This window comes from Strongylocentrotus purpuratus, unplaced genomic scaffold (assembly GCF_000002235.5).
Source record: "Strongylocentrotus purpuratus isolate Spur 01 unplaced genomic scaffold, Spur_5.0 spur5_scaffold_17, whole genome shotgun sequence".
NCBI classification, from domain to species: domain Eukaryota; kingdom Metazoa; phylum Echinodermata; class Echinoidea; order Camarodonta; family Strongylocentrotidae; genus Strongylocentrotus; species Strongylocentrotus purpuratus.
Genome location: NW_022145602.1, coordinates 8,373,028 through 8,517,206, shown reverse-complemented (window position 1 = coordinate 8,517,206; position 144,179 = coordinate 8,373,028). Strand labels below are relative to the sequence as shown.

The window sequence follows — 144,179 nt, the reverse complement described above, 5'->3', positions numbered from 1 at the left end:
CGATGAATATTGAGAGAAATACACTACATTTTCGATAAATACAATGACGTCATAATATGCAATTTTGTATTTTTGACTTCCAAGGCCATTATGATGACGTTAAGATGTACTTAATGGCCAAATGAGATATGAAATCATACCACCGACTCATACTCTATCTAAATATGAACAAAAAATTGGCAATCCCTATTCATCCCAATGGACTTTTTATAGGCATGTTTTTGCCCATATATGCAATGTCTTACAAAAATCGCGCGTACGGACGGTTATCTTGAACGGACGCTCATTCCGTTTTTAATAGTGATAAAGAGCTAAACATGGTATCAAATTTTCCGGAAAAATATGAGGAATATTCGGTCAAAAGCTTTTGCGGAGAGATTATTTTTCGTTCGGCCGTGACGAACGAAAACGTGCAAAAATGCGTGTTTTGCGTGATTTTTTATGAAATGCTTATAATGGCCTGAAACGTATGCAAAAAAAATTTGGGATGATTTAGAGCATTTTAAATTTTTGCGCGCGCGTAAACGCGCGGACGAACGCGCACGCGCGCATTTGCGCACGTTTATTGACCTGAAATTGACCGGACGGATATTGATCTTATTCATGATAAATATGAATGAAAAATTACTTTCCGTTATGAAGATATGATCATAAATTGATTTTAACAAAATGGCGCCTGGATGACGTCACGATAATTTTGAGTCTTTGAAAAGTCACGCAGTTCTAAGTTAGACTAAGATCTATCATCATTGAAAGATTCATAACAATGGCTTCATTCAGTCTTGAGATATCCTGCGAACAAATTTGAGGAAGAATAATAAATAAAAAAAAAATAAATAAAAATCTTGACGAAATCAATAGGTGATACGTAGACTTCGTTACGTATCACCTAATGATACGTACCACCTAATGATTCCGTCAAAATTTGCAATTTCAACTTTCGATTGAAAATTCCGACATGATCCCAACATCCGATGAAAAAACAAAGTACACCGTTTTTATAGCCCATGGTCTCAGCTATAACATACCCCAATTTGGGAGAAAACAGAGCACACATAAGATAGATAGTGCTCATAGATGAATGCCATGCAGATTCATGATGTGAACGAAATTCACCTTCCATAGACATAACACGCAAATGACGAAAATTCTGACATGTGGCCTCTAATTGAATTTTGTACTATGATGACGTCATTAAAATGAAACTTAGTGAAAAGTGATCTTGTAGAGAATTGCCTTATCTACAACATATCGACATTTCAAAGAGAATCGATGAATATTGAGAGAAATACACTACATTTTCGATAAATACAATGACGTCATAATATGCAATTTTGTATTTTTGACTTCCAAGGCCATTATGATGACGTTAAGATGTACTTAATGGCCAAATGAGATATGAAATCATACCACCGACTCATACTCTATCTAAATATGAACAAAAAATTGGCAATCCCTATTCATCCCAATGGACTTTTTATAGGCATGTTTTTGCCCATATATGCAATGTCTTACAAAAATCGCGCGTACGGACGGTTATCTTGAACGGACGCTCATTCCGTTTTTAATAGTGATAAAGAGCTAAACATGGTATCAAATTTTCCGGAAAAATATGAGGAATATTCGGTCAAAAGCTTTTGCGGAGAGATTATTTTTCGTTCGGCCGTGACGAACGAAAACGTGCAAAAATGCGTGTTTTGCGTGATTTTTTATGAAATGCTTATAATGGCCTGAAACGTATGCAAAAAAAATTTGGGATGATTTAGAGCATTTTAAATTTTTGCGCGCGCGTAAACGCGCGGACGAACGCGCACGCGCGCATTTGCGCACGTTTATTGACCTGAAATTGACCGGACGGATATTGATCTTATTCATGATAAATATGAATGAAAAATTACTTTCCGTTATGAAGATATGATCATAAATTGATTTTAACAAAATGGCGCCTGGATGACGTCACGATAATTTTGAGTCTTTGAAAAGTCACGCAGTTCTAAGTTAGACTAAGATCTATCATCATTGAAAGATTCATAACAATGGCTTCATTCAGTCTTGAGATATCCTGCGAACAAATTTGAGGAAGAATAATAAATAAAAAAAAAAATAAATAAAAATCTTGACGAAATCAATAGGTGATACGTAGACTTCGTTACGTATCACCTAATGATACGTACCACCTAATGATTCCGTCAAAATTTGCAATTTCAACTTTCGATTGAAAATTCCGACATGATCCCAACATCCGATGAAAAAACAAAGTACACCGTTTTTATAGCCCATGGTCTCAGCTATAACATACCCCAATTTGGGAGAAAACAGAGCACACATAAGATAGATAGTGCTCATAGATGAATGCCATGCAGATTCATGATGTGAACGAAATTCACCTTCCATAGACATAACACGCAAATGACGAAAATTCTGACATGTGGCCTCTAATTGAATTTTGTACTATGATGACGTCATTAAAATGAAACTTAGTGAAAAGTGATCTTGTAGAGAATTGCCTTATCTACAACATATCGACATTTCAAAGAGAATCGATGAATATTGAGAGAAATACACTACATTTTCGATAAATACAATGACGTCATAATATGCAATTTTGTATTTTTGACTTCCAAGGCCATTATGATGACGTTAAGATGTACTTAATGGCCAAATGAGATATGAAATCATACCACCGACTCATACTCTATCTAAATATGAACAAAAAATTGGCAATCCCTATTCATCCCAATGGACTTTTTATAGGCATGTTTTTGCCCATATATGCAATGTCTTACAAAAATCGCGCGTACGGACGGTTATCTTGAACGGACGCTCATTCCGTTTTTAATAGTGATAAAGAGCTAAACATGGTATCAAATTTTCCGGAAAAATATGAGGAATATTCGGTCAAAAGCTTTTGCGGAGAGATTATTTTTCGTTCGGCCGTGACGAACGAAAACGTGCAAAAATGCGTGTTTTGCGTGATTTTTTATGAAATGCTTATAATGGCCTGAAACGTATGCAAAAAAAATTTGGGATGATTTAGAGCATTTTAAATTTTTGCGCGCGCGTAAACGCGCGGACGAACGCGCACGCGCGCATTTGCGCACGTTTATTGACCTGAAATTGACCGGACGGATATTGATCTTATTCATGATAAATATGAATGAAAAATTACTTTCCGTTATGAAGATATGATCATAAATTGATTTTAACAAAATGGCGCCTGGATGACGTCACGATAATTTTGAGTCTTTGAAAAGTCACGCAGTTCTAAGTTAGACTAAGATCTATCATCATTGAAAGATTCATAACAATGGCTTCATTCAGTCTTGAGATATCCTGCGAACAAATTTGAGGAAGAATAATAAATAAAAAAAAAAATAAATAAAAATCTTGACGAAATCAATAGGTGATACGTAGACTTCGTTACGTATCACCTAATGATACGTACCACCTAATGATTCCGTCAAAATTTGCAATTTCAACTTTCGATTGAAAATTCCGACATGATCCCAACATCCGATGAAAAAACAAAGTACACCGTTTTTATAGCCCATGGTCTCAGCTATAACATACCCCAATTTGGGAGAAAACAGAGCACACATAAGATAGATAGTGCTCATAGATGAATGCCATGCAGATTCATGATGTGAACGAAATTCACCTTCCATAGACATAACACGCAAATGACGAAAATTCTGACATGTGGCCTCTAATTGAATTTTGTACTATGATGACGTCATTAAAATGAAACTTAGTGAAAAGTGATCTTGTAGAGAATTGCCTTATCTACAACATATCGACATTTCAAAGAGAATCGATGAATATTGAGAGAAATACACTACATTTTCGATAAATACAATGACGTCATAATATGCAATTTTGTATTTTTGACTTCCAAGGCCATTATGATGACGTTAAGATGTACTTAATGGCCAAATGAGATATGAAATCATACCACCGACTCATACTCTATCTAAATATGAACAAAAAATTGGCAATCCCTATTCATCCCAATGGACTTTTTATAGGCATGTTTTTGCCCATATATGCAATGTCTTACAAAAATCGCGCGTACGGACGGTTATCTTGAACGGACGCTCATTCCGTTTTTAATAGTGATAAAGAGCTAAACATGGTATCAAATTTTCCGGAAAAATATGAGGAATATTCGGTCAAAAGCTTTTGCGGAGAGATTATTTTTCGTTCGGCCGTGACGAACGAAAACGTGCAAAAATGCGTGTTTTGCGTGATTTTTTATGAAATGCTTATAATGGCCTGAAACGTATGCAAAAAAAATTTGGGATGATTTAGAGCATTTTAAATTTTTGCGCGCGCGTAAACGCGCGGACGAACGCGCACGCGCGCATTTGCGCACGTTTATTGACCTGAAATTGACCGGACGGATATTGATCTTATTCATGATAAATATGAATGAAAAATTACTTTCCGTTATGAAGATATGATCATAAATTGATTTTAACAAAATGGCGCCTGGATGACGTCACGATAATTTTGAGTCTTTGAAAAGTCACGCAGTTCTAAGTTAGACTAAGATCTATCATCATTGAAAGATTCATAACAATGGCTTCATTCAGTCTTGAGATATCCTGCGAACAAATTTGAGGAAGAATAATAAATAAAAAAAAAAATAAATAAAAATCTTGACGAAATCAATAGGTGATACGTAGACTTCGTTACGTATCACCTAATGATACGTACCACCTAATGATTCCGTCAAAATTTGCAATTTCAACTTTCGATTGAAAATTCCGACATGATCCCAACATCCGATGAAAAAACAAAGTACACCGTTTTTATAGCCCATGGTCTCAGCTATAACATACCCCAATTTGGGAGAAAACAGAGCACACATAAGATAGATAGTGCTCATAGATGAATGCCATGCAGATTCATGATGTGAACGAAATTCACCTTCCATAGACATAACACGCAAATGACGAAAATTCTGACATGTGGCCTCTAATTGAATTTTGTACTATGATGACGTCATTAAAATGAAACTTAGTGAAAAGTGATCTTGTAGAGAATTGCCTTATCTACAACATATCGACATTTCAAAGAGAATCGATGAATATTGAGAGAAATACACTACATTTTCGATAAATACAATGACGTCATAATATGCAATTTTGTATTTTGACTTCCAAGGCCATTATGATGACGTTAAGATGTACTTAATGGCCAAATGAGATATGAAATCATACCACCGACTCATACTCTATCTAAATATGAACAAAAAATTGGCAATCCCTATTCATCCCAATGGACTTTTTATAGGCATGTTTTTGCCCATATATGCAATGTCTTACAAAAATCGCGCGTACGGACGGTTATCTTGAACGGACGCTCATTCCGTTTTTAATAGTGATAAAGAGCTAAACATGGTATCAAATTTTCCGGAAAAATATGAGGAATATTCGGTCAAAAGCTTTTGCGGAGAGATTATTTTTCGTTCGGCCGTGACGAACGAAAACGTGCAAAAATGCGTGTTTTGCGTGATTTTTTATGAAATGCTTATAATGGCCTGAAACGTATGCAAAAAAAATTTGGGATGATTTAGAGCATTTTAAATTTTTGCGCGCGCGTAAACGCGCGGACGAACGCGCACGCGCGCATTTGCGCACGTTTATTGACCTGAAATTGACCGGACGGATATTGATCTTATTCATGATAAATATGAATGAAAAATTACTTTCCGTTATGAAGATATGATCATAAATTGATTTTAACAAAATGGCGCCTGGATGACGTCACGATAATTTTGAGTCTTTGAAAAGTCACGCAGTTCTAAGTTAGACTAAGATCTATCATCATTGAAAGATTCATAACAATGGCTTCATTCAGTCTTGAGATATCCTGCGAACAAATTTGAGGAAGAATAATAAATAAAAAAAAAAATAAATAAAAATCTTGACGAAATCAATAGGTGATACGTAGACTTCGTTACGTATCACCTAATGATACGTACCACCTAATGATTCCGTCAAAATTTGCAATTTCAACTTTCGATTGAAAATTCCGACATGATCCCAACATCCGATGAAAAAACAAAGTACACCGTTTTTATAGCCCATGGTCTCAGCTATAACATACCCCAATTTGGGAGAAAACAGAGCACACATAAGATAGATAGTGCTCATAGATGAATGCCATGCAGATTCATGATGTGAACGAAATTCACCTTCCATAGACATAACACGCAAATGACGAAAATTCTGACATGTGGCCTCTAATTGAATTTTGTACTATGATGACGTCATTAAAATGAAACTTAGTGAAAAGTGATCTTGTAGAGAATTGCCTTATCTACAACATATCGACATTTCAAAGAGAATCGATGAATATTGAGAGAAATACACTACATTTTCGATAAATACAATGACGTCATAATATGCAATTTTGTATTTTTGACTTCCAAGGCCATTATGATGACGTTAAGATGTACTTAATGGCCAAATGAGATATGAAATCATACCACCGACTCATACTCTATCTAAATATGAACAAAAAATTGGCAATCCCTATTCATCCCAATGGACTTTTTATAGGCATGTTTTTGCCCATATATGCAATGTCTTACAAAAATCGCGCGTACGGACGGTTATCTTGAACGGACGCTCATTCCGTTTTTAATAGTGATAAAGAGCTAAACATGGTATCAAATTTTCCGGAAAAATATGAGGAATATTCGGTCAAAAGCTTTTGCGGAGAGATTATTTTTCGTTCGGCCGTGACGAACGAAAACGTGCAAAAATGCGTGTTTTGCGTGATTTTTTATGAAATGCTTATAATGGCCTGAAACGTATGCAAAAAAAATTTGGGATGATTTAGAGCATTTTAAATTTTTGCGCGCGCGTAAACGCGCGGACGAACGCGCACGCGCGCATTTGCGCACGTTTATTGACCTGAAATTGACCGGACGGATATTGATCTTATTCATGATAAATATGAATGAAAAATTACTTTCCGTTATGAAGATATGATCATAAATTGATTTTAACAAAATGGCGCCTGGATGACGTCACGATAATTTTGAGTCTTTGAAAAGTCACGCAGTTCTAAGTTAGACTAAGATCTATCATCATTGAAAGATTTATAACAATGGCTTCATTCAGTCTTGAGATATCCTGCGAACAAATTTGAGGAAGAATAATAAATAAAAAAATAAATAAATAAAAATCTTGACGAAATCAATAGGTGATACGTAGACTTCGTTACGTATCACCTAATGATACGTACCACCTAATGATTCCGTCAAAATTTGCAATTTCAACTTTCGATTGAAAATTCCGACATGATCCCAACATCCGATGAAAAAACAAAGTACACCGTTTTTATAGCCCATGGTCTCAGCTATAACATACCCCAATTTGGGAGAAAACAGAGCACACATAAGATAGATAGTGCTCATAGATGAATGCCATGCAGATTCATGATGTGAACGAAATTCACCTTCCATAGACATAACACGCAAATGACGAAAATTCTGACATGTGGCCTCTAATTGAATTTTGTACTATGATGACGTCATTAAAATGAAACTTAGTGAAAAGTGATCTTGTAGAGAATTGCCTTATCTACAACATATCGACATTTCAAAGAGAATCGATGAATATTGAGAGAAATACACTACATTTTCGATAAATACAATGACGTCATAATATGCAATTTTGTATTTTTGACTTCCAAGGCCATTATGATGACGTTAAGATGTACTTAATGGCCAAATGAGATATGAAATCATACCACCGACTCATACTCTATCTAAATATGAACAAAAAATTGGCAATCCCTATTCATCCCAATGGACTTTTTATAGGCATGTTTTTGCCCATATATGCAATGTCTTACAAAAATCGCGCGTACGGACGGTTATCTTGAACGGACGCTCATTCCGTTTTTAATAGTGATAAAGAGCTAAACATGGTATCAAATTTTCCGGAAAAATATGAGGAATATTCGGTCAAAAGCTTTTGCGGAGAGATTATTTTTCGTTCGGCCGTGACGAACGAAAACGTGCAAAAATGCGTGTTTTGCGTGATTTTTTATGAAATGCTTATAATGGCCTGAAACGTATGCAAAAAAAATTTGGGATGATTTAGAGCATTTTAAATTTTTGCGCGCGCGTAAACGCGCGGACGAACGCGCACGCGCGCATTTGCGCACGTTTATTGACCTGAAATTGACCGGACGGATATTGATCTTATTCATGATAAATATGAATGAAAAATTACTTTCCGTTATGAAGATATGATCATAAATTGATTTTAACAAAATGGCGCCTGGATGACGTCACGATAATTTTGAGTCTTTGAAAAGTCACGCAGTTCTAAGTTAGACTAAGATCTATCATCATTGAAAGATTCATAACAATGGCTTCATTCAGTCTTGAGATATCCTGCGAACAAATTTGAGGAAGAATAATAAATAAAAAAAAAAATAAATAAAAATCTTGACGAAATCAATAGGTGATACGTAGACTTCGTTACGTATCACCTAATGATACGTACCACCTAATGATTCCGTCAAAATTTGCAATTTCAACTTTCGATTGAAAATTCCGACATGATCCCAACATCCGATGAAAAAACAAAGTACACCGTTTTTATAGCCCATGGTCTCAGCTATAACATACCCCAATTTGGGAGAAAACAGAGCACACATAAGATAGATAGTGCTCATAGATGAATGCCATGCAGATTCATGATGTGAACGAAATTCACCTTCCATAGACATAACACGCAAATGACGAAAATTCTGACATGTGGCCTCTAATTGAATTTTGTACTATGATGACGTCATTAAAATGAAACTTAGTGAAAAGTGATCTTGTAGAGAATTGCCTTATCTACAACATATCGACATTTCAAAGAGAATCGATGAATATTGAGAGAAATACACTACATTTTCGATAAATACAATGACGTCATAATATGCAATTTTGTATTTTTGACTTCCAAGGCCATTATGATGACGTTAAGATGTACTTAATGGCCAAATGAGATATGAAATCATACCACCGACTCATACTCTATCTAAATATGAACAAAAAATTGGCAATCCCTATTCATCCCAATGGACTTTTTATAGGCATGTTTTTGCCCATATATGCAATGTCTTACAAAAATCGCGCGTACGGACGGTTATCTTGAACGGACGCTCATTCCGTTTTTAATAGTGATAAAGAGCTAAACATGGTATCAAATTTTCCGGAAAAATATGAGGAATATTCGGTCAAAAGCTTTTGCGGAGAGATTATTTTTCGTTCGGCCGTGACGAACGAAAACGTGCAAAAATGCGTGTTTTGCGTGATTTTTTATGAAATGCTTATAATGGCCTGAAACGTATGCAAAAAAAATTTGGGATGATTTAGAGCATTTTAAATTTTTGCGCGCGCGTAAACGCGCGGACGAACGCGCACGCGCGCATTTGCGCACGTTTATTGACCTGAAATTGACCGGACGGATATTGATCTTATTCATGATAAATATGAATGAAAAATTACTTTCCGTTATGAAGATATGATCATAAATTGATTTTAACAAAATGGCGCCTGGATGACGTCACGATAATTTTGAGTCTTTGAAAAGTCACGCAGTTCTAAGTTAGACTAAGATCTATCATCATTGAAAGATTCATAACAATGGCTTCATTCAGTCTTGAGATATCCTGCGAACAAATTTGAGGAAGAATAATAAATAAAAAAAAAAATAAATAAAAATCTTGACGAAATCAATAGGTGATACGTAGACTTCGTTACGTATCACCTAATAAATAAATAAATAATAAAAATCTTGACGAAATCAAAAGGTGATACGTAGACTTCGTTACGTATCACCTAATAACGAAAGAAGAAATCGTGAAAATGCGTTCTTCATTATGTTACACACGTATCACCTAATTCGTCAAAGTGACAAATTAAAGTCTAGTTAGGTGATACGTAACGAAGTCTACGTATCACCTATTGATTTCGTCAAGATTTTCTTTATTATTAGGTGATACGTAACGAAGTCAACGTATCACCTTTTGATTTCGTCAAGATTTTTCTTTATTATTAGGTGATACGTAACGAAGTCAACGTATCACCTTTTGATTTCGTCAAGATTGTTATTTATTTATTATTATTATTTATTATTATTCTTCCTCGAATTTGTTCGCAGGATATCTCAAGACTGAATGAAGCCATTGTCATGAATCTTTCAATGATGATAGATCTTAGTCTAACTTAGAACTGCGTGATTTTTCAAAGACTCAAAGTCATCGTGACGTCATCCAGGCGCCATTTTGTAAAAATCAACTTATGATCATATCTTCATAACGGAAAGTAATTTTACATTCATATTTATCAAGATTAAGATCAATATCCGTCGGGTCAATTTGAGGTCAATAAATGCGCGCAAAAATGCGCGTACGCGTAGGCACGCGCGTTAATGCGCGCGTAAAATTTTAAATTGCTCAAAATCGTCTTAAATTTTTTTTGCATACGTTTCAGGCCATTATAAGCATTTCATAAAAAATCACGCAAAACACGCATTTTTGCACGTTTTCGTTCGTCACGGCCGAACAAAAAATAATTTCTCCGCAAAAGCTTTTGACCGAATATTCCTCATATTTTCCCGGAAAATTTGATACCATGTTTAGCTCTTTATCACTATTAATAACGGAATGAGCGTCCGTTCAAGATAACCGTCCGCACGCGCGATTTTTGCAATACATAGCATATAAGGGCAAAAACATGCCTATAAAAAGTCCAGTGGGATCAATAAGGACTGCCAATTTTGTTGTCATATTTAGATAGAGTGTGAGTCGGAGGTATGATTTCATATCTCATTTGGCCATTAACTACATCCTGACGTCATCATAATGGCCTTGGAAGTCAAAAATACAAAATTGCATATTATGACGTCATTGTATTTATGGAAAATGTAGTGTATTTCTCTCAATATTCATCGATTCTCTTTGAAATGTCGATATGTTGTAGATAAGGCAATTCTCGACAAGATCACTTTTCACTAAGTTTCATTTTAATGAGGTCATCATAGTACAAAATTCAATTAAAGGCCACATGTCAGAATTTTCGTCATTTGCGTGTTATGTCTATGGAAGGTGAATTTCGTTCACATCGTGAATCTACATGGCATTCATCTATGAGCACTATCTATCTTATGTGTGCTCTGTTTTCTCCCAAATTGGGGTATGTTATAGCTGAGACCATGGGCTATCAAAACGGTGCTTTTAGTTTTTTGATCAGATGATGAGATCATATCACAATTTTCAGTTGAATGTTGAAATGATGAATATGTCACGTATGTCCTTTTTGCGAAACTTAAACGTTAGCAGTGTCCTCGTATTTGAAATTATGTAAGGAAACCCTTTTACTTTCTAGACTTTACTCTCAGACACTATTGAGTGACTGACTGACATCTTTTTTTCTCTGGTAATAAAATACATGAAATGAGCGTTATAGAGAACATGAGCATTCGGCTACATTAATAACCCACTCTGTTCTCATTGTTCATTTCCTATTCAAGACTTGAATAATGACGAACTTCATTCAATATTTGGTAGTAATACTACATATACTTATACTGATATCAATGATTTAAACTATTTATCCGAAAAAAAATATGAGTTTCATTTCAGTAGGTTTCTGAACTGTAAATATTATATTGATGAGGATTTTACGACTGAATTCAGTAACATTAACTATCCTTTTAGTATTTTACATTTTAATTCGCGTAGTTTAAACATACATTGTAATGCTTTATCCAATTTCATCTGTACTTATGTATAGAAACTTGGGTTAATGATAGTACGCCACTATTATTCAATGTGTATGGTCATTCATTTATACATTTTAATCGCCAAGTAGAAAAGAGTAGAGGTGTTGGTCTATTGGTCGCTGACAATTTTGAATATGAAATACGCAATGATATATTTATATTATACCCATCATACAACTATGAATCACTGTTTATTGAAAGCAATTTGCCGAGACATAATAATATTATTGTAGGTGTCATATATAGGAAACCCCAATCAAATATCAATGATTTCATCCCTGTCTTTGAAAATGTTTTACAAAAAACACATACTGAACATAAACAGGTTTATATAATGGGAGATTTTAACATTGATCCCGAGAAATTTACTGGCAATGCTGTATGTAATTTCTTGAGCAAAATACACTGTTGGTCATAATGGTGGAATATTTATTTTTACCCCAGTTTAGGGAAGGATTTGTAAAAATTATTTATTTCTAATAGATTTAGATAATGGCATACATTCTCAGATTTTATTGAATACTAATTTGCGAGTGTTTGTTTTGCGTGACTGCTGAATCATATGTGTGCTACTATGCTAATCAGCTAAGGGACCTACGTCCTTAAGTCATAATTGACAGTAATGAGGATTAATGCCTCACAAAAGGGCACTAGTATATAGCTAATCGACACGATTTTTATCCTGGGGCCTCACAGTAACGAGGCCATTGCTTAGCCCCTGAATCATGACTGTACGCAGTGTTTGCTAGGGTACGCGGCCCCTTCCACAAATCCCCCAAAACGAAAAAAATGCAATAATTTTTCAAAAATTCATTGCATTTTCCCCCGGCCCCCAACAGGAAAAATTCTTCTGCAGGGTCATGCATTATGGTTCAAGGCATGGCCACACAAAAGAATTTTTCCTGTTGGGGCCGGGGGAAAATGCAATGAATTTTTGAAAATTTATTGCATTTTCTTCGTTTTGGGGGATTTGTGGAAGGGGCCGCGTACCCTAGCAAACACTGCGTACAGTCATGATTCAGGGGCTAAGCAATGGCCTCGTAATACTGTGAGGCCCCAGGATAAAAATCGTGTCGATCAGCTATATTAGTGCCCTTTTGTGAGGCATTAATCCTCATTACTGTCAATTATGATGTAAGGACGTAAGTTCCCTAGCTGATTAGCATAGTAGCACACATATGATTTAGCAGTCACGCAAAACAAACACTCGCAAATTAATATTCAATAGAATCTGAGAATGTATGCCATTATCTAGATCTATTAGAACTAAATCATTTTTAAAAGTCCTTCCCTAAACTGGGGTAAAAATAATTATTCCACCATTATGACCAACAGTGTACATTCAAATCTTTGTATTTCTTTAATTGACAAGCCTTCAAGAAAGACTGACGGATCAATATCTCTCTAATCCACATTCCTTATACAGTGACAGTATATATCCATCCGATATTTAAAGATTTTATTTTCAAGCAACTAGTGAATCTCACGTCGACAACTCAAAATGATCGCTAATGTATTCTCACATTTATTTTGACTTTTCATTTACGCCGGGACATCGTGACGTCATACACTATTCATTTTTAATTATTCAGGCATAAGCTCTTATTTATCAATTACATTTTCATTTCTATGAATAAGATAAAAATCGTCAAAATGCGTTCTTCATGATGTAAATTAGAGTCAAAGGTGTAACTGGTTACTGCACAGAGTCAATGGTTATATATTGTCTCAATCTATCTTCCCTAGATCCATAATGATCAAGTGATCGACACAATTTAAACTTGACATATGGATAGATCATTATGGGAGGAGCATTTTATAAAATAATATGATATCGTGTAATGCATTCTTTGTTATGTAAACCAATATCATACGTATCACCTAATTCGTCTAAGTGACGAATTAAAGTCTAGTTTATTTTTATTATTCTTCCTCGAATTTGTTCGCAGGATATCTCAAGACTGAATAAAGCCATTATCATGAAACTTGCCATGATGATAGATCTTAGTCTAACTTAGAACTGCGTGACTTTTTAGAGAGTCAAAATTATCGTGACGTCATCCAGGCGCCATTTTGTGAAAATCAACTAATGATCATATCTTCATAACGGAAGAGTATTTCTCATTCATAATTATCACGATTAAGATATATATCCGTCCGGTCAAGTTGAGGTCAATAAAAGTGCGCAAATGCGCGCGTGCACGTTCGTCCGCGCGTTTACGCGCGCGCAAAAATTTAAAATGCTCCAAATCATCCCAAATTTTTTTTGCATACGTTTCAGGCCATATGGAGCATTTGATAAAAAAATTACGCACACGCGCATGCGCGCGCGTTTTCGCGCGTCCTGGCATTTTGCAACATAGAATCGCCGATTTTTTTCTGTCATCATATTCGGTACATTTTTCCAAGCATTTTGATAATTTGTTCACCTTTTATTAACGCAATGAGCGTCCGTCAAAGTTGACAGCACGCGCGGATTTGCGTTATCTTTATCCACAATACATGGGCAAAAACATGCCTATATAAAATTCATTGTAACTCTTTAGAATAGATAGAAACTCCTAATATTTTTTCATATTTATATAGATTATGAGTCGGAGATATGATTTCATGTCTCATTTTATCCTCAATTAACTCATGACGTCATCATAATGGCCTCCAAACTCAAAATTTTAATTTGCATATTATGACGTCAGCATATTTTTGGAAAATTGATTGTATCTCTGTAAATATGGATCAATTTTCTTTTTAATTTTGATATGTTCTAGCTGAGACAATTTTCTACAAATGTAGTATTCACAATTTTTATTTTTGACAAAAGTATCATGGTGTATTTTTGCGATTAAATGAGGCATGTCAATTTTTCGCATTTTGCGTGTATTCTCTATGGGACATGACTTTTTCTCAAAACTGGATTCTACACTCCTGTCTTTCGCGAGCAAAATCTCCGTTGTTTTAGCTTTGTTTTCGCTGAGCTTTGGATATGTTGTAGCTGAGACAATGAGCTATCAAAAGTGTGTCCTTTATTTTTCGATTAGATGCCAGAATTATGCTCATATTTCACTTGCAAAGTAGGATTTCTGAATTCCATTTCCCGTTTACGTGTAATCGCTATGGGAGATGTTTTGGTATATCGGTAACGCACTTGACTTCCAACCTCGAGATCCCTGGTTCGAGTCCGGGTGTCTCCAACACTTTTTTTTTCTCACTTTTGTTTCCTTTTGACCTTCACTGTACCATCTCCTTTGATTATTTAAACACGTAGATTCGCAAATAATGTCATAAATAACCCTTTTTACTTTAATCCATTACTTTTTGCGTGTAATCCCTATGGGAAATGACTTTTTCTCAAATCTGGAGTCTACATTCCTGTCTTTTGCGAGCAATATCGCCGTTTTTTCGGCTTGGATTTTGTTGATTTTTGAGTATGTTGTAGCTGAGACTATATGCTATCTAAATCAACCCTCATTTTTTCAATAAGATGTCATGATCGCGCTCATGATCATGATCATGATCATCACGATCATCATTATCATAATGATGCTAATCATTTATCAATTACATTTTCATTTCTTTGAATAAGATAAAATCGTCAAAAGGTGTTCTTCATGATGTAAATTAGAGTCAAATGTGTAACTGGTTACTGCACAGGGTCAAAGGTCATATATTGTTTCAATCTATCTTCCCTAGATCCATGATGATCAAGGAGACACAATTTAATCTTGACATATGAATAGATCATAATGGGAGAAGCATATGAATGGGAGAAGCAAAATAATATATCGTGTAATGCATTATTCGTTATGTAAACCATTATCATACGTATCACCTAATTCGTCTAAGTGACGAATTAAAGTCTAGTTTATTTATTTATTATTATTCTTCCTCGAATTTGTTCGCAGGATATCTCAAGACTGAACAAAGCCATTGTTATGAATCTTTCAATGATGATAGATCTTAGTCTAACTTAGAACTGCGTGACTTTTCAAAGACTCAAAGTCATCGTGACGTCATCCAGGCGCCATTTTGTGAAAATCAACTAATGATCATATCTTTATAACGAATAATAATTTTTCATTCATATTTATCATGATTAAGATCAATATCCGTCCGGTCAAGTTGAGGTCAATAAACGTGCGTAAATCCGCGCGTGCGCGCTCGTCCGCGCGTTTACGCGCGCGCAAAAATTAAAAATGCTCTAAATCATCCCAAATTTTTTTTGCATACGTTTCAGGCCATATGGAGCATTTGATAAAAAAATTACGCACACGCGCATGCGCGCGCGTTTTCGCGCGTACTGGCATTTTGCAACATAGAATCGCCGATTTTTTTCTGTCATCATATTCGGTACATTTTTCCAAGCATTTTGATAATTTGTTCACCTTTTATTAACGCAATTAGCGTCCGTCAAAGTTGACAGCACGCGCGGATTTGCGTTATCTTTATCCACAATACATGGGCAAAAACATGCCTATATAAAATTCATTGTAACTCTTTAGAATAGATAGAAACTCCTAATATTTTGTCATATTTGGATAGATTATGAGTCGGAGATATGATTTCATGTCTCATTTGATCCTCAATTAACTCATGACGTCATCAAAATGGCCTCCAAACTCAAAATTTTAATTTGCATATTATGACGTCAGCATATTTTTGGAAAATTGATTGTATCTCTGTAAATATGGATCAATTTTCTTTTTAATTTTGATATGTTCTAGCTGAGACAATTTTCTACAAATGTAATGTTCACAATTTTTATTTTTGACAAAAGTATCATGGTGTATTTTTGCGATTAATGGAGCCATGTCAATTTTTCGCATTTTGCGTGTATTCTCTATGGGACATGACTTTTTCTCAAAACTGGATTCTACACTCCTGTCTTTCGCGAGCAAAATCTCCGTTGTTTTAGCTTCGTTTTCGCTGAGCTTCGGATATGTTGTAGCTGAGACAATGAGCTATCACAAGTGTGCCCTTTATTTTTCGATTAGATGCCGGGATCATGCTTATATTTCACTTGCAAAGTAGGATTTCTGAATTCCATTTCCTGTTTACGTGTAATCGCTATGGGAGATGTTTTGGTATATCGGTAACGCACTTGACTTCCAACCTCGAGATCCCTGGTTCGAGTCCGGGTGTCTCCAACACTTTTTTTTCCACTTTTTTTTCCTTTGACCTTCACTGTACCATCTCCTTTGATTATTTAAACACGTAGATTCGCAAATAATGTCATAAATAACCCTTTTTACTTTATTATTACCCTATTTTCACTTAATCCATTACTTTTTGCGTGTAATCCCTATGGGAAATGACTTTTTCTCAAATCTGGAGTCTACATTCCTGTCTTTTGCGAGCAATATCGCCGTTATTTCGGGTTGGATTTTGTTGATTTTTGAGTATGTTGTAGCTGAGATTATATGCTATCTAAATCAACCCTCATTTTTTCAATAAGATGTCAGGATCCCGCTCATGATCATGATCATCACGATCATCATTATCATAATGATGCTAATCATTTATCAATTACATTTTCATTTCTTTGAATAAGATAAAATCGTCAAAAGGTGTTCTTCATGATGTAAATTAGAGTCAAATGTGTAACTGGTTACTGCACAGGGTCAAAGGTCATATATTGTTTCAATCTATCTTCCCTAGATCCATGATGATCAAGGAGACACAATTTAATCTTGACATATGAATAGATCATAATGGGAGAAGCATATGAATGGGAGAAGCAAAATAATATATCGTGTAATGCATTATTCGTTATGTAAACCATTATCATACGTATCACCTAATTCGTCTAAGTGACGAATTAAAGTCTAGTTCAGTTTATATTCGCGTATTTTCCCTATTATATGGTGTTTACATTTTCAACGAACATATATATATTCTTTTAAAGGGATTGGGTATCTTTACCTCTGATTCTAAACAAAATCCTGGATTTAGCTCATGCTGCAATCATAATTATACACCTTTAGGTCAGTCAGGAATACCATGTCTTTTACAAGCCGATCGCCTGTTTAATTATCAAGATATTTATGATTGGAATTAGAAATGTCAAATGAACAACACTGCAGTCTTTTGGGGAAAATGACTGGTAAAACCGGTCACCCAAAGATTTCTTTCTTTTTTGAAGCATTTCATGATCAATTTGAAGCGCAATTTTGTGGGGACTTTAATATTACACGATATCACAGACACTGATAACGCGTACAGGGCCATGCATCACAGATTTATAAAACTGGAAACATCGTTAAACAATGCCTTTAAAAGACGATCAGGCTTATTTTTAATTATGGAAGTTAGTCAATTTTTCTCTCATGTGTTTCCCCCAATTTTCCCTAATTACTGCACTCAAACAACACCTGCCTGTAAATGAGCCAATCTTGTACTTCAAGATGCTAGAAGCTACTCCAAATAATGATGATCATGATTATTCTATTATTGCAAAATGAAAATACGAGTTGTAATTTTCTATAGCCTATATGATCTAAAGGGAATGACAACTCTGATGTTTAATTGGTTAAGAAAAAACAGGGGAACAAATTGCATCTAACTTCATGGCTACATTTTTAATGAGAAGGTTGAGTTCTGGGGAGAGCTGAAAAATAATTTGTTAGCGTTTTTCATTGTTCTTATGCAAGTGTGGAAGAACATCAGGTACAAAATGTTCCCTGAAAAGCATGGCTCTTCAAATGCCTTCATATTCTAAATATGACACATAACAGCTTAAAAATGGGCCTCATCTTTTATGCCACATGATTGTGTAGTCCCATATAAGCTTTTTGCTTGTTACTTACACCAAGACTGGGCTAAATTTCTTAATGATTCCAGAACCTCGCAGTACACACCGATACTTTTATGCTAGATGATCAACCTTTTTTGATCGATTCCAGACTGTTTCTTTCACAATGCAATCGCATGACCAGAACTCAACTTTATCTTTATTGATTTCACAATTTTGAATGAATGAATGGACAATTCCTAACAAAATAAATTTTGGTCTGTCTGTATTTCTGTCTCTGTACATGTATGTCCGTCTCTGTCTTTGTCTGTCCGTCTGTCTGTTTCTCCCCCTCTATCTTTTTCTAAATTCAACTATAAATATAAATATATATATTTTGATGGCGTGCTGGAGTGCCGATCGAACAACATATTGATTTCTGTTGGCTTCCTAGAATGGGAACTTTTTGAACTAGAATGTGTAAGGGGGGAGTTGTAGGTCTCCTTTACTCCAGTAACAGGAGTCAACTAAATACCCCTTTGATAGCAAATATTCTAAAGATTGGGTTTCATGGCTCGCACTTTAACGCACAAGGAAGCACATGATTGCCTGGTAATCACACATCCAAATGCATTAGACTGTGAAATAAATGAACAATTCGCATGTTATATTCAAATATACTAAAGGAAATAACGAACATCAATCCTGAGACATAAATAATTTGACATTTCTTCATATCATATACCTGGTGTGAATAATTATAAAAGGATATAAAATGTAAAGTAAGACTTTCGATTGTTAATAACTCCAAATTTAAAACTCGCATTAGACTGAAGCTTAGAAGCTGTAAAACTGGAGGATGTTAAATTCATTTGGGATAATTTTCACGATATTTCTCGGAATGTGATCCTTTGATGTTTAATTAGATTATTGGAAAATTAGCATGCATTAGGTGTTGCTACGTCGGATAAACCTCATGCAAGCTTTTTAGTTGTCAAGTTGTCATTAGTAAACAGGGTTTATTGCTTCAATAAAGGTTCTTTCACAGTGTAATTACCAGTATACTCTACTCTACACATGGAAACACAAGCGCCTTGCAATAAATATCCAGCATTTCCAAAAGGGTTATAGGACAAGTATGCCCCCTGGACAATCACCCCCCGGTCAATTACCAGCTGGACAATTACCCCCTGGAAAATTAACCCCAGACAATCAAAGATTGTTTCTTTGTTAAAAAATTGAAGCTGAAAACTACTGCTATCAATTGAATTGAACTTGTACTGGCTAAGGGGAAGAATGCTGTTGTATGTTTATGGCTAGAAAGCCATATTTCGAATACGACAAGAAATATTCAAAAGATTCGGACCAAAAGTTCATGTCACATATATGTGTAGTCCCATATACCCGATTATTCGATTTCTTATCAATGTTAGTACACTGTCGCTCATATAGTTGGAATATTTTGGTTTCACCCCAATTTATGGAATTATTTTAAAACTAATTTAAAAATAATAGATCTAGATAATAGGATACATTCTCAGATTTTATTGAATAATAATTTGCCAATGTGTGTTTTGCGTGACTGCTATAACATGTGTATGCTAACATGCTTATCAACTAGGGGACCTACGCCCTTAAGTCATGAATGACAGTAATGAGGATGAATGCCCCACAAAAGGGCAATAATATAGCACATCGACACGGTTTTGATCCTGGGGCCTCACAGTTACGAGGCCATCCCAATAAACAGAACACTTAAAAGTAACCTCTTTTGAGAGTGTATTTTAATTGATTTTAAAGTATGGTGCCTTCTGAACTAGATTTAAACGTTATCGACACGTGCCTTCATTTAAACAAAAAAGGTACTCCTTTTCACGTTTTCATCTAACCTAAAAACCACCAATTTATCACGCGACTGGAGTAACGTGATCCCACTTACCTCTGTAAATCAAGTGTTTATGACCAAATAACTACTTGACCAAGCTACGAGTTTTTTGTCCGTTAACCGATGGTGGTGATAAATAAGTAATTATTTGGTCTTTTAAGCACCTTTATCGATCGGTTTTACAGGTTATCCAAGGTTGATGGTAATAATCACGTTACTTACACCGGCTAATCGTCTTATTGTTCTGTCCGTGAATCTCTGGTTATATTAAATTAGTAATTCTGAGGTGTCTTAGACACCTCTTTAAATGGTAGTCAAGGTTGCCATAAGCTCCGCGGTAATGATCTCGTGACTCAAACGGATTATTAATCTAAGCTGGGCATCCGTGATTTTTAGGTGTGAAAAATTAGTAATTATTAGGTGTCTTAAAACACCTTTTTAAATGGTTTCAAATTTACCATAACTTTCTTGGTGATGATCACGTTGCTAAAACTGATTACTAATCTAAGCTGTGAATCCGTGATATTTAGGTGTGAAAAATTAGTAATTATTAGGTGTCTTAAAACACCTATTTAAATGGTAGTCAAAGTTGCCAGAAGTCCGCGGTGATGATCTCGTGACTCAAACGGATAATTAATCTAAGCTGAGCATCCGTGTTTTTTAGGTTTGAAAAATTAGTCATTATTAGATGTCTTAAAACACCTATTTAAATAGTAGTCAAAGTTGCCAGCAGTTCCTGCGGTGATGATCACGTGACTCAAACGGATTATTAATATAAGCTGGGCATTCCGTGATTTCCAGGTGTGTGAAATGAGTTATTCTTGGGTGTCTTGATGGTTTCACAGTTACCATTTAAGTTCCGTGGTGATAATCCCGTGACTGATGGCATATTTCTTTTTTCACCAGTTGATAACTGACTGTTGGCATATTTTCATTGCACCAGTTGATAACTGGTCTGTGTGCATATTTCCAGTTGCACCAGTTGATGACTGACTGTTGGCATATTTGATAAGGTTTTATTCGAATATTCAACAATACAGCTGGAGGCTGATACAAGTGAATTTACAAGGTAACAAATATTTCCAGTTGACCAGCTGACACCCATTAATTTCCATATTGAATATATATGGGGTGCGTGCAGATCTATGGTTTTTAACATTTTATCTGAATTTACAGGATATTTCTTAATTACTAATAATTTAGTTATATGCAATTCATTTCGAAAATACTACAAATATAAATTACCCGTTATTAGGACATTTCGCTACTTCGTATAAATTACATTTCATTAAACATGAATAAGGGAAACATTAGCTATGAACTAGAATACTTTCAACAAAATACAAGAATATATACAAATTTCGATTAATTAATTTATGTAAGTCTACTATTACCAATGCCTTTACATTGGAAATACAGACGAACCAGTATTGAAATGTTGTTGTCGTTGAACTGTTTGGAAGTTTTACCAAATAGTTCTAATGGCTCAGCTAGACCAGTTGAATTCTAACTGGCCTGGATCAACTGAATCATTTAGCCCATTTCAATGTCCAGGGTTACCAGTTGGCATTAAATGGTTCATCAACTGGACCAGTTCCAACTAGCTTTCTCTTCTGGATGAGATCTGGCAGTCGTGTAACGATTGTCTGAAATTCGGTGATGCATGCAGAGATTTAAATGAAAATGGTACCTAAATATACCGGGAGGATAACTCTATCAAGATATATCATGAAACCCATGATTAAATATTCATACTTCAAACAATACAACTTTTAAAAAGTGGGAAAATTGTTTCTGACTCACTCTGTACAGTTCTATACAGCATATCTTTTTTTAGAGGGGTGGGGATATGGACTAAGGACATTTCCGTGAAATTATTTTTAAACCTGATATTATGCATTTGCGAGTTTAATCACAACATAATTTCAGTGATTTCCAAATAGTAGTAGCAGTAGTAGTAGTAGTATAGTAGTACTATTAGTAGCAGTATCAGTAGTAGTAGTGGTGGTGGTAGTAGAAGTAGTAGTTGTAATAGTGGTGGTAGTAGTAGTGGTAGTGGTAGTAGCAGTAGTACCGTGAGTAGTAGTAGTATTAGTAGTAGTAGTATCGGTAGTAATAGTAGTAGTAGTAGTAGTAGTAGTAGTAGTAGTAATAGTAGTAGTAGTAGTAGCATCGTACTAACTATAGAGAAACATTTTAGACGACATACATGCAACATGAATTTACGCAAGGGTATCTGGTTAGTACAAAAATATGGTTTGAAAATATAATACCATGCCCTACCTAATGAGCGTGGCGAAATGCAGATGACAGAATCAGACAAATACAAATGAATCGTATCCATGGCGTAGCGAATAGGGACATGTTCCTCTTGTGCCCTCATCCAATTAAAATGGAACAGAAATTAATGTCAGAGAGTGCAAGAGTATGCAAAACAGTGAGAGAGAAAGAGAGAGAGAGAGAGAAAGTGAGTGGGAGGAGTTGAAAGTAAGATGGAGAGAGAACCTCCTTTTTCACCCTAAAGAAGAAGAAGAGGAAGTAGAAGAAGAAGAAGAGGAGGAATAATATTAAGAAGGAGAGAATTACTATCAAAATAGAAATGAGCTCAAATTCACTTACACTGAAAAGGAAAAATGCAGTATAAAGATTCATCGTGTCTGAGCGGTAGTACTTAGTAAGTGAGAACAAAAATCACGTTGTGACGAAAATATTCCACACGTCACTCTACTACAAGACACGAATGGACTGGCGGGATAAAAGTCATGAATAAGAAAACACTTTTCCGATCAGCTCTGAAATATGTCGCACATCCGTGCGGTTCTTGGCAATGTTCGCGTCAAAATGTCAAACAGACTGAGTGTGAGCGAGTTTAATGCCTCAGTCACACCTTTGCGTATGATGCTGCGTATTGCTGCGCTGTTCCGGGTATATCAATTCGCAGCCGTTCCCAGCGATACGTGGCAAACTTGAAGGTAGCAGTCACACTATTGCGTATCTAGCTCGTAGGTAGCTCGTATGCCTCTCGTACTAAGACTGCCTACGGTTGCCTATGACCACGCTATAGCTCGCTGTTGCTCATAGCAGTACGATTCAATACGCAGTTTGCTCTCCACGTTGCGTATGTAACTGGTTCTTTGCTCGTTTGCTGCTCGCTAGTCGCTCGCACCAGTACGTCTCGTTGCGTCTCACTGCGTGTTCGCTCGCTTTAGCTCGTCTGTTGTTCGTACTGCTGCGTGCCAGCTCGCTCTACAGCGTACCAGCTCGCTTGGGCTGCGACGGCGTATAAATAAAAGTCATTTTGCGGGCTTCTGACGAGTCTACATCTACAAGAAAAATCAATCAAATGAAAAAAAATGGCCCGGGAGCAGAGCTCTGCCTGGCAAAAGATTAAGCTTTTGGTTCAGCTGGAAGAAGCAGAGACGAATTATGTTTATTTATTAACGTTATGTAGCGCAGCGACGGTGGTTGGTGCTAGGTTGGTGCTAGGCAACTAATCGCAGTAAGAAAGGGCGAAAGCGAACGGCGTACGAGCTAGACTCGCAGCGTAGCGAGCGACAATTGCAATAGTTCTTGCTGCTGCGGGTGGTAGGCGAGCAACAGCGCAACAATACGCGCAATCATGCGAACGACAACGAGCTCTTGCGAGGTAAATCGTGCAGGGAACGCAGCTATAGGCAGTGACACGCGCTCCAAAGAAAAGAGGTGCGTATGGTTGCGTATACTTGCGCTAAGCCACTCGCTGTTGCTCGCATTCACTGGTTGCCACTCGTATCCGCTCGTAGGTGATAAGACCTTGCGTTTGCTTGCGATAGTTTAGAAAATTTTAAAACTAGCGAGCGGCAAACGCATGCCTTTGCGCTAGTCTGCGTAATGAGTACGCAGTGAGCACGTTTCATTGCGCTTTATTGGGTATGACTGCCTATGTCTGCGTTCGGGCAATACGCAGCAATACGCAAGCCCAATACGCAAAGGTGTGACTGAGGCATAATAGGCCTGCATTTGACCATGGACCATGATATGACAGGCAGGCTCGGCGGTCTACCAGTAAGTAGGGCAACACCGTCTTGAGGTCGTTCAGAGTTTTTTGCGCATGCGCTTGTTTTATGATACTTAACCCGCACAGTGTCACCAAATTTCAAACAGGAATCAGGTTTATATTTTCGAAGGCATTTATTATTTGCATCGTTTTGATGATGATGATTATTAGGTGATACGTACGAGGTCTACGTATCACCTATTTATTTATCATTTATTTATTATTCTTCCATGAATTTGTTCGCAGGATATCTCAAGAAGTAATGAAGCCATCGTCATGACACTTGCCATGATGATAGATCTTAATATAACTGTGTGACTTTTCCGTGACTCAAATTATCGTGACGTCATCTAGGGGCCATTTTGTGAAAATTAACTTATGATCATATCTTCATAATGGAAAGTCATTTTTCATTCATATTTATCATGATTAAAGTCAATGTCCGCGCGCGCAAAATGTAAAAATACTCAAAATCGTCTCAATTTCATTTTGGATACGTTTCAGGCCATTTTAAGCATTTTGCAAAAAACGCGCACACGCGCCTACTAGCATTCTGCCACATAGAATCGCCAAATTTTCTCCGTCATCATATTTGTCAAATTTTTCCAAGCATTTTGATACGTTGTTCACCTTTTATGATCAGTAATAACGGAATTAGCGTCCGTTTAAGATACATGTCCGTGTGTGTGCTCTTGTAATACATAGCATACATGGTCAAAAACATGCCTATACAAAATCCATTCTAGCTCTTAATGATGCAAGGTGACCCCAATTTTTTTCTTCATATTTGGATAAATTATGAGTCGGAGATATGATTTCATTTGACCCTCAATTAACTCATGACGTCATCATAATGGCCTCCGAACTCAAAATTTCAATTTGCATATTATGACGTCTGCATATTTTTGGAAAATTGATTGTATCTCTGTAAATATTGATCGATTTTCTTCCAAATTTTGATATGTTCTAGCTGAGACAATTACTACAAATGCAGTTATAACGATTTTTTATTTTGACAAAGTCATCATGGCGTATTTTTGCAATTAAAGGAGGCATGTCAATAGTTCACATTTTGCGTGTATTCTCTATGGGACATGACTTTTTCTCAAAACTGGATTCTACATTCCTGTCTTTCGTGAGCAATATCTTCGTTGTTTTAGCTTCGTTTTCGCTGAGCTTCGGGTATGTTGTAGCTGAGACAATAAGCTATCACAAATGTGCCGTTTATTTTTCGATCAGATGCCTGGATTATGCTCATATATCACTTGCGAAGTGGGATTTGAGAATTCCATTTCCCGTTTACGTGCATTCGCTATGGGAAATGTTTTGGTATATCGGTAAACGCACTTGACTTCCAACCTCGAGATCCCTGGTTCGAGACCAAACCATTTTTTTCTTCACTTTTTTCTTTCTTTTTGACCTTTCACTGTACCATCTCCTTTGATTATTAAAACACCTAGAATCGCAAATAATGAAATAAACAACCCTATTTACTTTATTATAACCCTATTTTCACTTAATCCATTACTTTTTGCGTGTAATCCCTATGGGAGATTACTTTTTCTCAAACCTGGATTCTACATTCCTGTCTTTTGCGAGCAATATCGCCGTTATTTCTGCTTGGATTTTGTTGATTTTTTTTTTAGTATGTTGTAGCTGAGACTATATGCTATCAAAATCACCCCTCATTTTTTCAATAAGATGTCAGGATCACGCTCATAATGATGATAATCATTTATCAATTACATTTTCATTTCTTTGAATAAGATAAAATCGTCAAAATGTGTTCTTTATCATGTAAATTATAGTCAAAGGTGTAACTGATTACTGCACAGGATCAATGGTCATGTATTGTTTCAATCTATTTTCCCTAGATCCATAATGATCAATGGGACACAATTTAAACTTGACATATGGATAGATCATAATGAGAGAAGCATTTTATAAAATAATATATTGTGTAATGCATTCTTCGTTATGTAAACCATTAGCATACGTATCACCTAATTCGTCTAAGTGACGAATTAAAGTCTAGCTATTATTAATGATAGTAGTATTAGTAGTTGTAATAATAGTACTAGTAGCAGTATTAGTAGTAGTAGTAGTAGTAGTAGGAGTACTAGCAGTAGTTGCAATATTAGTAGTAAATACCATTATTAGTTATATTGTTATTATTACTATTATCATAATCACCAGCATCTTCACCACCACCACCATCATGATGATGATCATCATTATTATTTTAGATTGTTTAAGCCGAAATTCACGAAATCTAGGCTACCGTGCTGGCTCAATTGTAATAACGAGGCCCTTAGACATGAGTGTAATAAATTGGCACTAACTTTATTTAATAAAAGGTTTACTATGAGAAGGAACCAAATTTGATATCAATGTAAATCTTAGACCCAGGAAACTGATGTTATCATTTTAAAGCGGATACCAGCAGTAACGTTATCGTCTTCCTTGTAGTAATAAAAGTAACATTTCTTACACGTTTTACAAAGTTCATTACGAAATAAGTCAATTAATCAAGCAATCGTTAATCAATTAATGATTTTCAATTAGATTTCGGTTAGAACTCATTGCTATCGTTAAAAGAGCTATAATTGAATAACAATGAGAAACAGCAAACTGATACATTTCTTCCGATACATGAAATCAAGCATTTTTTTGGTATATCAAAGTAAACACTTTCAGTTTCCTACACAATATCGTGAAAGGAACAAACTAAAAGCAATGAAGACACTGAAAATAAATTCCCAGGATAAGTATTTATAAAAAGGATTCCATGTGACGCACTTTGGTGTGGGCTAGGCCTACAGTGCACCGTAAGTTTAAACTTTATGTTAGGGAAACCTTAAGGTTTATTTTTGATGACCCACGAACAACGGCGCATGTTTGCTCGAGATATTATGAAGACGCTTGAATGAATGGATCCCAAATTGCTAGAACACATACATAAACAAAATAAGCATTCACAAGCGTATTTTCAATAAGTTATACAAATTCATTTATTTGTTATTTATTTAGCCTATCGCTGGACGCCATTTTCAAGTTCTTAGCTCTTTGAGTAGAAATGGATTGCATTAACTGAATAAAGTAGAGAAAAGGTAATTTTGTCGAGATGATCTACACAATCTTCTCCATCAAAAATGTTTTTCCATATCACTTTTTTGGAAAAGTTCCCTTTTACCTACTTTCTTGTAGGAAAATCATTCACATATATTTACGCTATTATTATCTACTCTATAATGTATGTTCTAATCCATTTGTTTCCTGAAGAAAAACAAAAGTGTGTTGAAAACATTACGCATATGTGAAAGAGAGAGAGAGGGGGGGGGGGAGAAATCGTTAAGAGCTGCCGTGAAAATGTTGTTTGTTATTTAGTTCCGAAATCCATATATACATACAAGTTATAAAGCACATTTCAAAAGATAAAAAAGTAAGGTTGGATAGCCCATTTCAGAACCATTTTCAAAATGGTCCTGTTCTTCCATGGGGTCCAAAAGCAAAAAACATATTAATTTACATACAATATCAATTTTCAATCATAGAAATTTACCAATAAAATATCTGAAAATCTAGTACAAAGATACCTGATGGGATGAATCTTCATATAAACAGTTAGCTTAGAGCCAGCAATAAATTCCTTTTTGGATGAAGCTTTCAATAAGGAAAGTACAGACAAATGCGATCGACCTACAAACCTCTATTTACACCAACACAAATACAGTCAAACTTGCCTTAGAGACCACCTGTCGATAAAGACCGCATTTCTTGATTCCCTTGAAAATGTTTTCTCATTGAAACATGTACTATAGGCATCTGTTCATAAAGAACACCTGCCTTTAAAAACCACTTTTCTTGTCTCCCTTGGGTGGTCTTTATAGACAGGTTTCACTGTTTATTAATTCAACATGACAACGATTGCCCCTAAATCTCGAAAAGTGTTGTATGATATGTCTGTCAACATTATGTGAAAAGCACTTATTCATGTAATGTATCTAATGTTGATTTGTAATGGCCAAAATCTTAATAATTCAAAGTGGATTATTGAACATGTAAAACTTTATAATAAAAAAATTGGTTAAAGGTGTCCAGAAAGTCATCCGCTATCGAGAGTTAGAAACCAAATGTAAGGAAACGTGAAGTTGGCATCAGAGTTCTCCTCGAAATTATTGCACAGAGGCATTATATTCAGAAGTAATTACAGTTGTGACGTATCACAAAATATCTTGACATGCAACTAATCTTATCCGGAAACCGTACCCCTGGACATCCACCCCCGGATAACAACCCCCAGTCAACTATCCCCTAGGACAGCAAATCCCCTGGGGCAACCCCCTCCAGCACGACTACCCCCCCCCCCGGGACAACCAACACCTAGTCAACTACCCCGAAGGACAAGTACCCCTAGGAAAACCACCCCAAGGACAACAACTCCCGGAAAACTACCCTCCATGATGACTACCCCCGGACAACTACTACCCAGACAACTACCCCCTTGGATAGTTGTCTGGGGGTAGTTTTCCTAGGGGTAGTTGTCCGGGGGTAGTTGTCCTAGGTGGTAGTTGTCCTGAGGTTAGTCGTCCTAAAGGAGTGGTTGCCCTAGGGGGTAGTTGACGGGGGATAGTTATCCGGGGTGGATGTCCAGGAGGCAGGTGTCCCAGAAGCACTAGTAATACCTGTAAATGATAAAGAACAACACGAATATCAAAATGATAAACTATCAAAGGAAAAGTTTTTTAAGAGTTGTGTCTCTCCTCTTTTTTCATTGTCACAACTTGTCTTGTACAGGTTGTATTTGTATATTCCAATCACAGGAGTTTTACCGGTACAATGTTTAAGAATGGCATGCATGTTCCTGCGGTTCAAGGTATCTTTAATATGGACATGGCCCTCTGGCGTTCAGACTGGGTTGTCGTTTAAAATTCTGCATCTTCAGCTGCTGTTTCAGTCGTGGAGCAAAACGCTATACACAGATTAAGCGTGAACGTTCAGGCCTGCTGAGGCGTAGAAATATGGCCGTAGAAGTCACAGCTAAGGTTGTCTTCATGTAATATTCCAATCACTTTAGTCGCAATAATATCAGGAAGTAATTAAACCAGTATACATGGCTTCAGTCGTGACGTTCTAGAAATTCAAGATGAATCTGACAAGATGCCGTGTTCTCAGTAGCTGTCACTATGATTTTCCTGTTCATGCTTTGAACTCATAGTTGCATTTTTTTAAATCAACACCGACAAACATCGCTTTAGTACCAACTTTCATAAATGTCAAGATGTCTGGCATGACTTATCTGTTTGTGTATGCCACGTGGTTTTTCCTTTTTTGTGATCTAACTTCAGTTATCGTTTTCGTCCGGAATACAAACGGGAAAAACTGGTTCTGTGTTCATGTTCATGAGCGTCATGGTCTGTTCTGGTGTCTTTGCCATGGACGAACTTGTCTTGTCGACTGCAGAGCTCGACGTCTTCTTGGTATTCTTCACCCGGTAGTCACCCTGTCTGCTTTGACTGACCAACCACCTTTCCCTCTTCCGCTTTAAAGCATGCCGTACCTGAAGAACGAAAAATGATGACGTAAATACTTTACTCACAACATGTACATGACATGACAGTGTCTTGAAAGGAAAATGTAGAAGATATTAGAACAGAAAATTGAAAGAGAATATTGAGCCCTACGGTGGGAGAACACTACAAGAGTACGCTGAATAATTGCAAGGAACGGTGGTGTGTGGAAACTATTGCAATCATTTAAGAAACCGGGAGAAGAAACAGTGATATGTAAACAAAACCAAACGGAGATCAACATGATGAAACTAAGAACATATTCTATGATGCAATAGCTTCATTCGATCGTAATTTAGTTATATAACACTTTCATTTCAATATTTGTTGGGGCTTCCACCAAACAACATGGCAGACACTCGAAGTCATTGTAAAAGCATTATAAATATCCCACTGTATTCACAGAACTTAAGTTCGGATCATGTAATATGTCAGTGTCATGTTCATGCTTGTTGAAAGGTGTTGGACAAAGCTGATGAAATTCTACGACTTTGGTTTGATTTATTAGAAATTCCTGTCGTGAGTTTGCATCGCATCAACTTGATATTTTCAACGGAACATTTGTATTTTCTTGTCATGCCAGATTTGCTTACCTCAGAATTCCGTACAAAGTGGACGAGAAATATAAAGACCCCTTGGAAGGAATTTAAAAGGACAAAGATATACTGGAAAGCGACAGACGCCCTCTCGATGGCCAAGAAGGCAAAGGCCCACGTCAAGCCCATGATGGGAAGAAGAATCAAAATCGCCTTCGCACCATGTCTGTGTTCGAGATAGAGAAGGGGATACAAAAAAGGGTAGACAATTTATGGATGGCAGTCAATGAGTAAAGGAGAGAGAGAAGTGAAAGAAGCGGGTAAAAATATATAAAAAGAAAATGAAATAGAAAAGATAGATAAGAGAGAGAAAAAGCAAGAGAAATGGGAACAGATATACAAACAGAATGACAGGTAGATAGGTAATGCAGGGAGAAATACAAGGGACGATTAACAAGAAGAAAAGATGAGAGAAACAAGGATGCTATTCAATATATTTTTGCGACGTAACATCACTTTTGATATTTGATAATTCACCTCTACCAACTGTACATTAGCCTCATAGATTAAGAACTATCGTAATGGTTTCATCATTGTGATAAGATATATTATTAATTTTGTCAACAGTATTTTATAATACGCCATTGTATAATGATTTCCTTTTGTTTTAAAGTATTCCCTTTTTGTCAGTTCGCACCAACGGTATTGAACAAATACCTGAAGGACGGCATCTTAAGAATTTATTTCCCTACTATAGCTTGGATAAGAAGAAATGGATACCTTTGGTATGCAGTACTGTGTCCATTATCATTCTATTAGGTAATGCAACGGATACAGCAGGAAGAAATGGGTAAATACGTTTGACTTTTGCCATTTTAGTTTAAATACGATCTCAAAGAATCCCCCTACAAGCGATACAAAAATGTTTTAAAAATCGGGGCGTTGTGGCGTGCGCCTGTAATCCGGCCGAGGACGCAGGTTTGATACTGAAATACGTCTATCGGATGGTGACTTTAAAGGTCGGTCCCCAGACGTAAATATTCATATCTGATTGATACGCGTCTGTATAAAACCCAATAACAAACACACATACTACAAGTTGATTTCTTAAAAACTGCAATATTGTACTCACCTCACTCTAGACTTGACGTCACTTTGTAGCGTAGGCCCGTCCGCCATTTTCGCAATTTGTAGAACAACCCGTATCATCACAAAGAGGTTAAAAACAATCACAATGGCGACCGGTATCATGAAGAAAAGCAGACTTAGGTTCCCATCAGGATCGCTGTAGTTCCCATTAGAACCGGATTCAAGACCCAGGAAACAGCTTGTACTATAAAAAGAAAAATAGGGAAAATGCAGAATTAGGGATGGCATCATTGAATCTTTACTGGATTTAGTCCAAAAACAGACAAGTATGGGTCGACGACCGTTTACATCGGTAACATTTCGTCTAGTCATTCGTCTCCATTAATTTCTCAAGTGTTTGCCTTGACCAACTCGGGTCCAATCTTTCCGGCGAAACGGAAGACGCCATTGTTGAAAAAGCCAACAAAGAGCCACTATCGGCATTAGCTGGAATAAAACGTATGAGGCGCTATTTCGTTTTTCAACAGCTGGTTCAAAATTACCGAATATTTTTTTGGGGGGCACCACAAATATTAGAAATGGTTATATATTTATGGATATTTCAGCCGTCTCTGAACCGATTTTGATCAAACAAAGATTATTTCGTCATTTAAATTGTATATTGTTTCAAATTTGACACTCAATTTTTCGTTATCTTACAACAAAAGTTATTTTGTGAAGCACCCTCGGCAGCAAAACTCAAATACCCCTTTGTACATCAAACTTGTGGAAACGATCCTCTTCGGGATAACGATTTATGTATAATATTTGTTTGCCTCAGAGCAAAGGGCATGGAAGTAGCACATTTTAACGTCCGTAGTCTTCAAAATAACAGGTACAGTATGCTAAATAATTGATTCTTGATTCAAATCCGTATACTTTTTGATAAAAAACAACCCAAGCTTAAAATCTGAGGAAAAAATGTACTTACGCTATCCCTCTTTCTAAATCATCATGATACACGGATAGAAGCACAATTAAAAAGACAGCCGGTATTCCTGTAGGAAAAATTGAAGAATTACCAAGATGTTAACAAAAAAGTCATTTTATAGATGTTTAATTATTGGCAAATACTAGAAAGACTATGCTTTTTCGAAAGATCAGAACGGTGAACAGAGTAAAGGTTTTGTTGTAAAATATGTACTTTAAAAGCTTGAAAATAGTAAAACTACATTAAACTTAGCCACATTTTAGCCAGGATGAGGTAACTTTATTTCCTATCCTAAATATCCCATTTGCACGGACACCAACTATAAACTGACTCTGAATGGTTAACAGAACAAAAATAATTAAATTGATATAAAAATACATCAAAACACTTTTCCCCTAGATGCTGCTTTAATATACGTATCTGCTTGCATGGTGATGTAGATACACAGTAGACTTAGGGTAGCGGCATGTGATGGATATTACGCTTAATATAGAAATATAATTCATTGCTTAATTGTTTTTTCTTCAAAACGGTATTTGCTTACCCCATCCGCATGCCATATAGTACTTGAATTTGCGCCGTTCAGCGTTCCATACTACAAAGGTCAGCAGATAGAGATGTATGCCTTCTATGGCCATCCAGGCAAACATCACCAACAGTTGATAATAAAGCAAAGCACCCACGACAGTACATGGTATCTGAGGGGGGAAGAGTTTAGACAAAAATTAATAAAAACGATAATAATATTTATGACAACTGCGACATTCGAACAAAATGTATGACTTTAGAAACCATTCTGAAATAAATCATACTTGTCCTTGCCTGTATTAAAGTCGAAGCTCTCTTTAAATGATAAAGTGCAAGTTTTATTACTTAAAGCCCGTTTGTACTAGTTTGGCCGGGAGGGATCAGACCACCCAGTGTGGTCACTGACAGGTGGCTGTCTCATCAACTCAGCTCTCAATTAACATAACAAAAAGAGGATCATGGGAGGGGGGGGGGGCAACAGGCACCGCTTAGGCAGCGTTTTCTATATAGAGTGAGCATGTAGCTACAAGTACTACAGGAGGGGGGGGGGGCTTTAAATGGTTGCAATTAGTCTGTGTCAGACATAAACTTGTGTGACTTTGAAAAAGTTCGGTGATAATTTCTGCTATCTCGCACCGTATACACATCATAATTCAAATCATATTATTAAGGATAACAAACATAATATTGAAGGAAAATGCAGAAGCCTGTCGGTCATAAAACTTAAGGCTAATCCTGGTGATTGATAACACTTTCCCATGAGAGCCAACTACTATATCTCTTTAAAGACCAAGTCTACTCCAAAAAAAATTGACTTATAATAGAAGCAGAAAAATCAGAAAAATTAATCATAAAAAGTTTGAGCAAAATCAGATTACTAATAAGAAAGTTATGAATTCTTTATGATATGACAAACTTTGAAAATCAAAAGACAAATTAGCAACTCACTCATGAGTCTGTAACGTCATTGCCTCACTATCAACTAATTGTTTTCTTTATATTGAAGTTTGTGGTGATGGATGTTTTACCTGACTGCTAAGAAAGCATAAATGCTTGTTAGTAAAAGCAACCAGACGGCCAACGGCTTTAGGTCTTCTCCGAGGAACCTGGTAATGAGGATTAATGCCTTACCAAAGGGCACTAGCGCATCGACTTGGTTTCGAACCTGGGTCACCGGATTACGAGACCACTACTCTACCGACGGGGAAAATACAAATTTCCCATTTCCCCCCTAATAATCTTGTTTCCTGACACCAACATCCAAGTTATGAGAGTAATATGTTTTAGTGTGGATGCACTAATACAGCGTTATTTTTTTCAGTTAAATCATGAAAATTTCAATTTTTGATTAACTATATAATATATAAGAATCAATTATTAAGAATATATAATATTCAGAAAAATGTACAATTTCTTCAAAATTCATTAAAAGATTATGCACGCAATATGATACAATGTATATAACCTGGGCAAACGCATAGGGAAAAAAGTTTTAGGGGATAACAAGGGAAAATAATGGATACAAATATATAAAGCAACTGATAAATAGTGAGGCGATGACGTCACAAACTGATAACCAAATTGGCAATTTGTGTAGTGACTTCCATTGTTCCATACTTTGTCATACTTTTTCAAAAATCCATAACATTCATATTAGCTATTCGATTTTACTAAATTGTTGTTATGTGATTGGTTTGTCTGATTTTTCTACTTCTATTGAAAGCAAGTTATTTTTGGAGCGGACTTGGCCTACGATCACGTTTAACGATTACAAACTTAGACCGCAGGTTAAGATGGATTAGTAAAATACAGACCATAGTGAAGGTAAACTGAGACCATTACATAACATGATCAACATGATCAAGAAGATGACATGGCATTTTCATTTTTTTCGTGGAAGATCTTTAAAACCTGATAGGGCTTGGAGACTCACCGATGGATGCTTTACGAGATTGAGACACAGGAACACGATCTCAGCTAACCCTACAGACAAGGCTAGGTTACCATGTATCAGGATAAGATCACTGTGGAGTCTGGAGAAATGGATGATAAAGGAGGATTACAATTAGGGACAAGGGACTCACGCACACGCACGCGCACACACACACACACACACACTCTTATGCACACACACACACACCAACCTGTTATGAGGGTAAAATACATTAAACAACTTCCAGAAAAAAGTGTTATACTTATAAGACATTCATTTGCTTGTAGATTATGAATTGCACACATAAACATCATCTGGAAATTCACTTCGGTGCGCGCCAAACGGTGTCCAATACCTTGACTATTCTACCCACAAAAGGCAAATGTTCAAAATTGATCACACCCTTTAGAAACATGTATAAATATTAATATCGCTATTATTATTTCCCAGGAATCAACTTAAAGGAAGCTTCATTAGCCCAGCAGTTTGCCCACACTTTACAAGCCATGCTTTTTAGTGGATCGCTCCATTTTCAAATTAACACACATATATATATATATATACAGCAACATTCTTATTTTCTTCTTGAATTAGATTGTATGATATGAGTATCTTATAATTCCTTGTAACTTAAATAATATAAATAAAGTTTTTTGTTATGCAAAGGAAAATAACAGTTGTTTAATTTATTTCGTATACTTTGTAAAATTTTGTTTGTAATTTATTTGCGTTTATAATTTGAACTTTTCTTCTTGAAAATGGAAATACAAATTTGGACTTTGCACTTTAAACCCATTTACCATTTAACGACCATTGTAGCAACGTATTACGTAGTCCGAATGGATATTCAAAAATACACACAGTGCCATTGAGATGATCTCTTGAAAGTCTTTACAACCGTGTTCAATGGGGGAAGGGGGCGGGGTCATATTCGTATCTCTTACCTGAGAAAGGTGTAACCAAAAATTGTCAGGAAGCAGGCAACGATTGATAGGCTGCATCCGACCCAGGAGATGATTCCCATGGCGAATTCATCTTGCGGTGGAATCTGTATTAGATACGATTGAATAATGACACGAATATTGGTTGTCCGTTATTATCAATATTCAGTCTGTCATCTTGAATAGACGCTAAATTGACTTTCCTTCCCGATGGCACCTTATTGAGGTGACCAATACATTTCCTGCTCAAAACAACACCAAATAGCAACATCAACAACACCCGTAATAAAGCATGCAATATCTTTGGAAATATAAAACAAACCAATTCCTAAAAAACATTGAAATAGTTGGACGCAAAAGGAAAATCCAACCTCTACAATAAAGCAGAAATGTCAGGAAAGCAGACTGATGAATGTTTGAATGAATATGAATATTTGAAAGTTGTAATCGCTATACTTATGGCCACTTCAATCTGGTTAAATTGGTGATGTCATTGGTACGTAGTGCCGTGCAATCTCCCGTTTGTTTTAACACAAAAATAACTGAAAAGTATTTTTTGTTTAATTTAAATGTTTGACAAGGTAGGGTCTTTTCTTTATAGATGGCCTTTTAGGCTATCCATGATGAATTCAAGTACTGCTCCAAAAGAAAAGGTACTTAAACTTAAATTAAGCATATTTTTGTCCATGACAAACGAGAAAGTTGTACAAGGCTACGTGACATCCCACGGACCAAATTGCCAATATGAGATTCGCATAGATTATTTAGTTGGCTTCTTTGGTCAACCACGGTGATGATAATGTGACGTCAGTGCTTGCATTTGATATTTATTTCAGGTTTGACTTGCATTTCGCATACATTTACGTACTAACAGAATATCGTTTAAAAGATATACCGTTGGTATTATACTACTAAAAAGTCTTCTGCAAAGTGGATTTGATTTGATATGCAACATTATACATGTATATCATTAATCTCTGTAAACGAGGGTCTAAAAGGGCTTTAAGAAATGTTGTTCTTCATTTTTTTTCTCAAAGGGGGAAAAACAATTTAATTATTTTTCTTCGGACTCACGTCTGTACCAGAAACATCCAGCAGTACAGCAAAGCTTGTCAGGTGATCACATAGGCACGTGACCATTGTGCCGTTATCCGTGACGTTAATATCTCCTAGGTAGCAACCCGAAGTTGACCAGTTCCTAAAAGATGTAATCAACAATAACATTAATTTAAATTGTGCAATCTGATAATTTTGAACTGACCTTATAAAGATGAAAATGTTTATTTCAAACCAGCTAACGCTCATTGTGTTCCAATTTGTTCCAAAGTACTTTTTTGTATATATTTTATGTTTTATTGCAGTATGGTATTTAATATGTTTTACTTTGTATAATTTATGTTGTCCTGTACAGTTTCTTAAAACATGCAGCCTGGACTTATGTATTTCTCTCTGTTTTCGCACAATAGCGGTGATATTAAACTAAAAGGATAATAATAACAATATCAATATACTGCACGCATGCATGCCTATCACATGGGATGTCAAGGTAATGGTTCGGCATTAAACTTGCCCTTATATAGCCTGCCATAAGGCTGCATGCACGCTATTGTTATATTGCTTTGTACACACGAGCAAGCTACTGTTACTCTGCTTCTTGCATGATTGCCCATTGGACTGTGCCTAGTGTTTTGCACGCGCTATTGGTAGTACCATCGCGTTAATCCAATTATCTCGTTATAAATTTGGCACTGGGGGATTTGTGGCTTGGCACAATGGGGATTAGCCCTGTGGCAGGATAAGAGTTAAAGGTCGTTAGTAATTATGATTGCGTTCAAAGTTTTAAACGAAAACCAAGTGAAATGGGTGACCAAATAACTTACCTAGCATCGTTATCCCAATACGAACAAAGAGTGTTATTGTACGTGGGTTCCGTCTGTAGATGTAAATTAATTCATAAATGAGGGAAATGATGACGAAATGCAATAAGAATGCATTAATCCAGACAAACCGAATATAGAAGTAAAAATTGCTAACTTTAGCATACTGAACTTGTTTAAAAACAAATGATATCACGTAATTGTAGTAGATTTTTGTTTTCTTCATTTTTATAGGAATGTAAACTGCACTAATGGAAATTGAAAAGAATCGACATACCCGCTGTCATGCCATTTAAAGTACAACTTTCAACATTTATTTCGAGTCATTTACATGTCATATAGTCATACAATTTCATTGATCTTCTTTACCACATATACATAGTGCGAACGCAATATTTTCGAAAAATCAACTCATAGCAATTTTAACATACTATAATACATTTCATTCCCATGTTCATAAACGTCCACAGCTGACGCAGAAGGCTACTGAAATTAACTCATCGGGGTTTTTCGAAAGTATTTGCAACCATTTTATATGTAGATTCATGTTTTAAAAACAATTTATTCATAGAATTCATGAAGATTTTCTACATGGATTTGTTTACAAAGAATAAATCAATTTGATACCGTCTTCAGTGCGAGAAGAATTCGATCTTTTAATAACTGCACCGTTTGAGTATTTTATTAGAATACAGACCATTTTTAAAAGGTTGTTACGCACCTTGTCAGCGGTTGTGAGGAATGTCAACGTAATGTTGCTGCTAAAATTCTGTTTCGACCTCTCCGATATAAGGCCCACACCTAGAAGAGGCGAGGAGACAATGGTTCTGGAAGGAGAATTGGGTAAGAGAGAATAACAGAGAATAAGAGAGAGAGAGAGAGAGATAGCACGAGAGGAAAGGGAGGGGGGGGGGGTCAGTAACAGAGATAAACATGAACGGGTTACTGAACCAAGTCTGGTTCAACAGTGGATTTGTACCACAGCAGTAACACAGTTTGAAGTCCAATATCTGAAAATAAACAGTTCTAGAATTAATATATATCATTAATTATAAATAATGTTAAAGATAAACACAACACTTATCGATGAAATGGTTTATCTTTAATTTAGTAATCCCCTTCTCCGGAATCGTCAGACTTTATTTGTTTATAAATATATTCCTAAGTATAGTCGAGGCAGTTCTTTTGTCATTCTGGTATGCTAGATAAAACTGGAATCGGAGGAGGGGGGGGGGGGATAAAATATAAATCATCATTACTCATTCTCGTCATATTTGCAGGATGATCTCGACACAGCCTCCGCTCCATGGGGAAGGTTGATAAGGTACGAAGCGCGGGAATCGAGCTCCTTAATAACCTCGCATGGAATATGCACGCCCTCCAGATTCAGGTCTAGGGCGCCGCCACACACAGAAGATTCAGTGGCGACTGCTGATGAAGTTGCGGACCGGGTGGATGAAACAGCGACCGCTGTGGAAGGATGATAAGATAACATGAAACTGAGAGAAAACAAGCCCTTTGTCGGTTACGTTTCAAAAGGCAAAATATGAAATGAATGTACACAAAGCCTTATTTTTTCAAAAACAAAAATATATCAATATAGCTTGTTGACAAAGCAATAGTTTTCCATTTCTTTTGCATACATTATGACGTTTTTCCATTTATTGTGCGCGAAACAGCGATGTTTTTGCCTGTTGTCTGTTACATTTCAAGAGGCAAAATATGAAATAAATGTACCTTAAGCCATGTTTCTTTCGAGAAAAAAAAAGGAATATAGCTTTTCGACTGAGCAATCATTTTTCCATGTCTTTTGCAAACACTATGACAACTCTCCATTCAATGTGTGAGATTCGCTGTTTTCGAAGTGTTTGCATGTTGCCGGTTGTCCGACGTTGTACAGTACAGTTTAGTGACCACCTGTGTACAAAGATCACATTTTGTGTTTCCCTTGAAAAAGATTTTTCATTGAAACATGTACTAAAGGAACCTGTACATAAAGACCCCATGCCTTCAAAGACCACTTTTCTTGTCTCCCTTGGGTGGTCTTTATAGACAGGTTTCATTGTATCTGACTACAGCTCTTTACATACCTGCATTTTTAGTTGTAACGCCAAACGAAGATGTACCTCCATTTATGATGAGGGCTGCAGCATCATTCATCAGAACCTCTAGCTCTTTTTGAGCGTGTTCTGGGGTAGACTTCAGACCGGTCTGGAGGTACAAAGGTGGATATTGGGTCAATATTTCAATTTCATTTTCATAGAGGAGCAATGCTTCCCTGTTTCTCTAAGTGTCTTTTAATATAGATTCACGAGACAAGTAACGTGTATTGTGAGTTGAATAGTGTGTTTATTATTTTGATTTACGGGACTAGGAAAATTATTAGTACTAATATTATTTTATTATCATTATTATTATTAGTATTGATATAAATATCACTATTACCATTATTATAATCACCATTATTGTAGTAAGCTTTGATTTGTTAGCTTTAATTGAACGCTTTAGACATGGCAAATCTAACTCTCTTCTACCGCATTTGTATTTAAAAAAAAATTATTTTTCATAACTTTAAACATTAAGTTAGTTTCCGTATCCACTAGTCATTTCACAAAATGAAAATTAAAGGTGACGTGTGATAGATTTGTTTGGCTATCTGACACCATAGCTAGCGGTCACTTTGAAATGTCCATATCATCAAAACAAGGGTACATTTTGTGACGTCAAAGTCACACTATGACACTGCGGGTCACTGACTTCAACAATTTCCAGTGATAGTGACATTGCTGAATCATATAGAGAGGAATTATGAAAGGGTGAAGGACTATGATTATCAGTTTATAAGATAAATGGAAACCTTTCTCATTTATTTCAAATCTTAGGTTTTACTGAATCTCTTTATTCAAAATAAATAGGAAATTGCCACAGTCTACGTTCTCTTTTCTTTTTCTATTCAAGCCATTTGTCACATTTTCGATTGACTGTTTTCGTAATATTATTTGAAAATTTGACGAATAAATTGCTAAAAGTTTGAAATGTCTAATAACTAATTTAAACAAAAGAGAAACTCCAGAAGAAATTGTAATACTGATATAATTTGTGATTGGTCTATATGAAAGTTGGTATCGTTTGTTTTTTTAGTAGAATTTACTGAACTGCACTGAACTAAAATGGTTAAAATCACGTTCATGCAGGGATCTTTTTACCCCAAAGACTGAGATTTTCGAAGATTTCTGAAGGGCGTTTTAAACGACGGTGGACTCGAGCCTGCGGATACACTTGTCATGAAGGACGATTGCTCTCTTAAGCATTGATTTCATGTTCAAGGGTGTGCGTAAAAAGATTCAAGGAGTCCCTCAAGGCCACAACATGTGATTAAATTTGCATTAAGCACGTGAATGGTCTCGCAATCGAAGCTCTTGAAGCAATTGAACATTCGTGATTGGTCTAGTAGAGCAAAATGCACCAGTCATTACTTCCACAAAATGAACATGAAAAGTGAAGTGTGATAGATTTTTGAGCTCTACCAGAACAAACGATCACTTCAAAATTCCCATACCATCAATACAAGGGTACAAATTGTGACGTCATACTGTCGCTAAATTTTACACTGCGGTTCACTGACATCAACCAATTCCAATAAAAATGGCATTGTTGAATCGTAGTAAAAGTAATGATAAAATGTTTTGGAAAAGAAAACTTTGAATCAATCGAGCAATCCTGAAGTATCGGGAAGGAGGAGAGCTGGGCATGAAATGGATTTTGAGGTCAATAATAAGGAATTTACTCCATCTCGCTTTAAAGCACATGGAGTACATACATAACATAGACTGATTATGAGAATAGACATACCATGGAGACATGTTGCATGAAATGTTAGGTCTAAACCCTTCAGCCATTTGTCGTCATACTTGTCATACTGGGACATTTAAATATAATCTTGTTTGGGGTTAATATTTTAATATAATATTCTTCCAAATCAATATAACAGAATAAGAAAGCTCACAAACTTTCCAACTTGCACAAGAAGCCAACCTTCTGTTTTGAATAATTCTCTATACACGTCATGTGAAAAAATAACGTATATTACTTTCATTGTTATCCTTTCAACTAAAAATTGAAAGAAGTAGAAAACGTCCTGGACAAACAAGGGGCAGGTTTCTCGAAACCGTCATAAGTATAACTTCTTGGACATCCCATTGAAATATGTGCTATAGAAATAACAAGCGTTTCTATGGGATGTCCATGAAATTAGACTCATGATGGTTTCGAGAAACGGCCCCCTTATTACTAGAAGTTACAGTACTGATGTTATTGCTTACCCCATATTCACATGCTTTAGCTAGGAGTTGATTAGTCTTATCCGCATAGAGAACGCTCATCGGTCCAGAAGAGAGCTAGTGACGATAAATTAAATTTTAAAACAGAATGCGATATAAAAATACAAAAGAAACAGAATATTATTGCTAGCGGGTAAAATTGATGACCCATTACTACAACAAATTCATTATGAATTACATATGGCTGCAGAAGAGGAAAATGAAAAGAGTCTGGGCGTATATGCGTGTGTGTGTGTGTGTTTTGTGCGCGTGTAAATGTGATAACTTGTTGAGGGAAAGGCTGAAATTTTGGTTTAGGAAATGAAAACGGGGTCATGCGAATTAGGCAATGGGCAGGAGCAGAAAAAGGGAAGAAATGAAGAGGGAATGAATGAGGTGGGGGGGGGGGCGGCGTTAAGTTCATGAACAATAAAACAAAAAAGTCTGAGATTGAGAAAGAAGAGAATGTCCTGGGACAACTCTAATTGTAATTTGTAACGCCGTGTCTGTTTCATGTAGACCATAAAACGGGTAACACTCGAGGGAAATAAGTTTCCTGCTCAATCATAATCGTAAACACTATGTGTCTATGCAGAGGCATAGCAAGAGGGAGAACAGGTATCAAGTGCCCCCTCCCCTCCGCGCTAAAACTGAAACTTAATTCAAAAGTAACCAACAAAAAAAGAGAGAGAGGGAGGAAGGAAAAAGACCCGAGAAAAGAAGACACGTAGAACTCACCCATCACACCCCACCCCCACTAATCATTATGTTTGTTAATTTGCATTTCATCGTTTCATCCCCCCCCCCCCCCTCCCATTCATGGGCGTTCTAACACTGCACCACTGTGTCTGTACGATGACGTTCCATCTTGGTCATGCGCTACCGAGCGAAGCAAAACCATCAAGTTGCAAAATAAAGGAAGCGTATATGAGAAGGATTACGGGTAACGTAAATCACACATCGGCAAATTGTCAGACGCTACGCTTCAGTGGCAATGTAATTAGAAGAAGAAAAAAAAATCAATAACAAGTGTCACATTCTAAATTTCCTAAGCCCTTCTTTCTCATATGACGCTAATATTTTGTTAAGTATGTGTGCATATGGGGTTTACCCTCGGGTTGAATGACAGAAAACATATGGTCAATCGAATTTTAATTCGATGTGTAATCAGGAATAGTGTCATATCAAGAATTACTCTTGGTAATTTAGATTCATAACGACCCAAGGTCAGCTGGTTTTCCAACGTCGCTATTAGACGTTTACTGTTCCTCTATCCGTTATTGTAACCATTTGCGTAGTTACAGGGGGCACATGGGAGATACGTGCCCCCTTCCCATTCGAATAACAAAATAAAAGAGAGAGAGGGAAAAGGGTGAGAAAAAAAGAGAGAAAGAGAGAAGAGAGAGAGAGAGAGAGAACAAAAAAGAGAAAGAACGAAAGAGAGAGAGAGAGAGGGGGGGGGGGGAGAATTATCGATATACAAATTCACACACAAAACAAGCATATTAACAAACAAAAAGCTAACTAACAAAAGCGATATTTTTCTAACACACCATAAATTGACTCCATAGGCTTGTCCCGTCATTCATTCACCCAAATATTTCCTTTGCTTCCCCCTCCCCCCTCTTGAAACCGGTGCCCCTATTAAACTACTAGACCCTCTTTACGCCACTGATTGCATGATGTATATATATTGTTCCCATGTGAAATATCACCTGGAAAAAAGTCTTGACACACATTTTTTATTGTTTTCATTATTGTTTTATTCTGTTTGAAATAAAAAAATAATTGCGCCCCGTAATGGTATTGGGTAAAAGTGTAATGCGATGGGTTAATATTTACCACGCCCTGAAACAAAGTGTTTGATCGCTTCGAATGATTCAGTCATATCACAAAGGACCCTCCCTCTTCAGAACGTTTGTCCAAAGATCCTAATCCTCAAGGTAAACATGCTAGGATATCACCAGGATAACCTCTATTTCGAAGTACATGTAGTAGGGTATGTTTGATATTATTTTTTAAATCTCTTTTCATGGTCGGATATTTCCCCTTTTTTCCTTCCTTTCAAAAGGAAGTTTGATTTTTTGTTTGTCAAAGCTTGAAGCTAGTGTACTGGAAATGAGTACATTCAAGATTTTTTTTTTTATACAACCGGGGAGAGAGAGAGAGACGATGGGCAATGAATGAGAGAGATAGAGAGAGAGAGAGATGTGAATGGATTATTTCGGGGCATACAAAATAATTTAAAACATAATTGGATCGTCACTGTCGTAACAAACATTTTGTTTACGTGTCCCCTTCCTACTCAGTTTAACTTTATTCTGAAACCATAAACATTGAAGTCGCACAATCCCAATCTTGTAAAAATAAATATTGGGATAATGAAAATTCACACCTTATTTAATCGGCAAACCCCATGGCCCACATTCGACTATAATTTCGACCCGGATCTGGGTTGAGGCTTCCGTTAAAAATCGGGTTGAGTAAAGGAAGTTAGTCTGATGTGTAAGTTGGACTTTGGTTCAACGTGGTTTCAGGCACAGGGTCTGGTTTAACTGAGAAAGTAGAAAACGGGCCAAGTCTTATACTTCCCTGGGTTTATATACTTACATTGAGAAATGACTGGGCGTTGTCGCCCGTGGCGTGCTCCAACGGCTTGTGTTTGAGAACTCGGGTGAAGTAGTCGAAGGCGAAGTCCAGATCGTCGACGGACCCGAGTTCTTCCCGATCCCCGAGGTAGTCGGTGAATGCCGACATGGCTGCCTCAGCCTCACCGTAGTTCTGGAAACCTCCTTGGAGTCTAGCGCTCTGTTGTGAGAGAATGAGATGGGGAAAAAGTGGGAAAGAGAAGGGGGTAGAGAGAGAGAGAGAGAGAGAGAAAGAGTGTGAGAGAGAGAGAGGGAGAGAATGGGGGGGGGGGGCAGAGTGTTAACCAGGATTATAATAATACTTTACATGCATTTCATAAATAATTCAATGTGCTGTATTATTTTCCCTTGTCACTGGCTTTCTAACCCGCAAACGAATGTGCACCATCTCCATTCCGTGGGAAATATATCTACCAGAAAGACAAAATGATAGAGGATGAGATAAAGGTATATAGGTATGGTATGTTTTTCTCTTTCCACTATCATGTGTATTCATGTACCTGAAGTAATTGAGAATAAACAAGGATACACGCATAACATATACAATCGTTAATCACCTATTTGGAAGTACCCGTAAGAAGGCAATCAAACATGGCACGCGTCAATAGGGACTTTTAGATTGAGTGGACGAGAACACGACGAGCGCCGACTGAGCATGCGTGTCAACTTACTCAACTGCCCATTTTGACTACAATTATAAATCTTTTAGATTGCACTCGACGATATACATGCAAGCAGGAAGTTATGACGGACAAAGAAAGAGGACAAAATATACAGTTCCTCATTCTACCCTCAACAGTTGCTGTGGTAGACAAAAGAACATCCCTTCACTGCTATTATGTAAAAATGGGTAGAACAGGTGAATATGCATGTGACACCTGTTCTACACATTTTTACACAATAGCATGTCTACCTGAGGAACTGTATATTTTATGCGCACGCGGCATGTGAATGTAAAGCGCCATATAAATATCAATATGTATGTAGATCTATGTATGTACTAGATTTAGGAAAATCAAGGGTGACGCATTCTCGATCGCCGACTGAGACGACGTGACGCATGCGCAGTGCCTGAAAATGACGTCACACGTTGCAGTCAAAGCTGTCGACGTGCAAATCTAAAAGTCCCTAATAGAGTGGACGAGAGCGGCGCGATCGTCCACTGATCATGCGTGTCCATGGCAAGCCGTTTTTTAAACATTTATTCCTATTTCTTGATATCAAGAATATCAAGAAATAGTTTTCTGTAATGTAAAGCAATGGTAATTCTCGATATCAAGAAATGAATTTTTGATATAAAAAATAGGAATAAAATGAATGCTAAAACGGCTTGCAATATCACGCATGATCAATGGACGTTCACGCCGTTCTCGTCCATTCAATCTAAAAGTCACTAATGACTTCACCAGTCGGTGACGCAGCGTTACGTCAGTAATTGACGCATCGTGTGCAGCTTCGGTTGCTTTCTTCGCCTCACGATATGCACTGTCGCTCGCTTGAAATTGTCCACAAAACACTAGGAACCAAATGACGGAAGGATTGCTTTGTTCAACACAGTGGTTTTACAACATTTTCCACTTCCGGTCTTGACTGAATAGCTCCTTGATAACCATTATAACACCGATATAGATTACCCATGCATTGGACACAGTTGAATACTCTATCTATCCCGTGATAAATAAAATGTGGCGAAGGAAGATTATTATTATGTAAAACGTTTACAGGCCCCGGACGGCCTGTAACCCGGAGGGATACCATGCGTGTTCCCAAACTCTCCGGCTCGTAACAAAAGAAAAAGGTCTACCGGTATTGACTTTAAACACCGGACTTTTGCTGAAGGGCGGGGGGGGGGTGCTGAAAAAGGCTCTTTTAACAAAAGAAAAAAGATAGACCCGTTGACTTTACACACCGGACTTTTTACAGGCCTACGAATAGGCAAATAATACACGTGTTCAAAGTAGTGTTTCAACTTACCAGGGACCTTTGCTTTTCCGCATCTGACATCTCCGTTGTGGCTGCTAAGGTGGTATCAGTGGCCGTGGTAGGACCTTTAAAAAAAACGCGATTCCTCATGAAATAATGATCTCCAAATGCAAGAGGAAGAGCCATGTAAAGAATTGGACGAAATGGCTAGGCAATATCGGAGCATCCATTCAGACATTTATCAGATGCATACCAGGGATTACTTCTCGTTATCCTTTGTATGTCACGCATATTACATTATTTATAATAATCTAAATTTACGTATAGGGCTTTGTCCTCCAGTATAATCATATGTATGTAATTGTTATTGAAAACATAGGGAAGTCACTTTATGATTTAATAATTGTGTTTCTTATTCCTTCCAATTCAGTTTTACCTTGATTATTTCAATAAAATGTGATTATTGTAATGACTGTAATAACTTTTGACAGCATTTGTTACAATGGGTTTTGACAGATGTAAAACAGTACTGAAACTGATCTTGATATCATTAATATAAATATTGGTATTTTCTACCTATTTTATTACTTTTAGTTGGGGCAAGGCTGAGAGGGCCCTCTCATATCAGATCTACAACCTATTCCCAATTGCTTTTTTTTAATTCCAATTATGTACAAGAATTGAAGTTAAGAATGTAATTACCTGCAGTAATGTTTAGCATTTCAGGTTCTTGAAATGACAAATCTGCCAGCATTGCTCCCCCAACTGCAAATGTTTGCGCGTAAAGTCGAACAAGGAACTTCTCTGATTGGTCGCTTTGCGTCACATAGTACACTCCATTTGTCAACTTTTTATAAAAGTAGCAATAACCTTGGACCGGCGAGTGGCCATAGTCTACAATCTCCTGCAAATCTTCGGTAAGATTGAAGCAGTATCCAGTGAGATTACTGACTGCATTTCCGTTCAATTTCAGACTATCTTTCCCGCTCTCCGTGGTGATGAAATCTACATATTGCAAAATATCATTACCATTTTCAACGCGCAATGTGGTATTCCCATGAAAATCTTGCGTTGGTGGAATCAATATCATACTAGGATCACCGTATTGATCCCTTGAAGAACTTTCCATGTACTGCATAACCTGGACCGGCATATCTGAGATTATCATGCAAACGTAATTGTTCATGTTTTCAGCGACTTCGATGTCAATATATTTTTGCCTGCTAAGCATCTCGTGTTGTAAAGTATCGTTTCCGCATTGTGACAGGGTTACGTTGGTGTTTTGGTAAAACGCCGAAACGCGGATTACCCACCCGTTTGTTGCACTCTGGAAGGGTGGGACAAAATGAACACGCCCCCACTTTGAGACAGGAATCAATTGTTCTATGATGACGCCGTGTTCTTCCCCCGTCATCGGTATTCTTACTTTTATCGATCCAACAACAACCGATATTGGTTTATCAGCGCGGACCAGTGTTCCAGTTAGGGTTGTTGGTGATTCTGTTTGCAACAGGACTGAGTCATTCGTATTTAGAATAATATTTCCAGAAACATTTCCATCTATGGTGCAATTAGAACTAACACAATCGATCGTCACGTTCGTATTGTCGTTAATGGCCGTTATTGCGGCTTGGGGGGAAGTACCTATTTCTGGTGTGTAGACATCTATCAGGTATTCTTTGCCGAGATAGTCGTTTGGAAGAGCGAGAAAACCTCCAGTGATGGCCCCCCCACTTTCGACTATCCCGTGAACGATGATGTTCGCAGAGGAAAACACTGTAATCGTGCTGCAGTTGGTCTTGTCTAATTCTACACTCAAATTGTCATCGTCAGGTTCTTGGAACCATCCTTTTATTTCCAGGCATGGTACCCAGATAAAGGTCTTCTCCTTGGAATTTAGGGTTATTCTCAGGCTGGTCGTGAAGCCATTCAAGTCTATAAACCGAAAGGTATAATTTCTAACGAACGTCAGGTTCTGTGGAAAAGCTGCAGGAATGAGAACAAAATGAAGAACAGGGGTAAAAACAGGGGAAAGGGGAAACACTTCCCAGGGAATTTTGCGTGTGAATTATCATGTGCGGGTAAGCAAATGAATCCAATGACAGGGGTAATAAATGTACAATGCATAATGCATGTAGAATCGTAGTATTAAATGCGATACATATGTGAATACTACAACTATTATTATTACTATAAAACAAAGGATTCGATGTAGACGTGAAGTTTTATAAACACAGCGTTCTGAAACTTTAACAAATGTTAAATCAACACTAACAAACTACATACAGTTTCTAAAGATGGAAAACTATTAGTTTATAGAATTCACATCATAGAAATTATATACAAAGAGAATTATTAAGCAAAATCTGGTGAAAAGAAACAACGACTGGGCATGTTTTTTAAGTTCTTCTTCAGGTATTCTCCTTTTCTTTTGCATGTTTGAAAATTAGATGTGATAATGGCCCAACTATCTTTTGGCCCTCACTAGTCCACCCCAAAGCCAAGGCCCTTTTATATCAGTGATATACGGTAAAATAATCATGTCAGCTAACCCTGTCCAACCCTGACCCCCCCCCCCTCCGTTACGAGACCATTACTCTACCACTGATCCATCGTATGGCATTATTTGCTCCAACATTTCAATAAGATTAGATGAGCGCATAAGCATGTTGCACATGCTTTTTGCTTGCTCTCCAAAAGAGCTCTTATTTGCCTGTATTTACTTTGTTATATCAATTTGTGTTGTTACCAGTAATTTATATATGCCTTTTGGATACCACTAGTCGAATTGTATTCGATAGTTATGTGATTTCACACCATATTTTGATGACAACATTTTTTGGATTCATGTGTAGTAGTACCAGCTAAGAAGCCATTTTCAATGTACACTCTCTATGTAAGTAAAAGTACCCTGGTATCATTATGTATTGTATGCCTGGACGAACATGAATCACTGGATTCACTACCAAGCACAATGGGACCGTTTCAACTTGGACTTGTGTTCACACTCTGCCTGTATGCTACTTTAAACAGGAATGTGTACTGCAGTGAGCAATCCTTCATTAAACTGTCAATTAATGAAAACTTCATTAGAAAACAATATCTTAAAACGAGAATTCCATACAACCCGAATAGTACAGCATCTTTCCAACTAGAGCTACTGCATGCGGGTGATGTACATCCCAACCCCGGACCAGATCGGGATCAAGATGGCACTGTACCATCTTTTGCCATTCATCGTGACCCTCCCCTTCAGCGTAGAATTCACTACTCTCCAGGGGAACTGTTACAGTGGAGATCTACAAAGCTTCGACTGTCGTCCGACGTTCGCGATGTCATCCATTCTTTTGGAATACAACGAAGAAAGACAAGGAGAGGTAGGCGCGGTAGCCGCAGAAGAAACTGTCTCCGACAATCAAAAGTGTCAAGATCATCATCATCATCATCATCATCTCCAAACATGTTACTTTGTTCCATGAACGTTCGCTCAGTGCGCAATAAATCAGCCCTGATCCACGACTTCATCTGCGACAGTAATGCTGATCTTATTACAATGACAGAAACCTGGCTAACGGACAATGACTCTACAGTTCTAAATGAATTTGTTCCTTCTGGCTATAAATTAGTTCATCATCCTCGTAGTATCCGCCGTGGAGGGGGAACTGGACTTGTCTACAGAGATACCATCAATGCTCTTCAAGCCACAGCTGGTGAGCATAACTCTTTCGAGTATGCAGAGTACCAAATTTCATGTAAATCCTATCAGTTATGTGTCATTAATATATATAGACCGCCTTACTCTGCATTACATCCTGTATCTGTATCATGTTTTCTATCAGAATTCAATGATTATATTCAAAGTCATTTATTGTCCAATGTTCCTTTATTAATAGTTGGAGATTTCAACATACATGTTGATAGTTCTAGTGGAGACTCACAGTCTTTCCTAAATCTTCTTGAGTCTCTGTGTTGTACACAGCTAGTTGATTTTTGTACCCACACACACGGCCACACTCTTGATCTGTTAATAAGACGGCAATCTGATGATAACATTGTCATTGGAAAACCTCAGGCACATTCATCTTTAATCTCTGATCACATCCCTGTAATGTGTTACCTTAATTCAAGTAAACCTCGCCTTCCTGTTAAAGAGGTTTCATTTCGCAGACTATCTGCAATCAATACTGAGTTACTTAGAAAAGACTTAACTGAAAGTCGTCTTTGTGATGGAACACCCAGTGATGTCACTGAATTAGCGATGTTATATGACACAACTCTCAATGACCTCTTAGACAAGCATGCGCCAAAGGCAACAAAAACTTTTGTTTTGCGACCTAAGGCGCCATGGTTGACCGATAGTATATTAGAAGAAAAGAGAAAAAAGAGGAAAGCTGAACAAATTTGGATGAAATCAAAAACAGACAAAGACTGGAAAGCATTTAAGTCAATTCGTAACTCTTACTCCTTTTCATTGTATGAGGCACGGAAGAGTCACCATAAAGATTTAGTGTCTGAACATAAAGAAAACACAAAAGCGTTGTTCAATATTGTAAAGGGTTTGCTAAACATGTCAAATAAACAACCCATTGTACCTTGTAACGTTGATTCAAAATCATTTGTCAACAACTTGGGCAAGTTTTTCTTGGATAAAGTTCAGAAAATTCATAACGATATAGATTTAAAACTTGGCAATGTACACATAGACAAACTGATCAATGATGACGTTCCAGTCGATTCGCAGATAGTGACGCTGACAAGTTTTAAATCACTGTCCGAACAAGACGTCGGAAAATTGATAATGAAGCTCAGGAAGAAGTCCTGTCCATTGGACCCAATGCCCACAAAAATATTGCTGCAATGTCTCGATGAATTGATACCTGTTATTACTTCTATGTTGAACTTGTCTCTATCAGCAGGGCAATTCCCTGCATTGTGGAAGGTCGCTCTAGTGAAACCACTATTGAAAAAGCCAGGCCTCGAAACAGAATTGAGTAATTTAAGGCCCATTAGTAATCTTCAGTACATTTCTAAGTTGGTAGAAGGTGCTGCTACCCAACAGATTCTTGAGCACATTGAACATCATTCACTGTTGCCGCTCAATCAATCAGCATACCGAAAATTTCACAGTACTGAAACAGCACTTCTTAGGATAAAAAGTGATCTTCTTATGTCAATGGACAACCAGAAAATAAGTCTGCTGCTTCTCCTTGATATGAGCAGTGCTTTCGACACAATAGATCACTCATTTTTACTGAAAACTCTAAGAAGCCATTTTAGGGTTGATGGCAAGGTTATCGAATGGATTGAATCCTACTTGTCAGATAGAAAACAGGAAATTGAAATTGATAACGTTGTCTCTGATGTATTCAATGTGCCTTTTGGCGTTCCTCAAGGGTCGCGATTAGGCCCTCTGTTGTTTACCTTGTATACAAGCAGACTCCTTACAAATATCCATACAGAGTTTCCTAGTATTAGTTGTCACTGCTACGCAGACGACACCCAACTATACCTATCTTTCTGTCCTAACACACCGGCTGAAGATCATTGTATTTCTGAATTAGAATCATGTGTTGTTTATATTAAGATTTGGATGTTGCAAAACAAGTTGATGTTAAATGATAACAAAACAGAACTTTTGGTCATTGGTACTCCACGCCAGGTTTCTAAATTTAGGTCGCGTAGTGTATCAGTTGGTGACTCAACCATAACCCCATCTGATACTGTTAGAAACTTGGGTGTGTCTTTTGATACCCACCTGAATATGGATTCACATATCACTAAAATATGCAAATCAGCCTATTTCATGATTTATAATTTGAGACGCATTCGAAAATACTTTGATCAGGACAGCATGAAAACTATCATGCATGCATGTGTTACTAGTAAACTAGATTACTGTAATAGTTTATTGTATGGATTGCCAGACTCACAAATTTCCAAGTTGCAGCGGGTCCAAAATACATGTGCACGACTAATTTGCAGCCTCCCAAAATTCTCTCGAATAACCCCACTTCTAAAGGAACTACATTGGTTGCCAATTCGCCAGAGAATTACATTTAAAATATTAATGATAGTCTACAAAGCTCTAAATGGTCAAACTCCTAGTTACGTTACTGAATTGTTGCACATCAAGTCTCAAACCCATGGTCGTAACCTTCGTAGTACACAAGACACATTTATGTTGCAAATACCCCCATATAAAACCAAAGTAACCCTCGGGGACCGGTCATTTCTCTGTGCTGCCCCTAGATTATGGAATAAATTACCACTAGAAATAAGGAAAGCCCCATCACTAGATAATTTTAAATCAAAACTGAAAACTCACTTGTTCATATAGTATGTATAGCACAGCATTTACGAGCTCTTGCAGCACAATAGAATATATCCACATAGTTATTGCGCTTTACAAATGAATATATTATTATTATTATTATTATTATGATATTACTTTAGTTCAAGGCTAAGTCCACTCCAAAATTAACGTGATTTCAAAAGATGCATTCAAAACAGAAGAAACAGAGCAAAACAAGCTTGATGAAAATCGGATCACTAATAAGGAAGTTGTGATTTTTTGTTTTAATATGAAAAACTATTGAACAATGTTATCAGTTTTTGACGTCATTGCCTCACTATATATTAATTGCTTTACATATTTTTATCCCATTAATTTCCCTTTTAACCCCAAGAACTTGATTTCCCCATGGTTCTGCCCAAGTTATATGATTCGTACCATATTGCATGCATGCGGAATACTGCATACATATAATTATAAATTTTCATAAAAATAATTTATTAGAATTAAAAAAAATCAGGATTTTACCCGAATTAAAAAAAACACTCTATATTAATGCATCAACACGAAAACATAGTCTTTTACTATTAAAATAACGTGAATGCTGGGTTAAGGAAATCAATTTTAGGGGGAAAATTGAACATTTGTGTTATTAATATAAAGAAAACAGTTAGTGGATGGTGAGGCAATGACGTGACAGGCTCACGAGTAAGTTGCTAATTTGTCGTGTGATTTTCAAAATTGTCATGTCATTATAAATTCCTAGCTTTCTTATTTTTGTTATCCGATTTTGCTTTAACCTTTTTTTGATTGGTTTGTCTAATTTTTCTGATTCTATTGAAAACCATCATATAAGACATGTTCCCTAAAAAGCAATGCTCTTCAAATGCCTTCATATCCTGAATATGTCATATAACTTCGTAAAACTCCGGGGTAGGATGTTTACGCCACGTGTTCGTGTAGTCCCATATACATCTTTCTGTGTACAGTGTTTGTGACTTTACCAAGACTTGGCCAAATTTCTTATCATTTTGAAGATTCTAGAACCTTGCAATACACACAAATTCTTATATGCTAGATGATCAACCTTTTCTGGTCGATTCCACAACGTTTCTTTCACAATGCAATCATATGAACAGAACTCAACTTCATCTATAAGTTTTTTTTTAATGCCCTCAGATCGATTTTCGTTACGTTTTTTTCAAATATTAATATAAGTCAGGTTGGTGGCGTACTTTGATTACAGGTCAATAGTTAAACTACAACAAGCAGGGTTGGCCAGTTACATTCCAGTCCGGATCCCAGTCCACTGGACCGTACAGCCCCCTCCCCACCCCACCCCTTTCACCCCACCTATATCATGTTTTTCTTCTTGGCATGGCATCCACAAGTCTAGGTATTAAATGACCTTCACCCAACGCAGTTGAAGCACAGGACTGTGAAAGTCTCTAACCATGGACCTACTATGTAGGTCCGTGCTCTTACTATGTCCATCATTGATTTCACACCCGGACATAACCTCGTTCACCGGAACCAGAATTATTTAACTTTAATGTTAAACGCACTCTTAATCGACCAAAAGGCCAAGCAAAAATACGAAGGACATCGTTCCGGGAAACTGATGTCGTAGTAGGACTGTACTATTTTTTGGTGTGTGGACAACGTCTTTTATTGGGACATAACTCGTACTGCAGAGCCAATAAAGCACTACACCTACACGAACATATGGAGTTACAGCTATAAGAAAGCCAACCCTTTCTTTAATTTTTTACTATATAATATCACTAGCATTTTAGGATGAAGAATCATTAAAGGAATTGCACATTGCCTCCAATTTCGTGAGTATTTCATGTCTCCAGGGTCTTGCAGCGAAAGCTGAACCTCACAGGGGAGGGGGGGGGGATGGAGAAACCCCAAACGTTTAAGGTCGGACAAAAGCCAAACTCACCACAACAGCAAGAACAAGAAGAAAAAAATAACCACCACCACGAGAACAACAAAACAAAAACTTTGCAGTTAATAAAGCACAACCTGATGAGAAAGAGAGTAAGCCTCTAGCTGGTATATTTGGAAATAATTGTTAAAACGACAGTTTTACAGTTATGGTCATGCGATTGCATTGTGAAAGAAACGTGAAATCGATCAGAAAAGGTTGATCATCTAGCATAGATGTACTGCAAGGTTCTGGAATCATCAAAATGCTAAGAAATTTGGCCAAGTCTTCATAAAGTAAGAAGCACTGTACACAGAAAGATGTATATGGGACTACACACACGTGCGCGACACGTGCATTACATATCTCTCAACAGGCAAGAGATACACTAATTTACCAAATATATCAATTAGTAGGCGGTTTCCCGTCAAAAATTTTATCATCATGTAATATTCAAAACATATTCTTTCACGTGATTGGTAATAAGAGCTTCCATTTCATTTTTTGAAATTGGGGCGTTTCCAATACTGGTCTTTACCTTTAAAGTAAAGTTGATATTAAGCTAATGTTTGGTCAGTTTTTCTATTGAATTATAATGCTGGATCCTGGAGAGGAACCAAGACTGTTGGAAAGACAATCATATCATTCAAAACGTGGGTGTATAAGTATGATAGGAAAAGGATGAGAAAATCACGGAACCAAACCATGAAAAATAACAAAGAAGCACTTTGATCATATAACAAAAAATCGTGAAAGACATGCGAGCTAAAAAGGTACAAGGAACTTTACCGAGAGAGAAACCAGGGAGGTGAAAAAAGGAGGCGAAACTCTTGTAATTTATTCAAACTCAATCGTGAGTTCTAAAGCGTAACAATGGGATGTGTAACATTCCACTTGGCTTTAAAGTTCCATGCTCCGAACCGCGTTTCCACTGCGGGGACTTTTGGAAGCCAGGCACAAGTTTTATATTTACTACAAAATATTTAATTACCGGCAAAATTTCAGTGTAAATCAAACACTTTATATGAGGATTGTATTGGGAATAGTTCATCAAACAAATTTTCAAGTTTAGAACTCCGTCCTTCCTATAATTTGTGTGCCAGAGTTGGTAAAAGAAAAATTACATCCTGACAAAAACTCAATAGTTTAGGATAATGCGCTAATTTGTGCATGATTTAATGTCCCGTGAATTGATCCATGATTTACAATCTTCAATAACATTATGATTAAGTTTTTATTACACAAGTTTGTGTTCGCTTGTTCTACTCTTTACACATTCAACAATGGATGAGAAGTCATTGAAAGGGTCGGCGAACAGTTGCTGTGATACCATTTTCTGATGTAGGAATTCTAAATCCTGAAATTCATGCGCTCTATTATCTCACCACCTGGTCAACAGTTGCAGATTAGCGCATAACTTTTCGGCGGCTTGGAGCATGGGGTCAAAGGAGAGCGGCTTGATTCCAGTCCTTCTTTACCACGTCCCAGGAGAAACCAAGCACCAAGAGAACTGTTTCCTAACATGTTCAAATGAATGCATACTTTTTCGAACAAAGTTCGTTCCTGACAACTTAAACACTTGAATGAGGCTTTTCTGGCATAGCAACAATTAATACATGTTGACTGAAATACAAATATTGTAGTTCATTCATTAATAAGAGGTTTATGGGATAAGTCGTCCCTAGGTCCCAAGGAAAGAAACATCCATACATGTGAATAAGTAAGCTGGAGAGAGAACAAAAGAGACCTGGAACAAACTAAATACACCAAATGCACTGACATTTTGTCTATCATATTGAACAGAGTTAGCGACAGGCTTATTACCTAGTGTACTCAGTCACATTGCTCTTGAAATTTCACACCCTCTCTCAATATTGTTTAATGCATCTCTTCACAGTGGAACTGTCCCGTCCTCTTGGAAACGGGCCCATATTACCCCAGTGTTTAAGACTGGTGAAACATCCTCTATTGCCAATTACCGACCAGTTGCATTAACATCTGTGTTGTGCAGAGTACTTGAGAAAGTTATTGTGAAGGCAATTGATACTCATGTCGAACCATATGGTCTCCTTAACAGGTACCAGCATGGGTTCACCAGAAGGAGGAGCTGTGTAACTCAGCTTGTGAATGTGGTCCATAGGTGGGCGACTGTCTTAGATAAGCGGTCCCCACCACAAATCGACGCAGTGTTTCTTGACATGTCGAAAGCATTTGACAAAATGCCTCACAATACCCTTCTTGCCAAACTATCTTCTCAGTTCAATATTCAGGGTAACCTATGGACGTGGCTTTGCTCTTTCCTTTCTAACCGTTACCAATCTGTTCTCTTTCAGGGTTCCTCGTCTCCTTGGCTTCATGTTCCTTCTGGAATTCCACAAGGGAGTGTGCTGGGGCCCAAACTCTTTAACCTCTTCATTAATGATATTTATATTTTTCTTTTTTCTGAAGTTGTTCTCTTTGCAGATGATCTCTTGTTATTCCGTGTAATCTCTTCTGATGCTGACCAAAGCCTACTTCAAAAAGACTTGGACACGTTGATACAGTGGACTACCAGCAATGGTATGTCTTTTAACCCAAATAAGACCAAAGTCATGGATATAACCAGGAAGAAGAGGATTCAAACTCCCCAATATCTTTTAGGAAGCACATGCATATCTTCTGTACCTTCTTTTCAATACTTAGGCATTACAATTAGCTCAGACTTGTCTTGGAACTCCCACATTGATTTTATTGTTTCTAGGGCCAACCGTCTACTTGGTTTTATCCGAGTAGTTGCACGTGGTGCTTCTACTAGTGCCATATTCTCATTGTATAAAGCTCTCATCTTGCCAATCCTTGAATATGGTATTCCGGCCTGGCACCCGATGACCCAAACCCAAATTAAACAAATCGAGAAAATTCAGCGGACGGCGACTCGCTTAGCGCTGAAACAGAGGCGTGGTGAGATGCCGTACGATGAACGACTTCTGGTACTTAACTGGTCTTCACTCTCTTTTCGTAGGGACTTCTTGTTATGTTCATTTGCTTATAAGTGCCTTTCAGGCTTATGTGACTGTGAATCTCTTCAGGAGAACATACTTATTAATCCACGTCGCCTGGAGGTTCTTTCTTTTCGACATCTTTCTTCTAGAACCCAAGCCCTTTATTTTTCCCCCTCCAGAAGACTACCTAGACTATGGGACACATTGTCCAAAGACATCAAGGACATCGCAGTTCTCTCTCCTTCTACGTTCCTAAGTTCCCTGAAGAGTGCAATCTTGTTTCCTGATTAGGTTACTTGATCTTTTGTTTTCTCTTGTCTGTTGTACTTCATTAACTTAATTACACTATATGATTCTATTCTCTAGGTCATGTTACAGGAATTGTGTCTTATCAGAGCCTTCCCTCTTTACCCATTTCCTCTGTTCTCTAGAGCTTTCTTCTCTCTTTCTCCCTTTCCCACTCCTTCTGTTCTCTCACTTTGCTCCTTATCTTATAATTCTCTCCTGAATGCCATTGCCTGTCAGGCATATATCATAACATACAATCATGTTAAGTACATACATGTATATGTGGCTTTTAAACTATTTCCTGTTTGTAGGTTTTTATCTTGTAATTTATCTTAATTTATCCAGTATATCCATGTAGTGTTGATTCTTTTTTTACTGTAGGTTATATTATGATGAACTCTATTTATTTTCCAGTCTTTCCAGATTCATTTTCAATAATAATATATACATATGCTGTTGTTGCAATATCATATATACCATTCTGTTCATAATGTTTATTTTGGAAGCCTACCAGTACTTTGCTTATTAAAATTCACACTGTATTATTACATATTTTTTCAATTCCTTGCATGCCTGCTCTTGATCAGGATGATGCCTACATGTACCTTGCCAGTTATACTCAATTTCATAGAATAATATTCTTGAATGCTATGTTCATTTCATGCAACTTATGTAATAATGGTTTTTAGGATTATATTTAAGCTGAATGTTCAGAATTGAGGAGGTATAAATTGTTTGTAAATCATTGTAGCATTTTTAAATATTTTCTTTAAATCATTTTTTAAATTAACCTTTTTATATGCAATTTTTATTCCATCTCATTTTGTTATCTTCCTCCTTTTATCATGTGCAATATTTTATGTAAAGAATTGTAATTATGTACTGGGAGTAGCTTGTATGGGGGCACATGCCTCCGGGCAACAGTGATGAACTTCACTTTTGTGCACCCTGACCCACTTGCTGCTCCCTTATCTCTTTGCTTGTTAATCCTTATTATGTACTTGTCTCTTGCTATGCTGTATTGTATTTGTGCTTTTTATATATGAATGGTCGAATAAATAATAATAATAATAATAATAACATAATTATGCAGTCTTTGAAGCATCAGCGACATAGTTATGCAATCTTTGATGCATATGCGACCTATGTAGTATTTGAAGCTTCAGCGAACTATGTAGTCTTGGAAGCGTCAGCGATCTATGCAATTGTTGAAGCATCAGCGACATATATCTGTAAAGCGCTTTGAGAGGGGCTTCGGTCCTGAAAAGCGCTATATAAAAACTTGCTATTATTATTATTATTATAGTTGTGCATTCCTCGAATCGAAGGCGACGTAAGCTATTTTGTAAAGCGTCAGCGCAATCTTTGATGCATTGGCGACCTATGCAGTTTTTGAAACTTCAGCGACCTATGTAGTCTTAGAAGCGTAAGTGATCTACGCAGTTCTTGAAGCGTCCGCGACATAGTTATGCAATCTTTGATGCATAGGCGACCTATGCAGTTTTTAAAGCGTTAGCGACATAGTTGTGCAATCCTTGAAGCGAAGGCGACCTCTGCCATTTTTTTAAAGCGTCAGCGACATAGTTATGCAATCTTTGATGCGTATGCGACCTGTGCAGCTTTTGAAGCTTCAGCGACATTCACTCAACGTATTTCCAAGAGATATACTATTCTTATTCTGTAAGAAATACGAGTCATGACGGTACTTACATGCAGGAATGTTTATCATTTCAGGTTCTTGAAATGACAAATCTGCCAGCATTGCTCCCCCAACTGTAAATGTTTGAGCATAAAGTCGAACAAGAAACGTCTCTGATTGGTCGCTTTGAGTCACATGGTACACTCCATTTACCAACATTCGATAAAAGTAGCAATAACTTTTGACCGGCGTGTGACCTGAACCTAACATCGCCTGCAAATCTGCGGTAAGATTGAAGCAGTATCCAGTGAGATTACTGACTGTAGTTTCGTTCAATTTCAGACTATCTTTCCCGCTCTCCGTGGTGATGAAATCTACATATTGCAAAATATCATTACCATTTTCAACGCGCAATGTGGTATTCCCATGAAAATCTTGCGTTGGTGGAATCAATATCATACTAGGATCACCGTATTGATCCCTTGAAGAACTTTCCATGTACTGCATAACCTGAACCGGCATATCTGAGATTATCATGCAAACGTAATTGTTCATGTTTTCAGCGACTTCGATGTCAATATATTTTTGCCTGCTAAGCATCTTATGTTGTATAGCATCGTTTCCGCATTGTGACAGGGTTATGTTGGTGTTTTGGTAAAACGCCGAAACGCGGATTATCCATCCGTTTGTCGCATTATGGAAGGGTGGGACAAAATGGACACGCCCCCACCTAGAGACAGGAATCAGTTGTTCTATAATGACGCCGTGGTCTTGATCTGACGTCATCGGTATGTTTACTCTTTTCGATCCAACAACAACCGAGATTGGTTTATCAGCGAGTACTAGGGTTCCAGCTAGGTTTTTGGGTGATATTGTTTTCAACAGTACTGAGTCACTCTTATTTAGAATAATATATCCAGAAAGCTCATCTCGATCTTTGATGGTACAGGAGCTAATTATAACACAATCGATGGTTACGTTCGTATTGTCGCTAATGGCCGTTATTGCGGCTTGGGGGGAATGACCTATTTCTGGTGTGTAGACATCTATCAGGTATTCCGTGCCGAGAAAGTCGTTCGGTAGAGCGAGAAAACCTCCGGTGATGATGGCCGATCGCCAAGCGACTATCCCATGAACGATGATGTTCGCAGAGGAAAAAACCGTAATAGTGTTGCATATTGGCTTTTCTACGTCTACACTAAAATTTTCATCGCCAGGTCTTGAGAACCATCTTTTTATTTTCAGGCATGGCACCCAGATAAAAGACCTCTCCTCGGAATTTAGGGTTATCCTTAGGCTGGTCGTGAAGTCATCCGAAAAGTCTACAAACCCAAAAGTATAATTTCTGATCCACGTCATGTTCTGTGGAAAAGCTGCAGGAATGAGAACAAAATCATAACGGGGGTAAAGCAGGGAAAAACCTACGGAATGCTCCCCAGGGAGTGGAGCGTGTGCACTATCATATGTGTAAAGCAAATGAATCCAATGCCCGGGCTGATAAAAGTACAATGTAAAGCGCGTTGAAGACTAGTATTAAGCGCTATACATAATGTGACTACTACAACTATTACTATTATTAGTATTAGTAAAGAACGAAGGAGGTAGCATCGTAGTTAAATAAAGACAACGCTTAACTCTCGCGTTCTAAAAGTTGTTAAAAATGTAAAATCACCATTCAACAATAACATACACTTTCAATAAGTTAAGAAGTGCAAATCTACCATTTTGTAAATGAAGTCACCCTAACTGTTAGTCTTTGAAGTGCGTGTTTGAGATGTTGACAGTGCTATTACCGATTCATACATTTTGTCTTTCGCCCTTTAATTATCACTTTTTCCTTACCAGTGTCTCGCCTTCGTGATTTGTTTATTTCGTTATTTCAACCACCATATGAGGTATATGCTTAAAACATGAAGGAATAAAAATTAACGACTGAATATATTTCTTTCTTCTTTACGTATTCCCCTTTCTTTTTAAATCCAAGCCTCGCCTCTTCCGAGCTGTATGAAAACTAGATGTGATATTGGCCCAACATCCCCTTTCGTACACGCAAACAACGATAATGACATGGTATCTACTTCACGAATGCCTTTTGCCGTACGGTAGAATTATCATTTTAGCTCACTTTTGGATAATGAGGGCAATTTCAATCATGTCCCTAATTATTTTACTTAGAATTACTATGTTGGGATTATGTGATGCCCTGGTTTGATGGTTTGTATTACCTGAAAGAAACGGGGGATGAAAGAGAAGAGAGAGAGAGAGAGAGAGAGAGAGGGAGGGGGGGGGGGGTAAGAGCCTGACTCCACCAACATCCCACTCTCTCTCTCTTCTTCACACCCGTCTTCTCTCAGTAAAAGAAATTAAACATTCTCATAATGTCATCCCCTTTCTTTCTTTTTCCTTCTCATTATTCTCCTTTTTCCCCTTTTCTCGACTCCGTCTTCCCCCTTTATTCATTTTCCGCCTTTTCTGTCCTCTCTCTGCCCTTTCTTCCCTTCCCCCTCTTTTTTCCTCTTCCCTTTTCTCTCCTCCCTCTTTTCTTCTTCTTTCTCTTTTCCTTTTCTTTCTTTTCCCCCTCCTTTTCTCCCTTTTCCCTTTTCCCCTTCCCCCTTTCTCCCTTTCTTTTTACTGGGGGGAGGGGGGGGCACATGTCCCCTGTTCCCCCTGAATCCGCCACTGGTGTAGTTGTATAGATGTACAGTTTCCTGCGTTCTGATTGGCCGGCTTGATAGACGTACAGTCGTATAGTTATACGGATAGTAGCATGCTTGGCCCGCCATAAACGTCGCCATATTTACCTCGACTAGCTCTTAACACGACATTTACCCTAGGGTAACTTTCGTCCGTCTGAACAAGACTTATGTAATATCACAAGCATAAATAGGATAAAGAATCATTCAAGGAATAGGCCATTTTTGTAATGTAACCAAATGTAATGCATAAGTCTTTGTGAAGTACCTCAATGCAAATTATTTCATTCACCTGAGAAGAATAAGAGTATTCCAATAGACAGTATCCCATACGTTCGTCGTTGGTAAAACAAAAATTGTGGCTTGACCTACCTAGCAACACTTAATATATGCAATTTGCATTCTGACTATTGGAATGCTATTATTCCTATCATATGAATGAAATAATTTGTATTGAGGCACTTCAAAAAGACTTATGTACTACATTTGGTTACATTACGAAAATGTCATATTATACGTTGCCCCCGATTACGTGAATAATTCATGTATTCATACGGAAGGCCTTGCAGCGAGAGCTGAACCTCGAATAGAAGGGGGGGGGGTAACAAATAAAGAACCCTCAGACGTTTGAGGTCGGAAAAACAGCCTTACCACAACAGCAAGAATAAGAACAAGAAAAACAATAACCACCACCACGAGTACAATATAAACAACAAAACAAACGCAAATTATCTTTACAGTTAATGAAGCATACGCTGATGAGATAGAGAGTAAACGCTCTGAAATATTTTGAAATAATAGTGAAAATGAATGTGAATTTAAATTAAAGGTAATACAAAGTTTTGGGAATTTTGAAAAAAGGGTGGATAGTGATTCTTTACAATTTTAATATATTTGGATGCCCCTGCGGATGTATTATAAGCACTAACAAATTTAGCCCCTAAATCACTTCTGCTTTCGAGAAAAATTGAATATAAAAATTTACCGGTGCTCCCGGTAAATTTTGATAAATTTCGAATAGCGACTACGGCCGTACAATGGTAGCTGCGACCATAAAAATCTCAGAATATGTAATTGTGATATATAATTTCCAAACGTGAATAGCTAATTGGTCGATTTTAGTCAAGAAACATTGTTTTAAAGCTTAATTAATATATTGACCTTGAGAGGGAGCTATACAGCATAAAGAGTTTATTAACTAAAATTTCACAACTTTAGACTCGATTTTAACTGCGATAATGATCACTGAATATTGTAGGATCGCATATGTTTCCAATATGTTCATTTGAACCAAATTCATGACCCCATACCAAAACTTTGTATTACCTTTAAAGTTGCTAAGCTAATGTTTGCTGTATGGTGCTAAAACGTGGAGAAGAGCCAAGGCTGTAGGAAAGACAACCACGTCATTCGAAACGTGGGTGTATGAGCATGATAGAAAAAGAATGAAAAGCCATGGTCCTAATAGGACGAGTCAAAGAAAGCAAGACAAACTACTTTTATCATACAAAACAAATCGTGAAAGACATGCGAGCTGGAAAGGTAGAAGGAACTATAATACCGAGATAGAAACCAAGAACCAAGAGAACGGTTTACTAACATATTTAAATGTAATGCATACTTTTACGAAAAAAAGGTTATCCTTGACAACTAAAAAGCTTGCTTGAGGCTTGCATAGCATAGCGACAGGTAACATGTTAATGGAATAAGTCGTCACTTGGTCCCCAGGAAAGGAACATCCCTAACTTTAAATATGTAAGTAAACTGGTTTCCTGGGAAGAAAACATTGATACCTGAAATAGAAAAAACAGCATACACTAATGCACTAAAATTATGTCTGACATTGAACATTGTCACCGACGTGCTAATGCACTCTGTGAAGCGTCAGCTACATAATTATTCAGCTTTTGAAGCGTCAGCGACAGTTATGAAATCTTTGATGCATAGGCGACGTATGCAAGTTTTGAAGCGTCAGCGACATATGCAGTTTTTGAAGCGTCAGCGACAGTTTGCAATCTTTGATGCATATGCGACCTATGCAATTTTTGAAGCGTCAGCGACCTATGTAGTCTTTGAAGCGTCAGCAACATAGTTGTACAATCCTTGAAGCGTCGGCGACCTATGAAAGTTTTGAAGCGTCAGTGAAATAGTTGTGTAATCCTTGTAGCGTCAGCGGAATCTGCAGCCTTAAAGCGCCATGTCAGAACGACTTGGAATAAAAAGAGTGCAAATAAGCTATGCTTCGGACAGAGGCTCTGACCTCACATAAATTATTTGTCTTCGGAGGCTATAATAAAGCGCAGTTAAACGCCATCGAATTGACGTCTCGTTTGCACCTAGTAAAGGCTCTATAAGGGCATATATTAGGGACTTTTAGATCTGCATGGACTGATACGTGTGACGTCCATTCAAGGCAGTGCATTAAAAGGACGTCGATCGTAGCAATCCTCATTGTTTTCGTGCGAATCTAAAAGTCCCTGTTGACGCAATCGCTTGACGCCTCATGTGCAAGAGTTTGAGGCTGTATTATCTCAAGTAATGACGCAATTTAAATGACGATTTGGGTGCAACTGCCAGGGGCTGTATTAGCGCATGTAGTAACGCAAGCGTATTAACGCATCGTCTGTAACTAGCAACGTAGATAATTACAAAGAGGGGGGGGGGAGTATTGGAATCGGAGGTAATGATGAAAATGATGATAATAACGAAAGTGAACTGACACATCGTGTGCAACTGCTTTTAGTTTTACAGAAAATTGAGAAACGTGGAAAAGAGGAATAAACCTCCAGACCAGGGGGGCATTTCACAAACTTGCCATCAGTGACAAATGACAGTTTTTGTTATAAGCTACTGAAATCCTTGCTTCTGATTGGTCATCAGCAGATTTGTCACTGATTTGTGTCATTTGCCATCGAAAAAGGCTTTGTGAAACGACCCCAGGAGAATATATTTGTTGGTATGACCCATTACCTTTACAGGAATATGTGACGTTCGTATAATTGTAGATAGCAGGACACGGATCTCCGAGTGAATTTGGTAACTCAACCATACACGTCGTTTCATCGTCGCAACGTTCACGTACAAGATCCGTCACATTTGCGCCACCGCATTCCCAGGCGGAATCAGCCATCGCAGCGTCTGAGCATGCTGCTGTGTCAGTCCTGCAGTAGACAACAGTACCTAAGTTGATGAAATCTCTACCGCAGTTAAGCGTAATATTTTTAGTTCCTGAATCAGAAAAAAATGATAAAAAGAGTTTTTAATTATGTGGATTTCTTCTACATGACTTTGGCCAACTGCTAGATTGTTCGTCTAGTTACTAACTCAATATAATACCTTTGGATTACATTTCGTACTGATTCATTTCAATAGCATGAGAAGATAAAACATATACGCAAGATATTTATTTTGGCAGAGCAAATAGGTTTATATGTCAAATTCAACACAGCTTTCATAATTGTTCATAATCAGGATAAAAATTGAGTTCGTATTGCCTTACAGGAACTGTTGTCCTATTTCGAATAATTATTAGTGCGTTTTTTCAAGAGTAATACTTTATAGGAGACATTTCTTCTATGATATTCTTACAAACTGACATTAAAGAATGAAAAGGCTCACAATTTGTTTTTGGTCATCTTTACCAGTACTCAACCTATTTTGTTGTTGTAAGATGAACTCGTTCCACATTTGGCAAACGAGCAATTAGAGAGGGTTAGTTGCATTGTCATAGTCATATATTGTTTATCAAGAAATGGATAAAGTTATGCAGTCGAACCTGTTTATAAAGACCACTCAAGAAAGATAATGTTTCAATGATACACTCTGTTCAACGGAAACATAAGATGTGATCTTTATAGACAGGTGGTCTTTCTATACAAGTACTCAAAAGAAATTCAATGAATTTGAGTGTTGTTGCAAGCAGGTAAATAAAGAGTTCATGTGATGGAATAAGCAGGTAAACAAACAAGTAATATAGAAATAAAAGAAATACAAATCTTTTGAGCGCAAAGCTTTTTGTTGATGTTTTTTTTTTTATAACAAGCCAATTTCAAATCATATATAATACATAAAACAAAAGAGAAAATGAAAATGTCATATTGAAGACTAATTACATGCACATTTATAGTACTATCTCGAGTAATGCAATACAAAATACGATAGGGCGTCGTGAAATAATCTGTAAATCTTGTGCGCTACCAATTTTATTCTCTTTCACCTTTTGAAACGCTTTCGTGACATACAGCGTTCAATAGACCAGTTTACTAACATACTCAAATGATATGCATACTTGTTAAACAAAGGTTTTTTTTTGACGACCTGAAAGCTTTGTCGAGGTTTGCCCGACATAGCAACAAGTAATATATCCAGACTGTATTCCGAGTATAATAGTTCATTCATGTAAAAAAACTCGTTACTAGGTCCCCAAGAAATTTGAACATTTTAGTAAACCGCGGTCAATAGAGTACCGAAATATGACGTCATACTGATCAGGTTTTCAAGGTTGCTGGTTCCAAACAATTTTGAGCTAAACAATGGTGTCGTGATCACACTAACCACAAACAATTGGAACTTTTAGATTTGCACGCCGACATAGTGGACTGCTACGTGTGACAACATTTTATTAAGGCAGTGTGACGTCCTTTTAATGCACCGGCAGTGCCCGGCAGCGTTATTTTTTCGGCGGCATAGATTGGGGTTAGGTGCGTGTTGAGCCTATGGGAAGTTTAGGGTTAGGGTTAGGGTTAGGATTAAATCAAGACCTCTTTTAAAAAGAAAGCCCCAATCTGTGCCGCAGAAAAAAATGACGCTGCCCGGCAGTGCCATAAAAGGATGTCACACATAGCAGTCTACTACGTCGGCGTGCAAATCTAAAAGTTCCCATTGAGTTCGCCCTGCTGCAGCCCGTCGCTTGAATGATTTCGCGGTGAACCTCATGTGCAGGCTTTGTTGTTTAGAACCAGTAACCTGGACGGCGAGCGAATATAACGTCCGTACTTCAGTACTCTATTCTGAGCAGGTTTAACGTTAGTAACAAGAGCAGCAAAGGTGTCAAAGTGCGGCCAATATTTGATTTATCTCGAGTTTGAATTTGATTTCAGGGTGTAAAAAGAAGGAGCAGTACACTAAAACACTCACGCAACAAGTCACACACACACACACACACACGTACAAACGTACACACATGAAAACAATAGATGGTCATGCATTTACGGTTGCAGTCTGAGCATGAGCAGATAAAGGTCATTTTTACCAAAAAGGTAAAGCCCACAGAGATGAATACTGGATATGCGCTCATGAAAGTTATGTAACATTATTCATTTATGCACCAACAGTACATTCTAAGATAAACAGGTGAAAATATTCTTTTCAAGAGGGCAAACAAAAGGTATTCATGAAGCACATCTAGGACTTTGGCAGTTATTATTCTAAGATGCTCAAAGTGGAACTTCTCCATGTGTAAAAGATCTGTGGATATTTGGGGTCATTTGTACCATGTGCTATCTGTAAACTCCCTTATAAAAGAAGATCAAGTTAGTGTGTATTGTCGAAAGTAAATTTTCTCGATGGGGATTTTTTTTCTTCATTACCACTTATTTCTCTATCTATCGCGTTGGCCCATAATACATTTTAGGATTTTAACAAAAATAAATATCGTGCTTTTTTCTGTCATATTTGATGCAATGTGTTATAATAATGTGAAGCGTTGGAAATGAACATTGATTGCGACGGCTTATGCCATAAGGGTGGGTAGCGTCGCGTCGCGGCGCGTTGACTTGAACGCGACCATTCGTCCAAAGCCCCCCCCCCCCGGTTTGACCGAAAGGGTGCATTGGGAGTGTCGCGTCGCGTCGCGTTAACTTGAACGCTACCATTCGTCCAAAGCCCCCCCCCCCCCCCGGTATGGCCGAAAGGGTGTGTTAAAAATATTTAAAAAGTATTTAAAAAATAATAACCTTGTAAATCAAGGGTATCGAATAAGAAATAAACCACGTTTGAATTATATTTGGCATCCCCCCCCCCCCCATCAAAAAAAGAGGAAGAAGAAAAGAAAAGAGTAAAAAGAAGGGGAGAACAGTTGCGATTAATCCCGCCAACAACTTGTGGATCGGGGGGGGGGGGGGGGGGCGAAAGGCCTATTCCCCAGCAAACCTAAAACAGAGAGAAGGAAAATAGGAGAGAAAAGTAAAGAAAAAGGAAAGGTAGGGGAGATCAGCTACGATAAGAAAAAAGGGGGGAAAGGAGATCGAGGGGGAGGGGCCGAAAGGGCCTTGCCTCCCAGCTGTTACCCCCCCCCCCCCCCCCATCAAAAAATAAGAGAGAAGGAAGGAAAGGGAAAGAAAAAGAGGAGAGAAAGGGAAGGGAAAATAGAAAGAAGAAAAGAAGGGGCGCCCCCCCCCCCCTCCCCACAAAAAATGGGGGAAGGGAAAGGTAAAGAGGAGAGCTAAAAGGGAACAAAAAAGAGGACAAGGAAAAGAAAAGGGTAAAAAGAAGGGAACAGTTGCGATTAATCCCGCCAACAAACCTAAAACATTGGCGTAGTGATGGGGGAGGGGGGGGGGGTGACAGATGCCAAATATAATTCAAACGTGGTTAATTTCTTATTCGATACCCTTGATTTACAAGATTATTATTTTTTAAATACTTTTAAAATATTTTTAACACACCCTTTCGGCCATACCGGGGGGGGGGGGGGCTTTGAACGAATGGTAGCGTTCAAGTTAACGCGACGCGACGCGACACTCCCAACGCACCCTTTCGGTCAAACCGGGGGGGCTTTGGACGAATGGTCGCGTTCAAGTCAACGCGCCGCGACGCGACGCTACCCACCCTTATGGTATAAGCCGATTGCGACGTCTTTTTCCCTTCTTTTGAGACGTGAGTGAAATTGAAAAGTTAGAAAATTTCTCACGACATGCCTCTTTTCGTTGGGAATGGTGTGTGAGGATCAGGGGTGGTGGTATATCTGCACTTTCCAATTGTTGGAGACGGCGAAATACCTGAACCTGCTTTCGTTTTACACAGGAAAGAAGAATTGTTCACAATTTGTATTACTTCTACACCCACGTAACAAGTTTAATTCAAACTAAAATCAGCAACCTGGAACGCGATCTGAGACAATAATATTATCACAGTATTTCTAATGTAACGCAATATTAAAAAAACACTACGCACTGTACATGATTTATGTAGGGTTAAATGACGCAAATCATTAATATCGCGAGAATAATCAAATATACAAATGAGAATACAATTTGCATTGTTTTAACATAATTAAATGTAATGTTTAACACATTATAGTAATCATAACATAATATAATAATGTTGATATTTTCTTCCTTTTGAGTACAGAGTATTATCGTACTATACTGGGGGTGTGTGCAGGTGGACCACTGCACCTGGGTTTCCCCCTACTCTTATACGAATAGTGCAGTGGGTTCTTAACGTGCAAAGGTAGTGACTCTTCTCTACACGGGGCCTCCATGTAATGTCCTATCCGAGGGACGGAGTGTTTTCCACCTGACATAACCTGCGTCTATGAACAAGGGAAGGGGCACGTTAACACACAACGCAGGCTTCAGTCATCCGCCTGGGTGGGAGTCGATTCCGGGATCTTTGGTTCTGCTACGGTCACAAAGGTTCGTACGAACGATAATTTCGTACGAATCTCTCTATTTTTCCATTGTCTTCCCGAATTTCCATCGTCTGAAAATCGTTCGTACGGCGTTCGTAGGAGTTCGTAAAGGCATTTGTGACCGAGGCTTTCGACAGACGGACGCTTTACCGACTGAGCCAGCTCGTCTTCTAATGCTACGGTCACAAAGGTTCGTACGAACGATAATTTCGTACGAATCTCCATGTTTTTCCATTGTCTTCCCGAATTTCCATTGTCTGAAAATCGTTCGTACGGCGTTCGTAGCAGTTCGTAATGGCATTTGTGACCGAGGCTTTATACATGTGTAAATACTTATACTTATTTCGCTTTTTATATGTACATCATTAAATCATTTAAATTGAAAGGTTCATAAAATGCTTATTTCTTTCTTTCATGATATGAAAATATTCAGGTAAACAAAATGTCATATTGTATACAAATAAATACACATTCAAGTGCCATGTGCGGTTTTTGTTCGTGGGAACAGTGACTGATGAATGTGTATGTCCTCGTGAAGTGAGTGGTAAAGTAAAAGTGATATTACACTCAGCAAATAAAGAAAGTGGACACTTTGCATTGTTTACATTTTTAGGCAAACCGTCACTACATTTTTTTTTTGAAATTTATATTAAATTAACACTCTACCAACAACAATTAAGATTAAGTTTTGATCTTGGATGGGCACATTCATTGAACCGTTAGAAGGTTTGATTAAAGAAATTGCAAAAATAAAGCAAGCAGTCATACAAATGTTGATGAACATGTGCATCTGTAATACATTAATGATCAACAATGAAAACAAAGAATGAGAAATGACAATGAAGAGGATTGAGCTTTGGATGTCTACTGTAGTCTCAGGACTGCATGGTTTTGACAAGCAAGATCAAGATGCCTCTCCTCTCCACCCAGAATCGCGGACGAGCCGGAGGATACCTCCAATGCTCGTCATCATTGCAATGACCAAGTGCCCAATTTGTGTAATTTTCTTTCAGGGGCTCATTCATGGTTAAATAGTTATACTGAATCATGTATGAATGGTATGGTGCCAATTACATATCAGGATTAAGGTTGATTTTCATATTATGAAAAATTGTTTAGGCTAAATATTTATTTAAAAATCGTGTCCACTTTTTTTTTTCTTTTTCTGCTGTTTACATATCAGGACATGCCTTGTCTTGTTTGCTCATGTAGGGAGGGGTGTTCACTCCACATTGGCAAAGCCGGACTCACAGGACCTGAAATTGAATAAATTGAATGTACTCTTGTTTTGAAATCTAATTTCGTTGAAGTAAAACGTTCGTTGTGATATTCATATTGTTTGAAATATGCTATTGTTTTGATAACCATATATTCTTTTGGTTTGAAATGAACCTTTTCTTTGGTATTCGATTTGTGAGGTATCCTACGTATTTATGTTATGATTTGTAGATAAATTAGTATGTTTAATAAAATAAAAAAATAACGTTTTGGGATCTATTTGTCTGCTCGTCTGTTGCTTGTTTTTTCATAATATACAAATGCAATTGGATCCAGCTTTAAAGATGGCAGTTTTCAATTCTCAGTTAAACCATGGATAAGGTTCCTTACATAGCAAATGTTGCGGGGTTGCGGGAGAGAAGAATCGTATACACGTTTGAAAATGTATACACTGACTCCACCGAGAGAGAATGTGATCATAATTTACCGCACCCCCTAAACATAGCTTCGCTTTAGGAGCCATATTACTTGTGTAGCTCATCACCCGTCTTAGAAATTAGGACCAATTTACCCCTATCGATCGCAAATTTACAATAGGCCTATGCTAAAAAACAGACGTGCGATCAATTTTAAGTTGATATTAATTCGAATCAGTCGCAACGATTTATGAACCCGACATAATAATAATGATGATGATGATGATGATGATGATAATAATAATAATTTTTTTTTTTTTTAAATAAAAAAAAAATAATAACAATAATTTCTTATAGTAGATTATTATATAGCGCATTTTATACCTCACTTAAGAAATCCAGCCATCTGATTGGTCGAATTGCATTCATAAACTTCAACTGTTCCTGTAAAATTCCCGGTAACCATGCATAAAACATTTCAATATTTTTAATAACCATGGTTATTAAAAAAATAGGTCAGTCTCCATGGTTACCCCATAGGTTTACATGTTAAAAAATGGTTTGAGCGATGGAGGATACCATACGTGTGCGAAAAATTGGTCGGCAATTTCAATACAATTGAATCTCGATCGATCTTACCGACAATTTTATCTTGCATTGTTGACATGAAGACGAAAATTAACTCTCAAAAACAAAAACCAACATCTGCCGATAGATCTTGATCTAAGTTCGTGCCAATATGCATTGCAAAAGTAAAAGAAGGGTCCGTTTCATGGAGCTTTTGCGAAGCATCCCTCACGCGGAGCCGTTTTCAATTCATTTTAATGTATATATCGGAGAAAACTGCCTAGCATGTTAACGGCGCCGCGATAGCCGAGTGGTCTAAGCGTTGGTTTCGATACTGCTCTTGTTGTACGTAAGAGTTCGAATCCCGTCTTCGACAAAAATGTAAAATATTTTTTATTTTTTATTTTTTAGTCTATTTTTTTTCGGCATATAAAAGTATTAATGACTGCTTTAATATTCGAGAAATAGTTGTTTTCATACGCTCTCGGGAAGGTTACAATTGGGCTATTCCCCTCGGCACGCCTCGGGTAATAGCACAATTCTAACCTTCCCTTGAGCGTAATAAAACAACTATTTCTCTCAAAGCAGTCATTAATACTATACTATTTTCAAAGTCTCTTTGCGCTTTACATGGAAACGCGTGTATTTATATTAACACGCGTTTCAATAAGATGGTAACACATTTGTAATTATGACGGTTTCACGACATGATGCCCAAGTCTCAAATACATTGACGATTTCATATCATTTGGGTAATTCAGCTGATAGATACTATAATATTTAAACTTTTCAACTTACTTTCACCTTCTTCACTATTAGAGCCGGAACTGGTTTCACAATTGTCTTCGTCGCACGCCCCCAGTCCAATTAAGATCTGAAAATAAGAATAAACAGAGTTCTATTGTAGTTTTATGAACGAAAGGCGAGTATAATTATTTTAAAATGAAGTATTTCATCGAATATTTATAGATTGAGATCATAGGTAGAAATAATGAATATTATCAAAACTCTTGCCTTTGCCAACAGTTCAGCCTGAGATAATAAGATCTCGGAACATGTATTTTGGGGTTTGTTTGCTTGTTCTTGTAATTTCGTCTTAACCAAACTTTAGATCTGGCTTAATTCACAATTGTGATAGCCTTGTGGCCCTGTTTTTGAAATCCGTATGTCACATTTTTTTAAAACATTTACTAATCTTTAAAATATTTTGTGGCTGAATGGCAGCCTAAATGTACTGCACTCTAATGGATAAACCTGTATTGTACTAAGTCAGGTGTATACACTGACATTTCTCGCCTATTTCACTCCCTTTTCCCCATATTTTCTTTCTTCTTGTCTGTCTTAATACCAACAGTAAATTTCCATGACAACATCAATGTGCATATCACTCGTTTCTGTACATCTGAAAATCTTTGGCACGTTTTTACGTGGTTCCACTTTCATAAGTTTAACGCCCGGTTTTGATTACAAACTCTCCTTTAATAACCGCTGATACCTTTCGTAAATATTTACACCGACGTGACCCACACGTCATGAATCACCGCCTATTGTTACGTCACACGGAGAAGACACCACGTGATCCGGAGCCCGGTATGGATTCTCACTAATGGATTGATTTCGGATGTCCGTAGACAAATGATAAATGAGTGATTTGAAATCCGCGGTGGTTCTTATATCCGTTATGGCATACAGAAAGTATAGTAAAATGGTCTGTTTATATATTTCTTCTGACTTTATCACTTAAATAATTGCTACTCGCATGCCACTACTTCCCTCTAATTTCTAAATTGAAACAAAAGAAAAAGTGCACGAGACAAGGCTAAGGATCATCGTCCAAAGCAATATGCCTCCATCTGTGATGGCCTTTACATATAAATAAATAATCAGAAAACAATGTTTATATCTTTCTTGCGACTTCCAACGTAAACAGTTGACTCTCGCCCCGACTCTCGCATGACTGACTCTAGATCCCTCCAATTTAGAAAATAAAAATGGAAAAAAATTGGAAGAAAATATGAAAATAATAAGGATCCTGTTCCTTATTTGCATCGCATTGTGTCGGTGCTGTAGATAAAAAGATATTAACGCACGTATAGGGAACTAGTGTGTTTTTTTTGGTCAAATCCCTTATATGGAAATCATAAAGATTATTGTGTTAGTTTACGCCCTCAACCCTCCCCCGCATTTTCACGGACCATAGTAAAATTGTGTTGGGGTTGTGCAATTTACCCGTTTACTACTAAATTCTTTAATTCCCATAGAGCCAATAGAGTGATCACCTGGCTCCTAAAGGTAACGGGTTAAAATCTTCAAAGATAACTGATTACGTTTGCAGGTTTCTGTGTAATTAGTGTTCGTTCGTATAGTAGCAATCTTACAAATTATAATTTTCATTTACTATTAATGCAAGGCACAGGAATCATATCCCTACAACAATAGTGGAAGATTTCGTTGATAATTATAGCAAGATGCTTTCACCCCCTCCGTATCTCTCTCTCTTTCTCTCTCTCTCTTCTCTCTATCTAGCTTATCTCTTGTTCATGCCCCTCTACCCCCTTCTCTCACTCTTTTATATCCTTCTCTCTCTCTCTCCCTCTTTCTATTTCTCTCTCCCCTCTCGCTCTGTCTTTCTCTTTTTATCCTTCTCTCTCTCTCTTTCTATTTCTTTCTCCCTCTCTCTCTCTCTCTCTCTCTTTCTCCCTTTATATCTTTTTCTCTCCCTCCCTTCTTTATCTATCTCATATCTCGTTTGTTCCGTCTATATATATCCCCTTCTCTCTCTCTCTCTCTCTGCCTTTCTATTTCTCTCTCCCTCTTTCTTTCTCCCTCCCCCTTCTTTATCTCATATCTTGTTTGTTCCGCCTCTACCTTTTCTCTCGCCCCCCCCCCCCTCCGGCTCTCTCTCTCCCTCCCCTCTCCCCCTCTCTCTCTTCAACTTTATATCTCGTTCAGTCCCCCTGTACTAAGAAACACAATTTCAGTCAAACTATTAGCAATATCCCTGCGGCACCAATGACGTAGTGTCTATCTATAGGGACGAAACAACGTATATAACAGAAAATGGGTGTAACAACTGCGGCAGGCCAAAACAAATATCAGGAAAACCATGACAATACTAAGAGGCTGTAACTTGTTATGTACACAGTATTATATCAGGATCATAAATCTCTCGCTTTCATATCGGTTTAGTTCAGGAAACGTAGGCATAATGTTTTTACACCATCTTTCCAGAAAATAAGAATCTTAAGAAGTGTTGATGAATCCGAAAGAGGAAATGGTTCTCTGAGTTTCGATGACTTCACTTCGAGCGTCATTACAACAGTCAACAGTGAAACTGTATGCACACAATTCAAAGTATCGACAATATAAATTACCTCTTGGTGTAACGCCTTATATCATTTGCGAGAGATAAGTAAGGTTCATCCTAAGGATCCCCGCTTATTAAGGAACCTTAAAGAGAAGGTTGAGTTCTGGGAAGAGGTGAACAATAATTTTTAAACGTTATCGTTGTTTTATGGGAGTGTGGAATAACATCAAACAAACAATGTTTCCTGAAAAGCATGGCTCTTCAAATGCATTCATATTCTAAATATGGCAATATAACAGTCGGGACGGATTGTAATACCACATGTTCGTGTAGCCCTATATACATATTTCGGTGTACAGTGCTTGAAACTTTACAGAGACTGGGCCAAATTTCTTATCATTTTGATGATTCCAGAACCTAATTGCAGTAGCGTGATACCAATACTTTATACTTATATGCTAGATGATCAACCTTTTCTGATCGCATCCACACAGTTTCTTTCACAATGCAATCGCATGACCAGAACCCAACTTTATCTTTAAAGGGACTTGGTAGCATTGTTCAGATGACAGTAAATGGTGCTATGGTAGTGACTTCAATGCTAGATGTACAATCAAAGATAATCTGAGAGTTTGAGTGAAAACAGACCATTATTAATGATACAAATTGGGAAAAACTGATTTGATCGTTTCTTTAATTCTCCCAACTATATTATTACAATTTATTTACATTTTAGGTGAATGTAAATCGTCACAAAGCAATGAATAGGCTCTATATACCATTCCAGACTTATCAATTGGGAAAAACTGATGTGATCGACGCCTTAATTCTCCCAACTATTTTATTATAACTTAATTAAAGGTATAGAACAGTTTTGGAAACGCCCTCCCCCCTGTCAAAAAATCTAATGGAACCTCTTATTACCAATCATGTGAAAGAATATGTTTTACTAATATGTGATGATACAAATGTTGCCAGGAAACCGCCTACCAATTGATATATTATCATATTGATCCGACCTGGATAGATATCGCGAATGCACTTCAACATTGAACATAATTCTGCTTTTTTGCGAATTGAGGTTGAAGTATTGCCATGTAAACCTCTGAAGGCAATATTTAAACAATATTGAATGCATATTTTGCACCCGAATTCCTTGAAACGCAATATTACAACTACTGGTCTATATCTTTAAATTTAAGGTGGATGTAAATCGTGAATTGGCTCTATATACCATTCCGAACATTAAGTGTTGAAAGATTTTTAGAAGCCTGTTTTATGTCTATTTTTATGGAAGAAAGGATGAAGAAATTCAAAAAATTATTTGGGAGAATTGACTGTTAGAGGGTGTCGCACAGTGACGTCTTCGTAGAAAACCATGAATATCTTTGTGGTTTGATTTTTTTTCAGGCTTTTTTGCTTGTGAGAGGGTTAGTACAGTAGAAGGAATGTAATAAATACCAATTAAAAAAAAAATTACGCAGTTTTTTCATCAGCCTTTCAACAATATTACCGGGTCACTTTAAAGGCAATAGTTCATTTTCGTAATGTAAACTTATTTACACTTACGAATTATATCATTCACCTGTTACGAATAATTGTATTTCCCTAGTCAGAATGCAAACTGCTTAAATTACGTGCCGTTAGGTGGGACAAGCCATAATGTTTGTCCTACCTAGTAACAACGAATGTATGTAATTTGAATTATGACTATTGAGATTCATTTGTTAGGAACAGGTGAATGATATACTTCATATCGAGGCGCTTCACGAAGGCATATACATGTACATGTACATGTGGTTACATTACGAAAGTTGTTTGCCCCTTTAAATAGACCGGCTATTAACAAATTCAAATTTTATGCATACTTTTTGGTACATAGTCTCTTCTTGACAACCCAAAAGCGTGCCCGAGATTTACCCGACATAGCAACAAGTAATGTATACAGACTGGATTTTAAGTATTGTATTACATTAATTAATAACAGACTAATGGAATAACTCATTAATTTCCCAGGAGAGAATCATCGATAAATTTGAATATATTAGTAAGCCGGTCTATACACATGAGTAATGTTAAAGGTAATACAACGTTTGGGGAAATTTTGAAAATTGGGTGGATAGTGATTCTTTACAATTTTGATATATTTGGATGCCCCTGTGGATGTATTATAAGCACTAGAAAATTTAGCCCCGAAACTACTTCTGCTTTCGAGAAAAATTGAAGATAAAAATTTACTGGTGCTCCCGGTAAATTTTGATAAATTTCAAATAGCGCCTACGGCCGTACAATAGTAGCTGCGACCATGAAAATCTCAGAATATGTATTTGTGATATATAATTTCCGAACGGGAACAAATAATCGGTAGATTTTAGTCAAGAAACATTGTTTATAGCTCAATTCATATTTTGACCTTGAGAGGGAGCTTTACAACATAAAGAGTTTATTATTTACAATTTTATAACTTTAGACTCGATTTCAACCTCGACAACGATCACTGAATATTGTAGGACCGCATATGCGTCCAATATGTTCATTTGAACCAAATTCATGACCCCATACCAAAACTTTGTATCACCTTTAAGTATGTCCAATGCTGTTTGCATGATCGTAACAAATGAAATATGATTTTAAGTAACGGAGCTCATGTATAATGTAAACATGCACAATTCAGCATTTTGACTACGAGGCATTTTTAAAAATGAATAAAACCATTATTTAATTGAATTGAATTCCTTGGTATGCATGTTGTATTGCCTTGGGAAATCATGTTTGGATTACGTAATACTGTCATTGCCGTTTACACAGTTGCATAGGTGCAAACGAATCTATAGGCCATTTTCCTAACGTAATCAAATTTAATATACTCTTTGTTAAGTGCCTCGTTACAAATGATTGCATTCACGTGTTCCGAATAATTGTACATGTATAACAATAGTTTAGAATGCAAATTACATATATGAATTGTTGCTAGGTAGAACAAACATAACGAGAATGTCCTATTGTTTTAGGTCGATTTTTTGAAAGTCTTTGCCATTTGTATTCTATAAATTTGTCGGCCATATCAAAGTACAGCAAGGTCGAATTATTCAATACGGCGAATCTCTACCAGGACTTAAAACCGGTCAAACTTACAAGGTTGGTTTCAAATTCCGGAATTCAATATCACAGCCATTGAACAAAACAACTTTTCCATCCATTTCCCCTTGTCCACAATGCGGATATACAAACAAAAGTAAAGGGCAATTCGTCATAGTTCCCATGGCAACCAAAATATGACAAATTGTTGAACGAAATGAATCGGAGAGGCCTACGCAGGAGAACAAAGATCAATGAAGTGTTTATCGATATCGAATTAACACCTGTATCGATATCGTTAGTGAAAATAGTAACTGTATTATTTTAACTGTTATCTGATTTAGGTTATCGGTCGTATTTGAAACTGAAACTCAATTGTGTTTGTTATTCATGATTTATCTAAAGCATGGATTTTTTTCACAATTTACTATTGCAAATGACGTACTTAAAGATACTTTTCATGTAATAAATGTATGTATTGAAGAATTAACTGAATTCTTCGAAATGGCATAGAATGTCACGGATTACGTGTAGCCTCAGTTTGAATCATTATTTAGACAACGTCGACACATTTGTGAGGGTTAAAGCCACAGGATTGGACAAGGTCTGCAAACAAGAGTGACCAAAAACTACTTCCTGTTGACCTACATACATGTATGATAATATAAAGAACTGAATGATAAACGATTCTGGGTATTTGGATAGTCATTTTGCGAAACCCCTCATTGGCCTAATTCATTTTGGTTTCAATTTCTTTTTCATTCTTTGCGTTGGAAAAATGCATATAATTCATCACCAAGGTTATGTATTGTGATTCTTACTATAATATAAAGTTAGGGCATTATCTGTTAAAATTATTTACGGTATTTACGGCGAAACCTCTCATTGGCCTAATTCATTTTGGTTTCAATTTCTTTTTCATTCTTTGCGTTGGATAAATGCATATAATTTATCACCAAGGTTATGTATTGTGATTCTTACTATAATATAAAGTTAGGGCATTATCGGTTGAAATTATTTACGGTATTAAAGGTATATAGGACGTGATGTATACACACAATGTTATACCCCCTCTAAAGTGTTGGAATCCCAAATTTTTTCAAAATCTGAGGACAAATTTTTACTTAAATTGTATCACTATATGAAAGAGGGTGTCATGTAAGATACACTTTTGCAAAGATTTTCCTTTAAAAAAAAGTGTTTGAAAAAAATGTATTGATATAAGAATACATAATTTGGGTTTTTTGTTGTACGCAGAAAACATAATTTTTTTATTTTTTCATCAATATTCGACTTCAAACACATTTGTTTCGAATATCCGTACATAACTGTGATTTAGATAGCATCCACTTTCACAATATGAAACGATTTAAGTGAAATTTTGCCATCATATTTTGGGGGCTCTCCAAAATTTTGAAAAATATTCGCAATAAAAAAAGTTTGAAAATCTTATTCATTATTATCACTTTTCAAAAGTCTTCGAATATCATTCAAATTCGTCCATCATTTCATCCCAAACCCTCGCTTTTCTTTACTTATTTCTGTTAATATCGCTATAATTAGAAATAGACAATTCATTTGTGCCATTAGCCTTCTTAAACCTCTGGGAACTAGAGTGAACGGTGGGGCTGTAGGCGTCGTAACAAACTTTTTAAGCAACCGACGGATCTCATCACAATTATGTGAATGTTCATGGGAAGCGGGGCGGAATCATTAAGATCAGAGTTACATATCAGTGACATTCTAAGGGGGAGATAAGAAGAATGATAATGATCTTTCGAATATCAATTAATATTACTTTTAATAAGGAGAATATGCCATAAGCAATGCAGAGGGTTGGTGTGTGTCATACACATATTCATAATATTCTTTATAATAGCACACTTCAATTTGATTCTTCTTATTTATAATTGATTTTTGCACCGAAAGCTAAAATCTGTAAATATATATATATATATATATATATATATATATATGTCATAACTTTGTATATATCATAGACGAGAAAACAACGAGATTGCAAATGGAATACTCCCAACATTAGCAATTTCCGAAATTTCATGACTTTTTAAAATCTTCGAGGTCTCGTGTTTGTTCCTGTTGTTCACCGGTGTTTTGTTAAGTTTTTGTTCAAGTTTTTTTTTTCTGCTTGAACACAAGCCAACTTTCTACGAAGGGTTACTTCCCTCAAACCATAGCTCAAACGAAAGGAAGGCAATAGGCCATGCAAGATGGACAGTGACAGGCGAATTGTAACTCTGGTATGGGGCTTAAATTAGAATAGAAATAACTCGTTTTAAAACTAGCTGAATGGCCGGGCTTCCGTTTTAAGTAAAGCAGTCATATTTATCTATGCTATTTTATTGTATATCGACTTTACTCTGTCCTCCCTCCCCCCCCCCCCCCACTTCCCCCTCTCTCTCTCGCTATATCTCTCTCCCTCTCTCTCTCTGTCCCTCCCCTCTTTCTCTCCCCCTCCCCTCTCTCTCTCCACCTCCTTCCCGATCATCACCTTATCCTACTTCTCTCCTTAAGTCGACACGCTCATATAAGCCTGGTAATCTACCATTTTGTAATATTTCCACATGTAGCTAATTTTACTGAATTAAAAAGAAAAGATAACTATCTATCCGGACCCATTTGCATCCCTTTGCTCTGACTATCACTACCCCCCCCCCCCCCCCACCTCCTCCAATCACCTCAATGTCCTGCCTCGCAATTTTATTTTAAAGCCCTTCCGTGAAGTCCACTTAATTGTGTAGTTTACAAAGCCACCAATCCTTGTCCTTCGCTTTGTGTAACAGTGTCTGCACTTGAGACGAGGCTAAGAGCATACTGCGTGGCTATAGAGACTGGTAGAGCTAGGCTCTGCTTAAGGCTTTAACAACCATGGTAAAGTGTCCGATTAGAGTCTGTTCTTGCAGACTAAGTCAAATACGACTTGTCAGTGCGAGTTTAAAGCTAAAGTTGAGTTCTGGTCATGCGATTGCATTGTGAAAGAAACGATGTGGAATCGATCAGAAAAGGTTGATCATCTAGCATATATACAGGTGTACATGAATTGGTGTGTACTGCAATGTTCTGGAATCATCAAAATGGTAAGAAGTTTGGCCCAGTCTTAGTAAAGATACAAGCACTGTACACAGAAAGATGTATATGAGACTACACGAACATGTGGCATAAAAATCTGTCCCGATTTTTATGCTGATACATGCCATATTTAGAATATAAATGCATTTGAAGAGCCATGCTTTTCAGCGAATATGTTTTATCTGATCTTCTTCTTTACTTGCATAATAACAATGATAACTCTCCCAAATTATTTGTCACCTCTTCCTTGAACTCAACCTTCTCTTTAATAGCGTACGTGCTTTATTCATATCCTGTATGTAAGCAGCAAACCCTGAACTTTGGACTCCTTTCTGCAACAATAAAGTGCATAAAAATAAAATAAAAACATTTCCCCTTTTTCCTCATATTTGCATAACATCAGGAAGCTAGTATTCAAAATAATAAGTATTGTATGAGGAACGCTTTGAGATATCGTACTGTGCAGGGAATTATTACACGATCGCTTGTAATATTTGAGAATGGTGATATTAAGCGCCTAATGTCAGTAGGTAGTCTTCTATTTTTCGTTTAACCATAAAAGTACGTGCACAATGATGTTTTGATTTGTATTCCGTTTCCTCTTCTCAAAGAAGCGAGATATTAATCACCGAAATTGCGTTTTATTCTTGCGGAAGTCATGTATAAAATTTTTATGATACACACAAACCATGTCCAAGTAAGACATCTGAACTAGAAAATGTACACATTATGAAACATACAACACTCACTGCCCGATCGTGCAAGGAGGCTGTCAAGGTGGGGGTGCCCCTAGATTGCCCCATGAAATTAATTTTTGGGCACAAAAAAATTCAAGATTCAAGTTTCAAGTTAAAGTGTCCGCATTCCATAAGCCTACATGTATATCAATACCGAGATTTGATTCCTATTGATGAAACATACAGTGTAAACATAGCCATGAAAAGTGTGAAAATATTTACGTTTTTGTTGGTTAGTCACAATTTGTTTCGATTAAGTGCCCCCATCGGGGCAAGGCAGGTAATTCTAGACTTACCAATTGGTAAGTATCCCGAGTTTTTTTAGGAAGCTAGACTCTAACAACAGAGTATTTAGCCTAGCCCTGGAAAGTGTGAAAAAAAGATGGAAGCCCCAACCCACCACCCTCCATCCTGGCCCGTCACTTCCCCAACCTGCACCCCCCCCCCCCCCCCCACGGTTCAGGACGCAAGCTACGCCATTATCCGGTGAAAACAAACGGTTGTTAACCTCAATGAATAATACTTTCATTTCCCTTTGTTCGATGCAATTCGATATAAAGAAAGTGTGTCTTACTCAATTTTTTTTTAAGTTTCCGTATCACGAGGGTGTAACTACAAAACAAACCACTACTGATTTTTTTTTTTTTTTTTTTTTTTTTTTTATCTGATGAAAAATTGAAAATAGAAGAAGTATGATCACCCTTGATGTGAAAGAGAAACTGATACGATAATTTACATTTCCGATGATATGTTTTCACAGTTCTGAAAACAAAATGTTCATTGTCAAGATAATTTAAAACTAAGGGATAAAGCGGACCATTATTTTATTCAGATTTGAAAATGTAGTCAACTCTGGAAAAGTCTACCCACGTAAAGACATTATTACGTGGAATTTCCCCAAAGATTCGGTATACTATGAGCAGCTGTAATCTCTCTCTCTCTCTCTCTTCCTCCCCCTCTCTCCTTCGCTCCCCGTGTCTTTCTCTCTTAGGCAAACAAGACAAACATGCCATTTGCCATGTGTATTTTTATTCTTTTTGCTTCCAAAATCTTTATCCATGCTTCATTGACCACGAATGTGTATATCCTTAAGATGTTTTTATTGCAACCACGCAGTGAGATTTTCATTCCCCCCCCCCCCTCTTTTGTGTCGAACAATTTGCACTAAAACTACTTGATATATACGGAGAAACAAAATCGTACCTTCTTATTCTATGACATACTGAAACATGTTTTCATTATTAATAATATTCACTGTACCCCCTCCCTCCCCTAACAAATTAATAAAGAAAAAAAAACATAATGGTATACATGTTTATGAGTAATCTTTAGGCAACTATTGGCCCAACTCGGGTAATTTTTGCTTAAATACTAGTACGAGAAGATCGCGACTGGCCACCAAATTACCCCAAAGTTGGTCGGACATTAATCACCATCATATTAGGTAAATTTACCAAATATGTTCTTATCAATTTTGCACATGTTTATCGTAGAAACAAAAGACACATAAATCATTTTAGACCCCCACCCCCAACTTTGCCCTCACACATTAGTGAATATTTTTAAAACAAGTCTCCGTTACGTACACGTCTTAAAGGTAAAGACCAGTATTGGAAACGCCCCAATTTCAAAAAATGAAATGGAAGCTCTCATTACCAATCATGTGAAAGGATATGTTTTGACTAATACATGATGATAAAAAATTTGCCGGGAAACCGCCTACTAATTCATATATTTGGTAAATTTGTTTCTCTCATGGTCTGTGAGAGATATAGGGTAGTCCCATATACATCTTTCTGTGTATAGTGCTTGTAACTTTACGAAGAATGGGCCAAATTTCTTATCATTTTGATGATTCCAGAACCTTGCAGATGCTAGATGCTAGATGATCAACCTTTTCTGATCGATTCCACAACGTTTCTTTCACAATGCAATCGCATGACCATAACTGGACTTTACCTTTAAAATCAACTGTATACTGCTTTTTCAGGTGGAATTACCATTGAAGTACTTGGCGTTATAAGATGGTGTTGACAAGACTATTATCATTTCTCAGTGACCTTGGACGTGTCACACTACCGTGATTTCCCTTGAGAATTGATCCAAACTGTGTCTACCATTCAGCCAAGGTGTCATAATAATAATCGTTGCTCGGGGAGCTGATGAAATTTAAAGATCTTTGAGAGAAAGGGAAGACGTGGAACTACGACACAGGCGGTCCAGTTAGAGGGGAGCCTACCTCAATGACACATTACCTCAAAAGAAAGCAGGTAAATCAGTGATGCAGATTTTTGAAAGGCGGAACGAGATCGGGAAAACGATAAAAAGTTTATGGATTTTTCAAAGATGTAATCACCATGCACATGGGAATTTCAAATTGGCTGAATCGGTAATGGCTTTGATGTGATGACTGATGTAGTGTCGGAAAGTCTCCCTTTTTTCTAATACATAAACTGGTTACTAAACAGTCATATTTTTCCAAAATATAATACTGAGGAGGATAATTTACGTTCCGAGGACCTATGATTACATGCCAACCATATCCCTTGAACAAAGCCCAGAGGGAAGAGGCGTTTAGGAGAATATCATAAATGAAGGATATATTGTTTACATGATACACAGGAGAGTTGTCCGCGACTATACGTCATAATCCACTGACTTAATTGCCACATTAAGTTTCGCATAAATCAAGTGATCTCATACATCAAACATTCATACCTCTCATACTATTTGTCCGATTTACTTTAGCATTTCGCCATTCTGTTTACTCTAATATTTTGGTTTCTCACAAATGAATTTAATGCAAAAGCAGGATTGCCCTTTAAAACTCATGAATATGCGGATATGGTGTTCGTAAAGTCGGTGGCAATAAGGTGTCAAAATCGTGAAATCAAATAAGCTCACCTATGGATGTCATTCGCGAAATGGGAGCCGGTCATTAACCTGAGCTATTAGACGATGTTTCCGACATTTTCATGATTGCTAAAATGGGAAGTCATATATTACGTTATGTCTCTTACTGCATGATGGTTTGTTCATTGTTAATAGTAATTTGTGGATTCTTTTTCAATAATTATATAGAGCGCCTTTTGATGCCTTTTTGAGTTAAATAAAGGCCCACTTTAAAGGGAACGCCTGTTGAATTCTCTAAGCGATTTTTTTTTGTTTTTGTTATAATGATTTCATTGGAAGTAATATATGTTGGTATATGAGACGGTGTATTTCGAGGGCTTGCTCAGTTATTACATGTTGAAAGTAATTAGTGGATTCTTTCAAGAACTATAGCGTCTTGTGGTGCATTATGTGTTATTTAAAGCCCCACTTCAATAGGTTCAATGCCTATGCATGCTTGTTGAATTGTCTAAGTGATTAAGAGTAAAACGACCTACAAATCATTTCATTGGAAGTCGATCCACTCCGACTTTATAGACTGCAGGTAAATGATAGAAATCGATCAGTAAAATTTGAGGAAATTCCGGTGAAAGTTATGAGTGGTTATAGTTGCTGTTTTTTATTATTTATAAATCTTTATTCAGATACATAATGACAGATAAAATCATACATAAATATTTATAACAAGCACTTAATCACATGTTTAAATGAGATAAAATTATACATCTATATATAGCAGATTGTAGATGTATTTCCTGTAAAACAGCAATTATCTTCATAAGTTGTTACAGTTGTAATTAAACGCAGAATGGCAAATTCGTGGCGTAGGCCTTCATATCGAGTATTTTTCCCTCATGTAAAATTTCCTGAATATTTGCCTATTTCTCCCCTCGATCCCCCTCTGTCCCTCATTTTGTTCTTATATTTTCTTTCCGAAGTGTGAGGGGCGGCACTCCTCCTGGACCTCCTTTTTTCTACGCCATTTGTGTATTACAATGTAGATATTGTTACAAATCTAGGTAATCATGATATCTAAATAAAACACATTATTCCGGATTTGTAGGGGCGTTCCGAACTCAAATATTTAACATCTATACAATTACATGATATATCATTTGTTTGGATGAGATATGCACACAATTGAGAAGACGTAAGTAATTGGATATGATATAGGCAAGTTAGATAATTACTCGGTAAAAAATTTGATTATTTTTGCTGAATATTTTATTTATATGAACTGCGTATGTACGTTAACATATTGAAAACAAACAGTAAGTTGGATGGTATATCGAACTCTCTTTATCTGATTTGAAGTATGAATTGGTGTCACATTTAAATTCTAAAACAAAAGCAAAAGTAAATGAAAAACAGGTAAAAGCTTCGACTGATATGCTAAGATCATGTTTTAATTGTATATGTATACATGCAGGCCTATATGTTATTGTGAACTGTGTAGATATGTGAAATAAAGTCCCTTGAAAGGGTATTCTAGACAGGTTTATGTCAAATGAAGATCCTTAATGATAGCATTTAACAAAGATAAGCGGTGTCAGACAGAGGCCAATTATCTAGATAATAGTTATCTAGATAGTTCTTAGCCTGTCTGTCACCTGTCTGTCACCTACGAAAGTGAATTATCTAGATAGCTATTATCAGAATAATTCAAGATGGATCGGGAAAATTGTGTCTGACACCACCTAGAGTCACATGATTACAGTAATTGTAATGCAAGAGGATATCCTTTAATTTAACCGAGTTTCAGACTATGGTCTTCTGCTCGACTTTTTAAGAAGAAAAAAATCACAAACATGATTTTTTTTTTTTTTTCACCATCACCAAACAAATGCCTGATTATAAAACAAGAAAGTAATCTGAATGGATTGAAAAACTTGAAACTTGTATGAATACTTAATGAAAGTCTCACTGTGTTATCTATAGTTTACAAAAAACGAGGGATGTGAGATTTTGCCCCTTTTTGTTTTATGTATATTTCTTTTTTCTCTCGATCTGGGCAAAAAGCTCATAATTATGAACAACTGAAAGAATCTCTGGGTTAAACACTGTATTACATGTTTTGCTCGGCTTATTAGTAAGACTGGAATATTAACCCGTTGGCTACTGAATTATCCAATTCCCATAGGCTTTACACAGGGACCACCAGGTTCCCGTAAGCAATGGGTTAACATTAACTTTAATATGCATATTGATATTGATTTTGATATTAAAATTTAATTCTGCAGGCGTGGACGAATGTAAGTGGTATCTTCAAAAATGAATTTATTATCCAAACTTGTGTAAAACATCAGCAATCTCAAATGCTAATAACACATTTACAGTACAATCAATTAAGAATAATAATTGGAAAGGGAAAAAAAGAAGAGGAATGAGAAAGAATAAAAAGAAGAAGACAAAAATAAAAACACCTCTCAAACACAGTACATGGACATACCATTGCATAACACTTAGTCGGCAATAAACACACATTAACCATGTAAAACTTCAATGTCCAGTTGTTGAAATGTAATGCAAGAATGTTGAATGTAAGTGTTATTGGTAAGTGACAACAAGTTTGCGGCCCCGGCTCGCATCGCCAATACACCGATCGCAGCATTACCCCCTTAATTAGATAGGCATATTAATAATCATAGATTATCAAAATCTAAAGCAAGCATCCCTTTACCATAACTGAGTCTAAATTGGGGCATGACTAAACGTGTACTCACCGATAAAAGGAGGAGGGAAGCAACCGCTCTCATTTTGAAAGTCAATCGTCCAAACAACATCAGAACAAAAGTTTAACTCCTCAACCACCGAAATTGTGTACAGGTATTAAAGATCCAACGTAGTTTGCGGGTATCTACGAGCGCGAGCGCTTCCGGACCCCCGCTTGAGCCGGGGAGAGTTGGATTGCAGATTCGCTGGTCTCTCAGTGCGTGCCACTGAACGAGGATGGAAATATTAATACGTCCGTGAGGTGTGTGTTCACTGGGCATGTGTGATGTCAATAAATGAGTTAGCATTGACTCAGCGCGTGTGTGTGAAAGAAATACGTCACAATTTATGAAAACAATTTCGTCACAGTTGATCTGCCAGGTTAAGTATGACAATAAAACGTACTGCGTGCGAAGCGCATGGGCAAAAAGTGAACTACTAATCATATTACATGGAAAAAAACGTGATTAAACATTAATATTTCTAGGGGGTGATGGGGGCATCAGTGTCCTTGCCGGGTTTAAAAACAAACAAAAGTGAGCTGTCAGAGTTTGTAAAAATGTAATAACTTTAATCAAAAAAACATTTTGCCCCCTCGGTCTTGGTAAGATTTCGCCCCCCCCCCCCCTTTAGTCGATTCTTGGCTACGCCACTAAATTGCGTGTAGACATGTTGGAGTAAAATAACTAGATCCCCAGTTTTTCGTATTTGACCGGACTGGTCATTTTTCCACAACGAAATTGTGACTTGTTTATGACTTGTTCGATTTTTTTTCATAAATTGATACTACTCCAAAATGATTCCTCAATGGCCACCACCTCTCTCTCTCTCTCTCTCGCTCTCTTTTTACCCCTTTCTCTCTCTCTGTCTGTCTCTGTCTCTCTGCCTATACCCCTCTCTCTCCCCCCCCCCCCCCCCCCCCCTCTCTCTCTCTCTCTCTCTCTCTTTCACTGGTCTTCTTCTCTTTCTGCTATTTTCCCTCCTTTCCCGTTTGTCCACACTATCTCCCCCTTACTGTTCTTATTCGTTTTTGTTTCATTTTTGTTTGTCTGTCATGTTTTTTTTTTTCATTCCGTAATTTTCAAAATTCAGTTATGAATGTTTAAAGTTTAAATCAATATTGTGTGAACCTACACCTTACAAGCATTGCTTCCAAGTAGGTGCGTTTTTCATTTCGTGGAGCCAAATAAAACAAAATTACTTTGATGTTCAACTATGCAACAACCACGGGAAAATCCCGTTCCTCATCTATACTCGGTGCTCTACCGCAAGGTAGAATACTTTATCTCCGCACTGGCTATTGTGTTCATCAATCATCGTAATGGTATTTTCTCACTAATTCCCTTTCATTCTAACAACTGGACTGAATAGGATTGAAATGTGAGATTTTACGAAGAAAAAAAGAGTTCACTGAAATACTCATGAATTTATCGAAAAATCGCTTCAATTTGTGATACAAACAAAATTAATTTGTTCAAATTTTTTGACCACTCTTTAACATCCACCATTATGCACACTGCATATAAATTGAATATTTATTATGTGACTTGATCGAATATAACACAATCGCAAAGACACTCGAGAAATGAACCCAATGGCTTAAATACCCTATTGCATGTCATATATAAAATATAATATAAAAGAACGAACTATTATTATTATTATTATTGATCATGTGATCATGATATTGTCCTACTGATTTTCGAGAATCGTTGCGGTCGCGTTTCATGCACAATCAATCTTTTTCAATCTTGAAAATGAAATGTCAAGTAGATATCAATGTGTTGTAATCACATGGTTTTTTTATCCTATATTACCTGTTTATTTTTTCCCTAACTTTAGTAACTCTCGCAACTATGTCACTTATTAGTTGTATATGGACATTTTCTAGTATTTCATGTTAACCTCCCCCCCCCCGCCCCCCCCCCATGTATTTTGTATGTGGCAGCAGCGTGTCATTGTAAATATTTTTTGTACTGATTGACTTAACCTGCTTTTTGAAGAAGATATAAATAAATAAATTAATATAATTCATAACTACATTTACTTTATCAATCTTGCAGTTACATGTACCATTCACAATCTCAATAACTTAGAGTGTTAATAAGCTCGTTTAAAATCCTTCTCATAAAGACACTTTTCACGTGCTTTCATGAAGCAATCTCCCTTAAGCTATTCTCCAGAATCTTTCAAATCCATTAGAAAAATCATCTCTTTGTAGCTTAATGCTAAGCTTTATACATTGTAAGTATCCATGTTATACTCGATTACCGTAATTCGATCTAAGCATGTTAATGTTTAAGCTATATAACTTTGTTATCAATAGTGTTATTATAGTGTCCGTACACGTGTCTACTATATATATCTTGATTATACAGCACTTATATGTAAGACAATACAATATATTATCATTCTTATCATTTTGTGACAAAGAAACAAAATTGATCGTTTTATTTTTCATTTCCTTGATCAACGTACCAGGATATTTCGCCATTATACGCAGCCTAGTTGACGAAGGTCACTTTTGTCACTTGAGGGCTTGTCAACGTTGGCAAAAACCTCGAAACGGTATCAAGGTGTTTGAAAATTGTTGATGTTTCCTTATAATATGGAGCGTCGGTATACCAATTTCGAAGGGGTGGGGTGGTGGTGGTGGTTGGATTTGATGGATTATGTTACCTGACTGCATGTGTATGCTTGTTAGTGAGCAGGGGGCCGACGGCTTTACGTCTTCTCCGAGGGATTTGGTATTCAGGCTAACGAGAATTAAACGCCTTACCGAAGGGCACTGGTGCAACGCCTCGGTTTTGAACCATGAAACATGTCCCTCTCCCCGGGTACAAGACCACCGCTCTACTACTCAGCCATTGTGGCTTAAGTAAGCTATTACTCAGAAATAAGCAGGCCTAAGGAATAACAAATAAAAAGAAGGGGGATGGGTCCATACATTTTCAGCTTTCTGTCGAAGATCCGATAAATATTCTGACCACCCCCTCCCCTCTTCCCCCGAAAGGAAAGGGTGCGTCTAAATGTGTAGGCAGCATCTAAAAAGAAGAAATCTTAAGACATGAATCGTGCATGAGATAACCACCTCCCCCTCCCCCCTCCCCCTCCCCCCTCCCTCACGCACACCTTTCGAAATTCATGAAAGAGGGTGTCTCACCCCCCCCCCCTCCCCCTTTGTTTTGAGGAGCCAGTCTTTAGGCTGACTTAAGTCACGATTCTATCCCAAGCCTCAAGGTAGGGTGTCATAAAATGGCAAAATTTGCTGGTATCCGATAACAAAGTACCTTCATCTTTCGTGCTTTTGTGTTTGAAATTCAAACTCCTCCTTGGAAAATACCTTTACGATGTGTAATATGAGTAGATGTTCGTGTAGGTTATTACAAAGACTGTAAAAACTGGACATTACCATTTGCTGAAAGAGAGCGTGCAGTGCAGCAGACGTTCCCCCCCCCCCCCACCCTCCCGATTGGCTGCGAGGGAGGGGCAACTCTCACGGGATGAATGTATTGAATTTTGTGGGAGCTCACTCTATTACAAAGGTAACCTCGATTGACGTTAGGACCGCTATTCATAAAACGGAAAGGGGGCCACTATTCATATAGGCATAAGGACGTTATTCAAAAGGGCCGCTATTCATGATTCACATTGAGGGTCATTACTCGTTAGGACCGCTATTCATAATAGGAAATCGGGGTCGCTATTCATGAACATGAGGAAGGGGCGTTATTCATAATTTACATTCGGTTCACTACTCGTAAGGACCGCGAGGTTCACTATTCATAATACGAGAAGAGGGTGAAGAGTGATCCTCTGATTATGAATAATAATAATAAGAATAATAGCCTAATAGTCCACTCCAAATTTTATTAAACGGAACGGAAATTCTTTTTGCCCAATTGATCGTGAGCCCGGCAGCCACTGAGCAGCGCCAGATCGACGTTGCTCTATCCCTTATTGTTGAACGCCAAACAAGGTAGCAACAACTCCCATCTTTTAACGTCTTTTGGTATGACGCGGCCGGGGTTCGAACCCACGACCTCCCGGTTATGAGGCGGACGTTCTACTGACTGAGCCAACACTCCGGTACTTATAGCGATACTTATGACTAGTTTTCCTTATGAATAGCGAGTGGACCCCATTAAAAAAACCTTTGATCCATAACTGATATTACCGCCTAATTGAAAATCATCAAACTCATAAAAACAGCCTACCTGCTTTGACTGGCGACCACTGCACTTTTCGTCTGTTGATACATTTGCTGGTATCCGATAACAAAGTACCTTCATCTTTCGTGCTTTTGTTTTCGAAATTCAAACTCCTCCTTGGAAAATACCTTTACGATGTGTAATATGAGTAGATGTTCGTGTAGGTTATTACAAAGACTGTAAAAACTGGACATTACCATTTGCTGAAAGAGAGCGTGCAGTGCAGCAGACGTTTTCCCACACCCCCTCCCGATTGGCTGCGAGGGAGGGGCAACTCTCACGCGATGAATGTATTGAATTTTCATAAAACGGAAAGGGGGCCACTATTCTTATAGGCATAAGGACCGTTATTCATACGGGTCGCCATTCATAACGTGAGGTAAGGGTCGCTATTCATAATTCACATTGAGGGTCATTACTCGTTAGGACCGCTATTCATAATACGAAATCGGGGTCGCTATTCATGAACATGAGGAAGGGGCGCTATTCAACATTCGGTTCACTACTCGTAAGGACCGCGAGGTTCACTATTCATAATAAAGAAGAGAAGAGGGTGAAGAGTGATCCTCTTCTCGTATTATGAATAGGGACCCTCTTCTCCGATTGTGAATAGCGGTACTTATGACTAGTTTTCCTTATGAATAGCGAGTGGACCCCATTACAAAACCTTTGATTCGTAACTGATATTACCGCCTAATTAAAAATCATCAAACTCATAAAACAGCCTACCTGCTTTGAATGGCGACCACTGCACTTTTCGTCTGTTGATAAAGACCACCCCCCCCCCCCATCCTATGAAAGCATAATCTACACTCAAATTTCTGAATGAAATTGAAGTTGGGTATTGTAAATCGAAGAAAAAGAGAGTAAAGGTATATGTTTCTGTGCATCCTAACTGCCTCGATCATGTTAGATCTTGCTTTGCTATTTAATGGTTTACTCTTTTATAACACGGCAGTGGCATTGTACAGCGCGTAAATATAGCTTAGGTAATTTCCGAACAAATATTTAATGTCCTTCAAAGTTTTGTTTCCAAACATCATACTATAAATCAATGTGAACTTTCTGTGACTGTGTTTTCATTTTATAATTAACAGTCAGTGCTTACTACCTTCAATTTCACAATGTTTTATTTCTAATACCAATTACATTGTGTCCACGGTATATGCAAGAAGCACTCTCGATCCCACCCCCTTATTGCCCCCCCCCCCCTCCCCCAACGGGCCTCGACTCCGCTTTGTGTTGTAGAGGAGCTTGTTCATATTATCCCCTATTGGGCTAGGTCAATCGTGGAATATGACTCCATGAAAGAACAAAAAAGCTTGGTCAAATATGACGCCCCCTTGCTCTGCGGGAAGCCATAATACAAAATATTGTTCCTTTTCCTTTTTGTAAAGGTTCCTGTCATTTGACCGACAATTCCGTCATTGTACAAATAGTGTGTGTGTAAGCCAATTTATTATTGCGAATCGTATTATTACCATTGTCATTTGGATATTGTTTACTCCTGTTGTTATTTGAATACAATTCCCTGCTCTACGGAACACTGTAATTGTGTAAGAATTATTCATTCCTGTAATTGGGATTATTGTTATGAAATGTATTTTTGAGGTCTCTTTTATTTGTTATCAACAATTACAATATTAACTGAGCAAATAATGTGATTGTGTAAGCCAATGTATCCTTGTAACTCGAAGTCGTATTCGTAACATCTGAATTCCATTGACTCCTTTTGTTTTAATTATTTAAATGCAATTGTTGGTTCCTTATCGCAAGGTTATGGTTATGGTTTTCCCTGAACCAATTGCCCGTGGGAGTTGGTTCATGAGAAGCTCGTAGACAGTATGTTCCGTTTGGCTGTGTATTAAATTTACTTTTAACAATGCTAAGAGGATGAATACAAGGTTCCTTTTAACCATTAAAAACTACGAAATGTTTTATTACGAAAGAAAATGCTCTATCCAGAATTTGTTCAGTTGTGCTTTTGTTCACATATTTTGTACAGTGAAATATTGGTATGACAAGTGAAAAAAAATGGTTATTTTGTTGTTCTCCCTATTGTTTCAAAAGTACAATATATTCTATATTTTCTGATAGAATATGAATCCAAATATGATCTACCAGTAGATTTCAAATACGATAATATTTGATTTAGTTTAAAGTCAGATTAGCATTCCAAATGACAGTATAATAAATAAATGAGTACTTCCAACAATGCCTTCAGAGAGTACACAACTCAGCGGCAGGGCTTGTCTTTTCTGCTCCTCTTCGGACTCACATACAACCTTTTCGACTTGAACGCCATTGGCTGCCTGTACGACAGAGAATAGCTTTTAATATCCTACTACTGGTCTACAAGTCTCTCAACCACCGATGTCCCCCGTACATAGCTGGCTGCTTGGTTCGTCGTCCTCGAGTCCGAAATACCCGCTCATCATCATCCATCTGGCTCACTCAGTGTAAGAAACGTGTCGGTGAATTGTCTTTTTCATCGTTTGCTGCAAAACTGTGGAACCAGCTACCTACTGCTGTGCAGACGGCCTCATCTGTTGACCAGTTCAAGAAACTACTCAAGTCCCATTTATTCTGCTAGAAATTACTTTAAATTATTACCAGCCTACATATACTTTGCTGATCTCTGAGAAGTGTCTAACTTTTGTTTTTAAGTGGCCCAAACATTGTGGAGCGTGTGCGCAGCGCTTTGTAACTGCAAGGAAAAGGCGCTATATCAAATATCTTTTGGACTGGATTACATAAAGGGTTAAAAACAAGGCAAGTTGTATTTGCAATGTGTAATGGTTTTTCAAACACTACAATCCACAAACAGAATGATGCTGTATTGAAATTGAAGAAGAAAAATTACTGTCTCTCCTATATTTCAAGATCTACTAGAATATAATCTTGCTTGCTTAAAAATTCCCTTGCAGTTTATACTATACACATTTTTATAATGTCATGATTGTGATCTCCACCCAGGTGTGAAATGGGTACCCGGTAAGATGCGGCCGTCATTGTTGGCCAAACAGTTTTTGAGCGTCAAGTAACGCTTGGCTGGAATGCTCCCCAGGGAGTGAAGATTGTGCACACACAGTGTGCGGGCAAGCACTGAATCCAATGACCAGGATAATAGTATATTTGTAAAGCGCTTAGAGACATTTTGTATTAAGCGCTATATAGAAATTAAATATTATTATTATTATCTTCTATGTAGGCCTGTTCATCACAAATTCACAATACTTTTATTTCCTGTTTCTTTCCTAGAACTGTGATGCATAATTTACATATTCGACATAAATTTACGTCACGGTAGAAACTGTTTTTAATGGCCGTCATACGGCAACAACAGATGCAGGGACACACAACATTTAAATAAGAGCAGGACAATCTACGGAAACAGATAATTGAAAGTGAAAGTTTTAGTGAAATTCGATAAATAAACAAGGAAGCTGTGAAGCTCTATTTAAATCAAACACACACCACTGTGACGTACTTTGCGAGGTTCTCTTCAATTTGATTTGTTTCCAAAAAAAACATATATTTATGGTTGCTATGAAGAAAATATGTTATCATACGTGTCCTCTTGACATAATCATCCCATTTGGTTTCTACACAACCCCTGTATTAATATAAATATGTATATATTTCTTCATCAGCGACTAAGAAAATGTATATTTATGATCTTTTTTGTATAGAGAAACTAGTTAAGGAGCTCTTTCTTTCTAACCTGTTTTTCTCTTTCTTTATTGAAACAAGGTTGTTTTCTACTCGCAGACTCAAAATATAATTTGAAATATTGTATTATGCCCTATCATGCATACCTCCTTTCTAATGCGCAGATCTCCTTCCTCGTCTTCCTCTGAACCCCACATGCTGCTCATCCTTTTGTACTTCCAATCTCTCAATTCTTTTTGGGCGTTGTCTACTTTATGTATTGTGACCGTGTTCTCCTTTGTCTGGTAAAGTACTTTCTTGTCCCGTTTTATCTCTGTTGACATCCCTTTTTTCTATTTCTAGTTCCTTTTTGTAGATACGAATTTGTGAATTTAATTACTCATTATTCCCAACTATTATTTGAGGAGTCAATAATTGTACAAGCATTGCTCTTTAGTGAACCCCCTCTGTTTCCAATATGTATTCCTTAATTTGTGTCAATGATTATGATTGATTTGTAATGTTTTGCTGTAAACAGAAATACAATTGAATTGAATTGAACATTATAATACTGTACTGATGTTCTATTTTCAAACTTTGAGCGTCGAAGTAAAGCTCACTCCTAATCGCAGTAATGTTATCAATAGAAATGTAGATCAACATGGTTTACCCATGTTTTGTCATCTTTGTCAATTTAAATCAGTCTGTGAAGAAGAAGAAGAATAAAGGCACAATGTGATCATCGCTTTAAAACGATCCTACCATCTCGAAAATGATTTGGCATTGCCTTCGCAGTAGAAATTGAACATGAACTCATCGACCTGGCATTCATTGAGAATTGTTACTGTCTTTTTTTGTTTCCTTGTTTAAAATTCGATTTCAAACTTCCTCTTATATTTTTTTCTTTATCGGTTTCTTATTATTATCATTCGTCTCCCTATTCTTCCATTTCCTCATCTTCTCATCCTTCTCATTTCTCTTCTTCTTCTTCTCCTTCATTTTCTTCTCATTAATATTCTTCCTCTTCTTCCTCTTTGTTCCTTTTGTTTTTCTTATTATACTCCCGCCGCTGCACTAATGTCCTTTGGCAAGACATTGATCTACATTTGCCACACTCCACCCAGGTGAAGTAAATGGGTACCTGGTAGGAATTTATTCCTTGAAACGCAGCGCGAGTATACAGCTGCACTGCTAAAGCCAGGGTAATTATGCTGCATTATTGTAGAGCGCTTAGAGACTTCTGACAAAGTAAGTGTTAGGCGCTATATAAGCACTGTAATTATTAGTATTATTATTAATTATTTCTTGATTGGTTAAACCTTTTGTAGAATCGTCTAGATAGTCTGCATTCGTAGATGCGCTACGCACATTTTGGCGATACCCCAAATCACCTACAAATGACAGATAGAATATGCTATAACTCTGCTACGAGGATAAAAAATGAGATTATAAAAGAGTAATGTACTGCATTGTTGTTATTGGGACTCTTTATTATTTCCATTCTTGTCTTTTTGGCATTGAACGTGTTCTTCCTGCTCAACCCATTTCGATGTTTTTCTTCCACTTCCTGATATGGTTTATGTCTTGATATTTACTTTTATTAGGGTGATGTCAGGTAACATCGTTGAAGGTTGATGAAGAAATTGCGTACGTTTTGAATAAAATGTTACTTATTATATTCCTTTTACTGTACTAACCCTCTGACATGCAAAAGATCCTGAAAAAAATTCTCAAACCACAAAGATATCTTTGGTTTTCTTTGAAGGTGTCACTGTGCAATACCCTCTAACAATGAATAACAGTAAATTCTCCCTACCATTTTTGAATTTTCCCAACCGTTTTTCCATGAAAAAAAGACATGAAACAGGCTATTAAAATCTTTCAACACTTAAATGTCTGGAATGGGAAAAAGAGCCAATTTATTGCTTCTTGACGATTTACATTTACCTAAAATGTAATTAAATTGTAATAATATAGTTCGGAGAGTTAAGGATTCGATCAGATCAGTTTTCCCAATTTTTATCAATAATAATGGTCCGTTTTCACTCAAATTTTCAGATTATCTTTAATTGTACATAGCATTGAACTTCATTGAAGTCACTACCTTAGCACCACTACCTCTAATCTGAACAATGTTACCAAGTCCCTTTAAAAGCAAAGTAGATTGTGTGTGTACGAATCTCAAGCAGTCTACGGAAATGCACCACGCATCTCCACCATACGCATGTATACAAACTTATTATTTCGGGCTTATAACACGAGCTTTAGTTTTGGTATTCAAATGGAATGGGGCTGCAATCGAAACGCCCTTCGGCAACGTCAGTTTCGATTCGTGACCAAGTCTTCAAATTTGGAAACGAATTCCATTGGTCCGAGAAAAAGGAACTGTATGACAAGTTAACAACAAGTTCGGGAATTCTGTTTTGCGTCAGAAACTGTATATTTATCGCTGCCCTAATTCCTCCTAATTTGGTCATAATTTTGGAAGTGTGGAATCTTTGGGTTTTGTTTACTAGTTGTCTCCAATCAGTTGCAATCTCTTTCCCTTTGAAACGTCGTTTCTAAAAAGATATAGGACTGCAATAAAACATCAACAAAGAGTATCAATGTTTTTCTTTTGAATAAAAAGAAACAAAAAGGATGATCACTATGGAGCTGATATTATTATTATCCCGATCACACACTTTTAAAAATGACAGATATAGTATGACGATAGAAGAAAATGTCTTTAAAAATAATGAAATGCAATACTAAATACAAATGCCTCAATGTGCAGACGATCATAAATTACATTTGTAATGTGCATTCTAGAGCATGAGAATGCCATGGTACAACCACATAAAGTTATATTTTTTTTCTCGGAAACTTGATTTATCAGCTTTAAAAAAGAAAGAATAACAATTATGTATAAGGGCTATGTTAAAACAAAGGAAAAGTATGTTGAGAATCTTTGTTTCAGAATTTTTCCATAAATTTGACGAATGCTTATAAGTTTAGGTCGATAACATTTAATAATAATAATAATAGCTCACATTTATAATGCGCATTATTATTACCCCTGCCATCGGATTCAGGCTTACCCAGCACACAATGTATGCACATTCTCCCCTCCCTGGGGAGCATTCCGGCCAGTCGTCATTTTACAAGCGCCACTTGTTCATCCAACCACATTAACTTTCGCATCTTGGGTGGAGAGTGGCAAATGTAGATTAACGTCTTGCCAAAATACATTCGTGCCGTGTCGGCGATCGAACCACGAGATTCGAATTTTAAGTCAAGTGCTTAAACCATTCGACTACGACACTTCTATTTTAATAGGCCTTGCTCGGTAATGCCTTTTGCATGTCTTCAGAAAGGTGACTGACATCGTAAATGAACTGGCAGGTGATTTTCGGGGCGACGTTGGCGGCGCACTCGATCTCGAATCGCGACAGACTACTGTTGGAGCTGTCCTTCATCACCCGTTCCTTGCCGCCTGGGATCTCGACGTTGAGCTCCTCGATGAAGTACGCCAGGAGCTCCTTGAACAAGAGACCGTGTCCCACGACGAGCACGTGGGTGAGGTTGCCATCAGCCGACGTCGTTGCGTCTTTTTCGAGCTCGAGCTGCTTGTTGCAGATGTCGTGGAAGGCTTTGACAACTCGCTGTCTCGCCTGTCGTTAGAGGTGGATGGAAATTTGATTAGGCCAATATTTCATTATTTTTTTCAAATAGCAATACCTCAAGCACCAGAACGTTTTGACAGGTAACCAAATTGGATGTAATCTTGATTTCAGGTTATGTCATATTGTCACGGTAAAGAAATTATTATCCTTTGGATATGGCTTTTTTTTTTGGTCAACAAATTGAAGAAAAATTAATAACATACATAGTAATTTAGCGCCCAGGGAATTTCTTCTTATACCGGATACCCTTTTTCTATACCTGGATGGAAAGTGGCAAACGTAGACCAATATTTTGCCAAAGGACATTAGTGCCGAAGCGGGACCTGATCCGCGAACCAGGTGACTCACAGTTAAGCGAGGTATCCACCCCCGTATCCACTGGACCACGAAATGATAGACAGACACTAAATAAACACTTATTTAGCCAAAATACAAGTGCTAGAAAAACATTCAAGTATCAACTGCCTCAAATATTATTTCAGTTGTCAAGTAATTTGCAGTACGTCATGCCCGAAAGAGTGACAATGAATCTCATATTAAAGCATGTTGCCATAGTTGCAGGAAGACGATTAAATGTTAAAAACAAATTTCTATTTTTAAAAAAATGATTACAAAACATTATCATGATAATGGGTGTAGCATGGCTACATCAAGTTTCAGTTTCCGCAAAGATAAAGAAAAGAATAATATGATCAAATTTCTTTCAAGTATCTTTGAAGAGCTAGGGCGCTTGCTTAATGATATCTATTCATTCATTTAGAATAAATCAACATAATTGAAACTTGGCTTAGTATCAATCAAGGGGGCGTTCACTTTTCTATTTCAGGTTAATGAATGGAAATTGAAACCATAATAAACAATCGACTTCAAAACTAGAACCTTCTACGGCCATGAAAGTTTGCTGGTATTAAGTGGTCGAGGGTTTAATACACAACAGTTTCATATCATTAAGTAGTTGAACAATGACTTGTTTTGGAGCGCTCCGTGAAAGTTTTCCGTCTCGAAAACGGGAGCCATCGACGAGGTATCGTAGTTGAGTCGTTTAAACACTTGACTAGAAAGTGTCGGTCATGGGTTCAAGGCCCGGCTTGGCACTATTTCTAAATTTGACACTCTCTACCCGGGAGTTACACGGGTAGCGGTATATGAAGGAATTCCTTGATTGCATGTGAGCACATAAATAAGGTCGCCAATTTGTTACGTCTCCTGTAAATGCAAACCTACACATACTATATAGTAGAAATGTTTGAAACTTACGACTTGGAAAGATTCGCCCCCTTTCGGCACGTGACTTCGGAATGTAAAACCTTCAGAAAGCAGGAAAGCTCTGTACTCTGAAATCGTGATCCCTTCCTTGTCTCCAAAATTCTGGATAATTTAAAGTGGAAAAAAGATATATTAAACCACTGTATATAACTATTTATCTATTGCATTTGTTACACATGTTTATTGGCCATTAACGTCAGGGTCGTTACACATTGAATATGCAAATACGCAAATATTCAGTGTCTATTAGCAATATTGCTTTAAGCAGAAAGAGGGAAAGAGAGAGAGAGAGAGAGAGAGAGGGGGGAAGGAGAAGGAAGGAGAGAGAATGAGAAAGATAGACAGACCGAGACAGACTGAATGAAAGAGAAGGAGACAGAGAGAAAGAGAGAGAGAGACATACAGACATAGGCCTACACAGAGGCAGAGAGAGAGAGAGAGAGAGAGCGGAATCAGGAATACGGACATTGACCGTGTTATTTAAAGAAGGAATTCAAACATATACCCTTTTTAATCTATTTCATGTCTTTATATAGAGTTTTTCGAAGATGATACGAATTTTCACAAACAAAATTATATTTAATAACAGTTCATTCATTCAGGTTGTGGAATGTATTTGCATTGGAAAAGTATTGTGATTAGCACGAGAATAATCATGATGTTTTCACAAAGTGTAAATAACTGCATAAACCCATCTAACTATATTATAAATACTTAATGCCAGGGGCGTACGCAGGATTTTTTCAAGGGGGGGGGGGGGTTTAAAATCTGGCCCAAAATATTTTTTAAAAAAAGGGTGTTTTTTTAGGGGGGTTTACACACATAAAAATACCAAAAGGGGGGGGGGGTTTGAACCCCCAACCCCCCCCCCCCCCCCTGCGTACGCCCCTGCTTGATGCGCACTGTGATGTATGACTGGATCAAAAACAATATGATACTGTTTCAAGGGCAAAATAAAGTTGTTCGCCTTCACGACAATAAGAACACAACTTACCCGCTCTCTCAAACCAACTTCCTCGATCACATCACATGGGGGCGCCCTTAATGATTTGAGGATGATGTCAGTTGTCTGGGAAAATGAATCAAAACGAGTGATTGAAATAAAGATTACAACTGAGGTGGCGCTCTTCTGTCTGTGTTTGCTTTCACTAATAGTTTTATCGATTAATATAATTATTTCATTCGTACGTTCTGAGTTTCTTTCATGTTATTCACATTTATTTTAATGCAAATATTAAAAAAAGTGAAAAGGAGAAGGAAAAGAAAAAGCCAAATCATCTATGACCCCTGCCTGTTTCACAATAACTCGATATTACAGATATGCAAATTATGTCATTAAACATATGAATAACAAAAATACATATATATATATATATATATATATATATATATATATAGCTCAACATATCATTACGTGTCGGTCTCTGCAATGAACATTTAAGTTCACTTTTAATAGAAGAATATTATTTATTGGGAGAACAGGACGGATTACCTTGGCTTCGTTTGTCCCTTTATTGATTTCGAAGCAATTTCTCTAGAAAATCTAGCTTATAAACCACCTTTTCATTCCTGTGTACTACATTTTAATGCATATGGTATTAATCTACCCCATTCGGGCTAAGAAAGATATATGATTTATCCAGGATGATTTTTTAATTGATAAATACATCCGAAAACAATCCGCGGTATTAGTTAAAACGTTTCATTTTCATTCTTTAAACAAAATATCATTTTGTAGCATTGTGAAGGAAGTAATGGTTTCTTACCTGCGTGGCTCGTAAAAGATCGCTTGTGTACACATAATCTATTTTCTCATTCGACAAACGCTTGCTCAAGCTCTCCGCCTGTAGGACGCCATCTTCCGACAGGGGTGAGTTAGTTTGACCTGTGAATTGGAGATTAAAAAAGCACACGATAAATAAAGTATGTGCATATACTGCACTGTTATAAAATAGAACTAGATGACGAGTTTCATGTCGAGCAAATATGGAATATCGATTACATGAGTTATTTATCAGGGAATTTGTATAGTTTACTAATTATTATTGCAGTGATAATTCTTCAAATTGCCAAACAAGGACAAACATTATTTGTGTTGAAAGACAGCAATTGGTATGATGAACAATATGTATATCATCATATAATAACAAAGAAAATAAAAAAGAAGTAAAGGAAAAACAATAAGTAATACAACGAAACGAAATGAAGCAAAATCGAAAAACAAACGAGTCATCTTGATATCAGGGTGGACTTTCCCTTTAAGCTAAACAACATCATGACCAACAATGGTACTGGAAATACATCCCACTGATTTTTTTTTTTTTTTTTACGGATTGCAATTACGATGATTAAACCACGAAACTCAGAAATGATTTAACATTCCTGTATTGTTTACTCGTAAATTGTTCGTGTTAAAAGACAGCACCCTTTGATGGTCAAGATGAGTAGCGTAACAGTTACAGCAAAAGCAAAACAATAACGAAGTAAAAGAATAAAACAAAGACGAAAGAAATGTAAGAAAACGAAACGAAATGAGCGGCAAAAAAGAAAAAAGAAATCAAAACAAACATACAGAATCAAGCAAGCAAGCAATTAGCCACAACCACACAATTTTAGTATTTATTCTTTATTATAATGTAAGAGCCATTTCTGATGGCGTTTTAGAAAAGCCAAATTTGGAACGAGGCCATGATATTTGTTTTCTTTAAAGGCCCACTGCACTACTTGTAGCTACTTGCGCCCTCTATATAACAAACAATGCCTAATCGGTGACCATTGGTCCCCCATGATCCTCGTTTTCTTATGTTAACTGAGAGCTGAGTTGATGAGATAACCACCTGTCCAGTGACCTTGCAGGGCAGTCTAATCCCTCCTGTAAACTACGGCAGATAAGCTTTAAATGACAGTGCATAATGATAGATGATGAAATCATATTTAATTAGGCCGGCATTATTGCGTTGAAAAGGGGGAACAGTTTGAAAACTGACATTACCACATACAAATAGAAAAAGAAAGAAAAAACTTAAATGAACGGTACGTGCTTTGTTGTTACACAAGTTTATAATAATACTCATTTTGTACAAGAATAACACGGAGCACTTAAAATGGGAGTCTACCCTGATACGGAGTTGGTTTTAATAGAAGCAGACATTATTAAAGAAACGGGTTAATGAAAGTTTGAGCAAAAAAAAGATTAAAGATAAGAAAGTTGAGAATTTTAAAAGATAATATCAATCAAACACAAATTGGCAACTCCGCGACATATCTTGCGAGCTCTCCTCCTACTTGCCCAGTAAAAAAAAAAAAATTAAGTTTCCTTTTAAATAATTTTCAATCAAAGATTTACCCTAAATATAGTTAGTGTACATATGTTGTTATGCAATGCCTGTATGACATAGGTCTATTCCGTTACCGATAGCAAGAAAATAAAAGTTTATGAAATTTTCTGTACAGAGCAAATTGGAGACAAGCTCACAAAATAGGTCATCGTGTTTTTTTTTTTCTCTTTTGTCGGCTTTTATTAAAACCAACTTGATATCAGGTTGGACTTCCCCTTTAAGTTAAACAACGTCATGGCCAACTACAGAACCGGACATCCATCCATCTGAAAATGTTTTTCTGACTGATTGCAATTACGATGATTATATCTCAAAGCTGAGAAATTATTTAACATTTAACATTCATTCGTAAAAATGTTCGGTCATAATTAAGATAGCAGCTGGAAATATCACTCTTTTTTTCCTGCTAGATTATGATTACCCTTTTCTGCTTATTAATCATGAAAAAGGCAATGCATTAGGTAAATTAAAATATTGTCTATACCCTTTACTAATTTTAACAATTTACCAGGAAGTCCGAGACATGATTAAAAAAGGATTGAAGACCCCAAAACTGAGGATGTAGGCCTATTCCTAATAAGGCTGGGCGATAAAACTATTTGTCATGGGCAGATTGATAATGATAACTATGATAATACAAATTGGCGGCGGGGTGATTAAAAAAGGGGGTGGAAAGTGACGAAGTAAACTTGCCTCTGATACTGAAAGAAGAGTGCCCTATATTATCGCTATACGTGTATTACTTTTTTACTTTTACTTTATCAGCCGTTGTCAATCCACTGCAAGATGAAGGCCTCAGCATGATGTTTCCAAATGCCTCTGTTCAGCACCTGTTGGTGCCAGTTTGTCTGTCCCCAGGACTGTTGCAGCTCGTCTCGCCATCTTTTTCTTTGACGTCCCCTGTTCGTTTTCCCTCATATCGTGTCCAGTGAGTGATTGCTGAGCTCCAGCGATTGTCATTCCTACGGCTGATGTGGCCTGCCCAATTCCATTTCCTTCTTTTCACTGTTTCAAGGATGTCCTGGACTTTTGTCTGTTCCCTGATCCATTTGTTCGTTTTGCTGTCTTTGTATGTGATGCATAGAATACTCCTTTCCATGTTGTGTTGAGAGGCTGCTAGCTTTCCATTTTTGATGTTAGTGTCCATGTTTCTGCAGCGTATGAGATTGCTGGGATGATGCACTGGTTATATACTTTCCTTTTCAGGCATAATGGAAGTTTGCCTTTCATGATGGTGCTGTATCTGCCAAAGGCTTGCCATCCAGCTTTGATTCTTCTTCTTATTTCGTTGTCTTGATTTTTGTCTTGGAGGGAGAAACGTTGCCCTAAGTAAATATACTCCTCTACTTGTTCCATTTTGGTACCGTTCACTTGGATTTGTATTGGATCTTTGGCTGATCCTGTCATGACTTTAGTCTTCTTCATGTTCATTTTGAGGCCTGTAAGTCGGCTTGCATCGTCCAGTTCTTGCATCATTATTTCGAGGTCGTTTAAGTTGTGAGATATGATGACAATATCGTCTGCAAATCGTAAGTGACTCATGTTTTCCCCGTTTATGTTGATTTTATTTGATGACCAGTCTAATGTTTTGAAGATGCTCTCTAGGCAAGCAGTGAAGAATTTTGGTGAGCCGGTGTCTCCCTGTCTAACTCCCTTTCTCATCATGATTTTGTTGCTGGCCTTGTGCATTCTGACAGTGTTGTAGCAGTCTGATTAAATGTCTTTAAGGATTTTGATGTATGCATTGTTGATTCCTTGGTCTTGAAGTGCCTTCAGTACTGAATAGGTTTCTACGGAATCAAATGCCTTTTCGTAGTCTACGAATGCTACGCATAGAGGGATGTTGAATACTTGGCATTTTTCTTTCAGTTGATTAATGGTGTGGATGTGGTCCGTAGTTGAGAAACCCCTTCTGAAGCCTGCCTGCTCTCTTGGTTGGTTGTTATCAAGGATTTTCTCTAGCCGGTTGGTGATGATTTTTGTGTACAGCTTATACAGGTTTGAAAACGTATATAAATACATTGAAAATTAATACTAATGGGAGCGAAGAGAGAGAGAGAGTGAGCGGGGGGGGGGGGGGGCAGCTGAAAACAGAAAAGTGAGAGTGAGTAGTTAAGGGTAAGAAAAGATAGATGAAGAGTGAGAGGGGGGGGGGGCAGCCGAAAACAGAAAAGTGAGAGTGAGTAGTAAAGGGTAAGAAAAGATAGATGAAGAGAGGAAGGGAGAGAGAGAGGAGGGGGGTTGAGAGAGAGAAAGATAGACATATAAGTGTCTTTCTTTATCTCTCTCTCTCTCTCTATATATATATATAGAGAGAGAGAGAGAGAGAGAGAGGCATAAAGAAAGAGAGAGAAAGAGATAGATAAGGAGGGGGCTGAGGTCGAGAGCAAAAATGAGAGAGAAATATACGAGTAATAAAGGTAGATGAAGTCTGGTTGTCTGTGGAAAATGCGGGTTAAGAAAAGTTGAGAGCAAAACAAGTACAGACACCTATTAAACGGACCGTTTTGGCGTTGGTCTGTGCTGCAGTATTTTTAACAACATAATTATAACAATAAGTTATTTTTTTAGTGTTAGACATGTATTTTTTTTTAATTTCATACTAGAACATGAAAAGTACATCTTACCTTGTACTAACTTCTGTTGATTGTATTTGCTTTCTCCACTGTAGATAAAAGAAAAAATGGACAGGTCTCATTTCAATAAATATTTGAAAAATATGGATGACATATTTTGACATTTCATAACTTTTTAGCGCAGCTGGAGGGTTGTTATGAGATCGTTAATGTTACATGTAAAACCGCTGTTAGTGTGTCATACTGTTATCACTCTTTCCCTACAACCAGCCCTAAATGTGACTTAAAAGAGAAGGTTGAGTTCTGAAAAGAGGTGAACAATAATAATGAGCGTTATCATTGTTATAATGCAAGTGTCGAAAGAACTTCAGAGAAAAAAAATGTTCCCTGAAAACCGTGGCTCTTCAAATGCTTTCATATTCTAAATAACAGTAAGTAACACAGCTCAAAAATGAGACCCGATTTTTATGCCACATGTCTGTGTAGTCCCATATAAATCTTTCTGCGTACTGTGCTTGTTTACTGTGCCTAATTTCTTATCATTATGATGACTCCATAACCTTTCAGTACACACCAATACTTATATGCTACATTATCAAATTTTTCTGATCGATTCCACACCGTTTCTTTCACAATGCAGCCGCATGACCAGAACTCAACTTTATCTTAAAATTTGTAGAGATTTCATGGTCTATTTGAGTCGTCATTTTGACTGTGGATTACAATGGTTCACAGTTCAAGTTCTGTCGTGGCACTACTGTCATTTGGCAAGACATTAATCTGCATTTGCTACTATTCACCCAGGTAATGTAAACGAGTATCCGGTATTAAGAAATAACTCGATATCCAGAGCGCCTTCTCAGGGCCGAATATATAGGCTCAGGCATGCCAGGGGGTAATGGAAGTACCGCGCTTATAGGCAACATAACATAATTATTTATGTTTAAAGACCGTCAACACTACTGGGCCAGAGGGGATTAGACCACACAGCGAGGTCACTGACAGGTGGCTATCTCATTAACCCAGCTCTCAACTAACATACGAAGAAGAGGATCATGGGGGACCAACAGGCACCAATTGGGGAAGTTTTCTATATAAAGGGAGCAAGTAGCCACAAGTAGGACAGTGGGGCTTTAATTGGCGTTGCCTCGTTGCGACGACGTCCTAACATACATCGAGCAGCACTGTACACAGATATGTATATACGGGACTTAATGCACACGCTTGACATCAATGTTTCAACCAAATCTTATACTATTTCTTCTCATAATTGCAACAGACGGCACTCAACAAACGCTCTTTTTCTTTTGATAATGGTCATTAACGAATTAATTTTCAAAAACGAATGACAAAGCCCATCATTTCACGTTACCGTGGCCAAATCCCAAACATATAATTCAAGCCAATTTCTTGGTGGAAAATGCGACGAGAATAACTTACGATGGGAGCAAATGTGAACGCTCCCTTCTGTCCATGACCTTAGTCAAACATTTTCAATTTAGGTAATGGACGTGTAAGCAAAAAGGCGCTCCTTTCAAAACTATCTACATGAAGATTCACTCTCCTAAAGTTATATCTATCTATCTGAGTATCTTCTCCCGGTTCGGAGGTTGATTGCAACATCTCTCCATTTCACATTTCCAAAAACACGGACAAAATAATCATGTCGTGTTATACTTACTGCCGCACTAAACTTCAGATAAATTTCACCATCTTGATTTAAAGTATGTCTTTCTGCTCTTCCTCTGAAGGGTTAGAATGGCTCTTTCAAGTTGGGTGTGTGTATCAGTTGCCGGTGTCACAACACACTAATCATTACGACCTTCTAAATGCGCTGTATATATAAGTATGGTACTACCTGCAAACAAAATCAATAAAGTCATGTTATACTTACTGCCGGACTAAACTTAAGATAAATTTCACCATCTTGATTTAAAAATGTCTCGCTGTTCTTCCCCTGAACGGTTTGAATGACTCTCTCAAGATTGCTGAATGTATCAGTTGCCGATGGCTTAACAGAACACGCTAATGATTAATACCTCCTAAATGCGCTGTATATATATATGGTAATACCCGCATTGTTTTCAAAACATCGTCATGGCGATAAACCCATGACTCCTGCTACGTCTAAATTTGATGTGGGCTGCAAAAGGGATACACTACCTTTAAAAAAACAAAACCTGCATTTTTTATTGAATATACTGGTATTTGCTATGGCGATAAAACTCGCAGGCAGATCTTTTATTAATACACGTATACGGGTATAGCTCACTGCACAAGCACCCTTAGCAGATGAATCAGCGAATTTTTAATGGAGTTTTATGGATTTCCGTTTGTACCCGTATATCCTCAAGGTTCATAACTACCTTTCTTTTTGTATAATAATTATGAAGAATTAAAGTACATAACGCGGAGTTCTCTAGATAGAATAGGACAGTCTCTGACTAATGGCGAAGCAACATTTTGGGGGCGGGGGGGGGGGGGGGGGAGGGGATCACAAAAGCCCCGTCTCCTCCCCACTCCATCAAATAATGAAGAAAGGAAAATAAATAAATATAATTTCTCAAAGAGAAGAGAATAAATGCGAGGAAGGGGGATCGATGATTTTGTTCTTGATTTTTTTTTTTACTAATGATTAAAGTTTTCATACGGTAAATTAGTCAGTCAGTCAAGCAATCAATTAATCGAGTATTCAATCAATCATTCAATCAATTAGTCAATCACTCATTCAGCAAGTTAGTTTGTAAATCAACCAACTAATCAATGCCTCATGCTACCATCCGAAGAATACTAAATCGATCACCTAGGCATAACAAATCAATCAATCAATCAATCAGTTAATCATCAAATCAATTTATTAGTCAACCATTTATTAAAATCATCAATTAACAACTTGATCAATCAATCATTTAATGCTTCAATCATGAAACAAATTAATGAATCAACCAGAGCTTAGATTTGAACGAATTGGATGGGATGTTAATATTTAGGCACTACCAATCTGAAAAAATTACATGTTTCTATGCAAATTTTGAGCAATTTTTTTGGGGGGAGGTAACTCCATAACTTCCCCTGGAATCCTACGTAATATCATAAAGAAAATACTATACACAATGCACTAGTTAGTCATCACTCTATTTTTCTACTGAATATTCATCAGGCTTGACAGATAAAGGCGAAAAGAAAGAGAAAAAAACGAGTGAAATGTTTTAAAGTTTTCATATTTGAATGAATACGTGAGCACCACACATTTAATTTATTCACATTTTTACAGACTCGTCATTATTTCTACATATTTTTTACCTGACATATATAGCTGAGGAAAACGTTAAAATCAGTTTAACAAGCAAAATGTAACACCTTATACGTAAATAACCGAAAATCACAATTTATATCAACATAACTGTTTACATAATTGCCCTGATGTTATCAACTCTATAAACCTACATTCCTTGTATGACAAATACCTGCCAAAGGTTCTTCATTAACCAAGGAAAATCAAAAGTAGGAATGTTCTCCTTTGTAAACGTTTCCTTTAAATTGGCAATTTTCTTCAATTTCAGGGACTTCCCCATTTGTGATTGGATATGGAACATTGCGCTCGAACCCGGACACACTGCTTCCCTGAGATAACAATCATGCACTAGGACTGCTATTCAGTGGCACACAAGAAAAACTAAAGCCTCCATACAGTTGATTTGAAATAAAATTTATAAAGATGTAAATCCAGACCTTTCGATCTTTTACCCATAATATTTCAGATACACCGCCTTTTATTTTCCTGATTTGAGCATCCATAAATGTACACTATGAAGGATATTGCCTTTTTTTTCTTTCAAGATATTTATAGAAAAAGCCTGATGACGAAGCCAACATCCTTTATCGCAATTAACAGTATGAATCTTTATACAAATCTGGGGAGTGTTTCACAAAGACTAAGATCGACTTTAAGTTTGACTTAACTATGGCAGGTCATTTATGCCACTGTTTGCTCTCACCATTATGTTCTTTAGATGATATTTTTTCCTTCAATAATAATTATCAAAAGATTGTCAATGCTGTAGATTTTTGACCATGATTTGTACGTCCCATGAGAGGCAAATGCCAGTAAATGGTGAGAACAAACAGTGGCATGAACAGCCTGCCATAGTAAAGTCCAACTCAAAGTCAATCTTAATCTTTGTGAAACATTCCCTGGATATGCAAGCTGCAGAAAGGGGTATCATGTATAAATTCATGGCTCAAAGTTCGCACACACAAGAAATGGCAAGACGATGAAAACACTGACTGCGACTACATTGTGCGATGATTCTTTAAAGGGATTGGGTATCTTTGCCTCAGATTCTAAATAAAATGCTGGAATTAGCTCATGCTGTAATAATAATTGTAAACCTTTATGTCAGTCAGGAATCCCATGACTTTTACAAGCCGATAGCCTGTCTGATTATCAAGATATTTATGACTGGAATCGAAATTCAAAAAACGTTTTCTTAACGGTTTTTACTACAGTTTACTGGGAAAATGAGTTTGGTAAAACCGGTCACTCAAACTTGTTTACTATTTTGAGGCACTTCATGATCATTTTAAAGCGCTTTTTTAGGGCTTCAATATAACACCATATCACAAACACTGATAATACGTAGGGCCATGCATCTCAGATTTAACATTGTTAAACGATGCCTTTAAAGTACCTGTCGTAAACAAGGCAGAGAGAAGCTATGATGAACTGCTAGAATTGACTATAGTCTAGTGTTTCCCTTCCCCAAGGCCCATGTGCCACTCAAGACAAGAGGAACTTTGGAACCATCAACAAAATGTTTCCAGTAGAACGATGATGACAAGGACGATGACGACTATACGACGATGACGATGATAGGTGTTATGTTCGATGGATAAAGCACTCGGTTTTAGAATTCATTATTTTGCTACTGATAACAATTCTGAGTAATATTTCAACCAGAAATCAACTTGTAAAGCAATGTGATTACATTTATAAAACATCATTTTCTAACTTTTCTAACTTAAACAAAATATATATCGTAATTTCGATCTACTTGTATAAATAGATTTCAAACCCACTCACTTCTCCTACGACCATGTACTACGCCCGGTTTATGCCATTTGTTTTTAATTAAACACTACATGTACAACATGGCTATTTGTGATGTGAAATACAAAGACCACAAGGACAAATGTGCAATTAATTAGCCTTATTACACAGGAAGGAATCCTAGGTTACGTAACAGTGGAACGCTTGTGGTGTGGACGTGTATATAGAAGGACCCTAGGACATATGCCGGATACGATGTGGAATACGACAATTAATCATATGGGAGTTGCTTAACGCATCATTATCATATTTCTGTCCTAACAAAATGCCACCATGATCTCAAAGGCTTCCTATAAACCAATTCTAATGTCATTTCAATACCCAATTGTATGTGCTACACAAAAATCATGTTCAAATTATAGAAGACGTCCATAAATTGAATGTTCGCAAGTTTCAAAACATAGTAGACAAGGCTACTGAAAAACGCTTAGTTTTAAATCTCGAAAGTTATTGCCACCGTGTTTACTGTTGCCAGAAATGTTTATCATCACCATTATTTTTTAATGAAGTCGGTTACATTGTAAATAAAATCACAAGGATCAGTTCAATGAAAGTCTTAGCAAATTCCGATTTAAACAAGGAAAGTTATGGATTTTTGAAAGTACGATCTAGCAAATACGAGTTGGCAAAACTGTGACGTATTTTGTGAGGGCCTCTCCTATCTAATCTTGACAATTTTTATTTTAATAAACTGTCCTGTTCTTCGTTATTGATGACGGAATAGATGTATGCTTGAACATTTTCGTCAGGGCAAATAAAACTTTCTGAAAGTACAGAGCAAACCTAGGGGAGCTCGCAAGATACGTCGAATAGTTGCCAATTAATGATGTTTATGATTGATCACAACTTTCTTATTTTCGATAGGAATTTCTCCAACTTAATTTCACGGACCTGTTCCTTTCAAATATCTGCTTCTGTTAAATACAACTTCATATCAGGGTGGACTTTTCCTTTAAAGTGCTAGAATGGGCGTGTAGAAAAAATGCAGGCACTATGAAGGGAGTGTGAAGAAAGAGAATCCTCCTTTGTCATCACGATCATTGTTGCTTTCTACAAACCCATCTACATCATTCTGGTTTGTTATGTCGAACTCCCAAACAATCTGCATGGGTATTTTGAAATATTCCCTCATTTAACAAAAAATGTATAACTAAACACTAAATGTTTTAAATGACAGATGAAGTCAGTGGAAAGGCGAAAAACAAAATATGCACTAGACTTTGACATTTCAGTAGCTTATATATTAATCAATGTCACCTATAAACATATTACTCGGGAATGAAACGAAATGCAGAACAAGATTTCTTTTTACAGAAAGCAGAAGGCCAATTGAAGAACATCAATTAAATTCATTTATCAGCATTGACCTTTTATATTCATATTTCTCTATAACAAGATTCAAATTTGTTTTTAATTAATAAATCGTGTTAATGTTACTTGAGAAAAGGTACACAACATGTTTTGATGCACTACCAGATCTTCCATAATCGCTACGGCCCACGAAAGTCGACAACCAGTGAGATCAACTGCCGACGAGACCGAGACTCTACGAGACCGATATTTTCGGTCTAGCGAAAGTTCCGAAAAGTTGGCAGAGGGCGCACGAGAACGACGGCCCATAATATCTTCTGTCAACTTGTCTTAAGTTCATCAGACCGAAATTGTCAGTCTCGTGGGGTAGTCGGTCACCTGGAAAGGCGATTAGTTGTGATTTTATATTTTTATCACATTTGACCTTTCATTGCTTCACTCATCATAATTATGAATGACAAACCAAAATGATAATTGATTTAAAGGCTCAGAGTAGTGGGTTTTCGTGGGGACTTTGACACCATTCGGATATTTATCCAATAACAGGGGTTGTCGGTCACCAAGAGTGGACTTCAGCTTGACGACCGACAGCTCTTGTGTAATGCATTGTGCCCTGAAATGCCTTTCACCCTCGAGATAATGAAGACAAGCTGGAGTATTTTCCGGCGGGTCAACGGGTTCGCTGCTTCGGAGACCAGTGCGCAAATTAGTCGACAATTCAACCGAATCTGGTGACAGCGAATTATGATGCAATACATACGGACGCTGGCTACTACGTGACATAACATCAAGATTACTAATGTGTTGCTATATCTACCATGTAAATAAGAAAACTATAAGAAACTATAAGAAAGATATGTTACATAAATTAACTGACACAGAAAGTTATTTCCAAATGCAAATTTCTATTCACTCGTCACAATCAAATTTTATTTTGCATTTAGTCAGAAAAGATACAAATGATATTCATTTTTGTCAAATTATATGTATAATCAACATATGTATGTATATAATATGTATATATATATATATATATATATATCCAATTGATCGTGGATCGCACTGAACTTGGTAAGATGTTTATACATCTGTGTTTACTTCAGGTGTACCCATGTTACCACTATGAAACCCAAAACAAATCTTTCCAAATGCGAACAAAATACGTTTTGCAAATTGATGTCACTTTTAAATCAACAAATTCCGTATCATAGTGAGATATATAGTAAAGAAAAAAGCTTTATCAAGGGAAGGGAATTTTTCGTTGATGTCTTTTCTGTTTTTTATCAAGTAAAATGTCTTTTGAAAAATTTCGGATCAAGTACACACGGACGCCAGTTCTACGAGTGTGCATCCATACACACAACATAGTTGACCCATGGGAAGTTGACCTCGATTATGGATCGATCGCCGGAACCGGCTGGAAAAGATGATATCGGTTAGGCTTGGGCGCAGTCGCTCTGCTCCTTGTCGTGCGACGTCGTACCATTCCAAGGGCATATCTGTAAAAATGATTCAAAGGAAGTGACTCGGGTTTAGTCTAAGTATGAATGTAAAGAATTCAATCTCTACCCTTATTTGAGAACAACAGATGTCCTCGAAAAACGAGAGAGCGTTCAGATTAGGTAACATTTCGTAACAACCCTCCTTATATATGTTATACAATAAAGTAATGACTTTAATTTGATATAAAATCACTAATATCATGTTGTTATTATCATGATGTAGGCAGTTTGTAAAGTAAATCTGGAAAAATACCACGAGAAAAACAATCAAATCAAATCGTTAGAAATAAGGATAGAGGTGAACTTATTTTCCCACGAAATCCTATTCGGCATAACAATACGGAAAAAATACTCTGAGTCATTAATGATTAGAATCTAAGTAAATCTTGTAGCGGAAACAGAGGGATGCATGAATAGCCACATGGGACCTCATTAGTAGATTCATAATGTTGATATAACTTGGCTAGTTAAAATGTTGTTGAAAATTAATGATGAATTCGCAAAAAATAAAGTTTGTTATTTTCATTTTCTAAGTTTAAAATAATTTGAAGATTATAGTAAAAGCCCTTATCTGATAATCACCACAAACAAATACTTTCGCATTTAATAGGTGCCAAAATTCCTTTACTTTAATTCAAAGCAATGATATTGTGTAATTTGACGTAAAGTGTCGATCACCTGTCATTGATCTGTTTTGATATGGTATGATGTTTTCTTTGACTTCATATACATGTAGGTAGAATATGAATTCAACAAAAGTATATATACATGTCTGTGATTGAACGCAGTCTGATCAAGTAAACTAACTATATACGAACGAATTCAGTTTATGTAAGAAACAATGGATTGCTTGTAAAAGGTATCTGTGTTACACCAATGGAAGGTGTTAAGGGGGCGTCACTTGCGGTTCCCAAGGCAACCTCATACCTTCTGCTTGTTCGTATCCGGTGTCACGTGCTAGATATCTGGCGGCCGACGCTGACTCAGCGACGGCGCCCGGATCGGAGCGTTTATTCGCCATGGAGCACTGAGTGAACACCGCCCTCGCAAACTCCAAGCCGCAGTACCGGTTACGGGGGCCCTGTTGCGCCTCGGCCGGCCCTGCCCCGAGGAGTAAGAAGACGGTTGTGACGGCTGCAGCTGCGGCAACGAGATTGGTCGTGTGAACCATGGCTGAAGTGCAAATAAAAAGAAGTAGACAAAAAGAAAGATGAATGAGAGAAAATTGATTTTTATAAAAAGGTGGCAAATATATCCTTGTTTACAAGCCTGCTCAGGTGCAAGTTTGGGCGATGGAAAGTGACGTATACAGTTCATTTATATAGGCTAAGTAGTAATTTACTCAACATTGTGATGATAAAGGAATATAATATAGAAATATACGCAATGGCAATCGAATGCGATTCACTAGCATGTTATTACATTTCATAATATGGTGTAGTGGATCCTAATCAAATGATTGGTTGATAGCGTACACGTGACCATGCAGGCATTTATTTTGCCCGACACGTAACTTTACTAATGACCGGTCATTAGTAAGTATTTATGACTGGTCTTAAGTAAAATCATATTATAAAACATCATCTCATAAAACAAATAATATACTTCATTTTGTTCGGGGATTATTAAAAATTACCCACACTCGGTCTAATGCCTTCACTGCTGTGTATTACTTGTATATTATTACCCTTTCAATTGCCACAAGCGCCAATTGGCTCGGACGTAGGCATGACGAATGTGCCGATCTGCACAAACATGAGCCAATTGGTAATGGACAAGGCTATACAAACTGCCTAAATTGATAACTCGAAATTCTTTGCAAAAAAATGCTCAATTTTGTTCTTTTATTCTATTTTCCCTTGTTAATTGTGGTCAATATTTCCTTGCTTCGATTTGAAATATCCCCCCCCCCTGTTCTCTTCTCTTATTTGTCCACGCTTAAAGGTATTACAAAGTTTTGGTATGAGGTCATGAATTTGGTTCAAATGAACATATTGGAAGCATATGTGATCCTACAATATTCAGTAATCGTTGTCGCGGTTGAAATCGAGTCTAGTTATGAAATTGTAAATAATAAACTCTTTATGTTGTATAGCTCCCTCTCAAGGTCAATATATTAATTAATCTATAAAACAATGTTTCTTGACTAAAATCGACCAATTAGCTATTCCCATTTGAAAATTATATATCACAACTACATATAATGAGATTGTCATGGTCGCAGCTACCATTGCACGGCCGTATGCTCTATTTTAAATTTATCAAAATTTACCGGGAGCACCGGTAAATTGTTATATTCAATTTTTCTCAAAAAAATAAGTGTTTTAGGGGCTTAATTTTCTAGTGCTTAAAAGACATCCACAGGGGCACCTAAATATATCAATTTTGTAAAGAATCACTACCCTGCCAATATTCGAAATTTCCCAAAACTTTGTATTACCTTTAATTTTTTTTTCTCCTGCATTGGCAACCATTAATATATTTATTAATACTTTACTAATACTTCCATTGTTTATATGGTTTAAAAAATGATTGAATTATTTGCTGTTTTGCCGAAATACAACTTGTCAATGCTATTTTCTATCATATTAATAAATGTTTTTAATATTTATAGGCCTATCCTATTTTTTATATTATGTATTTCAATAAATTTTACTATGTTTACTATATTTTCACTATATTTAATCATATTATATTATATTTATATCATATTTCAGTATATTTCATCATATTTATATCATGATTATAATCCTTTGATATTTCTTTACAATATGTTTTTTTAAACTTTATATTTACATATACATGCATACGAATTTCATATAATTTGTCTCTACTCGGTGTGTCATCTGTAATCTACTACATGTATTTCGTTATTCTTTATATGATATATGGTTTTGTTCTTATGATTACTCTGTATTTTGTTATTTTATATGTATGCACGTCCCCATTGTAAAACAGCCAAACAGCTGAACTGGGCTTTTACCGTGAATATTTTAAATGAATCTGTTCAAATCAAATTAATTAATGATTATACACTTAAAGGGGAAATGTAAACGGAAATCGAAATTGGTTTTACATGAACTATGGCGTCGAAAGTAATGATTTATTCCACAATTAATAAGAGACCATCAATCGCATGAACCCTCTGGTAAAAACTTGCAGCAAAACACCTTTCCATTTTTAACAATAATCGTGTGGCTGTCGCAGGAAATAAGTGGGAATCGGAAGCGACTTATCCTTAAACCTCGCGATTGATCAACAATCTTTCGTCGTATTTTGTGTTTTTCTATGTTTTAGTTCTGCTAGGCATTCGTGAGACATGAGTTGGTGGAGAGACGGAGGGTTAATAGCGGAGCTGGGTGGGGGAGAAGTTTATTTATTTATGTTTGTCAACAGCATCGGTTTAGATGATGGAGTAGGTTGCTATTGCTCGGAAGTTCGGAACACCTGTCCCGCTCGCGCAAAACAAGGGAGGGAGATGGATCGCAGTCATTCGCGACGATACTTGTCAGTTTCCTGACGCGGCCGGGGGCGTGTGGGAGGGAGACGCCTGATGGAAAAAGTAGAAATTAGAGCAATATTTCATCGATACATCTGCCAGAATTTGATTCTTGTGACCCAAATAAAGTGCACTGATTGTGTAAGTCCGCCTTAAAATGAAATGAAAATGTGTTTACGATAATATTTCATCGGAAATTAATCATTTGGATTTATATTTATATGTAACGGTCATCAAGATCAATCCTTCATAATTATATGGTTGCGAAGACATTAAATGAAAATGAAAGTCATGATTGAGATTGATCGAAAGATTAATGACTGGTTAATTGATCAGCTAAAACTCAACAACCGTTTATCCATTATCCTTTTTTATTGCAAATTAAGGTGTGGTCCTAATAAATACAATAAATATAAAACAATCATCATAAGGACTTCGTGTAGATGATGGCGCTTCAAGATTTTTAACCAGGTGGAAGCCGAGCAAACTAGTTGAAAGATAATTTTAAAAAATGATTATTCATTCATTTACCCTTTTTAAACAAAATTATGACTATATGAATATTTATATTTTTTATAGCGACTAACGATTTATTTATTTATTATTATTTATTTATAACGACATTCCCGTCAGGCACCATTTTACAGATGCACATGTGCTAATTCAACACACTTACGTTTACATCCTACATTAAGGACTTTTAGATTTGCGTGGACTGATACGTGTGACATCCATTCAAGGCAGTGCATTAAAAGGACGTCGATCGTAGCAATCCACGTTGTCGTTCGGCGAATCTAAAAGTCCCCATTGGTATCCATTTAACACCTGAGGGGAGGGGGGGGGGGTAGAATCAATGTAGATTGAAAAAAGATACATTTCCTACGAGCAAAGGCTATGGCCGGATCCAACCCATGATCTTCGCAGTTCCAGTCACAAATCACTCGACTACGACAGCACTACGATAGTTTAAAGGAATAACTATTCTCCACACTGAAATTAGTTTAATAATATAATCGAATTGAAAAAAGGTACACCAAAGGCAATTTCAAAAGCTTTCTCCATCACCTCGTGAAACGGGGAACATCACTTTGTAATTTTTCTACTTGCATGTTTATTTTTGTATTTTTCTTAATTATTTGACAATCTTGTAGTTTACTGAATTTATCCTCATAAAAGTACTAAATGAATATATTGTAAAATATCGTGAGCAATTCGACCAAAAATGATAAAAGGGATAAATTGAAACTGCCCTTGTCTTAAAGTACGCGAGAGTAGTTGGGACCAGACTCAGCCTATCAAAAACTCACGGATTCCAATATATTTAGATACAAATATTTTTTTGGAATCGTTAATGTTTGACTTTCTTAAATAATACATGCCCATTTATTTTAGGCGGACGACACTTCGTCACCATCTGACGGCTAAATGTGGACTTGTCTGCTCTGTAAATAGCATAAGAGCATTGCAGTGTTTACCTATAACGGATATGTTTCCATTATACCCATTAGCACGACACAATGGCAAAAGGCGAATCAACAATTGTTTCATATTATACTAGAAGAAAAAAAAGGATCGGATCAATAAAGAGTGTGAAGTATATGGAGGCAGGTTTGACGAATGAAATGGCTGGGAATCGATAAAATGGATCAATAATTTGGCAAATAAAAACGTCGAGCGGCGATAATGATGATTCATTCATAACAGATGGAGAGGTTCGTGAACTTGCAGATCGCACATGTTGATTTTTGAAACTGTGCAGGCTGGGCGTTTCCATGCGTTACGGAGTGACATTTCACAGAGCATTTTCAATTTATCTATTATTTTTTTTGGTTGGGGTTGATTGAAATCTACAAGTTAATGATATAGTATATGAACTAACATAAGTAATATGATGTACATTCAAACAGCTGGAGTTCTTGATTATCAAATTTAGCATTTGAAATATGGCATGATTAGCCATGGGTGATGAGGAAAGGACGAATAGTTAAGACAATGTTGAAATAGTCTATCAAGGGTGACGAATCAATGTTTTCCGAATAGAAGGTGATCCCCGCAACCTTCTCAATCCCGGCCCCTACCCCCTTCCATTTCCCAGTCATCGGAGTATAACATCCATTTGGAAGAAAACCTTAGTTAAGGCGTGCATGATTTAAACAACTTTAATTCCACCTTCCAGTATAACCTTCCTGTACTATTAACATGATGCATGCTCCCATTACCCCTAACATGTCTAAGTCAAAATAGTTAATCAATTATTAAAACACAAGAAATAAATGGTGTCTCTAGAAAGAATTGTACACCTGCCGTAGTGACTATACTGATGGATTGGGCGGCTTTTGATTTTTTTCCCTTCTTCTTAATCCTTTCTCCGGCTGAATTTTTTTCCTGACAGCATTCAAATGTGAGAAATTATATCCGTAGGGTTCAAAATGAAAGTCGAGTTTGGAATTTAAACGGATGTCCGATATTTAATATATTGAATGCGATACGTAACAAGTTTTGTTTCAACACGTCCCTCGATATTACTTCGTGTGATATTCGTCCAGCCCAGCCGAACGACCGTCGGTCGCCATCGGAAATACCCGAAGTATTCCGATTCAAATCTTGGATGAGAAAAAAAGGTTCTTACATTCGCAATACGGCTAAGTGCGTTGTGTTGCGTCTTTGTGCTTTTTCTACTATTTAAATAAATCATTTTAATTTCGTTTTCTATTTTCTGTTAACTTAGATTATGTCCATATATACTGTTGCTCATGCTTTGATTTGACTGCAGGTGCTTAGATCTATGTGAGAGACGATTTATATCTTCATTGTAACGTGCAAAACGTCATTAGAATAGAAATGGAATAATAAAATGATTAAAATATATATGAAAACAATATTAATCACGTCATTCCTCTTATGATAGTAAATCTGTGTTTTGTATCCCCCATGCCGCGATAATAGCATCACGATCGCACTTTTGCTACGAAATTTTACCTCCTTCTTACGTTGAAAGAGGATGTAATTGTTGGTCAAACAGTTTTTGAGCGCCTGGCTGGAATGCTCTCCAGGGAGTGGCGATTGTGCACACATTGTGTGCGGGCAAGCACTGAATCTAATGACCGGGGTAGTTGTAAAGCGCTTAGAGACATCTGTATTAAGCGCTATATAAAAATTAAATATTATTATGTAATCACGTCAAGTAGATCAGGTAGATTTTGTGAACATACTTATTTACCTTTGCTAAAATAACTGGTCTTTATATCAAATAAAGTTAATAACAGGCCACTAGGAACGTTTATCAAAGCGGTGGGGGGGGGGGGGCTCAAACCCCCGAGCCCCTCTGCTCCGCGGTCCCTGAAGAAAAAGTCTGATGTAGTCGTAATCGCAGGGTTACAAGTATGTTAACCAACTTTTTAAGAGTGCCAGTGTATAAAATATGTTACATTCTTAGCTGAAAGGATTGTCAAGTAAACCGAATAAAGGAATTGTATATCTTCCAACATTTTGCTACCAATACTATAAACGATTAGATGAGCGTGCCTTTTCATGCCAGTTCACATCGATTACTGTGTATTGATGTTGATTATTGTTCATGTATTAATGACCGTGTGAATACATGAGGAAATTACTAGTCGTCGTAAAACAGAGCATTATCGGGGATTTTTCGAAAAGAAGATCAAGGCTGCCCCTCAAAATTACACTTTACAATTTGCTTTATTCGTAAGTTATTAAAATTGGTTCATCATCATCAACAGCGACGAGGATAACAAATATAGGTATCTATGCATATTATATGAATCGATGACTTTGCATTGGTAGCTTGGAGAGAAAGAGAGAAAGGGTGAAAATAAACGTGGTACGTCAGTTAAGCACCTGCATTGGCAAACAGACAAGGCGAGCGTATAAATTATTCCGGTACTGATCATATTTACAAATTCCTGACCTAAAATCAACGCATCATTTGAAAAGAAACCGGAATACTGCCCATTCGTGACATCATGCAGACTATTCCGAGCCGTGTGATCGTAGATTAGTGACGCATTATGTCGAATTCTTTTCGGTGTATATATACGAAAACAAGATTTTCTGTTTTGAAATCGATTTTCATTTTGCTCAATCAAAAATAGAACCACTTTACCAATTATAGCTAAGTACAAAATACCCATTTACATCACAAGGACATTGCATTGATCGCGACTATTTAGAAAAGAAAATATTTATTTTTTACTCCGAGTTTAAAATGTGCATTATGGGTATTAAACTGCATGCACCCAACATAATTTCAAAGACTTTCGAAAAAATCTAATTCAAGTAATCTACGATTGAATAAAAAGTGCATATTTCTATTTAAAAAAAAACCCGACATGATATGGTAAATTTAAAAACGTTACATGTGTTATAGTTATTCCTTGAAACCTCGTATAGGCCTATCCTTATTCGTATTATACATGTTATACCTGAAATTTATAATGTATTTCATTCATAGCCTATAACGGAGCACTCATGAACCTAGTTTCCACCTAGATCAAATAATTGTTTTAGGAAAACTGGCGCTTGGAATGAAAGTAGTACAAAAACCGTGTTACGCATAGCTGATCAAAAATAGTTCAATTACGATCATGCGCGTATGCGATTGTTAAAAAGTAAAAAGGGAAGCTGCGGTTTTATCACTTTCATTCCCTTTTAATCATTTATCTTTTGATGAACGGAAGTAAAGGGCCTAAGGGGAAAATAACCAGGGAGCATGTGTGAATATAGAACTAGGAAGATGAATAAAAAACAAAAGTGATGTATATCAAAGTTTAAGAAAGCAATTAGAAATAGAACGGAGCCCCCACCCCGACCAGACACTCACACACAAACACACACACAAACACACACACAGAGGTAGGGGAAAACCCAGGGTAAGCGGTACACCTGTACATCTTGGCGTGTAAGGGGAGGACAGACCGGAGGGAGTGCCCGAGGGTACGAGGTGCTTCGGTTTCCCCCCTCTCAGGCACAGGTGACAGTAAATAATTTAATAGCAAGGAATACGAACTAATATATAATTAAATATGGAAGCTGCTTCATAAAGAAAGACAGTTTATTTTATTTTTACCTTTAGATGATATTATAAAGGTGCTGAATTTTCTTTGTGGAAACAACTCAAGGTGGTAAAGAACAAAACAAACTTCGCGACAGGAATTAGGGTTTGCCAAAACAATTTTTGGGGTCTACCCCTCCTCCCCTTCCCCCACCCCCATAACGACGCCACTGCGTGTAGTCATACATGTTACTTAACATTCATGAAAGATGAAAAGCACCTCAGCTGGCTTCGATCATGTTGATGAAAATAATTCATGAATACATTCTCCTGATCAAAGCAATCGCACATCAGTCTTCCCGTTGGAAGTCGGGTGTTTTTGGTAGTTGTCCAGATGGTGTAGATGAGACCTGACTTATGGTCGCTTTTGTAGAGGTAGGGTTTGGGTAGGGTTGGTGTCGGAGGGAGACCTCTGTTTCACCTTTTTTTTTTGTCTCGGGGGCTTGATTCTTGAACAATATTTACTTTGTATCGTTTGCAATTTTCTGTCTTTTTAAAATTTTATTTTGTACCATTTACTTTATTGTATTGCTATTGCTTAACTCTGTTTAGTGAATTTGTTCTAATTAATATGTAAATAATTTGTAAATATTGTGATTGTTTTTTATTAACCAAACAAAACACAAATAACAACAACAGCAAAAAACTCTTGCGACCCAAATCGACAAAATGATAACGACGGGGCAATAATCGCAGTCTTATCATGACCTTATTTAGTGGTGTAGCGTGGGTCAATACAGCAAGGGGTCATCGTCATCAAGAGGAGGAGGGTGGGGGCGCTGGTCTTATTCCGAAGATAACATGCGAATATATACAGAATTTCGTTTGAGGGAGGATGTCAAATGGGGTCGTAACTTATTATTTGTATCTTCCCTTTCCTACTTGTTCTTCTCTTCCCCCCTCCACTCGCTCCTTTTCCCCAATATCTGTGCCCCAAAGACAATTTTCCTTCATTACGCCATAGATCTTACGATTTTGTTATGCTTTGTAAGAATCGAAAAGGCTGTTTCTGTTGGAAATTGCCCAATGATAATCGAGAGGAACCCCCCCCCCCCCAACTCAGAGTTATTTAGGATATGTGTATATGCTCGTTGTCTCCCTTTGAAAGCACCCCATGTCGGGGTATAGTGGTTCATTCACTTTACTCTCAATCAGAGGGTTGAAGGTTCGAATCCCAGCCCGGTCCTTTGGCAAGACATTAATCCTCATTTGCCATTCTCCATTTAAGGGTTAAATGGGCTACCGGTAGGATGCGAGACTCATTGTAGACGGGCATTGTAGGTTGCACAGCTTTGGGGCGACTTTAAAAGGGCTCCGGGTTGGAATTCTCCACAGGGAGCGGAGAATGTGCATTATATCGTGTGCGCGGGCGAGCCTGAATCATAATTGTGACCGGGGTAATTAAAATTATATATGCACATCACCTCAGCTTTGGGGTGACTTTAAAAGGGCTCCGGGTTGGAATTCTCCACAGGGAGCGGAGAATGTGCATTATATCGTGCGCGCGGGCGAGCCTGAATCATAATTGTGACCGGGGTAATTAAAATTATATATGCACATCGCCTAGAGACATCATCGATGAACTAAGCGCTATATAACCCCTGAATATTAATATTGTTATTGAAATGTTAATGACCTTGCCACTCTGTACATCTTACATTATGATTAATGCAAGCTACAACAATGCACGCCCAATGCAACTAGATCAACTCCACAACCATACACACATACATCTTATAGTTTGTAAACCATAATTATACGACCTTTTTGTGATGTCTTTCATTACAATGACATGCCTCATGACTTAATGGGTGGCTCATGTTTCTCGTATAAAGGAACGTTGCTCATTCGGAAAACACATTATTTTAACACTGTAGAAAGAAAAGGGGCTCGTATAAGAGCAAGAGACACTTGAGAGCGTGGGAGAGGGGGGGAAATGAATTGAATATGTAAGAATGCTTGAAAAAATAGTGTTCCATTACATCATAATATTAGAGGCCATTTATGTAATATATGGTTCGTACATTGTTACGTTATCAATAGATGAGGATACCTGAAACCCAATAAGAATAGAGTATCAAGGATGACACAGCGTGTCTCGAATTGATTAGAGGGTGTACATAATTATGCAAAAACAGACATTTCCCCCGACAGTTAGATCCTCTGCGATCGCACAAAAAGTAAAGCCCCTTCACATGATAATTTGCGCGCCTTATCATAGTGCACTTGATGTTTGAAATAATTTGAAAATGTCTGGGATTCAAACTGATGTATCTATAGAAACTTGATGAAATTAATAATATAAAGTCCCTTTACGGTTGGTTACGGTAGTCTGTTGTGTAAGTGTGAAGTCGTTAAAACTACAACAACAACACAATTGTAAAGTCCGAAACGTTAAACTCAAATTTATGTCCGTGAAGATTGATATTGTAGCTTTAATTTAGTTTTGTGCATCCGAGCTGGAGCTTAGGGTACAGAATAAGAACATAATATTAATAAAAGGTATTTTCCCTGTTGCCTTCTTTTCGCGGAAGATTTGGATCATTGCTTTTGTTAATTTGTCATTAGTGTTTGAGATGACTTAAATAGAATTAAACGATATTTTTGAACATCACTGGCGAAGCCACAGACAGATTTAAACAAATTGTCTGTCCTGAGACAAACTTTTACGTAACTTAAAAGTGAAAATAGTTCTCGCGGTGTACAAATAAATTTACCCCCCCCCCCCCTGCCTTCCATTATGATGACGCCATGAGAGGGGAGTTGTTTTTAGAAACCTTTTTTAACCTTAGGTTCAACCCACTGATCTTAACACCTTATGAAAATTACATTACGCCATAACACTTCGCTGACTAAGGCCGAGCAGGCTGCATTTTCTAAATTTTAAAATCCATTATGTGACCGGATGTGGGCATTGTGGGGTTGGGTGGGAGGGGAATTTTCGTTTGTTAGTGTATGTGAGTGTGCGTGTGTGTGTGTGAGCATGTGTATAATGGGTGACCTACACAGTTACTTCTGTATTTAGAGAGCGTTCTGCCCAAATTTCTGCACCATCCATTTTCCAAAGATGGCCGTCGCCGTCTGCATTCACTCCAATTACTACGCAGCACCTTATCCATAACCTTGTCAAACTCGGTGGGTTGCATACTTGGCCTATCATGACGTTCCACCGGACGAAAGTCTGACTGCTTTATAAGTGGGCGTAATTGACACTCAATATAACTCCTCTACCATGGATGTTAAAGTCAAGAACTAAACTAATAAGAAAGGGCGAGTAGATGACACGGTCTACCCGAATGAGATGATGTGTTCAATTTTAGCGTTGGCAGGAACATGCATGATCGCCCATCCATATTACGCATTGACAAGTCCACGTGTGAAATTGGTGATTGACGTAAGTGGAAACGATTCACATGAAAGAGTGTTGCTATGTAAGCGTATGCCAAACTTTCAAAAACAAAGAACAAACAGACAACGGGAGTGATGTAGCTCTAATGCATATAGCCATTCTAAAAGAATATGAATTGGAAAACACCAATATTCGATTTATTTTCCTAAACTCTTAATGAAAATAAAAAAAAAGAAAACATCCTTGGGGAACGCCAACGCCCTATTCTCAGAAGATTGAGGCCTAGCTGACACATGCCTATACATGTCACTACTGGGTTTGATTCATCCCCCCCCCCCCCTCCCCCTCTTCGAATCCAAGGTCTAGTTACGTCCTGGTTATGATATGGTTGTGACTATTCGAATAACTACAAATGCCATCTGATGTTCGTTTCACAAAGCCTATTTTAAATGACAAATGACAAAAATCAGTGACAAATCTGCTGATAACCAATCAGAAGCAAGGATTTCAGTAGCGTATAACAAAAACTGTCATTTATCACTGATGACAATTTTGTGAAACGCCCCCTGGTTATGATACTATTTCAGCGATGGCTATGACTATTCAAATAACTTAAAATGCCATCTGATATTCATTTCTAATGTCAACTTTATATCAAAAAATGACATAGAATTACACACTCTTACGAATGATGGGTGAATGAAAAAGGCACAGCATGAGAGCAATTACACGTACAACCAGCTTGAGGTAATTTCATGCGAAACTTGGGTATTTTTTTTGCACAATTTTTACAGCTAATCTATCGAGGATGACGCTGCGAATTGGGCATATAATCATCCCCTAAAGGTGCTTTTGCGGGATAACTATTGTTTTACCCAACAAGCGTTATCATATTTGTACATAGTTTTCTGTATGCAAAATAAAGCAGCTGCATGAGAACTAATAAGCTCTTTCTGTAATAAGTTGCCTCCAACTTCAAAACATATCTATACTCAGAGCACTATACAACTATAAAGAAGAAAAGGGTTACTGCACATGTCAATGTAAAGCAAAACATACCCTATAATCAGATAATGATTATATTGAAACATATATCGATGCATTGTTCATGTGTGTATTTGTTCGTATGTTTATATTTTGTATGTGTATTGGTAAAACGCTAATTTATGGTGATAAGTTATTAAACATTTATATTGACTCGTAGTTTGTGTAATATGCTTTCTTTGGACCATGAAGGGGTTATATTTTTCCTAGGGAATATATTTAGAATACAAAATAATTAAAAATATGATCTCAAGAGAAAATACAAGTCCAAAAAGTAGATTACACCCCGGCACGTATCCTATATGGTAATTGTTCCACACTCACATCTGGTGAGTGGATTACAACACAAAACTTAGATGCTGCTTGTAAGTATCGGCTTGCATGCTGATGTAGAAACAGTAGGCTTGCGGTTGCACCATATGAGAGAGAGAGGATTGAGGAGTCCTGAAACTTATATAGCTGTACGGTAAATGACCAATGAGTTACGCAGGATTTAGATACGACTTTCAAAATGATAATTAAATTTGAAGTATTCTTTACCTGATTCACAACAAGTCAATCTTCTCTCATAAGGATTTAAGTTTGATCATACGATCAAGCACAATATGGATCCATACGCGCTAAGCTCTACCTAGCCATTAATGCAAGCATGGAAAAAAAATACTTTTAAGAACTGAAGGTTTATTGGGATTGTTTGACATAATAAAAACTATGATTAATAAGGCCGATAAGTCTGTTACAAAATAATACTTATGATAGGTATGGTAAATAAGCAGTGAGTTTCGCAGGATTTAGATACGACTTTCAAAATGACAATTCAATATGAGGAGCCTAAAGAACAATTAATTAATTTGATAAGTTGTCCACACTCATAATCAAAGAATAATGAAGCTTAGGTGTCCTTTTTTCCTTTACCCGAAATCTTTCTTTTTTCTGAACCGGATATGATCATACGATCGAGTACAATATGCATCCATACACGCTAAGCTCTACCTAGTCATTAATGCAAGCACGGAAACAGAATACTTCTAAGAACTGAAGTGTTTGTTAGGATTTCTTGTATCACTCCCCCGGAATAAATTTGCATCCTAATTATTATTCTAACCGCTTGTTGAGCATCTCATGACAGATATATAATATTTCCGTCTTTGCATTTAAAGGTTGCTTATTAAAGGAAACCTCACCCCAAACAAGAAGTGTAGGTATGCTGAAAGATGAGATGTGTTCCTGCCTATTGATGTATCCGATTCCTTACGAAAGTTTACGAGAGATGTCGAAATGAAGCATGACATAAGCGCAGACATTTTCTTCATAATATGACGTACCAGGCGATCTTGTTCTCGTATCATGCACCAAGCTCTAGTTGGAAAGACTCTTTTCATTAAATAACAAAATAGTTTCTTTTCAATGAGGGGAAATCTTAGCTGAGAAGGTACAAAATATTCAACAGGAGTATAATGTAGTAACTCATCTATTTAATAAAACTAAAAATATAGCTCTTGACAAATACAGTTCATTTTTGCGAAACCTTCACCCCCAGATGAGCAACAACTTATTTTTGCAATTTGCGCTTGGACACTAGCATTACAGAAGATAATAGCAGGTTATACCGTATTTATCACCACAGACATGCGAGAAGGAAGCATCCATTAATGTGAATACATTTACTTGGTAAATTACTTGGCATAGTACTTCACGTTATCAGGAAAATGGCGATGCCCTTGTCGTGCTAAGAAACTGTACATTATGCTAAGAATATCATGCTTATACCTCTCTCATACTCTTTGGTGGGGAATCATGATTATTAATGTAACATAATACTGTAACAATAAATCTCTCAGAATAACTAAACTTATTTCTTGGGATTAAGTTAACTTTAATGCCAAACATGATCCGTATATTATATCGAATAATATTTAGCGATGGAACAGGAAACCTCATTTGAATGTATAATGCTATCTCGCATTGTATTTATATTACTGATGTTAATTCGTTTGGTATAGCAGTCCATTCACAATGCAATTTTACAAGTTTTTCAAAACTATTTTGAAAGTTTATCCAATTCTCTTGTTTTAATATATGGACCACTCTGTCAAAATAAATCACTGTAACATCGCTATTAATTTATTAATATTAATTTGTTAATATTAAGTTGTAATGTGTGTTTACCATCGCGTAAATGGACCTATATGTCAAATCACAGTCGGACGAAATTACAGCTCTTTTTAACTAATGGACATTGTCTGCGAAAAAACAAAAGGAAATAAAAGTGTATGTGGGCGTTTTTCCCGGGGGGGGGGGGGGATCTGACGGATGTGATGCTAACACAAAGGGGGGGGGGGGGCTTAGAAAAGAAAACTTCATTTTTCTATAAGACAAGCGTGCATACTATCGGAATAGAATATAAGAAGGGGGTACTCCCCCCCCCCCTCCCCCCCCCCCGTCCTTATACTCATAAATACTTAAAGAAGGTTTGGTATACCAGATAGCTTCATTTAACCATGTTTGTTTTCTCGATAAAAAAAACTATTTTGAAAGCTTATTGAATTGTTGTGTTTTAATGAATGGAATACTCAGTCAAAAAAATTGCATGAGTATCTGTAATACTTATGTTCCGACCTGAATAATATTACCAACAAAACTAAATGCATTGTGCAGTGTACAGCATACTTAGCAAGAACGCATTATGTAAATAACACAATAACGGCAGAAAAGAGGCAATGCTGTAATCTAATCCGTACAAATTTTCAAGGCTGTGCCTTTTCGATGTTTTTAACAAAACGGGGCTGTCTAGACGAGTCAATCTTGTTAATTAAAGACCACAAGAAGGCGCAAATACCACGGAATACTGAGGTAGAAAACAAGGGAGACGCCACGGGTCGGGGAAGGCGGAGGGATTGGGGACGACGTTAACATCTACCAAAGATAACAAACACTAGATCAGCATTTTCAGGATTTGGTTTAAGAGGTGTTTATCGACGGACTAACAATATTCACCCCAATGAGAAAATAAAGGTAAATTGATTAAACGATAGATAAATATAGGCCTAATATATAAACATAATAGACAAAGGCCTTACTATAAAAACAAAATTGATAAATATATACATATATAAGCTTAAATGAATTGAGAAAAAAATGAAAATCAAATCGGTTTCGTAACTTGAAATTAATTAAATCAGTGAAGTAACACCAGGGATGATATTTCAGATCTGTTCAACCGAGGTGTTCAAATCTTTTTTTTTTCGGGAGAGGGGGATCGCAACGAATTGGCACACAAAGTTAAGCCGTAAATCTTCAATTACCCTATATGTTCCAAACAGAACCCTCAAATATTCCCAAAAGTCTCTTCTCCCTATTTCACAAATAAATACTAAATTCTATGGGTCTCGCTCTTTTCAGGTTGCATCGGCCGAACTTTGGAATAAATTAACGGAAAATCTATTTAAAAAACTGTGATACTCTTGACAACTTTAAGGCGCGTCTTCAAACATTTCATTTCAAAAATACTTTCCACTGTTAACGAGAGAAGTATGTTGAGCATATCTCACTCTTCTTATGTTACTCTACCCACCTTTCCTTATTTCTCTTTCTTACAGCGTATGGAGAGACATATTGTTATATGCGCTATATAAGTACGCCGGGTATATTATTATCTTTAGACAACGACGGGGTCCAATAATACTGCTATCAAGGTTTTAAAAATGGTTAAAGTTGACGACAGTAAATTTTGAATTGGGATGTCATCCCCCCCCCCCCTCCCCCCACACGAGTGGCGCCCCTGTAATAACCAAAAACTAAATTCCCATGAGATTAAACATTTGGATCGAACAGTCTTTCAAACAACCATCTTGAATGCTCTAATGGCCCAAAAATCTGCTACGATTCATTCTTAAAGTCATAAGACACCCTTTTTTTTTGGGGGGGGGGGTTAGTAAGTGTTACAGCTCTTCTGATTCTTCGCAAATAAAATTGGAGTTTCACGAACTCGAAGGCTCACGAGACTAAAATATTCGCTTTGGTAAACCTTCGGTCTTCGGGGCCGGCCACTATTTTGCTCTGTTGGACCGACCAGCTAACGACCTGTGAGCCAGTTAGATGTAATAACGTGTTGTACTGGCGTAGCCACGGAGCCACGAGGGGGGGGGGGGGGTGAACGCACCCCTCTCCCATTGATTAAGGAAAGGGGATAGAGAGAGAGAGAGAAATGGGAAGGCGGAGACATAGAGTGAAGAAATGAAAGTAGAGACGTGAAATCAATTAATGCAGCGTGAAAAAATATATATGATACCAACTCCTTCTTCCCCCACTTGAGACGAATAAATGAATAATAAAAAAGATACCGACCTCGGTGCTTGAATATACACGGATCGCTCATACAGTCATTCATTCGTTCATTCTTTCTCGATGACATTGTGAGTTTCACAACATTTCAGCAAGGGGTGGGGGGGGGGGGGGGGAGTGGGGCGGCGGGGGCACCCCGGCGTCTTGATCTTCGAAGTGTATATGAAATGCCATCCACTTGCTTGCAATTCGTGTGGTATGATACATAGTTTTTAAATAATAGATGTGTTGAGGTCTAGTGGATAAGTCGCCGGACTGTAAACCACAGGGTGCGGGGTTCGAATCCCTGATACAACACTAGCGTCCATAGGAAAGATAAAAAAATCTACATTTGCCACACTGGACTCAGGTGAGGTGAAATGGCACCTGACAGGAATTAATTGAAATGCTAAAGCACCATAATGCCAGCCATGCTAAAGCCGAAATAATAAATTTGGAGCACCAGGAGTGTCAAGTTTGACAAACAGTAACCCACTAATCATAATTATTGTTAATTAATTAAAAAGGATCTGTCCAACATGCTTAACGCGTCTCACAGATATATGATTACAGTAACAAAACATTAACACTTATGATCATCTAAAAAATACGATGTAATAAATAAACTTAACAGGGTTCTCGGTCTATAAGACATTGCACTTACCTGTAAATTGAATAAGTTATAACGTCTTTCTGTCCTTGCTTTTCACCACCGCTTGCCCTTTCGCCTTAACTCCTGAATCGCCCACCAAAATGGACTAAGCGACGTCCCACCTGTTGCGCACAGCCTCTGAACAAACTCTGCTTCAGTTTTTTTTTCTTCGAGACTGGCTTCTTTCGAATCAGTAAGTTTTTCGATGGGTAAAAAAATCAGTTAAATGTCGGGATCACCTATCTTTAACCTTTTAATTCGCTCGATGTTAGCATTCTGGTTTTGACTCTTGTAAATGTGTTAAAATTATCCACGCAGAGAGCTTTTATATATCTCCCTTCTATAGTGCGAGCACAAAAGAAACTTCACTAATATCAATCATTTAATCGTTTGCTTTGCTCAATAAATTGATCGAATTCCGTGCACAATGGTGACAGTTGCGCCTGGCCAAAGTGATACATGTATTTTGAATCCCACCTGCCGCTGCTAATGGTGTAATCACCTGTCTTGGCGTTTTCCAAGCCGGGTCCGCCGGGAGAGAGAGGGAGAGAGAAGAGGGGGCAGGGCGTGAGGGTTGTGACGGTTGACGAACATGACGGGAGAGACTACGTGTGGGACTGCAATTAGTCTCGGCTGGCGTAATGATCGTCAGCGCGGAAGGGACAAACTGGGCGTGGCTTACATGAATGGTGTTTATTTGGAAGTTGCCCTTTTTTCCAGTTGATCATATATAGTTGTTGATTCATTTCTAGCTCAGGATAGACAGATCACTTGCTTTTACCTACGTCATTTCTCGCTCTCCATCTCGATCCTTCTCCTCAATTCCCCCTCCCTCTCTCTCCCCTGTTCTCCCCTCTTCTTCTCTCTCTCTCTCCGTCCTTTTTTGAATAACAACATAAATTCCTAGTACTCATTAAATCTTTATATCATTTCATGCCTTCTGAATTATTTTTCCTAACATACGTATTCATAATATAGCAGATATCACCTTTGCACCTGCATCGCCATTAACAATGATAATTATGATTAAAGGTAAATCCAACCTGAACAAACAACTATACTGTATAAGAAAGCAAGCTTGTGAAATTTTAGATTAAATCGGACAGAAAATAAGAAAGTTATTACTTTTTTGATATTTGTTAAGACTTTGCCAACGGGCACTTCAAATTGGCTGAATTGGTATTGTCAATGTGAGCATGTGCCGGACTACTTTCCCATTCATTTCAACACACAAAATGATTAAAATGTCAATTTTTCATAATATATGATTTAGAAGTAAAGGGTCTTTTCTGTTAAGAGGACCTGTAAAGACGTGTTTTCTATAATAAATTTTAAGTATTGCCCCGAGGAGAAAAAGAGAACTAATGATATTTTGTGTATATGATAAAAGGGAGAGTTGTTCTACAACTACGTCACAATCTACTGACCAAATTACTAATTTGAAATTCAAATGGATTTAGTGATCTCATATTTCAAACCTTCCTAACTCCTTTATTATGACCTGAAATATTTCAAACTTTCGCCATTCTGGTTTCTCTTATTTTTCTGCTCCCTCGCTAATGAGGTTATTTAAGGGTTGGATATTATAATTTACGAAATTACCAAACCACGAACCAAAAATCAGCTCTTAGTATTCAGCAGCCGAAAAATATAGTAGCAAAACATTTCACGTATTCAGTTTCCATGTGATTTGAAATTACGTCACCAAAGTCCTTGTTGCAAAAAAGCGGTTGAATTCTGATGACTATATTAACTAAAAATGCGACTGTTGGAAATTTTGCGTAACAAAATGAGTTATATGTGAATTTGAATGATTGTGTGTGTATACTCGTAGCTACGGGGCCGGGGGCCTGGGCGCGTCATTTTTTCCCACGAGAGTTCCGGACCTTGGCTGATATGTTTGACGTCATTAGCTGCTTGGAATGAGGTCACTAACATTTAGACTTTGATTATTTATTGCTTTGCCTGCAGTTACCATTACCCCCAACAATACACCAGTTTACAGTTGTGTGCGCCATTTTAAACAAGGCCAATGACCTAGAGGTCATGTATTTATGCGTAAATTAAGATTGCGCCCATGCAAAGATATCACTGCCTACGCGCTGCGTTGTGCGCGCAAATCATCATTTGCATGGGCGCAATCTTAATTTACGCATAAATACCACTGGTCAAAGGTTATTGGCCCCGCTTCCGGGGCCAATGACCCGAGGTCAACTGTCTGCGCATGCGCACTGATACAACTGTAAACTGGTGTATTGGCAGGTTCCTATTAACACCTGGATGGAGAGTGGACAATGTGGATAAATGTCCCGCTGAAAGTGCCGGGCCGAAATTTGAATTGGATTGAGTGTGAAGACTGTGAATGATCTGATAATTGAAATATGCCGACATGATTGAGCTATTTACATTCGTGAATAGAAGGATGAATGAATGAATGAAACAAATATGCATTCCTAAATGTTAATGATGATGATAATTTTCATCTTCTTTATGGGTAACTCGACTGTAAAGGGAAACAAATGGGAATATAATGATGATCTTGAGAAGAAAAATGCTCTGTAATCATACTTTCTCTCTTTTTTTCTTTTAAGAAAAACAAATATTTGTTCTGAAATGCAAGAAATTTACTTTGGGCACTGTTTTTTTAAATTCAGTCTCTGTGGCATTACATTTTATTGAGGAATCCGCATTTAAAATTTGGTGAACACCATTAAATTCTCTTTTCTTGCTGCCCATGTATACCTTACGCACGTCGACTGACAAGGTTTTGGGCAAACTATCCCTTCACGTAATAGATACTCCTCTCTCCCTCTCTCTCTCTCTCTCTCTCCCTCCCTCCATCCCTCTCTAAGTATATCTCTATCTTTCCAACGTATCTTTCTCTCTCTCTCTCTCTCTCTCCCCCTCTCTCTCTCTCTCTCTAATACTCTCTCTATCTCTAATGCTCCCTCTCTCTCTCTCTCTCTCTCTCTCTCTCTCCAGCAGTACTCGATTTCTCTCAATTGTCATCTTCTTTTGCAACAGACCTTGCTGGCAGGAAAGAGCTGTCTCAATTTTGAAAGAGAGTACGCAAGTGTCGATGACGTCACCCGAAAAGCGATTGATAACTTTCACGCTTCTCATACGTATACTACAATATTGTTATTGGAGTACTGCTGACGGTAACCTATTTTGCTCATTTTCTATGCATGTTGTTTAAGTTATGTATCGTATTATTCATATTCCCTTGTTTAAATAGATCAGAGCATCACTGTACATGGTTGCCCATTATGTTGTAATTTTTGTTTTCATACCTCTTTTGATGAAATAATTGTGACAATATGGTTTATTTCTTGATAGAAAAAGTTTATTATCTTCCCACAACTTGATTGATCAATCGCTAAGACTTATTAGATTGATGAATAAAGTTCTGAAATGACACAAACTTTATCTACCAAGAATTTGAATTAATATTATCACGATCATTTCATGCAACGAGGTAAGAAAAAAATTATTCTAATATTATGCGCGACAGTGTAATATAATTTCCTCTCATGCTTGAGTAGCTTAACAATTTGTGTGAAAATTAGGAAAAATAATCCACTCCTCATTCGTAACAAACTTTTTTTTATAACAAAAAATATAAATGTTTTTGTTCTTTTTTCCGAGGCGTATATCAAGGGGCTGCAGATACATGGTCTCCACAGATTTCGATAGGCCCCTCCCCTTCCTTGTGCCCCTAAGAACAAAATATTGAAGAAGTTGAAACCATTGGACGTTTAATAACGTAACAATACATCTCCATAAGATCTGCAGTATATTAGCACGTCAAGACTAGTATTCATAGGTGTTATACATTAATTCAAATGGTGAGAGATGCTAAAAGCAAATTTTTTTTCCACATTTTTCTTTTCGCATTCAAAAACGATTTTGCCGGATGTTTTCTACTCCAAGGTAGGCTACGGTAAATGCTGACTTCCATGTGATAGCTTGCTAGCCAATGGGACGCTCTCTAACAAGTACTCTATTGTTTTTTAAAATATATCATTGGTTTGTTTGTTTGTTTATTTATTTCTAATCTTTTGTCAGGATAACCCATTCCCCAATAAGTAGTGGTCTTCCACGAGGCCCTGTATAAACATGAACATATTTACATAAAAAACCATAACATTCATACACAACAGTTAAAATAAAATTTGCCATAGTACATTTAAAAAGAAACCGTTTGTCTAGTGCCATCCAATTAAGATTTGTGAACAAATCAGCCGACGGTGAAACATATGTCTTGTTCAATATTATTCTTGCAGCCCTCTTTTGAATTTTTCTCCCAAAACAGTTGCATCATTTGCACTGACGGTAAGTGTGGTATATCGTCGGCATTCATATAATATATGATACCTTCAGGAGTACCTTCAGGTAGAATTTTAACATAAATTGAAAATAAAAGGGGACCAAGAATTGAACCTTGTGGCACACCTAATTTGATGGTTGATGGATGCGACGTGGCTCCTTTGATCTGTCTTGTCGTCGATCACCTAAATATGATTTGAACCAATAAATAGTCCTATTACTACAACCTATACAAGCTAGTAAAAGGAGTTCATGGTCCACAGTATCAAAAGCCTTCCGAAAATATATGAAGGCAACTCCAGAAATTTCTTTGATTTCAATATTCAACGACCATTGATTTTCAAGTTTTGCAAAGGGCAGTAGCTGTTCAATGTATAGGTCTAAAACCAGACTGAGTAGGGTGTAATAAATGATTCTTGTCCACGAATTCGCTGATTTGTTGATGGACGGCCCTTTCCATAATTTTACTTACGATGGGTAATATTGAAATGGGGCGGCACATATTCAAAGAAGAAATATCTCCAGATTTAAATATTGGTACTACCCGAGCTTTTTTTCTCCATTCACGTGGTACAACTCCTGTAGAAAGGGATTTGTCATACAGAAAATATCAGACATCTTTGAGATTTATGTTATTAAATGGTACGTTTATCAATTTTTCTTCGCTTTCCCGTTTTCCCTGCATAACTTGTGATATGCAGAAGTTATCCGTTTCCTATATAATTGCAATAGATGACAAATGCCTTCGCTTGCATAAATAGTGAGAAAATTGTTGGTTTCTTTCCGTGACATTCTCAAAATTGCTTGATAAATAAATCGACAAGTTAGTACAGTACTTTTTCGTACAAAAGCTTGTCTAGTATAAGAAATTATGAAAACGGAATCTGGGTTAAAACACGGATATATAAAAGGAATTCGTGCTGGTTTTTCTGCCATGCCAAATAGTCATATCTTGAAAATGCTATCAGCTGACATTAATCAAATATTGGGGGAAGATGAATTGTGAAGAATAATGTAAACGTACTTGTCGCAGTGAAAGCGTGAAAAGCAGAAGTGGGTTAGGTGACAAAAGTTATTTGAAATATGATACCCGGGAGAGAGCGGGTTTGTGAAGGGGATAGTTATTGGTTGTATGGAGGAGAGGGCTTTGTCGGGGAGGGGCTGTGGGAGTGGTAAAGAGGAAGAGATATTTTATTAGATAGGACATGGATGGTTTACTGAGAGCGGAAGAAGGAAAGGAGAAGGGAGTATAGAACTAAGAAGAAGAAGTAGTGGAGGTCTGCATATGGTAATCGAACGGATAGAATGCAGAGAGGAGATGGGAAGAAAGAGAGAGAGAGAGAGAGAGAAAGAGAGAGAGAGAGAGAGAGTGAGAGAGATATGGGGATGAATGAGAGGGAGGGGGCTGCGATACGGAGGGAAGTTGACAAATCAAAGAAATTGCAAATAAATTGCTTTTGAAAGGTCACTTCCCCTTATTCGAAAAGTACAGAATAAGGAAAAACAGAAAACCAGGAAAGAGAAAATGAATGTGTCTGTAAAGTAAGCGAAAGGCAAAAGCCGGAAATAGACATAAAGAGGGAGTAAAAAGGGAATAAGAGAGGGAGAGAGAGAGAGGGAAAAAAGAGAGGAAGGGGCGGTGGTCTAAAAGGGAGGCAATCTACAATGGAAAGAGCGGGGAGATGAGTAATGGAGAAGAGGGCCTTACGAAAAGAAATTAAAGGAAATAGCAGGACAGAGGCAGAAGTGTTACAGACAGATACACACAGTCGTGTACAAGAAGAAAAAGGAAATAGATAGAGAGAGAGAGAGAGAGAGAGAGAGGGGGGTGGGGTGAAAGAAAAGATAGGTAATGAAAGAGCGGGAAGAGTGACGAGGAGAGAGAGACATCGAAATATAATCGTATAGGGAAAGGCAAAAGAGAAAGGGGGTAGAGCAATGAAGAAAGGGAGATAGAGAGAGAGAGGGAAAGTTACAGGAGTTAACGGTGATGACACTATGGATGAGATAGGAGAGAGAGAACGCACGAGGGAGGGAGAGAGAGAGAAAGAGAGAGAGAGAGAGAGAGATGAAAGAGCGGAAGAGTGATGAAGAGGAGAGATACATCGATAGAGAACCGTAGCGAAAGGCAAAAGAGAAAGGGATAAGAGCAATGAAGAAAGGGGGATAGAGAGGGAGGGAAAATTACAGGATTAGAAGGTGATGACACTGTGGACGAGATGGGGGTAGAGAGGGATAGAAAGAGAGACAGAACGCACGAGGGAGGGAGGGAGAGAGAGAGAAAGAGAGAGGGAGATCAGATCGACAAGAGGAAATCCTCGCCGTCTATTTTAATCACCTCTCGCTGACCGCCGCCCACCTCTCGATCAGATGTTAAGTCACCATGACAACCCTATACACACATTTCGAGATCCCCATTTTCACTTTCACCTGTTAAGTTGTTTTTTCGGCGACAGCCTGACGTCACCACTTCGTGAATAATAAACCAAACAACTCTATTGTGCCCTATGAATGTTCTTCTAAATATGTCACCAAAGCACATGTTGAAAATCCATTCTCGATTTCAAATGGTGAAAAACATGTCTAAATCGGGCCCATTTTCTCGTCGCCCCCCTTTTTCGTACTTTTCAATAATGTGTGTATTTTTCGTATTATATATGTATGCTACTTAACACCTCCGTTTTTGTCTCTTTTTTGTTCTGGAGATCAAATGTTTAAAACGGAAAATCCACTCTGCCATTGCGTCACTTACGCGGCGATCTACAGTGAAAACCTTTGAAGTTTGCCGGAATAACAAAAAATTGATAAATAAATAAATACAACAAAATAACAAGGATCATAATGACTCATCTGATAAAACTAGTAGCTAGTTTATTTAAATGTATTTCTCTCATTCCCTGACTTGTCGTATAGGCCTAGGGTTATATAATTATTACAGATGAATCGCCAGAGCCCGTTTTCCCGAAAGCGGATTTCATGCCCCAAAATAATATATACATTATATTTGTTCATATCTTAGAAGCATGTCTTCATGGAAAATAATCTGAATTTGAAACACCGACTAAAAACGTTGAATTTGTGAGACATTGTGGAGCAAGCACCATCAACCAACGCTATGCGAGAAGCCAGATCATCACCATAATTATCATCATCATCATAATTATCCTCCTCATCCTCACATCTTGGAATATCTCAGGCTACGAATTATGTGTTCTGAGTTTAATAAGTCCATCGTCCAGTACTTATTTTATAAGGAAATGTTAGGGCGCACTCTATGCATAATGCATGGTTGCAGTTCAAGTTATATATAAGATCCATTTTTGGGGTCTACCATATTACAGACACCACCCCCCCCCCCCCCCGATCGCTGATATTCTTGAGATGTTATAGCAATCCCCCCCCCCCCCGTTATTGAAATAAAATCACCGCCCATGTTTTATTATTACAAATAGTATTCATTGAGCGTCGTTAATAGAAAGTATACCGTCCTAGATTATACTCGGGTTAGGAGAAAATTTTAGTGCATAGCATTTTTTGTTTTGTGTTTGTTTTGTTTTTAAGGGGTGAGGGGAGAAACGACAGCTGTTCTCCATTTGAAACCAATCGTACATAACCCGAGGTAACCAAACGTGTACCATTAAATTCAGCCCTGATACTATGCAGTTTGATAACAAATTTATTGCAGCGCTACAAATCTGATGATACACGTAAATGAAATGGGGGCGATTGGGAAAAGCAGTTCTGATTACAGGTGTACCCAAACTGTTCCGAGGGCAGTGTACAGTTTCAAATTTTTTCTTAGGATTTCTTTTGTCTTCTTTTATCATTTTTTTTTAAATCAGTATATCATTTTATATTTACATGTTTGTTTGTTTGTTTTTTGGCTGTAAAATGACCGCTTCTTTGTTATTTTGCACACGATATATATTTCTTGATTGCTTCTTATAAGTATTTGCGTTTGTTTATGTAGCTTTTAATCGTTTAGCTAGCTTAACAAAAATATATATATTAGCTGACATGAGCAATCCAGCCCATGAGCATACCTGCCAACCTGAGACAAGAGAAATTAGGAGTAAATTTTTCTGGATGGACTACGAGGTCGCGAACCACCGAAGGATTGGGGTAGTAGCCCGTAGATTGGGGGGGGGGGGGGGGGGGGGGGGGGGGGGGGGGGTACACAGGACTTTAGGGTCTATTTTTTTTTCTCTCCATTTTAATGGTGCAAATGGGCCTTTTCCTTCAACCTTTTCGCCCCACACATAAACAATTTTTGAAATATCAAAATGTGAACACTCACAAAACTACATGTTTCACTACCCACCTCAGTTAGGAGCCCTGTTTTGCAAAGGTAGAAAGATTCAGAATTACTGGCTACTGGAACCAACCAATCCAGATCTGGTTATCAGTGCTGTGTTATGCTTTAGTCTTATACATACATACATATTGGTATTTATTGAGCGCCTTTACATGAACATTAAAAAAAAAAAAAAAAAAAAAAAAAAAAAAATCAAAAAAATCAGAGTTTTGAGGCATGCACTCGGAATTCGGAGTTGGAATGAAAAATGCGGAGGAACTCCGCCTAAATCGGGGTGGTTGGCAGGTATGCATGAGTGAAGAATAATTCAATCAAATCAAATCAAGAGACTTCAAATAAAAGAAAACCATGATGCTTTTCTTTGGATTTACTAGATGAATGACGTGCTTTTAATTATTGCCACCATGAACCAAAAACATGTTGAAATTGCGTTATCAACACTGACTCTTTACTACATTGTTGATTATTAACACCTTTGTGACAAAAATGGAAATACAATAATTTACATATAAATTCATATTAAAACAGAATAGGGCCCTCTTGCAGAAGAGCATGTGATTCAACAAAACTACTCAAATATAGATCTGGGCTCATATTCATAAACCCTTACATTTAAGCCTAATTGTCAAATAAGTATGACCTATAGCCCATTAAATTAGTTGACAATTAGCTTAGTAAGGTTTTATGAATGATGGCCTTTTTCTTGATGTCAGACAACTCAAATAGCTTGCAAGAGGCTTACCTGACATACATAGCAGCAACAACATTTTGCATGTGGATTCAATCCATAGCAATACCCTAATGCATAGCAGTTGAGTTCTTCATTATCTTGGGATTTCGGGGAGAGTATGCATGAATTGAAATACATTAGTAAACATGATTTGATTATGCAATCCTCATTGGTCGAAAAAATCAAGCTGCATTTAAATTTATTGAGTTGTATTACAACCGACGTGTTTATGAAGGAGGATCAAGACCACTATTTTTAAACCCCAAATTAAAGATTACATAACATGGCCAACTAATGGTGTTAATTCTTGTAAAAAGATACACACATATGCAGAATGAAACAAATCGGAATATGCTGTATATGAGAAAAGGATTAAAACGAGGAACATTGTTTTTGGATACTTTGAGAGTCATATACTCCATGAACATTATTCAAATACTAGCCATTATATACTGTATATCAAATAATCCAAACCTCAATAAAAAGATTAATTGCATTTCCATATAAGTAAACCATTGAATACACATCACCCAATAAGCAATCACCTATGAATAATAAAACAAAGTGTAACGACATTTGCAGGATTGAAGTTTACATGGATAGTTTTTAAATGTAAAGTGCATGAAAGAGAAAACTTAAACAAAGAAACATAGCATAAGCAATTTTCTTTCCATTGCAATGAATTTCCTTAATAAACATACATGAACTCTATACAAATTTGTTATTGATTGCCACAGATATCTTCATTACAAAGTCTATGTTATTAAAAAGGTAGTACCACTAAATATAGCAAGAACCTTCCACAAAGCACAGCTATACAATAGCATGGTAGGAAAGCTGTATTTATCATTTTCAAATTTCAAATAGCGAATTGTGCAAGAGATAATCTCAGGGTAAAAGACAACATAATTTAAAGTAAAACAAAACAGAAAGCAAAGACATATTTGCTACAAATTCCCATAAGATGCTAATTGTTAGGTACTACATGAACAGCAGTTGAAATGCACTATAGTTTTACATGGAATGTACATGTAATGTAGGTGTGCATCACATGTACATTCATGTAATGCACATGTAATATACATGTGGTGTACATGTACATTATATATTCAACAGCATGGACATTTTGAGTATTACAATAACAAATATTCTGAACATTAATATTACTGGTACATGTGCAGGTAGGTTGGGGATTGTCATAACGGTTTAAAAAGTGCATAGGAAAATGTAGCACATTAATAAGAAGAATAGCACTCTCAGAAAGTCATTTTACTTAGCACAATCGACTACAAAATACTTACACCTCACAGTAAAAGAATGGACAAATTCTGATACCCCACCCCCTTTAATATAGCACTTACATGTACAGATATGTAGGGTGTGGCTCGAAAAGATTAGAAAAAAAATGTTTATGGAATATCTACCGGTACTAAGACTCCATATTGTCTACATTTTCATACTTAATTCATATTACAAGTAAATATCTATTCTATAAAACTATTTCAGCAACATTTTGTTGTACTCTATTTCTGAAGAAAAAAAAAAACAGCCTTTCTTAATTTCTGCAAAGTAGTAGGTTATACATGTATATGTGTTTGCAGGTCATTTGAACACACAGTTCCCATTAAATCCAACATGCATGTCCACAAGAATACATGAATATCTAGCGCATACATATCTGAAGTACTGTACATGTATAACATTATTAAATAAAGATAATTTACAATTTCAAGGTATTAGAAAAAAGGAAGAGCCCATATTTACAAACAATTTTCTTTTGGTTAAACAACCTGCAACAAGTTTAAAGCACTACAAACAGACTTATGATATTTTAAACTTGTTCTTCTGAGAGCATTTTGTTAAAGTATTTGGGGGGTAAAAAATGCCAGAATTCTACCTTTACCATATCTGTTCATATTTAATCTGACAACAATTGGACTCGGTGTTTTTTTTCAATGGCAAACTTCATAGACAGGTA

General features: G+C 37.1%; 3 protein-coding genes across 4 annotated transcripts; all 3 read right to left on the bottom strand.

Moving 5' to 3' along the window:
• Nucleotides 1–27,435: 27,435 nt before the first annotated feature.
• On the bottom strand, nucleotides 27,436–89,092 carry LOC105443116. Of its 2 annotated transcripts, XM_030988626.1 has the most exons (20): nucleotides 88,271–89,092; nucleotides 73,242–73,317; nucleotides 65,580–65,837; nucleotides 59,988–61,289; nucleotides 47,486–48,769; nucleotides 46,835–46,908; nucleotides 44,823–45,020; nucleotides 42,216–42,290; nucleotides 39,984–40,104; nucleotides 39,153–39,363; nucleotides 38,615–38,720; nucleotides 37,897–37,949; nucleotides 37,091–37,214; nucleotides 36,020–36,123; nucleotides 35,076–35,175; nucleotides 33,159–33,312; nucleotides 32,615–32,681; nucleotides 31,688–31,888; nucleotides 30,613–30,781; nucleotides 27,436–30,009 (listed from the first exon to the last, which is right to left on the bottom strand). In XM_030988626.1, the coding sequence occupies exons 1-20, from the start codon at nucleotides 88,328–88,330 to the stop codon at nucleotides 29,794–29,796; spliced, it is 4,953 nt and encodes a 1,650-aa protein (XP_030844486.1). In that variant the 5' UTR covers nucleotides 88,331–89,092; the 3' UTR covers nucleotides 27,436–29,793. The 2 variants fall into 2 exon arrangements, with proteins under 2 accessions (XP_030844486.1, XP_030844487.1); XM_030988627.1 differs by lacking the exon at nucleotides 59,988–61,289 and having other exon boundaries at nucleotides 88,271–89,086.
• A 9,673-nt stretch (nucleotides 89,093–98,765) lies between these two features.
• On the bottom strand, nucleotides 98,766–109,014 carry LOC579403 (fructose-2,6-bisphosphatase TIGAR). Its single transcript, XM_779522.5, has 6 exons — nucleotides 108,861–109,014; nucleotides 107,018–107,055; nucleotides 102,819–102,937; nucleotides 102,047–102,121; nucleotides 101,044–101,154; nucleotides 98,766–99,774 (listed from the first exon to the last, which is right to left on the bottom strand). Exons 1-6 carry the CDS (start codon nucleotides 108,890–108,892, stop codon nucleotides 99,433–99,435), a joined length of 717 nt encoding a protein of 238 aa, XP_784615.1. The 5' UTR covers nucleotides 108,893–109,014; the 3' UTR covers nucleotides 98,766–99,432.
• Nucleotides 109,015–114,416: 5,402 nt separating this feature from the next.
• Nucleotides 114,417–133,654, bottom strand: LOC105440517. Its single transcript, XM_011670768.2, has 3 exons — nucleotides 132,840–133,654; nucleotides 115,817–116,062; nucleotides 114,417–114,886 (listed from the first exon to the last, which is right to left on the bottom strand). Exons 2-3 carry the CDS (start codon nucleotides 116,058–116,060, stop codon nucleotides 114,702–114,704), a joined length of 429 nt encoding a protein of 142 aa, XP_011669070.1. The 5' UTR covers nucleotides 116,061–116,062; nucleotides 132,840–133,654; the 3' UTR covers nucleotides 114,417–114,701.
• Between the last annotated feature and the right edge of the window lie 10,525 nt (nucleotides 133,655–144,179).

Coding starts and splice junctions, on each gene's coding strand:
- LOC105443116 (XM_030988626.1), bottom strand. CDS start 88,330: ATGTTGTTTGGACGATTGACTTTCAAAATGAGAGCGGTTGCTTCCCTC. Junction 65,838..73,241: donor TAATAGTGAAGAAGGTGAAA/GTAAGTTGAAAA, acceptor TTTCTGATTCAG/GAACTAAAAATATTACGCTT. Junction 39,364..39,983: donor CGTTACAACTAAAAATGCAG/GTATGTAAAGAG, acceptor ATCCTTCCACAG/CGGTCGCTGTTTCATCCACC.
- LOC579403 (XM_779522.5), bottom strand. CDS start 108,892: ATGGTGAAATTTATCTTAAGTTTAGTCCGGCA. Junction 101,155..102,046: donor AAGTTGGTTTGAGAGAGCGG/GTAAGTTGTGTT, acceptor TAAATTATCCAG/AATTTTGGAGACAAGGAAGG. Junction 99,775..101,043: donor GGGGCGAATCTTTCCAAGTC/GTAAGTTTCAAA, acceptor CTCTAACGACAG/GCGAGACAGCGAGTTGTCAA.
- LOC105440517 (XM_011670768.2), bottom strand. CDS start 116,060: ATGGTTCACACGACCAATCTCGTTGCCGCAGCTGCAGCCGTCACAACC. Junction 114,887..115,816: donor CGGATACGAACAAGCAGAAG/GTATGAGGTTGC, acceptor TCATTTTTACAG/ATATGCCCTTGGAATGGTAC.